Below are 119,614 nucleotides of genomic sequence, written 5' to 3'. Positions count from 1 at the left end.
GAGAGGCAAAAGACTGGCCACAGCTTGGGGGAGGGGTCCAGCTGGCTACTCTCTTTCACCTGGGGTTTTCTCATGTAGGGCAGAGATGCCACAAGATTTGGACTGGGGAAAAGGGGTTGGGTGGAGCCCCTAGCTCTCCTGTGCTCTTGGCGTTCGGAGGGGAGAGGAACTGCGGTCACTGCGGGGAGAATTCATCACCACTGCAGGGTTCTGCCTTCTGCTGCCTTCCTTCTACCATGAGTGGAGCTCTGCTTGCTGGAGCGGCTGTTACACTGGGACCCTATTTAACACCCTACAGTCACTAAAAAGGGACTTTCTCACCATCTGTTCTGGTGCCTCAGGGGAAAACCCCGGGATCCCAAGCCTGCCTTTCCCTGTCCTGCTGGGGAGCCAGGCCATGGCTGCCCTGGCCCCGCCGTTCCTTTGCCGTTGCTTCGAGCCTGTGCTACACTGTAGCTCCTCATTTCCTGCCCGCAGAGACGTCCCGGGGTTCCTGCTGCACCTGTGGAGTTTGATATATCTTGTCTCCTGTGAAAAACGAGGTTCACTCTCCTGTGAGAATTTTAAAAGTTTAATATAAAGACAATAAGAGACACATAAAATAAAGCAAAGAGGTAATGGACAGGTGCCTTGGCGCTCTGCTAAGAGCACACCTGATGCCCGGGGATAGTCCTTTTTATAGCATTTTTACTGTCTGTTCTCTATGCATATTCAAACTTTTCCGGGAGCTGTTTTGCATGGCCACTCCTTGGTTCTGCCTTTTTAGAGCACACATATTCTTCTGCCTTGCGGTTTTATTTCTTTTAATTCTTGGGCCTGGGCTCACTAGGTGAGAGTTGATAGTAGAGTGGGCCTCTTAATTCCCCAGACAGTCAGGGTTGATTGCAGCTTTGGGCCTCTTTGCCCCCTGGGCAGAGCGGTGATTAGCCGCTTTGGGCCCCTTTGTTCTCCAGGCAGAGTGTTGATAGCCGCTTTTGGGCCTCATCCCCTGTTCGCTTGGAAGTTATCTTACTCGCTCACACTTGCTAAATTCTTTCTAAAAAGAAAGAAAACTACATCCACACAGCAAAAGCATTTTTAACATTGTATAATATCTACCTTAATACTTGCGAGAAGCCAATATTACAATATATGTTTATAACACTACCACCCGGGATTTCATGCTCATTCCTGCCGTTTCAGCCTGCTGTTCCCAAGGGTCCAGCCGGGGCTCCGGGATCAGCTGCCCAGGGGGTTTGTGAAGCCTTTGTTCCATCCCTTCCTGGCTCGGCCAAGCCGCCATTGCCACGTGCTCCCCGAGCTCGCTCCGGAGCGCCCCCTGCAGCCGCGGGGGAACCATCGCACCTGCCCTGCTCACCGGGAGCTGCCAGCGCCCCTGCCGGCTGCGAGCGGAACTGCACCCGAGGGGAAAGGGCCTGACAGCCGAGAAGGCTGGGACTGGGTTTGTGATTGTTTGCTGTTACTGCCAGAGTTATTGTTGTTTGTTTGACTTGTGATACACATATATATTAGTAAAGAACTGCTATTCCTATTCCTCATATTTTTGCCTGAAAGCCCCTTAATTTCAAAATTATAGTAATTTGGAGGGAAGGGGGATTACATTTTCCATTTCAAGGAAGGCTCCTGCCTTCCTTAGCAGACACCTGTCTTTCAAACCAAAACACCAGCTCCCTTCAGCACTGGCCAGCAGCGGGTGATTGATTGGGTACCTGAGACTGTCCAGGAGACAGACCAGGGGCGTCCACGAAAAGTCCGCAGGAAAGGACCACTGGAAATCTCACCAGTGAGTACAGTGGGAACTTCGGGGAGTCTGGCAGGACAACCAGAGAGGGCAGTAAAGGAAAATCAAGAAAGGGTCTCAACTGTAGGGATGATGATCCCAAAAGACCTCCAAAGGGTCCTTTGGGAGAATATTGAGATGGTTTGCACATACTCCCAGAGGCAGTTAAGGACATGGACACCCAGAGGGGGCAATAAGGGGAGTTGAGTCTCTGCAACAGGGGACAGATGGTGTTGATTTGGGAAAGGATTGTTTGAAGGGGAGTGTGAAAGAATATGGCTCAGGCAAACAGCAGTGGGAGACTATGGGATAAGGAAAGAAAAGAGAAACAGTGAGGATTGGGATGTTCTCCACCTTATCTTCAAAACATGCAATCTAATACAGGCCGGCTGCAGGTCTTTTGTATTCCTGGCTTTCAGGACAGGGAAAACAGGGAGGTACACCCTCACCCCTCCCTGGGTCATTATGGAGCCAGGGTGGAGGATTTGGGTTTGTCCACTTACTGCTCAGGACTTACGAGGGTTTCTCTATGGTGAGGAGTGCTGAGGTCAGGTGTGAGAGTGCAGGACCAGGGGCACGGGCTGGGGACCTGTGGGGGAGGTGCAGGACTGAGCTGAGGTTGTGGGGCTCAGCGCCAGGCTGTGCCTGACGGTGCCACCCACACAGACAGGAGCAGCAGTGGTTCCCAAGTCCTCATGAGGTTGCAGGACATCTTGTCCACCTGCCCATCCCTGTGGCACCGTTGGCTGTACCTATCCTCTGGGATCTGGTGCTCTACAGAGCTTGTGGTGCTGGGAGAGCAGCCTGGGGGCCTGGGTGGGTGTGCTGGGATGGTGCGCCCGGACACTGCAGCAGGACAGGGACCAGCTTTGGTGTACATTGTAAAGTACAGGGACCAGCTTTGGTATGCGGTGTAAGATACAATCTGTCACCAAAGCCTGGTCTGATATAAGAAGGGATTTTGTTTGGGTCACCAGGGAGGCGAGTGACTTTGCAGAGAGTTCGGTGGCTGTGGGAGGGTGAGAGCCCACAAACTGGGAGCACAAGCTGGAGAGGTGACAGATTGGGCCATTGCAGGAGTTGGTTAGGAAGGCACACCAGGTATATGTAAGGGATGAGGAAACGGTAAAGGTACAGGCAAGAATAATGGCACAGTTTTTAATCAATGTGCCATTTGTAAAAAAAAAAAGAGAACATTAGAAATAGATTGTTAAGGGTGTCAGGATCTCCTGTTGTATCAGGGGCTCACTACACTGGGGCCCTTGATAACATGCAGGGTGTGTCTGAACTGAGAAGTGTGTTTCCTAGCAGACACGGGAGCCTCTCTGTCTACTTTGAATTTTATGACAAAGGGGGTTCTTTTGCTAATTCAGGGAGTAAGTGGGAAAGATGAGCCAGTGTACTTTATTCACCTGCTATTGGTGAATATGTGAGATGGGTTTGAAAAGCATGAGTTTCTGTTTGTTCCTAGTTGTGATTGTGGTTTGCTAGGAGGGGATTTGATGACTGATTTGGGAATGCGAGTTAGTGTTGTGAGGGGTGATGGGAGGCTAGTGCTGTTGTGCTAATAAAGCTTGTGCTAAAGTGAACACAGAAGTGTTAGCAGTCCCAGGGGAATACAGGAAACTGGATGTGGAGCCTCTCCAAAGGTAACCTGGACAAGTGGTGTCTAAAAAGCAATACCCTCTTTCAAGAGAAGGAAGGAAGGGGTTACAACCTGTTATTGAGTCCCTGTTAAAGGGGGGTCTTTTGGAGCTTATAGAACGGTGCAGGACCTAAGAATAATAAATGAGACTCTTGAACCCAGGCACTCCGTGGTCCCAGATAATCTTCACACTGCTACTATTCAGTAATTAATTTAAAAGATGATTTCTGGGGATGCTCACTTACAGAGCATAGTAAACAGTATTTTGCCTTTGAATGGGAACAAGAGGGAGAAGGGAAAATAGTAAAGACATGGATGGTCCTCCACAGGGATACACAGAAGCACTGGTCTTATTTGGGCAAGATATTAAAAGAATTTACTCCATCCCTAGGATTTAGGCTATTGCAGTATGTGAATTACTTCCTCCTATTGGGAGAAAGGGAGGAAGTGGTAGGGGAAACCACTGTGAAATTGCTTAATTTTCTGGCTGGAGGAGGGGGGCTTGGAGTGTCTGAAGGGAGAGCAGAGGTGATGGAGAGAAAAGTTGAATGTTCGCTCATGAGAGCTCAATTACTTCCCTGTTGGAGGTGGTGAATTTACCAAAAGCGGTAGAAATAATACGTGTTAGAGGACATCAGGCAGGGTACTCAGAAGAGACAATAGGTAATCAACTGGTCAGTGGAGAGGTTCAGAAAGCAGCACTTCTGCCAGAGGTCTCTGGGATCCTCTCTTTGTTCCCTGTGGCTCAACGTCGCCAGGGGAAGGGGGGAGTGGTGGTGTGTAGATACAAAAATGCTGCTAGCAAGGATTTTCTTGCTATTTTCTAAGTCCGTGAGAGACTTTTCTTTCTGTGCTAGTTTGAAAACAAACCAGTGGGAGGCACCAAGTCAGAATAACAATTTAATGGAAATTAAAGGAAAGGAAAAGAAAGTAAAAGAAAACACTGACAGAGTCAAGATACAACCTGAGTCCCTGTTAGGCAGGGTGGTGTAGCAGTCCTCTGAAGTGGTGATCCTGTAGTAGAAGGGGTCTGCTCTTCCTCAGAAAGTTCAGTGGTGGCTGTGTAGCTTCTGTCCTCTGGAAATCCAGTGGAAAGAGTGTCTCTGGTGCTCAGAGTCCCAGATTATATCCACGATGGTTCCTCCCTCTGGGTGGAACATCTCACAATAGGGTAATGAGTCATGAGGCCAAGTGTTGATTAGGCTCATTAACAGAAGATAGTCCGGAGGGAGTTATCTCTGAGTCATGCCGCAGGACAATGACGGGCCATTAACAGCAAGATAGTCTGGGGGGAGGAGGCAAGGAAACACTGCCCCACCTGATTTCCACAGCTCATGAGGATGGTAATAGAATACACTGCAACCCAGGACACTTTCTCACAGAAGAGGTAGCAGAGTTATGTAAACATCCAAGCCACCTGCAACCTAGAAAAGTCTTGTTTATGGTATAGTAGAAAAATATTTTGACAATGGATGTTTTAGGATTTTAGCCAATCACCCCAAGGGGTGCCTGGTCCTTTGTCCAATTAGACTATGAAGAAAAAAGTCTATAAAAGAGTTTGTAAAATAATTAAATAAATCAATCTTGCTGCACAATTCCTGCCTGCTGGATCATCTCTCCTCCTCCTCCCTATGGCTGCAGGACACGGTGATATACTGTAGGAACCAGGCCTGCGGTAATATTTGGTGCTGCCCGACGAGATCTGCACTCTCTGACGTGTCCTGAATGCTGCGAGCCAAGCCGAATTTCTCTAGAGGTACGCTGTTCCCCTTCGTCTCCCGGGACCGGGAAGTCTGACAGGACTGAGAAATGGCGAACAGCGGCTCACAAACCGACACTGTGGTACTGGTCTGGAAAGGTGTGTTTAGTATAATGCACACCTCCATTTCTGAAAACTCAGTTCGGGAATTATTAGATTGGGCTACCTTAAAAGGGATTTCCATGGACAGAGATACTGCCCTGGACTTTGCCTTATGGCAGGAACTTGGCTGTGCTGTCCAACACGAGCTCCCGTCTGGGGAGCCAGCAGCGTTAGAATTATATCAAACCTGGTGTTCGTTATTTTTTCTGCTGACAGACCTTGACTGTAGCAGCAGAGCTGGCTCGCCTACTTCGGTGATGAGTGATGGAGGAATGTCTGAGGGGGACCCCGCTGACCGGGTTTCCGGGGAAAATGATGGTGGATTCGGAAAACCCCCCCCGGCTCCACAGGCAGACCTGCGCCGCCTCACCCTGCACAATCGCAGGACTCCGCGGCCCCCAGGGACCCTGTGCCGGCAGAGGCGGGGGGGTCAAGGCAGCAGGAGGGCGCACAGCCTGCCTTGCCCCTAAGCTTGGTGGTGGCCACGGTTTATCCAGGGCCTCGAATTAGCGGCTTAGCGAACTGGACCCCCAGAGCGGCTCCTAGCCTGGTTGCGTACGCACCTGGATCTAACTTCTTAGCTGGTGTAGCGCCAGGCAAGACTGCACCAAGACTGCCTGGGTGTGGCCTGCTGCCCTCCTTGGTGCTGGACTGTTCTGCGCAGTCGCAGAACCGAGACATCGACCTTTTAATACAGCATCTGCCTTTGCTGACTGAGTTACCGAACATATCCCAAAGGCTGGAGGACCTGCTCAGCTTGCTAGAGCGGCTGCTGCTGATACAAGAGCCACCCTGCCGTGCGGGGCGCACCAAGCCCGCACCGCCAGCACCAGCGCCGCCGCCTGCAGTAGACGCGGCTACAAACCAGGAAGCGGTGCTGCCGGCAGCGAACCCGGAAGTAGCGCTGCCACAGGAAAACCCGGAAGCGGCAGCGGAGCGGCGGCTGGGGGCAGTGGCGCTGAACATGGCCGGGGAGCGAGAAACAGGAGCGGTTTTGGCAGCGGTGCCGAGCGCCAGCGCGGAGCAAGTGACGAGCACGGCGCCAAGTGCGGCCGCGGAGCAAGGGCCTAGTGCAGTGCTGGGTGCGGCTGTAGCCCCAGAGACAGCGGCAGCAGCTCCAGTACTGGCTCGGTTGGGACCGGCCAAGATGGCCTCCCGTAAAGAAGCTGCTGTTCAAACTGCAGCGCAGCCACCTGTAGTCTGTGCTGTCTGTTCTGGCTCTAGCAAACTTAGCCAAAGTGCCCCTCTCCGTCCATCTCTATTCACTCCCAGCGTCTCTGAGTTGCCTTTGCCTGATGACTCATCGTCAGGCAGTGAGGCAGATGAGGTGCTGGCCCCAGGTCGTCAGGCGGCTGTAGCCGCGCGGCGAAGAAAAAGGCTGCACCGGTCTCGCCCCTGGACCTTTCAGGACTGCATGGTAACAGTGCATCCAACCCACTACAATCACTTCTTAGAGTCAGTTAAGATGCGAGCATTGGAGGAGGGTGACTGGAGGTTATTGGAAACACTTGGAATGCCAAATAGATCTGAGGATTCTGGAGGTAACCGAGAAACTGTCACACTTCATCCACAGGCTGTGCCAGAAGTTCAGGATGGTAGTGACTCCCCTAAAGGGGAGATCCAAGCTTTCCCAGTGTATAAGGCTCTCCCAAATTCAGGCGAGCATGATAAGCATGAGGTAATTGGTTGGAAGGTTGCCCAGGACCTGCAATCCAAGGTGGCACAACATGGGCTAGGTTCTGCTGAGGTTATGCAGATAATAAGGGTGATAAATACAGATTTGCTTTCTCCATTTGATATCAGACACTTAGGCCAAATTCTATTTCAACCTGTACAATTTACAGTTTTTGAGAAAACCTGGAGAAAGCTGGCCGACAAGGCTGCATTAGGAAATACGCAGCTCCCTGCTGCTGATCCTAGACGGACAGCAGGAATGGATGCTTTGATGGGGACTGGTCCCTTCTCTGATCCCAGTCTACAGGGTAACTTGTCCTCTAGCGTCCTGCAGCAACCTCAACAGGTCGGCATGGCTGCCCTGTTGAAAACCATAGAGTTGTCTGCACCCAGAAAGCGATATACTGAAATAGTTAAAGGGAAATCAGAGTCATTCCTCTCTTTTGTAGAGAAAGTCGCTGCTTCTCTCGAGAAGCAGGTTGAGGATGACGGGTTAAGACAGATGTTGTTAAGGCAGTTAGTGAGAGATAGCACAAATGAAGAGTGCAGAAAAATCATAGATGCGTTGCCAGGGGATCCTGAGGTAACAGACATGGTCGAAGCCTGTGCTAAGGTGGGATCTGGGAACCAGAAAAGGTCTGCTTTGGCTGTGTTCCTGCAGCCTGTTCACGCATCTTCTGGTCGTGAACCAAAGCAACCAAAACAGGTGAAAAAACGGAAGCGGCCTAAGCCAAGTCAAAAAGAGAACACACCGATCCCCCAGTGCAAGAGGTGTGGCAGACCAGGGCATTGCTCGGACTATTGTAGATCCCTGACTCATGCCCATGGTCGGCCGTTGTCGGGAAACTTCTGCCGGGATGCAAGGAGGGAGAATTGCTGTCCGATGCAGTCTCTCCCCCAGAGAGTGGCACAGGTACAGGCACAGGCCTACCCAGCCACCCTAGAGACAGCACCCAGGGATCAGACGGCACCCAGGGATCAGACGGGTTTGACGTCCACACCGCAGCCGCAGTCGTCCTAGACTCTAGCGGTATTTATAAGGTTCCCTTGGACGCATATGGACCCTTAGCCCAGGGATCCAGTGCGATGCTGGTGGGAAAACCTGACATTACCCATCAAGGGATCTTAGTGCACTCAGGAGTTATTGATGCTGACTTTAAAGGTCAGATTTGCACTATGGTCTCCACGCAAAAACCCCCTGTAGCTATTCCTGAAAAGACCTGCCTTGCTAAATTAGTGCCTTTTAAGTCTTGTGTCCCCAGGATAGAACAACAAACTCACAAAGATAACGGCAGTGGATCTACAGGACTTCCGCAGGCCTTCTGGACTGCAGACATCTCTGACCAAAGGCCACAGATGACATGTACCCTGGTCCTGCCGAACGCCCATCCGCCCCGGACTCAGCTTCGAGGTTTGATTGATACGGGTGCTGATGTAACTATTATCTCCTTCTCTGCATGGCCTCCCTCATGGCCTTTACCCCCAGTGGGATCGGCCATCGCAGGAATAGGAGGAACCACACAAAGCTATTGAAGCGAACGGCCTGTGATGGTGAAGGACTCAGAGGGGCACACAGCTACAATTAGGCCTTATGTTATTACCCCTTCCTGTAACCTTTGGGGACGGGACGTGTTGGCAGCTTGGGGCGTATGGATTGGGACAAAATTTTAGCAGGGGTTACTGTGCATAAGGGCACACAGTATCCTACACTGCCTTTGCAGTGGTTGATTAACACACCAATCCGAGTCAGACTCTGCTCAGTTAGTTGAATTAAGGGCTGTTATCATGGCTTTTCAATGATTCTCACAGAAACCTTTGAATTTGGTTACTGAAGCCGACTAGCAAAAGCTTTGTATGCAATTAATCACCTTATGGTACCACAAAATTCAAATAATCCTGTTATTCTGAATCATTTTCTCTCATTGCAGTCTGCAGGCGAGAGACAACTGCTCCGGGCAAAAGTCTTACTACTACTTACCAGTGGGAAGGCCCGCATGAGCTTATCGTTTGGGGTCGTGGGTATGCTTGCGTTTCCACAGATACCGGGATACGGTGGCTACCTTCAAAATGCATTCGCCCTGACCTACGGCACCAGAGGCAGAACAGGCAAACTCCAAATGATGACCAGAACACCAGCCATCCAAATGGCGACCAGAATGTAGATCATCAGCCTAATGACTCTTCTGATGATGACCAGGATGTCAACCATCAGGCAGATGGTCCTTCTACAAGCAGACTGGGATGGTCCTTCCACAAGCAGAGACTGAACTTTAAATTTCTTGTTATGGAGTCAGATAGTTAAAGCCTTAAGGACATATTTAGAATTAATAACTGATGTAAATTTCTATTTAGGATTAATAGTAGAGTTGTTATATTATAAAACAAAAGGGGGAATTGTAGATACAAAAATGCTGCTAGCAAGGATTTTCTTGCTATTTTCTAAGTCCGTGAGAAACTTTTCTCTCTCACAGAAGAGGCAGCAGAGTTATGTAAACACCCAAGCCACCTGCAACCTAGAAAGTCTTGTTTATGGTATAGTAGAAAAATATTTTGACAATGGATGTTTTAGGATTTTAGCCAATCACCCCAAGGGGTGCCTGGTCCTTTGTCCAATTAGACTATGAAGAAAAAAGTCTATAAAAGAGTTTGTAAAATAATTAAATAAATCAATCTTGCTGCACAATTCCTGCCTGCTGGATCTTCTCTCCTCCTCCTCCCTGTGGCTGCAGGACATGGTGCTATACCCTAGGGCCCAGGCCTGCAGTAATAGGGGTGGTGCTGCTGTCTTTCACACCATAGGCGTTGGAGATAATTAAAAGTGGTGGGGCAGAAGAAAGAGGGGAGAATTGATTTACAAAGTACAGTAAATAGTGGATGCCAGGAGCTTTGACCCTGCAAATGTTAAAACAACTCCATGGGGGGAGTCATTGGGGCTCCCGAGGACTGGCAGAGACCTTCCTCAAGATGTTCTAAAGCTAATAGGCAGACTACAAAGGAGATTGCAAGGAGGGGGAGTGACATCCTTTCCAAGGATGTTGGGTGTATTTTGCTGAGATGCCCTGGGCAAGAAGTATCAGGAAAATTAATCCACAAACACCAGAGGCTTATGTCCAAAAAGGAGACAGAGGAGTCTTGTTTATTAAAATAAAGGGAGAGGTCATGGGCATTTCCCATGGGGTCTCTCATATTGTTAGGAGGACGCAGCCTCCTTTTTATCCTAATTTCCTGGCCGCATTTCCTTCTCTCTTTCCCCATTGGCTGAGGTACTTGAGAGGTACAGACTTCCTGAATCACTTAATACAAACCCCCTTTCTAAGGTGTACCCCTACCCCTATTCTTTTCCTTGTGTGTCTGTTCTTTTTCTCTAAATCCAGGGATTAGCAGTCTTGAGGGAATAACAGTCTGTGTCAATTAGTGGAATTCCTATGGAATTTATGATTCCTCCCATTGCTTCTTTCACCTCTCAGTATCTGGCTTTATCTACCATCAGGCCCACAGTTTGTTTGTAAAGACACCTCTTTCTCATTCCTTTCAGAGGACTTAAATATCCTCCGGTAGTGGGATGCCGGCTGGTAGGGTGGCGTTTCTAGTTGCTTCAGCAACTTATTTGATCAGTTAACAAATGATTTCTGAATATGGGATTGTGAAGGCAGTGGACTCGGACATGGGAACTAATTTTGCTGGGGCATCCTTCAAAGGATTATGGCTGCTTTGAGAATTCAGTGGGACCTCCATACTTCCTGGCACCCTCAGAACTCTGGTCAAATAGAAAGGATGAATGTGTCACCGAAACTGCAGGAAAAACAAAAAACTCTCCAACAATATTTTTAGTGTTAGAGAATCAAGGCATGACTTTAATCTGGCCAGGATGTGTAACAGAAATAATTTCACCTACACATTGCCCGGGTATGCAGAGAAAATCATTCCATTACACAAATTTTACTAGATTTCCCCCATACTTTATACAGTCAAACCTCATAGAAATTCATTGATTCAATGTTCATTGGTCCCAAGTTATGCAGTTCGTAGTGTTTGGTTTCCTATTGCTTACAGATTTCTTCACCTCCGAGGCTAATTTGGTCCTCATTCCTTGGTTCGCTTATCAGTCTTTTCCGGACCAGGTGTCTCTCACCATGCCTGGGGCAATGTCTGGGGGTGATGGTTGATGTTTGTTAATGTCCATTGAAGGTTACTCATCTGTTGGTATCTGTGTGTCTGCTGGCTACTCCCAATCTACGTAGGTGCTAAAATCATCAGTTTTCGGCCGGTGAAACAGAGTCATTTGAAAAGAAACTTCAATTCCCTTTTCCCCTGGACAAAGGCAAACAAACCTGACTAAAGTTACATTAATTTTTTTTTAACTTTGTATCATTTCCAACACTCCATCTCCTTTATGGACACTCCCTTTTCATAGCGTGATTTTCTACACAAAGGGGACATACTAATCCATGGGCTATCCAGAAAACCATTTGGGTTGGCTCTTCTAGAAGGATCAGCCTGGGCTTTGCCACTGCTGAATGTGTGAACTGGGGGAACATCAGACACGGGGAGGGGTGTGGGAATGGGGGCTGGGGTGTGATGTGAGAAGGAAGATGTGTGCTAATGTCTTCACAAACAATTTGATGGGTGTTAACGTCTTTGAAATGGGTCTTAATGTCTTTACTGACTTTGGGCAGCAGTTTCGTTGCAGAGCCCTGACAGCTTGACGCCTGAAACAGACAAGCCGGAGTTTCTGAACTTCGGGGTAAAATGACAGGTTCAAGAAGGGATATCGGATAGGCAGTTCGGAAAGGCTGCACCTTCCTCAGCCAATGGGGAAACGGACAGGACAACATGCGGCCGGGAGTTAGGATAAAAGGGAGGCTGCATCCTCCGAAACCTCGAGAGAGGAAACCTCGGGGGTGTGTGCCCCAATGCACTGTCCCTTTTCTCGAATAAAGTCGAAGGACTCATCTGTCTCCTTCTTGGACACAAACCTCTGGTGTTTGTGGATTTTCCTGATATGTGGGTCCTGTGCAGGGTGCTGATGACAGCAGTATCTTGCAGGTGGCCGTCTGTGCATCTGGTACCCGTGAGTCCTGGATGTCCTGTGTCTGCGTCCATACGTGTCTCTGGGACCCGCGTGTATGCCTCTGGGACCTATGCTCAGCTTTGCTGCTACCTGAATCCACAACGGGGAAAGCAGCAGGCACATCCTGGGCCTGGGCAGGACCCGGCTCCGGGGCTCCGGCGGCTGGACAGACGATTCCGCTGGGTGCGCTGGGCCGTCCTCCCTACCGCCGGGCTGGGGCAAACCTGCAGGCTGGCAGCCGGGGCCGCCGCAGCTCCGGGGCAGCCGCTCCGCCCGGGTCGCCGCGGAAGGGCGGGGGGCGCGCGTCGGGGGCGGGACGGGGGGCGAGAGCTCCGCCTGTCATTGGTGGGATGTGCCCCGGGGGAGGCGGCGCCGCGTTCTGATTGGTGCTCTCGCCACGGGGCGCGGTGCGGGGTTCGCTCTCGCGGGAACTGGGCGCAGAGCGGGAAATTCCTCCCGCGGCTCCGCTGAGGTGCGGCCCAGGCCGGTCGGGATGGGGCTGCGGGACGGCGCTGAGCCCGAGACAGCGCGGCGGGGCCGGCGGCCAGGTGGGTCCTGGGAGCCGGCGGACGGCGCGGGCTCCGGCCGTGACGATGCTCCCGCGCTGTCTGCGCTCAAGCGCCTAGAGCGGGCACAGCGCACGGACCGGCTGGACGCCCTGTTCGGCTTCGAGCGGCCTGCGGAGCCCGGTGAGCGGACGGGCTGGCTCATCAACATGCACCCGGTACGGGCCGGCGCGGCGGGAGGCGAGCAGGCAACAGATGGGGCACGGGGGTGTCCCTTGGGGAAACCCCTGATAGGGCCTGGGGGGGGGGGGGGGGTTCCCACAGAGACACCCCAGCCGTACCAGGTATGGTAGTCCCACGGAATTATCGCCGGTAGGGCTGGGGGCAGGGGTCCTATGGGGAAGCCCCCTATACAGCCCGGGGTGTGGGAGGAGTCCCACGGAGATACCCCACATAGGGCGTGGGGAAGAGAGTCCCCTGGGGAGATCCACGGTAGGGCCGAGCGAGGAGGTTCCCACAGACAGACCCCGGCCCGACTCGGGGGTGAAGGTCCAATGTCCCTACTGGGCCTCCCATGTTTCCCTGGCCCTACCGGGAGGGAAGTTCCACACAGAGACCTCCGGTAAGCCCCGGGCAGAAAGGGTCCCATGATGGGGTCCCGGAGGCGTCCCATGGAGGGACCTTGCTGAGTCCTCGTGCCCATGGGCAGACGGAAGTGCTGGATGAGGACCGGCGGTCGGTGAGCGCAGTGGACTACTACTTCATCCAGGAGGATGGGAGCCGCTTCAAGGTTGGTACCGGCAGGGACCAAGTGGGTTTGGTGTTCCAGGAGGGAATCTGTCACCATCGTCTGTGTGCTTCTTCCTAGGTGGCCCTACCCTACAAGCCCTACTTCTACATCGCGACCCAGAAGGTGAGGAGGGGCAGGGCTGAGCTCCCCAGGGAAGGAGACAGTATCTTGGGGAGCTCAAGACCTCCTGGGCAGGTTGCTTGGGGATGATCTCCTCCCAAGGACAGGGACGCATTGCTCAGCCCCCGGCTCTCTTGACAGGGCTGTGAGCAGGAAGTGTCCTCCTTCCTCTCCAAGAAGTTCCAAGGGAAGATTGCAAAGCTGGAAACTGTCCCCAAAGAGGACTTGGACCTGGTCTGTATCCCTCTGTGGGGGTTTTTTGGACCTTGCACAGCTCTAGTGATGTAGGAAGGGATGAGCAGGGAGGGAAAGCAGCATGCTTAAGTCTCCTGGTGCTGCTGTGGCATCTCAGAAATGTGTTTATTATGGCTAATTGCTTATCAGCAGTAATAACATTCCTCTCCTTGAACATATCAGCTGTTTCAGACAATGTGTTCAGGACATTAATTTCTGGAATTAAGTGGTTGGAGGAAGAAGCATACTGCAGGAGGGGGATGCTGCTCATGTTTGATCCATTCTTCCTCTTTTTCCCTGGGTAAATCCCACTTGTGGGTGCCTGCACAAGCAGTAGGGCTAGCTGGGCTCTTGCTGTGCTGCTCTTGTGCTCTTGATACACCCACCAGAATCTCTCCTTGGTGCTTTACTGTCCCACCCATCAGCACCTCTTTTTTGGCCAATCCTTCCACGTCCATCAGTCTTGTTGGCCTTCCATCCCTCTCTCATGGTGCCCATCCCTGAGCTGCCATTCTCCTGCTGCTTTGCAGCCAAACCACTTGGTGGGCCTGAAGAGGAACTACATCAAGCTGTCCTTCAACACAGTGGAGGACTTGGTGAAGGTGCGGAAGGAGATCTCTCCTGCTGTGAGGAAAAACAGGGAGCAGGACCAGGCGAGTGACGTCTACACAGCCATGCTGTCAAGGTGAGAGCTCCCCGTAGGGGATTCAGTCAGTCTCTCATGTCAATAGTTCATAGAACCATGGAATAGTTTGGGTTGGAAGGGACCTCTAAAGGCCATCTAGTCCAACCCACCTGAGGACACCTTCGCCTTGAAGGTGTCCAGTCTGGCTTTGAACACTTCCAGGGATGCGGCAGCCAGTTTCTCTGGGCAATCTGTGCCAGTGCCTCACTACCCACTTAATAATTAGACCCTCTTGATTATTTCCCAGCTGGCCTCAGTGGTGTTGTCCTGCCTGTGTCTGACCCCAGCTATCCCTCTCTGCCACCCATCTTCAGGGTGGTCCTTCCAGCTCTGTGGTGTACATCAAGAGGTCCCAGAGCTGATGGGATGGGATGTGGTGGTATCTCTGGCTGCCTGTCAAATAGTTTACCTGTTCCCTGTGAAAGGATCCAGAGAGGCAATGGGCAACCTTACTTCTAGTTGTGATCCAGACAAAAATTATCCAACATTTTCTATTTCTCTCCTGTCCCTGACTCCTGCTGCTGGTGTCACCAGTGCCACTGGGCGTCCTGGGAGACGGACACGTGGGTAAGGCAGCTGCTTCCCTCTGCTCTTCCAGTGCTCTGAGTGGGGGCAGTCTAAGCACAGATGAGCAAGGAGCCTCCAGAAAAATTGCCAACCAGATGGACAACATTGTGGATATGCGGGAGTATGATGTGCCCTACCATGTTCGCCTTTCCATCGACCTGAAGATCCATGTGGTGAGTAGAGAAGAGCTTTGCTTTCCAAGTCACACTCCTGAAACGCAGAAGAGTTTTTTCTCTCCAACACCTTTACAAAAGTATTGGTGACAATGAGCTCATGTGTAGAGCTCAGTTCTGTTCTGCTGGGCTTCTCCTTAGTTAGTGGCACACAGAAAAGCTAACTGATTAATGCATGGCCATAGCTGGAGCCTTTCTTCTGAGCGGCCTGTGATTGCCACAGTTTCACCTCCAGCAGCTGGACAGTGACATGGGGATGTGGCCCTGTCATAAGGCACTGCCCACCCTCATCTCTCCACAGGCGCACTGGTACAATGTGCGATACTGGGGCAACACCTACCCCCCTGAAATCATCCGCCGAGATGACCTTGTGGAGCGGCCGGTGAGCATTGGGCCAGCAGGTGTCCTCTGTGCAGATGTGTCCCCCCCAGGGGACTGGTTTCTGACACACTGCCAGTGTAAAACCATGGTGGCAGGGGGAACACTGGGCTTGGGTAGTGATCTTTGGGTTGATAAAGCACTAAAATGATTAATGGGGAGGTTCTAGTTCACTTACTGGGCCAACTCTGGGTTTTATGGGAACCACCCTTCAAGTCAGCTCTGGAATATTTTCTAATGGATTTGGTCCTGCCCAGGATCCTGTTGTTCTTGCCTTTGATATTGAAACAACCAAACTCCCTTTGAAGTTTCCTGATGCAGACACAGACCAGATCATGATGATCTCCTACATGATTGATGGGCAGGTAAGGATACCAGGGCAGTTTCCTTCAGGCTTGGGCAGTAAAGCCAGGAAGCAGCCTAGCATTCTCCTCCAATCCTGCTGGCTCCAGGCTTGCCATGCTGCCAGCTGTATGATGTGTGGCTGTGGGAATGGCATTAAAGTCTGGGTGATGCACAGGAAACCGAAGTTTGTGGAACCCAGCCCAGGTTGCTGATGCTTCTCTGTGGGAGAGAGACAGCACTGGTATCCCATGTTGTCTCTCCATGGCCTCCGTTTCTGATAGTCAATGACGCTTCAATGGATGACTCCCAAAATGTTGTTCCTCCTTGACAGAAGCTCTGGCTTTCAAGAGGAAAGCATCCCATTGTTTGGACAGCATTTTTGACTTGCCTGTTACCCCGGTCCTCCTCACTACCTCATTATCATCTCCTCAGGGCTACTTGATCACAAACAGGGAGATTGTCTCAGAGGACATTGAAGACTTTGAGTTTACTCCCAAGCCAGAGTATGAGGGTCCATTTTGTGTCTTCAATGAACCAGATGAGGTAAGTCAGTTCTGCTCTGCAGAGTTTTACCTGCCTGGAGCTTTTCTTGGCCAGAGAGCTCATTCCCTGGCAGACTGCCTTCCTGGGGAACATGGTAAATCCGGCAGGGCTGCTTGTGCTTTCATTTTTTGGGAATAAGGGTAGGAGAAGTCAGGTTCAGGCTAGGTGCAGAGGAAAGGGGAAGGGTGGAACAAACTGTGTGGTGGTATCCACCACCTCTCTGTGGAGGAAATGAAGTTCCTTAAAATACATGTCTTTTCTATTTCATCCCAGGCTCATTTAATCCAGAGATGGTTTGAACATGTCCGGGAGACCAAACCCACCATCATTGTCACATACAACGGAGACTTCTTTGACTGGTAAGATCAGGGATGATGACTAAACTGTCAAGATGTCGCCTGAGCTAGAGGGCAGGGTCAGGTCCCATCCTCAACATCCTTCCATAGTTCAGACAGTATGGGGAAGCCATGTGGTCACATGTGGAGTGGCCATGTCCTACACCTCACCAAATCCTGTGATCATTGGCTTGGCAGTAGGACTTTCTGAAGGATCCCATCCACTTGTGTGAGCTGCTTTTAAACCCTTGGCAATGTGGGAATGTCAGCATATGGTTGAGCCCAGTCGTGGGAGAGCAGGGAGAGTGTCAAAAGAGACGTGGAGGATATTGGAAGAGGTGTGCAGACAAGCCTGGGGAAGCAGGGGGAGGGGGACCACATGCGTCCCCCTACAGATGCAGGATACAAGCAAGCAGGTTTGCCTCTTCAACCACAAAATGGTTTGGGTTGGAAGAGACCTTAAAAATCATCTTGCTCCAACCACACTGCCGTGACCAGAGACACCTTCCAATAGACCAGGTTGTTTCAAGTCCCACCTGGCCTTGAACACTTCCAGGAATGATGTGTCTACTTGTCCTGCAGGAAGTGTTCCCTGTGACCAGATACACAGATAAATCGCAAGAAAAATTCTTTAGGCAGTTTGTAACAAAGTGGTCATGGAACCATTGTTGGAATGCAGGAAAGTGGCTGTTCTGATCCTTCTCTTCACACTGCCTTTTTCCCCAGGCCCTTTGTGGAAGCAAGAGCAGCAGCTCATGGAATTAATATGTATCAGGAAATTGGGTTTCAGAAGGATAGCCAGGGAGAGTACAAGGCATCCCAGTGTATCCACATGGACTGTCTGAGGTACTGAATGCTGCCCCTCTACCACATTGCTTTGTCTTTATCTCTTCAGTTCAGACGAAATACCTACAGTTGTATTTGAATACTGTTATCATATTCTGTCTGTTGGAAGCTTTGGGTCACCTTCTTCAGCTGTGCGATAATCCATTTCTGTGTTGTCTTCTTCCCCCTGGCATGCTGCATCCCACAGGAGGTGCCAAGTCTTCTCCTGAAGGGCTCCCAGGGCTGACTCTTGCCCTGCAGCCTTGGGTGTTTGATCACTGATTTGGGAGGACAGAGAAAGGGAGAGGGAGTGGGTTAAGATCTAGCCATTGGAGCAGGGAAGGGGACTATAGCCTCCACCTACCAGCCTCCAGACACAGATGGAAGAGGAAAGGACACATGGGAGAAGAGAGATCTTTGGAGTTTTATGTGGGTTTTCCCCTCTGGAGCAGTCTGGGCTCTGGAGCACAGCTGGATGTCCCTGCAGTTCTGGTGGGGTCTTCTCCAGTGGTGAAATATTTATCTTAAAGCCATTGAGGGAGCTGGAAGGTGGAAACTATGAGCAGTGGTGGTGGGATGGACAGTGGGGTTTGTTCTGGTTGGGCTAGCTGAAGTTGGACAGCCTTGTACCCCACTGTTCTTGGATGCTGAGCTGTCCTTAGTGAGAGATCCCCATGGTAGCTGAGGTCCCCTTCCCAATCTTGAGCCTGTTTTGAAGGTGAGGGCTGCACAAACTGATATTTTCCTGATTCGGTCCAGGTGGGTGAAGAGAGACAGTTACCTCCCAGTGGGAAGTCACAACCTGAAAGCAGCAGCTAAAGCAAAACTGGGTTACGATCCAGTGGAGCTGGACCCTGAGGAGATGTGCCGGATGGCCACAGAGGAGCCTCAGGTATTCCCTCCCTGTGCTCTATGCGGAAACAAGCCTAGAGCAGCTGCTCTATGACTGAGTCTGTAAGTTAAAGTGGATTTTGAGAAATTAACTGAATCTGTCTCTCCAGACTTCCAATGCCTTAGAGCTCACAGGGAGAAGGAACAGGATTCCCCTGAAGTGTTTCTGGCCCTGGCATTTCACTGTACATTCTCTGTATTTATTTACATCAGTGTGGGGTGAAAAGCACCACTGAAATCAGAAACACCACAAAGAATTGAGACCTGCTGGGGGAACAGGAGAGGGTTAGTGCTCCGGGTGTCACGGGCAGGAGGTTCTGCTGAGGCCTCTAGCAGCTTCCTGAGACCCAAACTGGGTGGATTCTGTGCCTTCAGCTCATCTTCCCTGTTCCTTGTCAGTTAGAGCTGATATGTTGCTGTTTGATTAGAGCTAAAGCAGGATGACCTTGGAAGCAAACACATTATTCTTTACAACCTAGGCTATGGAGAAATACACCTTTTCCTGCTTCCTGCTGATATGAGAATGTCCAGCAGGAAGCAATGAAAGATCATTGTTACTGAGCCACTCTGTCACATGGGATTGGGATTAATTTGTTTCTCTCCTTCCTTGACAGACCCTGGCCACCTACTCAGTGTCTGATGCCGTTGCTACTTACTACATGTATATGAAGTATGTGCATCCCTTCATTTTTGCCTTGTGTACCATCATTCCCATGGAGCCTGATGAGGTGCGTGCTTTCCCAAAATGATGATCTCTTTGCTGGGTGAAGTGCCATGTCTCCCACGCTGCAGGGATGCTCTGGCCACAGATCTGATTCCCACTGCCTAGACACTCTGCATGTGTGGCAGGGAGGAAAGGAGGGTGGATTTAGAGGCTACTCCTTTTGCCTACAGCTGTGGGGTGTTTGGAGGTTTCTATAAGAAGAAGACACCTGAGATTTGGCAGTGCAGGGCTGGAGCACAAAAGGATGGCTAATGTGCCATGCTCAGCCAAGTTCACTTTCAGTCGTGGCCATGCAAAGTTGGGTCTCCTGATGGCTGTTGTCAGCTGTAGGGAGGATGGCTGGGAAGCTGTTGATGCTAAGCATGTAGAAACTGTTCCCACCTGGTTGAGCTGACTAAGGCACTTGACAGTGGAGTGGTGTTGCAGATGTGTCACCAGCTGAAGCTGTCCATCTCATTTTGTGACAGTCCAGTCTTGCCAGTGCTGGGACAGCACTTCTGCTGAATCACAGACTGGTTTGGGTTGGAAGGGATCTTAAAGATAATCTCATCCACCCTCCTGTCAAGGGCAGGGACACCTTCCACTAGACCAGATTGCTCCAAGCCCCATCCAGCCTGGCCTGGAACACTTCCAGGAATAGGGCTGCCACAGCTTCTCTGGGAAACCTGTGCCAGTCCAGTGCCTCACCACCCTCACAGGGAAGAATTTCCTCCTAATATCTAAATCTACTATTTTTGAATTTTAAACCAGCTTTGGTTTCTCTTGTGCAGGTGTTAAGAAAAGGATCTGGTACACTGTGTGAGGCACTGCTGATGGTTCAGGCCTACCATGCCAACATCATCTTCCCCAATAAGCAGGAGCAGGAATTCAACAAACTTACAGAAGATGGACATGTGCTGGACTCGGAGACCTACGTGGGGGGCCACGTGGAAGCACTGGAATCTGGGGTCTTCCGCAGTGACATTCCCTGCCGCTTCAAAATGGTAATGGGTCAGCAGCCAGGCCCTGTCCTCATGGAGCCCCATGGTGGGGAGGGATGGCTCTTCCACTGTTGTTGGCATCTCCAGTGTGTCCCTGCTGGGCTTGGGCAGCATCTAGAATCACAGAATCCGTAAGGTTGGAAAAGCCCTTTGATGTTGCCAAGTCCAACTTGTTAACCCAGCATTGCCAAGGCCACCATTAAACCATGTCCCCAAGTGCCACATCTGCATGTTTTCTGGACACTTCCAGGGATGGTGATTTCACCATTGGCTCAACAGCCTGTTCCAATGCTTGGCAAACTCCAGGAGACCCTTGCCTACCTGAAGCTGGGCTGGGATGGGATGGGAGGAGGTCTCTAAGTGGCCATCTGTGCTGCACTGGGAGAGCAAGTGTCACATACTGGAAGCATGCCAGAGCTTGTTGACAGCAGGGGATGGTGGTGAAATGGGGTTTTGGGCTGGTTTTTCAGCCAGTGGTTCTTGGAAGTTATGCCTCTGTAGCTTGGGGTCCTGTCCACTCTCCCAAACTGAGCTTCTTCTGAAGCCTTCCTGAGGGTCTTTTACCTGTTTCTGGATTAGACTGCTAACCTCCATCACCTCCCCCAGTGCCTCAACATGTCCCTTACAGCCTAGAGATTCCCAAGCCAAGAAGGGACAGGGGTGCAGAGTAGGACCTGCCAGCCTGCAGCCAGGGACAGCTGCCTATGGCCTCACTGCCATCTCCATGTCCCTGTAGAATCCTGCTGCCTTTGACTTCCTGGTGCAGCACGTGGAGAAGACCCTGCAGCACGCCATCGAGGAGGAGGAGGGTCTGCCCTTGAATCAGGTCACCAACTTCGAGGAGGTAGAACACCCGCAGGACGGCTGACCTGGGCAGGAAACTGGGACTGCAGCTCTAAAAGTCTTGTTTGGGTTTGGTTTATGCTCTACAACGAGAGACTAAGAAGCCCATCTACAGGCTGGGTCCTGCAGCCCAGCCTGGGGATCAGGGTCTCCGCCCCATCTGAGGAATGCAGCTCCTGCCTTTCCCATCACAGGTTCAACCAGGAGCAAAGCTCTGAGAGAGCTGGGAAGGAATTTAGGGAGAAGGCAGACCCCTCAGATATCCCAAACACTCTTCCTCTTGTTCCCCACTTCTTATCAGCTACAAAAGTGCAGGTTGCCCCTCTCCAAATCAAAGTTTGGAGTTTCTTGGAGGGCAGCACTAGACGGGGGGCCTGTGGTCTTTGCCATTGTCTCCATTAACCCATTTGCACTGAAAAGGTCCTTGATCAAGTTGTATTTAGGAAGCAGTTGCTCCTACTTTCCAGGTATCCCTACAGAAAAGCTTGCCCTGGAGGTTCAAATCAAAACCTAAAGCACCAGTGGTCAAGGAGTCCTTCATCTGCTCCTTTGGTCCTTTAGATCCATCCCCAGAGCCTGTGGCAGGTGTCCCTGTGAAGAAGAACCAAATTAAACAAGTATTTGGCTCATTAACTCCTTCCTGCCCTAGTTTCACTTTTCTTTATTTCACCACAGATTTGTGATGAAATCAAGGTCAAACTGAATTCCCTGAAGGATGTTCCCAACAGAATTGAGTGTCCTCTTATCTATCATCTGGATGTGGGGGCCATGTACCCCAACATCATCCTGACCAACAGGTTGCAGGTGGGTAATATTAATCTTGTCTCTCCTAATCTGACTTCCAGATGACCTTGATGGTCCCTCTGGATCCCCTTAACAGCAAGGGCTGAGCTTTCTGCACAGGGCAGGGGAAGCAGATAAAGCTGGGTGTGAAATTCAGTCAAGCTGCCATGGAATTGTGGAATCACAGAATTATTTTGGTTGGAAAAGCCCTGTAAGACCATTGAGTCCAACCACTCTGCCAGCATTGCCAAACCACCACTAACCCATGTCCCCAGGTGGCACATCCACATGGCTTTTAAATCCTTTCAGAAGAATGCCACTCTGGGCAGCCTGTGCCAACGTCTGATCACCCTTCCAGTGAAGGATTTTCCCCTAATATCCAACCTAAACATCTTCTGGCACAACTTGAGGCTGTTTCCTCACTTGTTCCCTGGGAGCAGAGCCTGACCCCCACCTGGATCCACCCTCCTATCAGGGAGTTGTAGGAGCAAGAATGTCCTCCCTGAGCCTCCTTTTCTCCAGGTTGAGTCCCCCGGCTTCTTCGGCTGCTCCTCATCAGGCTTGTGCTCCAGCCCCTTCCCCAGCTCTTTTGTCCTTCTGTGGATGGGGAGGTCTTCAGAGACTCAGCTACAGCTTTAGCTAGAACTCTTCCCAAAAACCCAGCTGTTGTTTTGAGGGGTGTGTGCTCCTGAAAGGCTCTGGAAAAGGGAACTCACTGAGTACCATCTCTGATGTTCACACCTGTGCTCTCCTGCCACTCAGCACCTGTTCTGGCATGAGTTGTCATTTGGGGACCTGTCCCTTCTAACACCTGTGTGTCTGTTACCGCATCCAGCCCTCGGCCATGGTGGATGAGGCCACATGTGCTGCCTGTGATTTCAACAAGCCGGGTGCCAACTGCCAGCGCCGGATGACATGGCAGTGGAGAGGAGAGTTCAGTAAGTACAGGAAGGACCATGTAGTCCAGCCCACAGAGATGCAGCCAAATTCCTGCTTCTCCCCTGGGAGACTGATCACTGCTCTTCTCTGCAGTGCCTGCCAGCCGCAGCGAGTATCACCGTATCCAGCAGCAGCTGGAGTCAGAGAAGTTCCCTCCCTTGTTCGCTGATGGACCACCCCGTGCCTTCCACGAGCTCTCCCAGGAAGAACAAGCCAAGTATGAGAAAAAGCGCCTGGCAGGTAAAAAAAAAACAAATCAAGGTCATGATCCTGGCAGTATTTTGCAACCTGGACTGTAAGTGGTGTTCAGCAGTAGTGACCCCTCCTAGGGCTGTGGGGTGAGGTCAGGCTGGTCTCAGAACTTCTCCAGGATCCCAACAGACTCATGCGTGCTTCCTAAGAGGAGCCAGGCACTGCTACCTCTGTCAGTGTTTCCCTTTGTCTTGGAGAGCCACAGATTTGAGCTGAAATATTAATGGCTCAATTTTTTGTAAGGTTGCTAATTAAGGCCAGTTAATGAAAGGGAAACATCACATTATCCTATCACCTGGAGGGATGCTGTCCAGCAGAACCACCCAGTTGGCTGGAGGCAAAGCCTGGGTTTGTAGGTGGGCCATATGATTAGTTTGTTTTCCCCCTTGCCCTCCACCTCCATAAAGAGGTGCTGCTTCTTTTCATACTGGGATCTTCCTCCCCCTTTGCAGTAGGACTCTCCCCCGCTTACCCATGCCTTATGCTTAGCTGCCTCCCTATCCCTACTGTGCCCATCCCTCTGTAGCAGGGCACCCATCCCTGAGAACCTCCCTCTGCCTCCTCCCTTAACCAGATTACTGCCGCAAGGCATACAAGAAGATCCATGTCACCAAGGTGGAGGAGCGAGTCACCACCATCTGCCAACGAGAGAACTCTTTCTATGTGGACACAGTGCGAGCATTCCGGGACCGCCGATATGAGTTCAAGGGGCTGCACAAGGTATCAAGCTTGGGTGCTGGTCAAATTGTGTTGCCAAGCCTGGAGACCTCTTGTGCCTTGCTGAAAACCTCAGAGAATTACTTTGTTGGCTTCACACTGATAGAGAGCAGGGTTGTATTAGTTATTGGGAAGAAATTCTTCCCTGTGGGGGAGGTAAGGTGCCGGCACAGGTTGACCAGAGAAGCTGTGGCTGCCCCATCCCTCAAAGTGTCCAAGGCCAGGTTGGATGGGACTTAGAGCAACCTGGTCTAGTAGAAGGTGTTCATGCCCAAGGCAGGAGGTGGGATGAGATGCATTTAAGGTCCCTTCCAACCCAAACCGTTCTAGGAGGCCCTGGGGCTCTGTGTCTGGCAGAGTTAATTAAAGAGCCTGTTGCTTTGCAGTTCCTCCCAGCTGCCTCTTTTGCCATGATTCCCAGGGCTAGCAGAGAGGCTTTTTCTACACTGGTGGTTCTGCTGTTAGCCAGGCATCATGGATTGCAGCAGGCAGTGTACTGAGTTCTTCCATGCACACATATGGTGCAGCACAGCTGATACTGGTTGAATTCTGATCAATGGTGGGAGCTACAAGCCTTTCCTGACAAGTGACAAAGCACCTCTGGCCAACCCCTCCCGTGCTGCAAAAGAAAATGGGATGTTCGACTCATGATGCTGATCTTCAGCAAAGATACTCCTGTCGAGCTGCAATGCTATACTGGGCCTGACTGGAAACCAGTTGGGTGCTACCAGTAGTGATATGTGGAATTGTCCTGACTGCCCTTGGCATGCAGGTGTGGAAGAAGAAGCTGTCTGCAGCAGTGGAGGTGGGAGATGCCTCTGAAGTGAAACGCTGCAAGAACATGGAGATCCTCTATGACTCCCTGCAGCTGGCCCACAAGTGCATCCTCAACTCCTTCTACGGATATGTCATGCGGAAGGGGTAAGTCTCCCCTGGGCCATCCAGGGTCCTCTAGAGAGGACCCTTGTAAACCAGGATTGTCCTGGTGAGGTAGTTGCTTCCTGAAACACCAAGATGAGAGTAGGTTCTGCCTGTAACACTCTCCTCTTGCTTCTACCCATTACTTCTCATCCTGGAGACTCTTACCAGACATTAAATGATGGGAATCTTGTCTGTTAGTGGGTTTTCAGCTTTTCTGGAGCATCATAAGTAGAGGACTTCATAGGAGAACAATGTTCCAAGGCCCAGTGTTGATGTGTTTCTTGCCCTCCTTCCCCTGGAGATCCTCCTGCCCTTCCATAGCTGGGTTTTGGAGGGATCATGTCATGATCTTAACTGTAACTCCTCTACTCACAGAGCTCGCTGGTACTCCATGGAAATGGCTGGCATTGTCTGCTTCACAGGGGCAAATATCATCACCCAGGCCAGAGAGTTGATCGAGCAGATTGGGTGAGTGTGTGCTGAGCTGTGGAAGGTCTGTCTGCATCTAGGACAGGTGCGGGAACATGTTAAACACGTGAGTATTGAGAGGGATGGAACACATTTCCTATGAGGAAGGGCTGAGAAAGCTGGGGATTTTCATCCTGAAGAAGAGAAGGCTCCAGGGAGACCTTAGAGCCCCTTTAAGTGCTTAAAGGGATTCCCAAGAGAGCTGGAGACAGGCTTTGGGCAATGGCCAGGAGTGGTGAGACAAGGGGGAATGGCTTCCCACTGACAGAGGGCAAGGTTAGATGGGATATTGGGAAGGAATTCTTCCCTGCACAAGTTGCCCACAGAAGCTGTCGCTGCCCTGTCCCTGGAAGGGTTTCAAGGCCAGGTTGGACAGGGCTTGGAGTAACCTGGTCATGGGGAAGTTGTCCGTGCCCATGGCAAGGAGTTGTTGGATTGACATGAGCTTTAAAGTCCCTTCCAATCTCAAGCGCTCTGTAATTCTCTGATTCTAGGAGCATTCAGATTCCTGACACTGCTGTATTGTTGAGGGTTTGCTTTGCAGAAGGGAACAGAGTAGATGCAACAGGCTGCTACTGTCTTCATGGGGGACACAGAGCTGATCCTCATCTCTCATCCACTCTGCTCCTGACAGTGGCCTTCCTTCCTTAGGAGACCTCTGGAACTGGATACCGATGGGATTTGGTGTGTCCTTCCCAACAGCTTCCCAGAGAACTTCGTCATCAAGTCAACCAATATCAAGAAGCCAAAAGTGACCATCTCCTACCCAGGTGCCATGCTGAACATCCTGGTGAAGGTGAGTCTGGCACCTGTCTAGGCCAGCTCTGCAGCCTGGGAAAAGGAGGTAGAGAGCTGATGAGTGGGGAGATCCCTCTTCCATCTCCACTTCCCATGTAGTGAGTGAGATGTCGGGGATGATGGCCCTGGAGAGCATCTGAGTGGAGAAAGATATCCCCCATCAGAGAGGGGGTCTGTAAGAGGCCAGGTTAGGTGCATGCTTACCTGTGCAGGTAGGGAGTCCAGAGCAAGGTCTAAACCTATCCTCTGCTCACTCCAGGCTCTGTAAGACAAGAAAATATCATTTTAGGGTCCAAAGACTTTTCTTCTCAACAGGCAAGACAGGTGTTTTGACTTTTGAGTCCTAATTTGTGCTGCAGCTCTCAGAGGGGTGCTCAGGGGTCCCTTTGGGCAGGGTGTGTCCCGGGGGCTTCCCTTTGTGTGACCAGACAGCTGTGGACTGAAGCTGTTCTTCTGGGGCTGTGCCACAGGAAGGCTTCACAAATGACCAGTACCAAGAACTGCAGGATCCAGCCTCACTCACATACATCACGCGCTCAGAGAACAGCATCTTTTTTGAAGTGGATGGTCCATACTTGGCCATGATCCTTCCAGCCTCCAAAGAGGAGGGCAAGAAGCTGAAGAAAAGGTGAGATTTCAAAGCTTGAAATATTGTCTCTTTCCCTGAGCTAACAGACTAAGGATCTCCTTGCCTTTGCGCATGTGGGGCATGTCGGTCCTTGCCCCAGAGCCAGCAGCACTTGACTCACTGGCTTTAAATGGCAAGTTCCTTACATCAGATCATCTTCAAATCCAGCTACTATGGCAGTAAATTTTAGCGGATAACAGCAACATGACATTTCTCCAACCTGGTGCCCAGACATCTCCCTGTTTGGCTCTGAGGTGTGCAGGAGAACTTTGACTTTCCTTCTGAAGATTTCTAATACTGCTTGTATTCAATCTAATCTGTTTAAACTTAGCAGTTCCTACCTTCCTATCTCAGGAGTTAAAAGACTTCCAGTAACACTTCTCCTATGTGTTTCCCCTTCCTTTTCTGTCTGTAAGTAGGACTGGGTTCTGCCATTACTGTCACATTATAGGATAGTTTACCCAAACTTCAGTGATTTCTCAATGACCACCTCCTAACCATGAACATGAGCTAGAGCGGTAGCATCCATTATTTTGGGAGGCAGCCCACAGACCTGGATATGACTCAAAAAAATGCTGGAGTTATCCCCAGCACCCTCTGTCCTCACAATTCTGGACTTTTTTGTGCTTAATCCCTGACAGAAGGAGGTTCAGCACACACCATTCCCTTCCAGTGCCCCTCCCCAAGCAGTCAATGCCTTCTTCAGGAGTCAAAGTGTTGCCCAACTCTGAGTGGGCTGTGCTCATAGGACTCCCCTCAGGTCCTCTGGATTCCTATAGTTTGGGGATCTTAGAAAGGGCATTTATTTCCTGGTCACTCTCCAAGCACAACAACCTGGAGGTGGCTGCAGGCACCATGGTTGGTGGAGGAAGGAAAGGCTGTGCTGATGGGAATGTGGGCAGGTGGGAGAAGGGCTGGCCAAGCAGGATTGAGTATCCCCTCTCCTCACTGATCATTCCCACAGTGGTGGTTTGGGGTTTTTTTGAGACATACAGATAATTTTCAGGGCTGTGAAAGGCAAAACAATGCAAGAGAAAAGGCAAGAGGGAGGAATGCTCCCTTAGGTGTGTCATGGCTGCATCCAGTTTCAACCCCTCTGCCAGCAATGGTGTTGACAGTTTCCTTCTTTCTAAATCTCTTCCTAATATCTTAATTTCCCCACTTGGGCTCTCATCTCCCCCCCTTACTTATATGCAGTTAAGGTCATCCTCCACCAGTTAAGGTCACTCCTCACCCTCAGTGCTGCATCAAGGTTTGGCACACTCAGCACAAGAAAACATGGAGCTGCGGGATTGAGTCCAGAGGAGGCCACGGAGATGCTCCAGGGGCTGGAGCCCCTCTGCTCTGGAGCCAGGCTTGGAGAGCTGGAGGTGCTCACCTGGAGAGGAGAAGGTTCCAGGGAGACCTTAGAGCCCCTTCCGGGGCCTAAAGGGGCTTCAGGAGAGCTGAAGGAGGACTCTGGACAAGGGCTGGGAGGGACAGGACAAGGGGGAATGGCTTCAGACTGCCAGAGGGCAGGGATAGATGGGATATTGAGAAGGAATTCTTGGCTGTGAGGGTGGTGAGACCCTGGCACATGTTGCCCAGAGAAGCTGTGGCTGCCCCACTGTGTTCCAGGCCAGGCTGGACAGGGCTCGGAGCAACCTGGTCTAGTGGAAGGTATCCCTGCCCATGGCAGGGGTGTGGGACTGGATAATCTTTAAGGTCCCTTCCCCTGTGGTTTGATGAGTCAGTGTAGATAAGCTGGTGCAAGAGCTGATGTCCTTTTCCAGACCAAGGTAAAATGGTTGCTGGAGAAGCTGTAGATACTTGAGATTATCCAGGTGCTGCTATGGCTCTTTTGAACGTGCTGGGTGGTGGCACAGTGGCATGGGGAGAAGCACCCTGCAGGAGGGACACCACTGGCACCCTGGGGGACGTGTCCTTTGGTGCAGGCCAGGTTTATTCATGCTCTCTCCTAGGTATGCTGTGTTCAACGAGGACGGGTCCCTGGCTGAGCTGAAGGGGTTTGAGGTGAAACGCCGGGGAGAGCTGCAGCTGGTGAAGATATTCCAGTCGTCTGTGTTCGAAGCCTTTCTGAAAGGCAGCACCCTGGAGGAGGTTTACGCTTCTGTGGCCAAGGTGGCTGATTACTGGCTGGATGTGCTCTACAGCAAGGTAGGCACAGCTCAGCACATCTGTGCTCTGAGGTGGAGCCTGGGGAGGAGCATCCAAGCTGGTCGGGCACTGTGGGAGGGTGGACTTTGCTTGCAGAGTCAGTAGTCCCCTGTACTTCTTTCACCCTCAGTCACTTCACAGATGACACTGAGCTGGGTGGGAGTGTGGATCTCCTGGAAGGCAGGAAGCTCTGCAGAGAGATCTGGACAGTCTGGATCCATGGGCTGAGGCCAGTGGTGTGAGGTTCAACAAGGTCAACTGTTGGGTCCTGCACAGGGGTCACAACAACCCCACGGAATGCTCCAGGCTGGGGACAAAGGGTCTGGAAAGGCGCCTGACCGGAAAGGACCTGGGGGTATTGATCAACAGTGCCTAAACACGTGCCCAGGTAGACAAGAAGGGCAATGGCACCTGGCCTGTACCACCCATAGTGTGGCCAACAGGACCAGGGCAGTGACCATCCCTCCGGTGCTGGACACTGGTGAGGCACCTTGAACCCTGGGGTCAGTTTTTGTCCCCTCATGACAGGAAAGACATTGAAGGGCTGGAGCATGTCCAGAGAAGGGAACAGAGCTGGAGAAGTGGCTGGAGCACAAGTCTGATGAGGAGCAGCTGTGGGGGCTCAGCCTGGAGAAAAGGAGGATCAGGGAGACATTCTTACTTTGTACAACTCCCTGACAGGAGGGTGGAACCAGGTGGGAGTTGGGCACTTCTTCCAGGGAACAAGTGACAGGATGAGAGGAAATGGCCTCAAATTGCAGCAGGGGAGGTTTAGGTTGAGTAATAGAAAATTTCATCTCCAGAAGGACTGTCCAGCTCTGGCACAGGCTGCCCACGGCAGTGGTAGAGTCCCAGTCCCTGGAGGAATTTAAAAGCTGTGTGGGTGTGGCACTGGGGTACATGGGTTAGTGGTGGTTTTGGCAATGCTGGGGGAATGATTGGACTCGGTGATATTAGAGAGCTTTTCAACCCAAATGATTCTATGATTTTATGAGACAAGGGGGTGGGAGGGAACAAGAGTCTGACTGGGTCCTTGTCATGATTTACTGGTCTGGGGGCATGATGTTCATCATAAATTCTCATCAGGTTGAACAAAGACACCAGTCACGTGTCAGGAACTCTTACATTTTATTGTACAGTTGCTGTAACTCCAGCAACCAGCCCACTACTTAGACTCAAAAGGTGCTGGCCAACAAGCCAATTCTTACAATAGACTTCCACAAGAGTGGAAGCAAGCGAGCCCTTAATTTTGTACAGAGCACTTCAAGAAGTTCTCAACTCCCACCACAAGCTCCTCAAAAGGCACTGGCTCACAAGCTGCAATAAACCACCAATATTCAAGGGCACTGGCTAGTAAGCTGCAACACACCATCACACAAAGGTGCTGGCACATGAGTCAAAACTACTACTACTCAAAGGTCCTGGCTAACAAGCCACAACACACCTTTGCACAAGCTCCCCACTCCCACAACAGGGTTCAATACAAAGTAAGAAGTAGAATATGATGGCCCTGCTTTGCTCAGGCAAAGCAAGGGAAGAAAACAAATAGTATCACCAGTCCTTAGATCTGTGTTGGTCTTGCTTTGGTCATGCCACATGGCTGGTCCAGAGCTAGGGCAAACAATGAGACAAAGAAAGTGGAAGAGAGAGGAGAAAAATAAAAGAGAGAGGGGACCTATTTTCTCCCTTTCATGCACAGCCAGCCCTTCTGGATGTGAGCTGGAGAGGGGACTAAGCATAAGTCTTAAAGCACGGCAGGGAATTGGCTCAGAATAGCACTGCCACACCTCTGCGGGACCCTCTCCTTCAATCACACCTTTCCTTTAGCAATACTCAGAATGTTTGAGACAAAACATGCTTAGTTCTGGTCCTCTACAGTCCTTCATTTTGTGATGCTGTTTTACAACACATTCTTGGTGAGCCCAACTTTGCGTGCACAACACAAAGCTGTGCTGCCACAGCCCAGCCGTGGCACAAACTGGTGCCAGCCTGAAACCCAAGCACCCTCTTTTCTATAGATCCCACTGGCAGCTATGACAGGAAGCAATTCCCAGGCTCCCTGTGAAGAGATATCAGCTGTGTGTGGTGCTCCCTGTTCCTGACAGCAGCAAAGTTTGATCATTAGTTCTTGCTAACTTTGGGGTTTTCCCTGTCTTTCAGGCTGCCAACATGCCCGATTCAGAGCTGTTTGAGCTCATCTCGGAGAACCGGTCCATGTCACGCAAACTGGAAGACTACGGGGAGCAGAAGTCCACCTCCATCAGCACTGCCAAGCGCCTGGCAGAGTTTTTGGGGGACCAGATGGTGAAGGACGCAGGACTGAGCTGTCGCTTCATCATTTCCAAGAAACCAGAAGGGTCTCCAGTCACCGAGAGGTAACCCCACCTGGAGGGGCCAGGGCTTCTGGCAGTGTGGAAGAAACCAAGAGGGGATGGGCAGGTAGCAGGAAGGGAGGGAGCTGGAATACGTGGCCAGGTGATGGATGACCTGTGTCTGGCACAGGCCATGAGCAGGGCAATGGGTTACACTGTACAGCCTAATGGCCTTGCAGGGGTTGAGAAGAAGCCTGGAGGATCTCCACAGGCTGGGAGAATAGATCGTGGGGTGCTAGGACATTGATTCCCTGCCTTCCCCAGGGCCATCCCCCTTGCCATCTTCCAAGCCGAGCCCAGCGTGCGCAAACACTACCTCCGAAAATGGCTGAAGAGCCCATCGCTGCAGGACTTCAACATCCGTGCAGTGAGTGAGGCATCCCTGCAGATGGCCCTGCATCTGGGACAGGGGCTTAACCTTTTGGAGGCACAACCTGGGCAGTGGCTTCCTGTGCTCACAAAGCAGGGGGCTGCGGTGCTACTGGGATGTTTGATCCTGTGTCTGGGGGCCCTTCTGCTTGGCTTTCTTCACTGCCCATGCTCTGTCCTCTTCCCAGATCCTGGACTGGGACTACTACATCGAGAGACTGGGCAGCACCATCCAGAAAATCATCACCATTCCTGCAGCCCTGCAGCAGGTACAGAGCAGTGGGGGGGGTGGACAGGAGGAAGGATTTGTGCAGGGGACTTGGTGTGATTTTGAGCTACTCTGCAGGTGAAGAACCCAGTGCCACGGGTCCGACACCCAGACTGGCTTCACAAGAAACTCCTGGAGAAGAATGATGTGTACAAACAGAAAAAAATCAGTGAACTCTTTGTTTCAGAAGGCAAGAGACAGGTAAAGAGGGTGAGGGGAAAGTGCCGGCAGTGCCAGTGTGACTTTTCTCTTGCAGCCCACATCCTCCTGCTCTCCTTGCTCCCTCAGGTTCTTGCCTGCCAGCCTGCAGAGGGGACACCCAACTCACAGGTGGGTGACATAGAAGACTTTGGGGCTGTCAAGATCCCTCAACCACTGGTTCCCATTGCAAATAAGCGGAAGCGCATCCCTGCAGCAGAGGAAAGCCAACAGCTGTCCCAGGACCTGGAGCTGTCCCAGTCCTGGCGGGAGATCCTGGGCCCACCTCCACCCCTTGGCACCACCAAGGTAGGTGAAGCAGACTGGGCAGGGGATGCCCCAGGACTGTACTCATCCATCCAAGCAGGTTGGGTGCTTCCAGGAGCAAGCTGCGTGTTTCCCAAAACACTGCACACACGTGGCTCAGGGATACAAGGAGAAATATAACCAGCAGACATAAATGCAACCACTGGTAGAGAAAAGGGAGGTGGTGGCTTCACAGCTGGGGAAGGAACATGATGTGGGATTGGGGCCTGGAGGGCTAGGCTGTATGGTGTGATGCTGTGGGGCTGGGAAGCTTTTGCTGGTTTCATGCTTGCTGTCACCCCACTCAGGAAGAGCGTCTGGTCTGGCTGCGCTTCCACCAGAAGAAGTGGGAGCTGCAGGCTCGGCAGCGTCAGGAGCGGCGGAAGAGGCGACGGCTGGAAGATGGTGGGGTGGTGGCAGGTGGAGGAGTGGTCCGTGATGCCCTCTCCAAAGGGCTGAGCGGTTACCTGCGCCGGACAGCGCGCAGCATTCTGGACTTGCCCTGGCAGGTCGTGCAGGTACTGGGGAGGAGACAGCCCACAGAGCAGCCTGGGGCACAAGCCTCACATTTATACTCTGTGGCCAGTCGGTCAAGTTCAGGAACCCTGACCTACCCCATGTAGGTGTTAGCCCTGGGGAGCCCAGAAGGGGCTGCAAAGCTTCAGAATCACACACATCTGGATGGAAACAGGTGCCCACAGAGGCGTTCTTGGTGACTCTAGGATGCATGGGTAGGTCTGCTGGTGGGGCAGCTCTAGTTCAGCCCACAGGCAGCACTGCACAGTCACAGAATGCCAAAAACATCAGTTGAGGCTGGGGCAGCTTTGGTGTCCCTCTGGTCCCACATACTGCTCAGGCAGGGCCACCCAGAGCTAGGGTCCCAGGCCCATGTCCTGGAATATCTCCAAGGATGGAGGGTGCACACCTTTCCTAGGCAATCTGGACCAGGTTCACCTTTGCAGGGAAAAAGTTTCTGACATGCAGTGGGACCCTCCTGCATTATGCTTTGTGCCCGTGATATCTGGTCCTGCCACTGGGCACCATTTGAAAGAGTCAGGTTCTGTTCTCTCTGTACTTCCCTTTAGGTACATATATGTGGATGAGATCCCTCTGAGCTTTATCTGCTCTGGGATGGACAGTCCCAGTTCTGCCTGCCTTTCCTGATATGAAAGATGCTCCAGTCCCTTCCTCCTTGTGGCCCTTCACTCTATTCAGTATGTCCGTGTCCTGTGTTGAGGAGCCTAGCACTAGGCACAGGATTCCAGTGGTGCCTAGAAGCAGCCAATGTACAAATGAAGAGGTGGGGTGGTGCCATCCAGGTGTTTTTACAAACCTTTGTTATGTGTGACCACCTAAGCCCAGCCCCTGTCAACCCACTTCATCCTCCAGAAAGGTCTCAGAGCTGCAGGTCCAGGACTTCAGAGTGACTTGGGTGACATTTCCTGGAGTTAGTTGGCCAGCCTGAGGCAGAGTTTTCTTTGTGGTACCTTGGGACAATAGCAGGACACAGGGACTCCAGAGCAGAAAGTGATGAGACTCTAAGCCCCCCCACTTTGTTTTTAGCCACCAGCTGACCATGTAGATCCGCAGAGCACTTAGCAGTGTAGATGTAAGCACTGATGGCACGTTGGATCTCCTGCTAACACTGACCTCGTGCCCCATGTCCTGCAGATCGCCGAGACCAGCCAGCCTGGGCTGTTCCGGCTGTGGGCAGTGATAGGGAGCGACCTGCACTGCATCAAGCTGAGCATCCCCCGTGTCTTCTATGTCAACCAGCGTGTCCCAAAGCCTGAGGAGGGAACAGCCTACAGGAAGGTGAGGACCTGTCCATTCTGGAAGGGGAAACAGCTGCTTACACTGAGATAAAGCACTTCACCTCCCCTGTAAGCAGGAGTTACAAGCATCTGCCATGCAACACCTCATTCTGCCACCCCATTGATATCCTTCATCCAGGCCCTAGTCCCTCTGCTAATCCCAGCCTGTCTGGAAATCGAGTTCTCTGTTACGCGAATTTGTAATGTGCGTGAGTGTTGCAGCAGGGTCTCCTGAAACATGCATTAGACAGCAAGGCCCGTGGAAAGAAATAGGGAGCGATTTGTGATAGAAGTTTCAGAGATCTTTATTCTCCAGCTACATGGCCGGGGGACTTACGAAGAACTGAGCAATCATGGGACAACCAGGGTCCTCCCCGGGCAGGGGAACACAAAATAACCAGTGCTGAACAGGATTAGGGTACATGTGACCAGGGAGCAGGGAGACCCCATGCCTAGGCCATGCCTTTGCCCCAGGGTCCCCTCTCCCAGGACCCCATGGCAGGGGGGAGGAACCCAAACACGTGAGCATAACCCACTGATTTCCTTAGGAGAGAGGAGCACCAGGAGCTGGCCTGGCTCAGAGCCTGGCTCCTGGTAGTGGTGCCATGTGGTGGGATGTGTCCCAATAATCCTGTCCCTTACCTTGGCAGGTAAACAGGATCCTGCCTCGCTCAAACTTAGTTTACAACTTGTATGAATACTCTGTCCCTGAAGACATGTACCAAGAGCACATCAACGAAATCAATGCAGACCTCTCTGCTCCGGACATTGAGGGAGTGTATGAGACACAGGTAACTCCTCCAGGTGCTTGTCTTTAAGGGTTGCTGAGCAGTAGGTTGTTAGTCTGAGTTCCAGTGGTGAGACATCAAAAATCCAAGACCCTGGACATTGTCCAGGGAACTGGGAGTTATGCTTATATGGACAGAAATTCTGAGTATCAGCGCATGGTTTACAGTGTATCAAGAAAGGGACTTCAGTTTATTTGGCTTTAGGAAACTTGAGGGAAAGAAATGGAGAGCTTCCTCTAAACTAATCCAGAGCCAGCCTGCTGGTATTGGAACCAGAAAAGAGAAGGGGCATTTGGAATAAAGCTGAGGAAAAACCCAACATACGCTGGAGTGGTGTTTAGGTCTGAGTGTCTGAGTGCCATGTCCTCTAAAACAAGGTTGTAAAAGCTTTAGAAAAAGAACAGCTTGAATGTTCAACTTGAATGTTCAGGAAGAGCAAGAACAACCTAAATGAAATTCTGTAGAAATCAATGAAGCTAAAATTCAATTTTCCAGTGCTGAAAATGAAGGTGGGAACTTGGGATGCTTGCTTCCAGTGAGGATACTGGTTTGTCCAGCAGATCAAAACCTGATGACAGGAATTTAACTAAGAAGATATTGCAGTGAAAAGACCTGGCCTGTGTGGAAGTAATAGACCACACCATTGTAAGAATGGAGTTAAGAAAGTGTAAAGGCAGGTGAATTTGATACTGAAATAGTCTGTAGGATTATTGTGGATGAAAAGTCATGAGTAGGACAAGCTTTGCTGTGAGCAGAGGTGCCACTGACTATGAAATGCTTTCTGAGGTGCAGGAGGCTGCAAGGGCAAAAAGAGCATCACAGAGTTGGGAGACTTTTGCTACTGAAGTTACTGGTATAACCTGTGAAGCATTCCAGTGGGACATGGTTACAGAAAACTTTTTTATTCACCTTGAAGTTTCTGCTTTTGAAAAATTTGAAGAAAGGTCTCTCAAGACAAGGCACAACTCTTAATGATTACATGGAGCCTGTGAAATCCTGTGGTGATGAAAAAGGTTGAACCATATATGCCATCAGCAATTGAAAATTGTGCCTACCAAACTGTACTGAGGTTTAGTAAGCAGCACCCAAAACTTACTTCAGATTACTTGTCTGAAGTGACTGGTATGTACCCAAATTCTTTATATCTATAGACCTTCCTCTAGTAAACATGAGTTCTCTCTGCCCTAGTCGTGTTTAATAAGTGGGAAGAGGAAAAATCAAGAAGCTAAGGGGAAATTAAAATGAGCAGCTGAAGTAAAACAAAGGGCATGGAGAAGTTTTAAAGATATGAAGGAATTTAGATAACCATATAGCAGCATCTGAGGGGAGGCTGAGTGAGTTGGACTGTGCAGCCCAGAAGAGGCTCAGGGGACCTGCTCGATGGGAAGAGTGGAGAAGAGGAGCCAGGCTCTGCTCTGGTGCCCAGGAAAGAATGGGCGACAGTGGGCACAACCTAAAACATGAAAGTTCTGTGTAAATGTCAGAAAAAACTTCTGCAAGCATCATTGAGCAGGTTGCCCCACGGGGTTGTGGAGCTTCCATCCTCAGAGACACAGTTAACCCAGCTGGACACAGACCTGGGCAAGGAAAGATCTGTCTTGATCTTTAAATATCTGTAGTGCAGTTCTGATCATGATCCCAGAAGATATAGCAGGAGTAACACAGGAAGATGCAAGGGAGGGAACAGTTTGCCTTCAGGGATGGAACTTAGATGGGAATGCTTTCCCTTGCTGAAGGGATGTGAGGGACTTCTAGAACTAAAACTAGCACAAGGGAAGAGTAATCAGACAAGAAATGCTTATTGCTTTTCACTAGTTTGGGACCAGGTTCCTCAACAAGCCATTCAGGAGTCTCCTGCAGCAGTGGATTTGACAGCTACAGGGTTAATAACACAGGATGGATATGTGGTAAATCTCCCACCATGCTGATTATATGGAGGTTCAGATGGAGCCCCTGTCTCGGAATGACAAACCACAAGTTGCAGAGCAGCAAGATTGACCAAATATTGCTCCACACATCCTCCAAAGTACCTTGATGGTAGGATCTGGGCCTAGACAGGAATACATGGATTTTGAGATACCTGTTGTATACCTTTAGCAAGGCTGGTAATACCAAACTTATGCCAAGGAACCTCAGATATGTGCTACCTGTGGGTTTTAATCTGGCTTATTCTAGGTCTGCAACCACCGAGAAGAGTTTAGTAGCAATTGTTCTATCACATCTCTCCCCATGATTCCAGGTGCCGCTGCTCTTCCGTGCCCTGATCCACCTGGGCTGCGTGTGCATGGTCAGCAGGCAGCTTGTCCGGCACCTGGCAGGGCGAGAGGCTGAAACCTTCAACATCGAGCACCTGGAGATGCGCTCGCTGGCCCAGTTCACTTACCTGGAGCCAGGTGAGGCATTCTGGGAGAGGGGCTCCTGGGGCAGCTGGTACCCATGGGCACCACTGATGCTCTGTGCTCTGTGTCCTTAGGAAGCATTCGCCACATCTACCTTTACCACAGCTCCCAGGGCAGCAAGGCACTCCTGGGCCTCTTCATCCCCTCACAGCGCAAGGCTGCTGTTTTCGTGCTGGACAAGGTAAGGAAGGCTGTGAAGGTTGGGGAATTGGGGGTGCTGATGGGTGAGAGGCTGAACATGCCCTGGACAACTGCACTGGCAGCCCAAAAACCCCCCGTGTCCTGGGCTGATCCCCACAGTGTGGGCAGCAGGGGAGGGAGGGATTCTGCCCCTCTGCCTCGGTCAGGTGAGAGCCCACACGCAAAGCTGCCTCCATCCCTGGGATTTGCAACATAGGAATGACATGGAGGTGCTGAAGCAAGTTCACAGGAGGCCACGGAGATGCTGTGATGAGGGCTGGAGCCCTTCTGCTCTGGAGACAGGCTGGGAGAGCTGGAGGTGTTCAGCCTGGAGAAGAGAAGGCTCCAGGGAGACCTTAGAGGCCCTTCCAGTGCCTGAAGAGAATTGGAAAGGAACTTTGGACAAGGGATGGAGTGACAGAATAAGGGGGAATGGCTTCCCACTGCCAGAGGGCAGGGTTAGATGCGATATTGGGGAGGAAATTGTTCCCTGTGAGGCTGGTGAGACCCTGGCACAGGTTTGCCAGAGAAGCTGTGGGTGCCCCATCCCTGGAAGTGTTCTAGGCCAGGTTGGATGGGGCCTGGAGCAACCTGGTCTAGTTGACCTCAAGTTGCACCAGGGGAGGTTTAGGATGAATGTTAGGAAAAACTTGACCAAAAGGGTTGTCAAGCCCTGGCACAGCTGCCCAGGGCAGTGGTGGAGTCACCATCCCTGGAGGGATTTAAAAGATGCGAGGATTTGGCACTTGGAGGCATGGTTTAGTGGTGGCCTTGGCAATGTTGGGTGAACAGCTGGACTTGATCTTACAGGTATTTTCTAACCTAAACAATTCTGAGATTATATGGTGTCCCTGTCTGTGGCAGGGGGTTGGACTAGACAACCTTTAAAAGTCCTTTCCACCCCAGACCTGGTAGGGCCAGGCAGCAGGAGGTTTCTCCATATATTGCACATCCCTGCTATGTTTTAGCAGGGCCCCTGGCACCACACATCCCAGGGTTGCTCTCCCCCTGCTGTGACCTGGTTCCTCTTGCACCCAGGTACGCAGCAACCAGATGCCAAACCTCACCACCTTGTTCTCAGCAGAGCGCACAGCTCTGCTGGAAAAGGTGGGCAAGGAGCTCCTGCCCCCGGACAAACACACCTTTGAGGTGCGCGCTGAGACCGACCCCAAGGCCATCTACAGAGGCGTCCAGCGGCTGCTCTTGGGCTACAAGGTGAGATGAAGGTGGGGGGAATGTGGGACCATGGGGACTAAGGGAAGGATGCTGTGGAAGGCACTGGTGCACCAGTTCCAAGAACACCTGCTTGTAACTGCTGGACCCAAGGTCAAGAAGCTTGTTTTGCTTGTGGGGGTCTTACCTGGAGCAGTGCCAGCAGAAAGGCCACCTCAGGATCTCTCTCCATCCCTGCACTCAGCTGGAGAGCTGGTGGTGTGGAGGTGGGTGGGTGCTTTGGGAATGCTGGGGTGTGCTGTCCCAGGACCATGGGGACCTGCTGTGGGGATGGAGGATCTGACACCACCAGTTTCCTGCTGAGGTGAGAGGTGCACTAGGGACATGTCCCTTTCTCTTCGGTGCAGGACGAGCGCCGGGGCCCCACGTTGGTGGCTGTGCAGTCCAACTGGGACCTGAAACGGCTGGCAAGTGGGATCCCCATCATTGAGGAGTTCCCCTTGGTCCCCATCCGGCTGGTGGATGACATCAGCTACTCGGTCCTGGACTGGCAGCGCCATGCTGCCCGCCGAATGATCCGCCACTATCTCAACCTGGACACCTGCCTCTCCCAGGCTTTAGAGATGAGCAGGTACCCAGGGTGGCCATGTTTCCCTGAGCCTGGCGTGCCCTCAGTGGGACCACAGGAGCTGCCTCGTCCCTTGAGGGGACAGGCAGGGTACCTGTTTTCCCTGCAGCCATGCTCACGCCAATGACCAGACATCTCTGTGCCTCAGATACTACCACATCCCCATTGGGAACCTCCCTGATGACATCTCGACCTTCGGCTCTGACCTGTTCTTCTCACGCCACCTTCGTCATCACAACCACCTGTTGTGGCTGTCCCCCATGGCCCGCCCTGACCTGGGGGGCAAGGAGGCTGATGACAACCGCCTGGTCATGGAGTTTGATGAGAGAGCCTCAGTTGAGATCAACAATCCTGGCTGCTACTCCACAGGTGAGGAGGGAGGAGGGTGGTAGCACTGAATGGGGCAGAGCTGTATCCTTCTCTGGGTCCTGCAGAGGGGTGGATGCAGTCCCCAAAGAATCTCTATGGTGACAGTTGTAACCAGCAGCTTTTGGGTTTCAGCATTGATATGGGCAAGGTGGATGCAAGAGGCATGTCCTGGAGCAGGGAAGGCTCACCTGTAACATGTGCAGGCATCAAAATGGGGACTCTTTACTAGTGACCAATGACAGCAGCACTTGGCAGACCACCTGCAATGTGTCAGCCCAAGAACAGCTCACCTGGTCATCCCTGGTGATGCTGGGACAGGTCTTTCTTAGGCAGCTTGAGTGTAATGAGTTCTCCTGAGGTCCACTGTTGCAGCTTCCAGGAAGAACAGTGGTCCCCAGAGGGTCAGTAGGTCCAAGCCTTGTTGAAAGACAAGGCTCAGTCAAGACCTATGAAGGTCCAGTCATGCCTATGAAAGCATTTCCCCTCTGAGTGCAGCAGCACCTATAGATCACCCCGTACCTGTGAAAAGCACTTCTGGCAGCAGCAGGGAGGATGTTCCTGGTCCTTTCCCCGCCTCCTTGCTGACAGTTGTGTCTGCTCTTAGTGTGTCTGGAGCTGGACATCCAGAGCCTGGCTGTGAACACCGTGTTGCAGTCCCACCACGTGAACGACATGGAAGGAGGCTCCAGCATGAGCATTAGCTTCGATGTGATTCAGCAGGCATCCCTGGAGGACATGGTGACAGGGAACCAAGCTGCCAACATCCCAGCCAGCTATGATGAGACTGCCCTCTGCTCGAGCACTTTCAGGTGTGGCTTGAGAAACAGCAGGAGGTAGAGCAGGTGGTCTCCATCCTGGCAGGTCCCCTCAGGGTCCTGCTACATTCCTTCCTGGCTTTAGCCTTTCCTCAGCAATAGGGCTTGTAGGGTGCTCTAAGTATAAATCCAGGCCTCGAGTGCACGGCAGGCATCTTCTCCAACACATTGGAAGATCCTCAGAGCTGCCTGGTGCCTCAGCCAGCAGATGTGTGGGGATGTTGCTTTCTCCTCTGTTCATGATCCACCAGGTTATAGAGGCACGTATTTACCCTGTGGTTCGTGCTGAGGGCTGAACAAGCTCTAAATCCTCTAGTGTGTCTGTAAACACGTCTGTGTCAGGAACGGGTGGCTGGTGGGGTGATGCTGATCTCTGCTCACTGGCAGGATCCTGAAGAGCATGGTGGTGAGCTGGGTGAAGGAGATAACGCAGTACCACAACGTCTATGCAGACAACCAGGTCATTCACTTTTACCGCTGGCTCCGCACTCCTTCCTCCCTGCTCTACGACCCGGCGCTGCACCGCACACTCCATAACATGATGAAGAAGCTTTTCCTGCAGTAAGTAAGGCCTGAAGTGTGCCAGGCTGGTGGATGGGGAATGGAGAGGTGTGATGTTAGTGACCAGGATGCTGGCACCCACAGTGATCTTCCAGAGAGGTGGGCAGTAGGGTGGACCTCATCTTCTTTGGGTGATTTCCCTTGCGCAGTGTTGCTGCATGTTGACTCCAGCTGATAGATCAACACATCCCCTGTGGGTTGCATCTGCCCCTCGGGCATTGCTTTCCCACCCGCCGACCTCACCCCATGTCCTGCTGCAGGCTGGTGGCCGAATTCAAGCGCCTGGGCTCCTCTGTGGTCTACGCCAACTTCAACCGCATCATCCTGTGCACCAAGAAGCGGCGCATTGAGGATGCCATCAGCTACATGGAGTACATCATCAACAGGTAGGGTGCACCTGGAGATGGGGCTCCTGGGTGGTGGGGCTGGGGCAGGGCTCAAGGCCAGGGAGGAGGATGCTGACTTTTTGCCTTCTGATGTGCCTCAGAACTGAATTTATTACTTTTTTTGGCAAAGCTATTGAAGGGACAAAGCTTCCCAGTTTTCCTGCTGCCATGCCTGGAGTAGTGATCTGTCCTTAGCTGTCCTCTATAGGCAGCATTCCAAGAACACTCATACAGAACCAAGTGTCCTTGGGCATGACTTCCCCTGGCAGGGGTTGGATGGGAAAGGGGACACCCCTCTCTCCTGGCCAGCACCACCTCCCCACAGTGTCCCATGGAGAAGAGATACTGCTGACACAGGGACTGACTGCAGTTTCCTTCCTCCAGCATCCACTCCAAGGAGATCTTCCACTCTCTGACTATCTCCTTCTCCCGCTGCTGGGAGTTCCTGCTCTGGATGGACCCAGCAAATTATGGAGGTATCAAGGGAAAAGTGGATTCTCGCATCCACTATGGGGAGGTAAGAGATGGGAAGCACCCTGTCAATTGGGAGCAGGGTGCTGAGGTTGAGCAGAGTAGGGAAGTGTTGGCTGGGCATGAGGGACTGCTGTGGTATCTCTGGGTCCCCCAGAAGGACACCAGCAAGAGGCAGGCATTGGAGGAGGACAGCGAGGAAGAGGAGGAGGAGGTAGCAAGGGAGGAAGGGGAGCCAGATGTGGAGGAGCTGCTGGAGAACAGCTGGAACATTGCGCAGTTCCTGCCCCAGGCTGCCTCCTGCCAGAGCTACTTCTTGATGATTGTATCAGGTGAGCAGTACTGGGAGATGCTGAGATCATTATGCCCCCCCCAGTGCCAGCTCTAGGCAGGAGCTGGAGCCTTGCCTGTGTCTTCCCAGCCTACATTGTGGCTGTGTACCACAGCATGAAGGAGGAACTGCGGCGTAACACCCCTGGGAGCACCCCCATCAAGAGGAGGAGCACCAGCCAGGTGTCCCAGGAGGCTCTGGGGGAGCTGGGGGCCATGCCTGGTGAGTGCCAAGCCCCAGGGCAGCCCTGTTGCAGGCAGAGAGCCACCCACCTTACTTGTCCCTATGTGCCATCAATCAACTCAAACGCTCTCTGCTTCATCCCTCTAGGCATGATCACCTTCTCACAAGATTACGTGTCCAATGAGCTCACCCAGAGCTTCTTCACCATCACCCAGAAGATCCAGAAGAAGATGGCTGGTTCCCGCAATGCCACAGAGCCCTCAGACATGTTCCCAGTCCTGCCTGGCTCCTACCTGCCCCTCAACAACCCAGCTCTGGAGTTCATCAAATACGTTTGCAAGGTCAGTGGGGGTGGGCCAGGCCTCTTGGCTGAAGGATTGGGATCTCTACTGAAATTCTGGTCCTTGTCCATTGCTGCAGCTTTTCCCAGGAGGGATCTACCACGAATTTATTGTGCCCTAAATCCTAAAGGATCATAAGGATCTGAACGGTCCTGTTGAGAACAGTCTCTGCTGGTAGGCTCAGCTGGCTCTTATTCTTGCAGGTCCTCTCCCTGGATGCTAACATAACCAACCAGGTGAACAAACTACGCCGGGACCTGCTGCGCCTCATTGAGGTGGGCGAGTTCTCAGAAGCGGCCCAGTTTCGAGACCCTTGCCGCTCCTACGTGCTTCCTGAAGTCATCTGCAGGAACTGCAACTTCTGCAGGGACCTGGACCTCTGCAAGGACCCTGCCCTCTCCCAGGTGCAGCCTGTTTCCTAGGGACAATAGAGGCCCCAGTACAACAGTGCTAGAGGCCAGTCCATCACCTTACCTACTTTATCTCTTTATCTCCCCTTTGTTTTGTAGCTCTGCCTGCTGCCCATGATTGCCCTCACCTAAAGCCAATTTTCTGTTCATCTTTTCTAGCTGCCTGTGATGGGTCTGAACGTGCTTGGGCTTTGGCTTATGTTCTGTCCTCTCCGCACAAGTTCCACTATTCCAGTGCATGGGACTTGTGGTGCTCACCTCCCTCTCTTTGCCCCTAGGATGGGTTGGTGCTGCCCAGCTGGGTCTGCCCCAACTGCCAGGTACAGTACGACACCAATGCCATCGAGACAGCACTGGTAGAAGCCCTGCAGAAGAAACTTATGGCCTTCGTGCTGCAGGACCTGGTAAGCACAGGGATCCCCCCCCACCCATTTTAGTGGTTGTCTGAGCCTCAACACATTCAATTTGCCACTGGCAGAGGGGCTTGGCCTTATCTCCTGACCCACCCGAACCTCCTTGGCCTCCAGGTGTGCAAGAAGTGTCATGGCGTGAAGGAGACGCACATGCCCGTGTACTGCAGCTGTGCTGGAGACTTCACTCTCACCATCTCCTCCCAGGTACTTCAACACCTGCCCAGCAGCTCAGTGAGGGGCCCTAAGGTGCCCTGTGCCTCCTGTGCCTCTGCTCTAACTGCACATCCCCTTTCCCCTGGCACCTGCTGAATGCCCTCTGGCCAGCCCTGCCTAGCAACTTCATCAGAGCCCCTAGCTGCCCAGGATGGATTCTGGGCAGCCTTCTTCCCTCCCTGTTCTCCCCAGGCCTTTATGGATCACGTCAGCGTCTTCCAGAGCATCGCCCGGCACTATGACATGGCCTACCTGCTGGAAACTATTGAATGGCTGCTGCACACCAACCTCCAGCTCCAGCAGTGAGGGCTGGGCTGATCCTCCTGCCTTCTCCATGCTCTCACATCCACAGAGAGTGGTACTGGAGCCCTTGGCCATGAGCCAGACCCCAGAGACACCGCACACCCCTCCTGCAGTGAGGGAAGGGAGACAGAACCATGCTTGGGACTGGGCTGTCTTTGCCCCCAGCTGCCTGGTGGGGGACTTGGAGCTTTCCAGTGGCTGAAGCTGGGCTCCACAGGTCTGTGCTTGGCCCCTGGTGAGGTTTTAATTTTCAGTTTCTGTAAATAAATGGGTGGTAGAAGGCAGGTGTAGTTTTTAGCGAGGGAGGAATCAGGGGCTGTGGGTGCCAGTGGCTGTGGTACCACCTGTGGCCTGTGGCATACTGGTGGCTGTGGTACCACTGGCTTCACCCCATCCTCAGCCCAGCCCTTGCCAGCATGAGGCAGGCAGTGCCCACAGGTGCTGCCCACACCTGCCAGCAGGTCCTGCCTGTGGGCAGCTGTCTGCAGTGGGGTGACTTCCCTGTGCTAATGCGCTTGGGCAGGCTTGGCCCGAGCACTTGTCAGCTCTCATTAAGGTATTAGTGGGTCTGTCCAGTGAGGTGGGGGGCCTGAGACCCTATACACATCCCTGCAGCAGGACCAGCAGCCCATGGCTGGAGGCTGTACATGTCCCCACCATGGCAGTGTGTGGCTGGAGAATGGGGACACAGCCACCAGCTCTGACACCCGTGTCCCTCCATTCCACCACAGTGAGCAGCCCTAGGCAGGGTTTATTGACAGCCTGGGGCTGGCAGTGGTGGCAGGTGGGCTGTAGGACATGTCTCACTTCTCCATGTGTACTGCTCCTCATGGAGGCAGAAGGTCCCTTAGAACTGGGGGCTACGGATGGTTTCTGGCAAAGTACGCATTATCCACGCTGCCACTGTGACCCTTTCCTGCTGTGGTGGTACCTGGAGAGGGATGGGATGGGATGGGATGGGATGGGATGGGATGGGATGGGATGGGATGGGATGGGATGGGATGGGATGGGATGGGATGGGATGGGATGGCCTGAGGCTGGAGCAACCCCACATCATGTACCCCCACTGAAGAACCATCTGAGGAGGAGACCAATGGGCACTGTGATGATGGTGGGACAGGGCCATCACCTGTAGTTGTAGCCAGGGAAGCCAAAGTCATTCAGGGTGGAGGTAGTGGGAGGAGGAGCATGGGCTGCACTGGCTGGTCAGACAGGTCCAGTTTGCACTTATGGCTGATGATTACACTGACCCCACACAGCAGCAGGGACCGTCAGCCCTCAAATGCCATGGGCACAGCATCCCAAAGGGCACAGGCCCACTACAGCCATAGCATCCTTATGGGCATGGCACTAGGACCTTTTGGGCACCTCAATACAAGAAGATACAGAACCTGAGGGAATGGCTGGAGCTGAGCCAGGGCTCAGGCTGGAGAGCAGGGAAAGGTTCTTCCCCCAGAGGCTGCTGGGCCTGCCCAGGCTCCCCAGGGAATGGGCACGGCCCCGAGGCTGCCAGAGCTCCAGGAGTGTTTGGACAACACTCTCAGGATGTCCAGAGTGGAGCTGTTGGGAGGTCTGTGCAGGGCCAGAAGTTGAACTGGATGAGTCTTTTATGTTCCTTCCAACTCAGGATATTCCATGATTCTATAAAAAGCATTGACTGGGTGCCAAGGAACAGCTCTGGAATCCTTGGAGGATCCCAAAAAGGGGGAAGAGCTCTGGGCTGGGCAGACATGGAGGCAGAATGGAGCAGCACTGCGGTTTTGCTGGGATGGGTTCTCTCACTCCTGGTGTGAGGCAGGCAGGGGACCACTCTGCGGGATGCTCTGCTCCTCTGTCCCCTCCCGTGACCTGGCTCACACCGGAGGCCGTCCCAGGGTGACACCACCGTGCTCCTGCTGTGCCTGATGCCTGCTTCCCCCACAGTCACCCCACTCTGGCTCCCAGGGACCCTAGCAGGGGCAGGAGGGGCCCGAATGCGGGGCCAGGGCTGCCCTGCACGCAGGGGACACTGCACGACAGCACCAACTGGCTCAAGTGGAGCAGCTCAGCTGCGTTTGACTGGGCTCGGCTACATTCAACTGGGCTAGGCCAGACTGGGCTCAGTTGTGTTCGGCTGTGTTCAACTGGGTTCAACTGCGTTTGGCTGCATTCAACCGGGCTCAGCCGGACTGGGCTCGGCTGTGTTTGGCTGGATTCAGCTGAGTTTAGCTGGGCTGATTTTGGCTGCATTCAGCTGGGCTGGGCTAGCCAGAGTTCAACTAGATTTTTATTTCTACTTATTAAAGCCCTGACGTCCTGGATAGCAGCCCAAGGCTTTTCCAAGGAAGCTACTGGAGTTGTTCTATTTCTTCTGGAAGTAACTATCCTAGATGATCCAAAGACTCCTCCCAGTCACCTCCTGGGGCTTTTGGATCTGTGATTACAAGACCTTAAATCCCAGGTAGCAGACCCAGACTACTCCAGGGAAGCTGCCTGTGATGTTTTTGCTCTTTGGTAGAAGCTTTCTGTTCGAGGATCCAGCCGAGACTCCTCCCAAGCATCTTAAAGAGTCTTTTCACTAATACTGATAAATCCTGACACCCTGACTAGCAGTCCCAGACTCCTAAAAGGAAGCTGCCTGAGATGGTTTTGCCCTTTTGAACAAAAATGTGTCTGCTGGAATCTCCCTGAAACTTCTCCCAGGCATCTCCCAGTCTTTTCATCTCTAATTTAGGCACTTGGGATCCCAGGCAGCAGCCCCAGACTCCTCCAGGGAAGCTGCCCAAGATGATTTTTCTCTCTGTGGAAACTGCATCTTCCAAGTTCCACACGAGGCACCTCCCACACATCTCTGGAGTCTTTCTGTCTTTTATTTCTGTGGCTTTTGTCAAGGCAGACATAACAGCACACACCTGTCGTAATCCAAAGTCGAGAGAGAGAGAGAGATTTTTTATTTTCTCTACTGCTATTCTTATACCTCTTCACAATTGCTGTGATCTATTAAGATTGGCTGCTTAGCAAACAATGACCATTCAGGCAGTAAAACAATCAGCTATACAAGCAAAGGTATAGTTGCTATATATTATCCACAAGTTCTTCCTTGTACACATTTAACGTCCCATAACAAGAACATCTTCTCCTTGTGTCCAGAACATCTTCTCTCATTTATCATCTTCTTGGCCTTCTCTGTGGGTTTCACTGAAGCTGCAAAATTTCACTGTAAAATTCTCACGGGTAAATTCTGACCAATTTCAGGTCAGGCTCTTCGAGGCCCCCAGACCAGCTGTCAGCCTCATCATATTTCAGCACCTGAAATCCCAAATAACAGCCCCAGATTTCTCCAGGGAATCACCCAAGATGATTCTTCTCTGTTCATGGGACCTACATCCTCAAGGACCCACCTGAGATTCCTCCCAAGTATCTCCTGAAGGCTTTACACAGCTGCTTTAGTCACCTGAGAACCCAGTAGCAGCTCAAGGCTCCTCCAAGAAAGCAACTTGGGATGACCAGTTCTTGTTTGGGATGAACTCTCTCTTCTGGGATCCACCCAAGATTCCTCCCCCTTCTTACAGTGCCCTGTGGTCATAGGTAACAGCCCCAGACTCCTCCAAGATGATCTTTCTCTTTTGGAGGACTCTCTATCTTGCATCTGGCTGATGCAACACTGTGGATCAGTATGAAGCGCAGTATGAAGGCCCTAGAATGAGTTGAAGGTCCCAGAAATGAGTTGGGTGGCACTTGAAGGGTCTTGGATGGTTTATGGCACTTTCTAAGACATAAAGCCTCCTCTCACATCAGTGTGGTTGAGCCAGTTATGCCCCATCAGAAGAAATGAAAACCCTCAGGCTGTGGTGTGAATGTCCTGCTACTTTCCCAGAGCTGGGGGAGCTTTACTGACCTGAACTAGTTGTGTAAGGGAGGACATTGGCATGATAAAAAGCATTATCCCACCTCCCTTCCCTGGCTCAAAGCCCAGCTTGCACCCCCTCTTGCCCCTGGGCTGTTCCCTTGCACGATTGTCAGCAAAGCACTCAGGATTATCTGCTCCACGGCCTTCCCAGCCACCAAGGTCAGGCCTGGAGTTCCCCAGATCCTCCTTTTCACCCTTTTTGTAGAAGGACATCACATTTGCCAACGTCCTGGTGAGCCAGGACTGCTGATAGATGATGAATAAAAAAGAAGACCACTTGCTTAAAAGACAAGATGCTTTCCTAAAGTTAAAAGAATGCCTGTGCCAGTTTAAATTAAATATATTTTTCTTTAGATTTAATTAAATTATTTACTTTATCCCCTAAAATTATTTTCCACAATGGATGCACAACTTGCAAGTGTTGCCCATAATTCTGTAATGGCATTTTCCAGACTGAGAAATCCAAATACCTGTGTCCGTGCTGTGTCTTCAACCAGCTCAGCTGCCCTCACAATGACACCATCACATGGCCACTACCTGGGGGTCTCTCTGTTAATGATTCATCAGTCACTTTTCCTCCTTCTGAGGTTTGTTCTACCTGTCTAGTTCTTGGCCAGATCTCCTCTACTGATTCTTATTCATCTACCTGTCCATCCTCCCATGTTCACATGTTCCTGTTTGTTTGTGTCTCTTGATTGCATGTCCACCTGTGTCAGGCTGATTTACAGGTAGTTTAGGGTTGGATGAAAACATTGAATTTTTGGGGTTTTTAAACATGGCATGGCATTTGGTACATTTTGATTTCTCCTGACGCTGTGTTGTGATTTAAGAATGGTATTCTCCAAGTCAGTACTCTCACTAAAACCATGTGTCCCTCCCCTCTCCAACTGGAGGCACAAAAGGTAAAGATACCAGGTTGAGGGAAGAACAATTTAATGCAAACAGCAAAGAGATAAGAATTTACAGAATTCACAGAATGTCTGGGTTGGAAGAGACCTTCAAGATCATCGAGTCCAACCCATGCCCTAGCACCTCAACTAGATCATGGCATCGAGTGCCATGTCCAGTCTTCTTTTAAACACATCCAGGGATGGTGATTCCAGCAGCTCCCCAGGCAGTCAATTCCAGCACTTTATCACCCTTTCTGTAAAAACTTTTTCCTAATATCCGACCTATATTTCCCTTGACACAGCTCGAGACTGTGCCCTCTTGTTCTGTCAGTTGCTGCCTGGTGAAAGAGGTCAACCCCCACCTGACTACAACTACCCTTCAGGAAGTTGTAGAGAGCGATAAGGTCACCTCTGAGTCTCCTTTTCTCCAGGCTAAACAACCCCAGCTCCCTCAGTCGTTCCTCATAAGGCTTGTGTTCCAAGCCTTTCACCAGCCTCGTTGCCCTTCTCTGATGCAGCTCAGCATCCATCCTAAACTGAGGGGCCCAGAACTGGACACAGCACTCAAGGTGCGGCCTCACCAGTGCCTAGTACAGGGGAAGAATGACCTCCCTGGTTCTCTGGCCACACTATTCCTGATACAGGCCAGGATGCTGTTGGCCTTCTTGGCCACTAGTATTACCACAGGCCTAGGCCCTAGGGTATATCACTGTGTCCCGCTGCCATAGGGAAGAGGAGGAGAGAAGATCCAGCCGGCAGGAATTTTGCAGCAAGATTGATTTATTTAATTATTTAATTATTTTACAAACTCTTTTATAGACTTTTTTCTTCATAGTCTAATTGGACAAGGATCAGCCACCCCTTGGGGTGATTGGCTAAAATCCTAAAACATCCATTGTCAAAATATTTTCTACTGTACCATAAACAAGACTTTTCAAGGTTGCAGGTGGTTTGGTTGTTTACATAACTCTGCTACCTCTTCTGTGAGAGAGAAAAGTTTCTCACGGACTTAGAAAATAGAAAGAAAATCCTTGCTAGCAGCATTTTTGTATCTACACACCAGGGCACACTTCTGGCTCATGTTCAGCCGGCTATCGACCAGTACCCCCAGGTCTCTTTCCACCTGGGCACTGTCCAGCCACACTCCCCAGCCTAAAACATTGCAGGGGATTATTGTGGCCAAAATGCAGTACCCGGCACTTGGACTTATTAAACTTCATCTTGTTGGACTCTGCCCATCTATCCAACTGTTCCAAGTCTCTCTGCAGAGCCCTCGTACCTTCCATCAGATTGATACATGCTCCCAGCTTAGTGTCATCTGCAAATTTACTAATGAAGGACTCAATTCCCTCATCCATGTAGTCAATAAAAATATGGAACAGAACTGGCCCCAGGACAGACCCCTGAGGGACACCACTGGTGACTGTTCGCCAGCTGGATGCAGCTCTGTTCAACACCACTCTTAGGGCCCGGCCATCCAGTCAGTTCCTAACCCAGCGAAGAATGCTCCTATCCAAGCCACGTGCTGCCATCTTTTCCAGGAGTATGCTGTGGGAGACAGTGTCTAAGGCCTTGCTGAAGTCCAAACAAACATCCACAGCCTGCATCTACCAGGCAGGTCACCTGGTCATAAAAGGAGATCAGGTTGGTCAAACACGACCTACCCCTCCTAAACCCATGCTGGCTGGGTCTGATACCCTGGCCATCCCGTAAATTCTGTATGATGCCACTCAGTACAAGCTGTTCCATTACCTTACCAGGTACTGAGGTCAGGCTGACTGGCCTATAGTTATGTCCTGGGTTGCAGTGTATTCTCTTACCATCCTCATGAGCTGTTGAAATCAGGTGGGGCAGTGTTTCCTTGCCTCCCCCCCCCCAGACTTCTGTTAATGGCCCGTCATTGTCCTGCCGCATGACTCAGAGATAACTCCCTCCGGACTATCTTCTGTTAATGAGCCTAATCAACACTTGGCCTCATGACTCATTACCCTATTGTGAGATGCTCCACCCAGAGGGAGGAACCAAGCATCCCATCATGGATATAATCTGAGACTGAACACCAGAGACAACCCTTCTCCACTGGATTTCCAGAGGACAGGAGCTACACAGCCACCACTGGCCCTTCTGAGGAAGAGCAGACCTTTTATTTTTCTACAGGATCACCACTTCAGAGGACTGCAACCACCATTCTACCAGACTGCTACCACCACCCTGCCTAACAGGGACTCAGGTTGTATCTTGACTCTGTCAGTTTGAACCAGTGTTTTCTTTTAGTCTTTCTTTTTTTCCTTTTCTTTAATTTTCCCCATTAAATTGTTATTCTGACTTGGTGCCTCCCACTGGTATCGGAAGCCGCGGCGGGACGGGGAGCTCAGATCTCCGTCGGGGGGAGAAAAACAGACACCAGCCAATATGGTTGAAAAATACACTCCGATTTATTAGCAGTCTAAAGGCACTTATATAGTATACCAGCTTGTTAGCTCCTAAGTGGTTTAACACTTATCAGGACATATTTCTATTTCTACACAATCGGACTACACTGGCAGTTTTCCACAGTCTTGTTATGTTCAAAAGAATTTTGTCCTTGCCTCCCTTATACTCCTAGATATCGCACCTGCAAGTACATTACTCCCTGAAATTTCTCAGGCTGAAACTGTTCAGCTTCACAACAGAGACTTTCCCACGGAAAGTGTCTCACACACACAGGCCCAAAAACCTCCAGCTCAATAGCTTGCACAGTTCTTTTATTGATCCCAATAACTCCATTCTCCAACACACTGGTTTGTTTTCAAACTAGCACAAGTTACCAGGTTCCTCCTTCCTACCCTTTTTGTAAATGAGCGTCACATTGGCCAGCTTCCAGTCATCTGGAACCTCACCAGTGAACCAGGACTGCTGGTAAATGATGCAGAGTGGCTTTGCAAACTCATCTGCCAGCTCCATCATCACCTTGGGATGGATCTCATCTGGTCCCATAGATTTATGAATATCCAAACATCCAAGCAGTTCTCTGACTGCCTCCTCCGGGATAACAGGGGGACCATTCTGTTTGCTGACACTATCAACCAACCCAAGATGACAGTCTTGAGGACAAGCCATCTTTCCGCTAAAGACGGAGGCAAAGAAGGCGGTAAGTACTTCTGCCGTCTCCTCATCTGCAGATACTAAGTTCCCTCCCTCATCCAATACAGAACAAAGGTTGGTCTTACTCTTCCTTTTACCATTAATATATTTGTAAAAACATTTTTTATTATCCTTTACAGAATTGCCATCTTAAGTTCAAGCTGAGCTTTGGCCTCCCTAATTATTTTCCTACATGCTCTGGCAGCCCTCTTAAATACTTCCTGAGAGACCTGGCCCTCCTTCCAAAGATTTTTTTATTCCTAAGTTCCTCCAGAAACCTTGCCCATCCAGGCTGGACGTTTACCTTGTCGACTCATCTTTCGGCACACAGGGACAGTCTGTTCCTGTGCCCTCAAGATCTCTGTTTTGAAGCATGTCCACCCTTCCTGAACTCCTTTGTTTTTAAGGGCTGCTTCCCAAAGAACTCTCTGAATAAGTCTCCTAAATAGGCCAAAGTCTACCCTCCGGAAGTTCAGTGTAAGAGTCTTATTGATGCTCCTGTTGATATCACCAATTATCGAGAACTCTTATTATTTCATGATCACTCTGCCCCAAGCGGCCTCCAACCACCACATCTCCCACCAGCCCTTCTCTATTTGCGAACAACAAGTCTAACATAGTCCCTCCCCTGGTAGGCTCACCCACCAGTTGTGACAGAAAGTTGTCCATACATTCTAAAAATTTCCTGGACTGCTTCTTATATGCTGTATTAAGCTCCCAGCAGATGTCTGGCAGGTTGAAGCCACCTACAAGAACAAGGGCTGATGATCCTGAAACATTATCTAGTTGCTTATAAAATAAGTTGCCCACCTCTTCTTCCTGGTTGGGTGGACAGTAACAGACTCCCAGTAGGATGTCAGCCTTGTTGGCCTTCCCCTTAATTCTCACCCATAGGCATTCAACTTCATTAGTTTCAATACCTATGGCATCAAAAGCCTCCTTAATATAAAGGGCCACCCCTCCTCCTCTTCGCCCTTTCCTGTCTCTTCTGAAGAGCAAAAATTAACAGTAACAGCGACAATACTAATAACAAAAGGTATAAGAAAAGAAATTATTCACTTGGGAAAACTCTCCACTAATAGACACAACAGATGTTTTCTCAACTGGAAAGAAGCCCTTCTCAGAAGAGAGTCCCTTTCCCCTGCCCCCAGCAATGACATCAGGTGGTATAAAATAGCATCAGGGTCCTGGACATGCCCCATCCTGGCTATTGCAAAAATGACCCCTGTCCTGGCCTTACAGGAAAGGCACTGGACAGATCCAAAGCCCTCAAGGGATGTTCCCAGGCTGTGTTCCATTGTGCTCTGGCAGGGGTCGGTGACAGAGGAGATCTCACCAGATACAGCTTAGTCCTTGCTGCCTGAGCAGGAAAACAACCAGCTCCAGGCTGGCCAGAACCTACTTTGCCTCAGGGACTGTTGTGCTACCTCATATGGGACAGTGTCAGATTCCCCAGCAGAGGCAGAGATGGATCATGCTCATTTGAAGCAGACCAATTTAACTTCTCGGGCTTAAACTGACAAAGAAATTAAACGGTTTCTTCTTGTGCTCATTAAAGCCATGATTCCTGGAGCCCTTCCCAGGGGACAGCCTCACCTACTAGCTGGGCTCTGGCTCTGTGGAGAATTTCAGGCAGTAACGAGCTCACCATGGTTCCTGCACTCTGAAACTCTTGGGGGTAAATCACACACCATGTAGAGGGTGAGGTGGTGTAAGGATGTTTTAACAAGGTCTGCTGAGACCTGATGGTGATAAAGCTGTTCCAGGACACCAAGGTGTCCCTACAGGCAGGTTAGAACAGAAAACCAGAGGCACAAACTTCTGGATGACAAAGAATGGAGGCAGATAGGGACAGGCCAGGGACAGGTGCCAGTCCCGCCCCAAAGGGTGACCCTTTCTGCCACCCCTCAGCCAGAGGGTCCCTCTGGTTAGCAGAAGATGGTGGGCACATGGAGGGCACTGACCCAGCACCAAGGGGGAGCAGCAATAAGGCTGTAACACATGAAAGCAGCTCTCCCTCCTTTGGAGGTGCCAGCAGCAGAGGGGCTGTGAACAGGTCAGGTCTCCTCATGTGTTGCACCTCAACAACCCCCTCTCTTAGAACAGCACTCCCAGAAACTGCTGCTCTACCTGTGGTACATGCCGAGTTTTAGGGGTGTGGCTCAGTAGGACCTACAGACCATGACAACCCTCGGAGGGTCCCTTCACGTGACTCTGAGGAAAAAACTGTCTCTCAGCCCTAAGGGTCTTCCCTTGCAGGTGACCAGAAGTTTGGCCCAAAGAGAAGGTTCCTACCCACTTTGACAGGAAGGGTGGGGTGGGGTGAGACAGGCAGCACCACTCACTCCTTACTGTGAAAAACAACCACTTTATTTAACAGCAACTAAGAACAGCTACCAAGGTAAGCTCATGAACCCCAACAGCAAGGCAGAGACTTGAAGCGGCGCACACACAATGCCCTCCCTCACTAGTGCAAATGGGCAGAGGACCAGGTGCTGAGCCTCAAATCAGTCTTTATACCCGGTCCTTTGAGTCTGTTGGTTCATTTTAGATCCTTCATACCATTGGCTCATTTCTCCTGCTGCCACTGGTCCATTTCAACGATGCCTTTTTCACCAATCATTTTCCGAGAACCTCCACTGATTGGTTCGTGCTACATCCAAATCCATGTTCTTGGTGGCATCACCCTTATCCGTTGGAACATTCTGGAAACCTCCTCCTTTCTACATGGTGTTGAGTACGCCACCCGATGGTTACATGCAGGTATTATACCCAGTACACTACCCCCAACTTGATACTACAGGATAATTAACACGGAAAACATCAATCAGCCCAATTCCTGCAATTAACATGTTTGCCAATTTTCTTAAGTAATTCTAGAGAACTAAAACCCATTTATAACACACTCTCTTTGTTTGAAAGATAGGTGTCTGCCAAGGAAGGCAGGAGCCTCCCTTGGAATGGAAAAAAAAATTGCAACCCCCTTCCCTCCAAATTACTATAATTTTGAAATTAAGGGGCTTTCAGGCAAAGATACGAGGAACAGGAATAACAGCTCTTTACTATTATATATCTATATGTGTATAACCAGTCAAACAAACAACAATAACTCTGGCAGTAACAGCAAACAATCACAAACCCAGTGCCAGCCTTCTGGGCTGTCAGGCCCTTTCCCCTCGGGTGCAGTTCCACTCGCAGCCGGCAGGGGCGCTGGCAGCTCCCGGTGAGCAGGGCAGGTGCGATGGTTCCCCCGCGGCTGCAGGGGGCGCTCCGGAGCGAGCTCGGGGAGCACGCGGCTCTGGTGACCTGGGATCTCGGGGAGGGATGGAACAAAAAAGCTTCACAACCCCCCTGGGCAGCCAATCCCGGTGTCCAGCCGGACCCTCAGGAACAGCAGGCTGGAACAGCAGGGATGAGCACAAAATCCCAGGTGGCAGATGGAGCTGCGGTGGGAACCCCCCAGAGGTCTGGGCAGGCAGGGCGAGCAGGGCTACAGAGTAGCGAAGGCTCGAAGCAACGCTGGGGGCAGGGCAGCCACAACCTGGCTCCCAGTAGGGCAGGGAAAGGTGGGCTTTGGAATCCCGGGGTTTCTCTGGTAGAAGGAAGGCAGCCGAAGAAGCAGCCTCTCTCTCTATCCAAACGCTGGGGACTGACTGCCCAGAAACCTAGGTGAAAGAGATGCACCCCTCCCTTAGTAGCCAGGTCCTTTGTTTTTCTTAAGCACCCAGTAATTTGTCCCCCTGGCAACATGTATGGGGAAAATTCCTTTAAGAGAAAAAAAAGCCAGGAGGAGAGCTAAAACCCCAACACACACTTTGTGTGAAAGTTCATCCATACCCAGCACAATTCCCCACTCACCAGACCCCACAACTGGAGTGGTGCTGCTCAGCTGTAAATCCTTTACACTTGACCCTTTTATCCACAAACCTTTACTCACCAGAGGCTTTCCTGGGCAGCAAACACCTTTTCCCTAGCTTCTGTCTCCCCTGTAAGGTTTCCAAAAATGTAACAGGGTTTTCAAGCCATGGAGACTGTTTTTCAAGCCATGTTGCTGTAAGATCAATCAGCATCAGGTTTTGATGGCTAAATACTGGTGAGTCCCATCTTCAGCCTGTCTCATGCCTGAGGTCTGTGTGTTTAACAGCCTTTCAGCAAGCTGTTTCCTTGTGAAATCTACCCAAAATCATGACAAAATCAACATTGAAAATCAACTCTGTAAACAGATCATTTCAATCTTTTGTGACTGCCTAGAAACAGACGGTTGAACTTAGACCTTTTCTTGATCATCAGGATGGTGTTTCTTTATTTGCATTGTTTGCTTCTTATAGGGTTGAAGGAATAGTGATGTACAGCTGTGGAAGCATCTGGAGAAACAAAAAGCAGAATACCTCCAAAACCAGCACATGCTGATGGCAACCATATTAGCAGCCCAGCAAAAGATCCCTGCATGTCAAGTGTAGCTTCTCAACATACCCAGATAACGGAACAGGGAAGGATAGAGTGGGGAAACAATAAAGAGTCTGGTTCCAGATGGAAGAAATCCTCAAGCCATTAAGTGTTGAGGTTGGGAAGGTAAAGAGCTGGGCAGGAATTTGTCATGGGTTAGCAAGCATAGTCCCGGAAGTGATGTTCTTGCAAAGGGGTGCTTACAGCTTCCTCTATGACCTAACAGAACTTATTTACTGGTTGGTTTGAATATTGACAACTTTTTAAGCCACTTAAAATTTTCACTGTCTCTGTGATCCACACTTAAGAGTAGACACACCCCAGGCAGAGCTCGCTCTCTTGCTTCCGGCCGGGGGACAGGTAACTCAGTCGGGCCCATGCGGGGGCCTAGAGGGCCCTACCGAGCCCTTCTGGGACCTGCTCGGTCTGGGCCCAGGCCAGGACACAGCCATCTTGGAGCCGATGGGCCCTGTTCCACCTGCGGCCTCCCTTCACATCCCTGCTACGTGCAGATGGCACAGCCCGGCTCCCCCTCTCCAGTGCAGCCAAGATTCAGCTGAAGCTGCCCTGCTGTTCGGCAAAAGATCATGTGACCAACCGCGATAATCAAAACTCCAGCTGCAAGGCCTGGGTGAGATTAACCCTTTTAGTGCTGTAAATGCTGCAGACATTAAGTAAAGAAAGAAGAGCTGAAAACCTGAGGGAAGAGAAAGAGGAGATGCTTAAAGCTGAAATTCTGTTGTAAAGCTATTGTGGTGATAAACTATGACATATCAGAGTACCCGTTGTAATTTCATGAAAGCATGGGGGGTGGAGTGTTCAACTTGTACTTGTGAGCAACAGCACCTGTGCTGGAATAAGCAAATGCTGAAGCAGCTGTAATTTGATGAGAAGTTTGAACAGGGAGAGATGGAAGCGATGAGGACTCTTGCTCCAATTGGAAGGAGAAGACCTCAGTTCCTAGAAACACTCCCAGAGATAGTCCTAGAGATGAAGATTATGAGGACCCTTTTCCTCCCAGGGAAGGGGAGGGCGTCTATTCTTAGAGATGAAATGCTCCCAGAGATGGGTGAAGAGAACTTTTGTTTCTGAACGGCTCAACCTTAAAATTTTACCCCAAAAACCTTCAAGAGTGGACCCTCGAAATCAGTTGTGGGAAAAGCTGCAAGTTGGGAGAAGGGACTCACATGTGAGCAGAGAGACTCCTCTTCCTAAATGGACTGAACAAAGTTATTTGGAAGTGGGCAACTGTCTTGTTGTGATAATGTTTTCATAGCACCAGCAAGAAGAGACTTCTCTTTCTAAATGGACTGAACAAGGTTATTATGGAAGTGGTAAACAGACTGAACATCTGAAGGGTTGTCTTTTTACATTGTCAGTGGGAGAAGGGAGGAAGGTGGGGGGAGGAGAAGAGTTCTGAAGGTGTGATATGATTTTATTTTGGCTTCTTTCTTCCTCCTTTTTGGTCTATTAGTAAACTTCTATATATTCTTTCAAGATTTGTACTTGCTTTGCTTTTCTCCTAATTCTTATCTCACAGAAGGTAAACAGTAATGAATATTTTGGGCCAAACCACTACAGAATTATAACACAGACAAGAAGGCTCAGAACAGCAAAGCCAGTCTGTCTCAGAGATGAGAGTCAAGGACCTCTGTGAGAGGTGCCTCTACCTGAGAAGGAGGTACCAGAAGGGAGGCTGAAAACCAGAATGTGACTGCCAGCCTAGGAAGAGCCCAGGAAGTGTGGGCGTGATGGAAAGCCTGGCATTCCTCACCTCGGATGTCATCACAGGGGATCTGGAAGCCTCACAGACAAGGTGAATGCTGGCACTGTGGGGTCTGGCTGTTGGGCAGGTTCCTTGGTGACACCCTCCCTGAGACTAGGGAGCAAGACAGAAAGAATATGCGTGTGGGAAACTCTTTCTCCTTCAGTTCGGTTTTAGAGCAAAGCTACCTTCTCTTCTAAAAGGCCTTCCATTAAACTCTGTAATCTTGTTGCAATTTTGCAGTGTTGTTCTCTACAACTTTGTCGACTCTAAGAGATTTGTAATGACTTCTGTTCCAAGTCCCTGGCAGAGATGGGAACTCCTGAAAGTGAACACAACCCTTTTCACCATTCTGGAGACCCATTGGACAAACACAGATGCTATTCAGATGAAAAAAAGCACTGCAGGAGTGAGGTGGAAAATTTCCTGATCCCCATGAGCAGCACAAATACAACCCCTGATTTCAGGACACCATAACAGGAGAAGAGTGTAATTCTCAGCAGGCAGTGACTCCAGGGGTTTAGGCAAAGAAATTAAATAACACTGTCTCATCCACTTGTGCACTTGGCCTGGATGAAGTGAACAGCACAGTCCCAGACCTTCCAGTCAATAGATTAAAAATAGGCCAATAGACTACAGTTTAAAAGGCGGGGAGAGGAATGGAGGGATTGGTGTGTGCAGGCATGAAGAATGGGCATACAAACTGATGGATGATGTGGGAAATTTTGCAGCCATGAAAAGAACTGTCTTTTTTTGGCAAAGCTTTTACAATCTGCCCTGAAAATCTAATGGATCAAATATATTATTTTTTTTTCTGATTTCTGGGGGTTTTTTCTGTCTTCTCCCTTGGGGCATATCTTCAAAACCTTAAATGAAATCCCTTTTGACTTTAGGCTATCTTAAGGAAAAGCTAGGGGAGAATAGTCATTGTTAAATACCGAGGTTTGTTTCTCTCTTATTTTCTTTACCCTGGTCTGTTAGAGAGCAGATGTTGAACTTGCTTGGGTTCTGCCCAGCTCATTACAGGCGTCAAGAGCTTATTTAGCTCCATCACAAATTCCTCCATCTGAGACAGTCTGTGATGTCTCCTTGTAGCTGGTGAGCAGAGATCCAGGCTGAGATGTGATTCATTAGCCAGCAGCAGGAAAGGGTTTGGTGGGTGTCTCGGTTTTGAAAGACAGGTGTCTGCTAAGGAAGGCAGAAGCCTCCCTTGAAGTGGCAAATATAACCCCTTTCCCTCTGAGTTATTATAATTTTGAAATCAAGGGTCTTTAGGCAAAGATGTGGGAAATAGGAATAACAGTTCTTTACTATATCTATATATATATAGATAGATACATAACCAGTCAAACAAAACAACAATAACTATGACAGTAACAGCAAACAATCACAAACCCAGTCCCAGCCTTCTCGGCTGTCAGGCCCTTTCCCCTCGGGTTCAGTTCCACTCGCAGCCGGCAGGGGCGCTGGCGGCTCCTGTTGAGCAGGGCAGGTGCGATGGTTCCCCCGCGGCTGCAGGGGGCGCTCCGGAGCGAGCTCGGGGAACATGTGGCTGCTCTGGTGCCCTGGGATCCCGGGGAAGGGATGGAACAAAGGCTTCACAAACCCCTGGGCAGCCGATCCCGGACTCTCGGAAACAGCAGGCTGGAACGGCGGGCTGGAGCGGCAGGCACAAACACAAATCCCGGGTGGCAGACGAGATGTATCCAAAAGGGGAACCCCCTGGGGCTCCAGGCAGGCAGGGTGAGCACGGCTACAACGCAGCGAAGGCTCGAAGCAGCAGCGGGGCAGGGCGGCCACAGCCCAGCCTCCAGCAGGGCAGGGAAAGCGGCTTTGGGATCCTGGCGTTGTTTCCAGCAGAAAGAAAGATGCCGAAAACGGGAACCAGTAGCCTTCTCTGCAGCTTCTCTCTCTCCAGACGCTGAGAGCGAACTGACTCCACATCCAGGTGAAAACAAAGGAGTAGCCAGGCCCCCCCCACCCCCAATGGGCAGCTGTTTTTGTCTTTTTTAAGTATGGCCATTTGTCCCCTAGCAACATGCATATGGGAAAAAATTCCTTTAACAGGAAAAAAACTAGGACTAAACTAAAACCCCAACAGCGGGGAACCAGCTGCAGCCTAGAAGTGGCTGTTTCTCTCCCTTGACAATGACCAGCTCTGATGAAGAAGACATCATTGTCCCATCTCATATCAAAGTGCCAAAGCCGTGATAGGCTGGAGCAGGTATCAACTCTGTGACATTTATGCTGGACGCCTTGTTCCCCTTGACACCAAGGGAGCGTGAGTCAGGTTTCTCCATGGTTGCCTCTGCTTTCTGCATCCCCAGCCCCTGGAGTCTGTGGGGTTTGCTGTTTCAGGCTGAATGTGCAACTGAAGTCACACCCAAGTGAAGGAGTTCATCCTGTTTGGATTCCCTGGCTCTCAACACCTGCAAGTGTTCCTCTTTGTCTTCTTCCTCTCTGTGTATGTCCTGACAGTCATGGGCAATCTCTGCATTACTGTGTTTGTGAGTACTCACCATCAACTCCACCACCCTATGTATTATTTTCTCTGCAGTTTTGCCTTCCTGGAGATCTGGTTCACAACTGCCTGCATTCCAAAGACACTGGCCAATCTTGTGTCAGTCCATTTCCTTTGACAGGTTGCCTCCTTCAGATGTACTTTGTCTTCTCATTTGGTTGTACAGAATATTTCTTCCTTGCAGCCATGGCATATGATCGCTACTTGGCTGTGTATTACCCCCTGAGCTACAGCACCATCATGACCAGCACTCTGTCCAGGGGGCTGGCAGTGGGCTCTTTGGGTGGGTGGTTTCCTGGTCATTTCAGTGCCAGTGCCTTTGATTTCCAGGTTGTCTTTCTGTGGCTCTAATATCGTCAACTATTTTTTCTGTGACATCTCTCCCTGGATTACTCTTTCCTGCACAGATATCACACTTGTTGAGCTGGTGTGTTTTGTCCTGTTTGCCATTGTCATCCTCAGTTCCTGTGTCATTACCCTGATCTCCTATATTTCTATCATCTCCACTCTACTGAGGATCCCATCTGCTCAAGGCTGGCGAAGATCCTCCTCCACTTGTTCTTCCCATCTCATTGTAGTAATTATTTGGTACTGCTCCACCATCTTCCTCCATGTCAAGCCATCCATCAAAGCTTCATTGGAACTGAAAGGAATGAGAAAGAGGTGTCTTTACAAACAAACTGTGGGCCTGATGGTAGATAAAGCCAGATACTGAGAGGTGAAAGAAGCAATGGGAGGAACCATAGATTCCATAGGAATTCCACTAATTGACACAGACTGTTATTCACTCAAGACTGTGCTAATCCCTGGATTTAGAGAAAAAGAACAGAGACAAAAGGAAAAGAATAGGGGTGGGGTACACCTTAGAAAGGGGATTTGTATTAAGTGATTCAGGAAGTCTGTGCCTCTCAAGTACCTCAGCCAATGGGGAAAGAGAGAAGGAAATGCGGCCAGGAAATTAGGATAAAAAGGAGGCTGCGTTCTCTTAACAACTTGAGAGACCCCATGGGAAATGCCCATAACTTCTCCCTTTATTCGAATAAAGTAACAGAACTCCTCTGTCTCCTTTTTGGACATAAACCTTTGGTGTTTGTGGATTAATTTTCCTGACAGAAGCGACCAAAACAGTCACCATCTTAAACAGATCTGTAACATCACTGCTAAACCCCTTCATCTACACATTCAGAAACACAGAGGTGAAGAACATCTTGACAAAGGCTTTATCTAGGTAGACAAACCACTCTGTCCAAAGGTCTTGTCCAGGACTGTCTTCCCCAGTCTAGCAGAAAAGAAAAGCTTCAGAGACATCTCAGATTCCAAAGAAACACTTCTGTTAGAATGAAATGGAACTGTTCTCAGCTCTTAGCTAAGATAATTAGCATTAATATAAATATTAATTGCACAATCTTCACAAACTTCACTTGCATCAACAAAAAGAAATTCACTCATCAAAGTGAAAATAACCACCACAACTGCCTAGAGGTGAAAAATTCACACACTCCCCACCCCTGACCTCTCTGCCACAGAGAGCCATGTCCAGCCCTCTGGTATTCAGGACATGCCTTTGCTACACTTCCAGAACACAATAAATGTGTGCCAGCAGCACAACCTCAAGGTATCTCTGAAAATAAACCAAGCTGTCTTTCCAGAAGCCATTTGTGCTGCCACATTGGCAGTGAGTCCCTGTTACCACTGGAAATTCAGGTGGTGATGGAAAGCTCTTTCTCTCTTTCCAAGTGGACCAAATGTGCTGTTTCTTTTGTTTCTGTTTCAGGCTACAAATACAATTGTATTTGCCTGTCTCTTCAGGCTATGAACCAAATTGATGGAAGCAGGTAGCCTTGCCTGTCCTCATCTTGGAAAGCACAGGCTGCAATTAGTGAAAGGAAAAAGAAACGTGGAGAAATAATAGTAATAATGATAATTTAAAAAAACCCAGTAGCAATTGTAAATGTTTCTCCTTCAATCATTCTCACCCCTAAAAGCTTCCAAGTATTTTAACAGAAATCTCCTTTCCCTCTTCTTTCTTTTCTCCATCTTTTTATTTCCCACTGACTTGTATTTTTATCCCACGGCCCCACTAGTAAGGCACTGGGAGGAAAATGACCGAGGAAATTACTCTTCTCCCTGATAGATTTATTTCTGCAGCAAGGGCTGTCTTTGGACCAGGGCTGTTACAACTCACCCCCAAAGCCAACAGTAACCTAGGTTCTTGTTAATTGATTCCTTGGGGCAAATTAGAGTGAAATGACACTGAATGATTGGTGTTTGTAAATATACACATGTAGGGTTTATTGTGGAAAAATGTGGTTGCACAGGGAAATGGGAAATGATTGTTACATACAGTAATATAACAAGAATAGAAAGATCTCATCACCCATAGGCCTCAAGACAGACTTGGTCATTGTCTTGGGGTGACTTGATGTTGTATTCCCTATTGCTGCACTATGCCCAGAAATTAGTACATATACCTTTCTATGCTTTTAAACTGAGCCTGAGAGGGGGGAGGAAAAACTGAGCAAAACTTTTCCAAAGCAGTTTGCAGCTTGTTCAAGGTCACACAGAGACAGAGACCTTTTTCAGCTGTGGCAGAAAAGCGAGAGTGGGGAAAGCACCCAACTTGCTTTTGGCCAGTTTTTTCAACTCCTTTTTCTTTCTCCAGAGAGAGACGGAGAGTTGAACTTTTGTTTTCCTGGGACTTTGTTTTTTCCTTTTTTTTCCCTCTGCTGGACTGTTTCAACATCAGAACACATCAGGAGGAATTTCCACCGAGGCCTTGGGCCTGGAGGTGGGCCCACCACCCTGTCCCAGCTCCAAGGAGGGGGAGAGAGAGATCTATGGAAGGACTCTGAAATTTTCACAGGTTTCTCTCAGCAGAGTGAGAGGTTTTATCATTTAGCATTATTATCCTTTTCCTGTGTGTTTGTTAAATAAATAGTTCTTATCTCTTTCACTTTCCTTCGAGGAAAATTTATTTTTTCCTGAACCTGGTGGGGGAGGGCTGGTTGTAGCCTGCCTTCTCTCAGAGGATGTATTTCTAAATTTGGCCAAACTGGAACAGTCATATCAGATCAGAGGTTGGCCATGACACACCCAAAAGCTCTCCTCCTCCATTTCAACAAAGCACCCTGGCATCTCCCACATGGGAGAATGTCTTGAGTCATCATGCCTTTGAAGTTCAGTCTCTCACAAGGGGCCTCCTGGTATCTGGAGTGCAAGATGGCAAAGGAATGTTCTGGTCAATCCTGGACTTGTCTGTACTCCCAAAGCCCTTTCAGACCACAGGGCTTTGGATGATGTCCCCAGACCACCTGCTGTTGCCTCCCTCCCCATCGATCATTACCCTGGGGCTCTGGGCATTGTCTGCAGAGGAGAAACCCCCACCACCAGTGCAGAAGGAGACCTGAGCCTCTGCTGAAACACGGGACTCCTGTAATGTGTGAAACACAAGACTCCTTTAACATAAGCACCTTAATATACAAACACCTTAGTATTGAAAGGAATGAGGGACTTGTCTTTACAAGCAAGCTGTGGGCCTGCTGGTAGATAAAACTAGTTCTGAGAGATAAAAGAAACAGTGGGAAGGATTCCACTGATTGATGAATGGAAAGAAAGAGATTTGTCTTTACAAATAAACTATAGGTCTGCTGATAAATGGAATTGGATATCGAGAGATGAAAGAAACAAGAATTAAAATAAAAGGGGGAGGGTTATACATTAGAGGGGAGTCTTAGGTATTAGGTGTTTCAGGAAGTCTGTACCTCTCAAGTACCTCAGCCAATGGGGAAAAAGAGAGGGAAATGCGGTCAGGAAATTAGGATAAAAAGGAGGCTGTGCCCTCCAAAAATTTGAGAAACCCCAGGGGAAATGCCCCATGGCCTCTCCCTTTATTTGAATAAAGTAACAGACTCCTCTGTCTCTTTTTTGGACATAAACCTCTGGTGTCTGGGGATTAATTTTCCTGACAGTATAAAGTATAGATTAATAAAAGTTAAGTGTTAGTTGCTATGCTTAACTGCAACTGCTTCTGCAGAGCAAGCTGCTTTTGTAAGACAAGAAGCCTAGCCCTGGAAGGGGTTACGATGATAAGAGAATAGATGCTATGCCTAATGCTAACTGCTCTTGAAAAAAAACAAACCTGAATGGACTAAGATTATAAGGGAAAGGAATACGAGCTAACGTGTCTGAATAACTGCTTTTCTGAAGAACAAGGGCTTAGCCCCTGCAGGCTAAGCAACAAGGAAGAAGAAGCATGGTAACTGCTGTTTAAATGACAAATGGGAGAGCTGTCACAAAGGGTAGAAAAATGTGATTTTTACATGTAATAGAGAATTGGAACATAATCAATACACAATTAGAGAGGAATATATAGAGAGGAATAATATAGTAATAAAGTGTGTAATAGTAAAATTAAGTGTGTATTAGCAAAATAAGTGTGTGATGAATGTATTAGATAAGAGTATCGTGTCGTGTTTGTAACCCTAAGATAAGGAAACCACAAGTTATGTAAGACCCCAACCATTAAGACTGTAACTTTTAGATAAATGAAGAAAAAAGGGCAGATGCCGACCTTGTAAACATATAAATAACCTCTGTAAGATGAGCATAGCGGACATGCATATGGAGGTGCTAACCCCGGCATGCTCCCTCCGAGGTGCTAACCCCTGCATGATACCCCTGCCTGGGCCAATAAAGGTGTGCTTTACATTACAGTACCTTACTGTGGAGTGGATTCCATTGAATCACTGGCCATCCCAGCACCCATCTGGGACACAATAGGGGCTGTTTTTTAAAATCGGTTTTCCACCTCTGACATCAATGCCAATTAGTTTCTTGAATGCCCCTTGTTCTTTGCACCTGAACTACCCACCTTTGTAGTCCTGCTTGTGTCGAAAAGGCAGGGCGAGACAGAAGAGGTGGCACCAGCTCTCTGAGCAAAGAGCAGGTGGCCCATCTCTATGGCCCAGACTGCAGGTTCAGTACATGGTACAGTGGATTTGGGGCAAAGGGACACTAGCTTCCAAGCAAACAGTCACATCCACTGCTGGTGGGTTTTCTGGCACAGCTTCCTTGGCAGGGACTGAACTGGACGTGGCTACAGGTGAGCCTTGGCTCTCCTGGGGGCTGGTGGTGATGGGGGGCTGGTGGGCAGGACAGTGCTGCTCAGGGGTGGGGTGGCAGCCCTGTATACCCACGTCCTTCCAGCGGGCACAGTGCTGCTGCTGGTTTGGGGGTGTGAGAAACGAAGCCCACCCTTCTTTTTTTTTGATTTATAAATTTAAGAAGGGACAATAGGGGACAAAGGTCACTTGAAGCAAACATAACAGCACTGGATGCATAGCTCATAACCAGAGGCACACCCACTTATACAAACTTCTCAGTTATATGCTTTAACGTTATGTATATTAATGAACCACAATGTATATGCATAGTTTTTCTGAGAACTAATTTACATTTCCTTAGGAGGGATTAACATAGTTCCTCCCCCGATCTGCCTTTTTAGAGCATGCGTAATGTGATCATGGGGGTCTTCGGGGGTCTTCTTCAATGAAGGCTCCGGTCTTCCTCACATCTTGAATTTCTCAACTTTGTCTTCCGAGCATGCACAGTTATGGTGCTCCTAGGTCTTTCTGGATCCAATCAGTTTAAATTCTGTACTTTGTGGCTAACTGGCTTCACTTTTGCCAATTTCTCATTAGTATATCCTGCTGCTTCTCTATCTAGCTATACTTGTCTATTTTTGAGATTATTCACCTGGCGAGTTTCCATTTATTTAAGCATTAAGTGATTGGTTAACCATATACTAGCTATTACATTGTATAGAAAGTTATGATTCAGACTATATAGGTATAGAAAGTTATGATTCAGGTTATATTGGTATCTTATAACTCGAACATCTTGTAATTTTGACCCCAGTTATAATGTTAACTAGTTAATATCTGCATAGCAAAGTTATACTTAACATATTTGTACATAATATTTTCTAGCATATTCTGATACATAATATTTCTTACATTTCACTACCCATGAAAGACAATGCTATAATAGCTGTTTATTACAGGGGTGATAAACGCCCAAGCAGGCGTATTTGTGCCTCAAGCTGATTGAGAGCAGGGCCAGCATGCAACCCAGTCCCTGCTGTGTGCCCTGGTACGTGGTCAGGGAATAGTCTCTGCAGTGTACATGAGGAGAGCTGTCCCATGCGGATGCCAGGGCTCTCCTGGCCCAGCCAGAGCTGCTTCTGGAAGAATGCCAGTGGAGGGGATGCCCAGCACTCCTCAGGCAGGGATGTGACAGTGTGTCAGGATTGTCCTAATCAGAGACACCGTGTCAGAGCCCCTGGCTCTGCTCCTGCTCAGCAGCACAGGGCCACAGTACTTACACTACTGGACTCTGGACATGTTCCTGGGGTACTGGGGACTGGTCCAGCTGCAGGTGGGGAAGGGGGACGAGTCAGAGTGGGATGGGACATGGCACATGGTGTCCCAGGTCTGCACAGCCCCTTTTCCCTTAGGGGCCACATTTGCTGGTGGATGCTGGAGGTGTAGAGGTGGCATTGAGTCTTTACAAATGACTCAGTGGGTGAGGGGCTTTAGGAAAAAATGGAAGTTAATGTCTCTACATCAAGCTGCAAGTTTGTTGCAGAACCCAGACAATTTGGCCCAGACAGTTTGAACTTCTGAACTTCAGGGTAATAGGAGAAATGGGTCCACACAAGTCTATTGCAGAACCCAGACAGTCTGAACTTCCGAACTTTGGGGAAAAATGTCCATACGTGTTACGTGTTCAAGGGGGAATATGTGGTAGGCAGTTCAGGAAGACTCTATTCTCCTAGTTCCTCAGCCAATGGGGAAGGGGTCAACATGCAGCAAGGAGTTTAGGATAAAAGGAGGCTGCATTCTCCAAAACCAAAAGAGAAACTGCACAGGGGTATGCACCAGTGGACTCTCTTCCTTTATTCAAATAAAGTTGCAGGACTCTCTGTGTCCTTTATGGACACTGGCTTTTCATGGCGTGGCTTTTCTGCACAATCCTCAGCTGCTACAGCACCTCCTTCTTTTCCCTTTCTGCCCCACACAGCTCCCTGCTCCAGCTCTGTTCTGGGCCAGCTGGGGTTGCCTCCCTCTGTGGCAGATCCCCACAGCCATGTGCACTGGCTGCTCCTGCTCCTGCTCCTGCTCCTGCTCCTGCTCCTGCTGCTTCTGATGAGCAGGAAAGACTCCACTACTAGAATAAGTAGTAAAGTAGGTATGTCTATTCCAGCGCTGGGACGCATGGGGGACAACTCCTCCAAAGTCATGCGTGCCAACAGCTGCATTCAGCTTGGTATTTATCGGGTTACAAGTTCCATATTCATTGAGTTTCCCAATATGCCTATACATATTCATCGCCTAGCCCCACCTAGCCTCGCTTCATATTACAATAAGCCCAAAAGTCATTTACATCTGCGTTGCACTTGCGCAGGGTTGTCTGGTGGTCGTGGGCAGGGGTCTCCGAGATGAAATAAGAGTCTTCCTCAGATGAAATAAAGGGTCTTCCTCATCCTGAACTTTTCACCTTTCTTCCCTGCGCATGCTTTTTATGCCCCTGGGCTAAGTCCAAACTTCAAGACTAGTTTGAGTTAGCTTTAGGTTAAAAACAGGATCTTTGGTCAAGATTCCTTCTCTTTATCAATAGTCTCATATCTTCTCATCCTGCTTTGGTAGGCACAATAAGTGTTGGGCAAGCGGTATGCATTGCTTCTAACAAACCAATTCTTAGTAAATCATTTAATCTTCCCCATCCCCTTGATTCACTCCTGCTGCTGCTGCTGCTCCTGCTGCTGCTTCTGCTGCTCCTGCTGCCTTTTGGGTTATGGAACACTTTGAGTTCCAGTGCGAGACCAGAGTTTCAGAGGAGCTGGCCTTTAACTTGTGACAAGTCTTGCCACAGCGTACAAAGCGTCTCAAGTCACCATTAATGTTTGATGCCTAATGACAGTCCCTTGATGGTGGCCCTGGTAGCTCATCCCTTCTTCTCCCAAATTGCAATGATGAATAGCCAGACATCTGCTGGGATGAACCACGCTTCTCATAGAGATATGATGGAACTCCATTTATTCTATTGTCAGTCCCATAGTTATACCCTAATTCCCCAAGCACGCATAAGCAAGCTCCATACTATTGGATCACAGCTGCTGTTCACGTGGCCCTTAATAGCAAGCGATTGGTTACAGATTAATATGCACGCGACTAACTAACACAAGTCATTGTCTTTCTATGGTCAGCATCCCCCTCCCCAAAATCCTGTCGGCTTGCCACATCAGCATTGCTCTTCTCTTTTTTCCCTAGTCAAGAACAGTTCACTAATATAGCTTGGATTGTGCATGTATACATGTCCCTGTTCACTCAGCCATTTCTCTACAATGATGTCAGGTTTTCCCATTCTTGGTTTAGTCACTCTTTATTCAAAGATTCCCAGAGACTGTTTTCATTCCTCCACTGTGCACACAGTGATTCCTGGAGGGCTGCAGAAATGCAACAGCAGCATCAGTCTCCTCTGGGGTTTTTAGAGGGAACTCTCTCTCAGAGAGCTGTCCTGAGCCTTTCTGCAGCCAAGGTTTTACTCCTAAAAAAGACACAACCAAAAAGCTCCAATGATCAGTGACCTAGTTGAGCAGTGATCAAAAAAATCAACACTTTTTATCCCATTGAACCCTAATAGTGATGTTTGTTCTGAAACAATGAAAAATAGTGTCCTGATTCAAAGGAATCTACTCCACAGCAAGGTACTGTAAAGCACATCTTTATTTGCCAGGCTGGGAGCATGCAGGGGTTAACACCTCCATGTGCGTGTCCGCCATGGTCATCTTGCAGAGGTTATTTATACGTTTACAAGTTTGTAATTATACGTTTACAAGTTCATCATCCGCCCTTGTTTTGGTCATTTATCTCAAGTTACAGTCCTAAGGGATCTTACATGACTTGTGGTTTCTTTATCATAGAGTTACAAATACAGCACTGTAGATACAAAAATGCTGTTAGAGAGAATTTTCTTGCTATTTTCTAAGTCCGTGAGAGACTTTTCTCTCTCACAGAAGAGGTAGCAGGGAATGTAAACAACCCAGACACCTGCAACCTTGAAAAGTCTTGTTTATGGTCTAGTAGAAAAATATTTTGACAATGGATGTTTTAGGATTTTAGCCAATCACCCCCAAGGGGTGGCTGGTCCTTTGTCCAATTAGACTATGAAGAAAAAAGTCTATAAAAGAGTTTGTAAAATAATTAAATAAATCAATCTTGCTGCACAACTCCTGCCTGCTGGATCTTCTCCTCCTCCTCCTCCCTATGGCTGCGGGACACGGTGCTATACCGTAGGAACCAGGCCTGCGGTAATACAGCACACTATTCTTAATACATTCATCACACATCTATTTTGCTAATATACACTTAATTCTATTATTACACACTTTTTTGCTGTATTAGTTATACTTAGTTCATTATTGTGTATTGATTATATTCCTATTCTCCTATTACATTTTTCTACTCTTTTGTGGCAGTTCCTCTGTCATTGTAGTGGTTTGGCCCAAAATACTCATTACTGTTTACCTTCTGTGAGATAAGAATTAGGAGAAATGCAAAGCAGGCACCAACCTTGAAAGAATATAAAGAAGTTTATTAATAGACCTAAAAGAAGGAAAAAAAATTATACCATACCTTCAGAACTCTTCTCCTCCCCCCACCTTCCTCCCTTCTCCCACTGACAATGTAAAAAGACAACCCTTCAGATGTTCAGTCTGTTTACCATTTCCATAATAACCTTGTTCAGTCCATTTAGAAAGAGAAGTCTCTTCTTGCTGGTGCTATGAAAACATTATCACAACAAGACAGTCGCCCACTTCCAAATAACTTTGTTCAGTCCATTTAGGAAGAGGAGTCTCTCTGCTCGCATGTGAGTCCCTTCTCCCAACTTGCAGCTTTTCCCACAACTGATTTCGAGGGTCCACTCTTGAAGGTTTTTGGGGTACAATTTTAAGGTTGAGCTGTTCAGAAACAAAAGTTCTCTTCACCCATCTCTGGGAGCATTTCATCTCTAAGAACAGAGGCCCTTCTCCTTCCCTGGGAGCAAAGGGTCTTCCTCATCTTCATCGTTAGGACTATCTCTGGGAGCATCTCTAGGAACTGAGGTTTTCTCCTGTCCCATTTGGAGCAAAAGTCCTCATCGCTTCCATCTCTCCCTGTTCAAACTTCTCATGAAATTACAGCTGCGTTAGCATCTGCCTATCTCAGCACAGGTGCTTTTGCTTACGAGTTGAACACTCCACCCCCCATATCTTCATGAAATTACAACGGCATACTCTGATATATCATAGCTTCTCAACAGAATTTCAGCTTTAAGCATCTCCTCTTTCTCTTCCCTCAGGTTTTCAGCTCTTCACAGCAATAAAAGGGTTAATCTCACCTCGGCCTTGCAGCTGGAATGTGGCTTATCGAAGTGGAGAGGGGGGAGAGCCAAGCTGCTCTGGCTGCCCACAGCAAGGCAGTGGGGGGTGGGGGGGCGTCCACGGGTGGTACAGGGCCCATTGGCTCCAGGCTGGCTGTGGCCCGGCACGGCCTGGCCCAAGCAGGGCCTGGGCCGGGCCCACTGGCCTCCGCATGGGGCCCTCAGCCACCTGTCCCAGCACTGGAAACGAGAGAGAGAAAGTCTGTCTCAGGGTTTCTATTCTTAAGTGTGCATCACAGAGGCGGTCACAACTTTAAGTGGCTTAAAGAATTGTCCATATTCAAACTGGCCAGCTGATAGGTTCTGTCAGGTCCCAGAGGAAGCTGTAAGCACCCCTTAGCAAGGACATCACTTCCGGGACTATGCTAGCTAACCTATGACAGTCATTAAAACGGCAGCTAGCATGCATCTTCCTCCTCACTGCTTAGCCCATAAGGGGTTAGGCCCCTGCTCTGCAGACAAGCAGTTAGCCAAACCCATTAGCTCACATTCCATTCCTTTATCATCCTATTCCACTCGGGTTTGTTTTTCAAGAGCAGTTAGCGTTAGGTATAGCATCTCCTATTCACTTATCATCATAGCCCCTTACCAGGGCCAGGCTTCTTGTCTTGCAAAAGCAGTTGTGGTCGAGCATAGCAGCCAACACCCAACTTTTATTAATCTATACTTTATATTAAAGCACTTGTGTTAAAGGAATTCTATGTTTCATATGTTAAAGGAGTCCTGTGTTTAAAGGAGTCCTGTGTATCAGTCCAAGTAAGTTCTCATGTGCCAACCACAAAAGTTTTGGTACAAAAGAAGAGGCTTCTGATTAACCAAATAAAAATGTAAACAAGCAACAAGAGCAGACATTGCTCTGCCTTCTTGGGGCAGGAAGTAAGAATGTTCCTCTGCTCTGTAAAGGACATCCTTCTCACCAAAATGAAGAGCTCTGGGATGCACCACGAGGCAATCAGTGCTCACCAAGCTCTGACAGCAGTCCAGTTTAGGTAGCTCAGCTCAGATGAGTGCTTGCACCACTTCAGTGCTCCCAAGAAGCATCTGGACCCCCACTTTCCTCTCAGGAAATGTCTATAGATCCCAAATGTCATCCTCATTAAAAAAAAAGAAAAAAAAAAGTGGTGCTCATGTTGAGCTACAGGGAATGGGAAGTTCTTAAGTTTCTGGAATAGCAATTCTTAAGCTTCTGGAATAGCAATTCTTAAGCTTCTGGAATAACAACTTGCATTTTATTTTGCATCCAAAACTACTGTAGAGTGCAAGCAGAGACAGAAGGCAAAGTGAATGTGGAGCTCCACAAACTGTACTCCATCCTGGGGAGACCTCTGTGGTGCTGTGCCCAGTCTTGGACTCCAGGTAAATACATAAAGATCATCACTGACGCACAGAAGTAAATCAAGTGCAGGCCACCAGGATTGCTGGAGCTGGGAGTAAGGGATGCATGAGGGGAGGGGGGAACTGGGTTTGTTCATTCTGGAGTATCAAAGGCTTTGGGGATCCCAGTTGCTGCCTTCAGCAGCGTCCACTGAATAAGAAGATGCCAAGGGGAGAGCACTGGGTCCTTAGAGGTGCATGGTGATAGGACAAGAGTTGATGGGCACATGATAGAACATAGGGAATTCCAGCTGGGTACATGAGAGAGAAAAACTACCATGAGATGGCTCAGGTACTGGAACAGGGCCCAGAGAGTCTGTGGGATCATCATCCCTGGAGACACTAGAAGCTCAGCTAGAGGAGGACCTGAGCAACTGGTCCTAATGGAATCTGGTTGGAGTGGGAGGCTGCTCTGAAGGTCCCTTCCCACCTGCATTGTTCTGTGATACACTGAGCAGCAGTGATAGCACAGACTTGGCAAGAAAACTTGCAATACATTTCAATGAAACCAAGTGGGTGACCACAGCCCTGCCCATGGCTGATACCGGATGAGAGGGACACCCCATCAGAAAGGGAGAGGAGGACAGAGGATTGGTGTGCTAGAAGGTAACTGATGACAAACCCAACCCACCCTCCAGATTTCTCATTGTATTCCACATCTTTGTGTGGGAGAAGAGGTTTGTTTAGGTCTGTTTGGAGGAAAACTTGCAGGAGTCTACTAGGTGCACAGAGCAGATGTCTTCTCTCCACCTCACCCTGAGCAGTTCTGGCAAAGTGCAGAAAGTCTGCCCATGGTCTCCAAGCTGCTGGGGGTGGGCTGTGGCATCCTCTCACTCCCTCCTTCCACAGCCCATCCTGCTTTTCCAACTGCTGGGCCGATGGAGGACATACTATGGGACAAGGCATTTGGTGAGGCAGTTGGAGAACAAAGGACAAACAGGAAGTGTATTGCTGGAGGGTTCAAAGCAGTGCCAGCAAGTGAGAAACCTGTGTGGAAAGAAAAACTGTCCAGCTTGCAGAGATTTGGGTGCACATAGGGACAGATTTGCTCATCTCTCTGCAACTCTGACAATCCACCAGGTAGGGTCTGTGTTTCCAGATAGCTTCTTCACATAATAAGGGAATTAGCTTGGAAGGGACCTCTGGAGGTCTTCTGCTGGCGCTGGGTGCCATTCCCTGGCACATGCAGAGCGCTGGTCACTACGGCTGCTGGGCTGCCACACAGGGACCACACCGACCCAAACCCAGCTGCCGCCAGGAGCTCCCGTATCCCGCCGGGACAGGGACGCAGCTCTTGTCCCCGGGCTCCCCGCCCAGTCCCTCGGCAGCGCCGACGACTGCAGGAGCCGCCCGGCCCGCAGGGGGCGCTGCACGACGGCACCGACATGCTCGAGAGGAGCCGTTCGGTTGCGTTCGGCTGCGTTCGGCTCCGTTCGGCTGCGTTCGGCTGCGTTCGGCTCCGTTCGGCTCCGTTCGGCTCCGTTCGGCTCCGTTCGGCTGGGCTGCGCTGGATTCAGCGGGATTGAGCTGCGTTCGGCTGGGCTCACCTCAGGGAGTAGCTCATCGCCAGTTCGTGGTCAGGATGGAGTCTTATCTCCTGAGCAGACTGGGAGGGAGTGTTATCCACTGGACAGACTGGGAGAGAGTGTTAACCTCTGGGCGGGTTGGCACAGGTGCCCTGGGTCTTTTCCCTTCTCCCGCAGCTCTGAGCACAACCCCTCGCCAGTGGGCCTCGGAGCCAGTTCTGGCAAGGGATTCCCTGCTGTGGCAGGGCCGGGAGTCCAGCTGTGCCCTCCATCCCTATGCTTCTCCTCCCTGTGCCAGATTGGCAAGTGAACTCCAAGTCTGAGAATCTTCATGTATGAGGTCACCTGGGGGGCTTCTGCCCTGTACAGAATTTGGCTGACCTGGTAAGGTTTCTTGTGGGACGCTCTGTCAGGAAGGAGTTACCACTTGCCGCCAGGACATGCCTGCAATGAAAGCAGAGCTCTCTCTGCCAGAGTTGTAGTTTGTGCCTCAGTCACCACCTCAGTCAGAGGACCTGATAGGTTACACCATCACTAACTGGAATGTGAGTGAAACAGGAATCAAATCTGCTCACAGCTTCTCTGGTGTTCCTGGAACAGAATTCAGGAAGCCCATGTCCCTGCATAACCCTTAAGTACATCTTCGCAGGTGCGTGGCAATGCTTGAGGGGTTCCTCCTGTGTTTTTATTTGTGCTTTCCAAGAAAAATGGTCAGTTCCACTTTGACCATTATGTGAATCCAAAATAAATTGGTGAAAATCAGCCCCTTCCTTGCCTGGAGCACCTCTGGCCAAAGGGCACAGGAAGGTAACTATCAGCCCCAATAATGCATTGTGAGGTAACTGTGCCTGTGGAGTGGCCACATGGTAAAGGCAGTCCCGAGGACTGAGAGCCTGTGAAGCTGTTCTGGCCCTACAAAACAACTGACATGGACACAAGGATGAATTAAAGCAACGTTGCAGGTGCTGTGAGTATCCAAAATAAATACATGCAGCTTCCTGACCAGCACTGCCCTTTCTTCAGGGATGTTCCAGTGGCAGATTTCTGGAAGAGCAGCTGCATTTGATAATTAACTTTGTGGTTTTCTAGGCCAGATTCACTCCCCAGCCCTGGCCTCCTGCTGCTCACAAAATGTGGGTGCTTCTGCAGAGTCACCATTCCTGATGGCTGTGCTGGACCAGGCATGGGCATGTTTTGTCTCAAACATTCTGACTTAGAACAGGAAAGATGTGATTGGAGGAGAGAGACCCATGCAGGTTGGGCAGTGTGTTCTTAGCCAATCTCCTTCTCCTCCCTGAGTTTAATGGTCAGTTCCCTCCTCCAGCTCACTTCCTGCAGGAGGGCTGAAATGGTAGGCTGTGCATGCATGAACAAAACAGCACAAAAAGTCAAGTTTACATAACATGCTTGTACCAGGTTAACTAGAAAAGAAAGTGGATTGGGCCCCCTCACTCTCTTTTCCCTCCCTTTCTTTTTCACTTTCTTTGTCTCACAGCCCCAGCTCTGGACCACGCACACGGCAAGACCAAGGTGCCTGATGATAATCTTTGTTCTCTCTCTCCCTCTTCTGTGTTTATTTCTCTCCTGGGAAAAGCACACTTATCATATTCCACCCCATACTCTGGACTGAACTTTGTTGTGCAAGTCGGGAGTTTATGGCTTGGAGTGTCTTGTGACTTGTTTTCTAGCACCTTTGAGTAGTGGTGTGTTGTGGGATGTTAGCCAGCACCTTGTGGAAGTGTATTACAAGAATTTACAGACTTGTTGGGCAACACCTTTTGAGTCTAAGCACTGGGCTGGTTGCCAGAATTATGGTGACTGTATAATGAAAGACAAGAGTTCCTGACACGTATCTGGTGGCTTTGCTCAACCTGATAAGAATTTATGCTGAACATCATTCCTGACCAGTGGGTCATAACAACAGCAGCACAGGCCCAGGCCACCATCTTTGGCCAGGGGACAAGGAAGCTCCTGAGTCCCAGTTTCCTTTGCAGAATCCCTTGTGTCAGCAGCATGCCATGTCTCCAGGACTCACTCCATGAATTGCTGCTCTGTGTAAATGCCCTGCTTTTTTACTGCTGAAAACCTTTAACAGCCTGGGACACAGCTGGCCTCATCCTGCTGCTGGCCAACATCTGCAGAGTCTCTGTAGTGTGACTGTTCCTGAGGCTTGCCCTCTGTAGAAATTGCTGGAATTTGTGAATCTGCCTTGTCTCTAGGTTGGACCTACAAATGAGAGCCAGGACAGCAATTCCGTTTCATTGGATGGAGCCTGGGGAAGCCCAGACTCAGTTGCACTAGACTCAGCTCCAGTGGGAAGCAGAAATTCACTGGGGCCCAAGGCCATGTGAAATTAGCTACTTCCTTTACCAAAACCAGGGAAACTGGCTTTATTGGGAGATGTGTGGAGTTCAAGGAGGAATCCTCAAGTTTTTAAGCTTGTCCTGCACTCATACTTCTTTGCTGAGCTGTATGGTGATGTGGACGTAGCATGGATGCTGCAGGCCAGGGTGCACAGGCTGCAGCCCTACCAGCCCCCATGGGTGCTCAGGGTGGAGCTGGCTGCACACTGGTCCCTGCTCTGCCACCTGGGAGTAATAACCACACATATGTTCTATGGCTTGTTTGCCTGACTCTGCAGTAAATGTTTCACCCAGCGCCACACACACTTCCTGCTGCGGGCACCCAAACTTTCCCGGCATTTGTCACAGGCAGAGCTCAGTCACATCTCTTGTACACAATGGGAAGGAAACCTGAAGCATGTGGGAATTTTTTCTCTTGTCAAGCTGCTTTGGTCCCTTCATCTCATTTCCAAAGAGATAATAATACCAGCCCACAGTTTTCCTTGGACATTGAAAGAAAAGAGACTGTGCTTTCCAGAAATACCTCAACCCCATGACCTTTCCTCTCCCCACAGCATGCCAGCCCACAGCTCCTGCCAAGCCCCCACACATGCTGGGAGGGGGTCCATGCTCTGAGCTGGTGCCCCTCCTTCCTGCTCTTGGTCAACCCGGCTCCTACTGACTCATCACTTACCTGACCTTCACCTGGAGTGCAGTGATATGCACCAATCAGGTACCACTCCTCCTTGCAGAGCTGCTTCCTCCTGGGTAGTTCCCATAATTTAAAGGGAAACCATTCACCAGGGCAATAAAACCAGGTGCTCCCAAGATCACAATGGCATGGAGAATTGCTATGGGGCTAAGGGAAAACAGAAAATGGCAGGAACTTCCTCCTACCATCAGTATCCTCTTACAAGAAATCTCTGTGCCTTGTGGTGGTTTTGGGGGTGGTTTTCTTTGTGTTCCTTATGTATTGGGGCTTTCTGTATTTTCCTATAGGCAAGTCTGGTTATTTACTGCTGGAAGCAAGGCACACCTCCTTGCTGAGGGTGGAGGTTGTCTAGTCCCTGGCTCAAGCAGGGTCACCCCAACAAGGCTGCCCAGGGCCATCAGGGTGCTCTTTGACTCTTGGAAAAGACCTTGAGGAGGCTGCAGCTCTGGCTGAGAACCTGGAGCAGGAGACTGCTCCTGTGAGCTGCAGGACCTGCAGATGTGCAGACTGACCATCCCCATCTACAGCCCAGACTTACACTGAAAATAGCTGATGGAGCTAGCTTTGCTTCTGCAATGAGAATCTGGCAAGAGAGAAGAAAATTCTGCCTCTGTACTCCCTTCCCCTAAAAATATGTATTAGACAATATATCCTAGAGGGATGGCTCTTTCCTTGAAGGACTCCGGGCAGATGCTACATGATGACAACCAGCACAGCCTTCTCAGGGCCTGGGGCCAGGCACGTGGGCTGTCCTTGCCCAGGGTGGCCTGAGCACCCATGGGCACCAGTGCTACCCCAGCCTGAACCACTGCTCTCCCTAGAGCCAGGACTGCAGAGTGCAGGTGAGTTAAGCCCACCACCCTGGCCTCTGGCCCCACAGGATAGCCAGGGAGCAAGCAAATGCTACAAAAGCAGCAGAAAGAGCCTGACTCCCACCACATCCAGTGCCATTATCTCCATCAGGCTGATGGAAAGCCTGAGCAGCCTGATGCAGCAGACTGCTGTGTGATGATGGTGCCCACGCAAGTGTGACAGGGTGGCACTGGCGTGGGGTCTTGATGCCAAAGGATGGGATCCAGGTGGGACAAAGATATCACATGGAGCCACAGCTTGACCCAGCTCTCCTCGAGAGACAGGTGGTGGCTGTGTTGGCTGCCCACCTGGGGAGTACCAACCCACCAGCATGGGGTTGAGGGACTTATGGGTGCATGCTAGAGTCCAAAGGAGCCTTCAAGGGTCTCCCCCGGGTCTGCAAGGTGCTTGAACTGATAATCTCAACTCAGGCCTGAAATAACTGCACAATTCCTTTGCTCATTCCAACTTGATTTTTGTCTTCCAACCTTCACAAAGACTTTTTCTCTCATGAAGTTGTTTCCCTGTTCTGCCTTTCATGTCCAGAGCCATGGATCCCCTGGATGCTCTATTGCACAGGATGGACACATGTTCATCCTTCCTTCCACAAAGTCTTAAGTTCCAACTTAGAGTAGTAAAATGCAGAGAGGCTTATATCCAGTGCTGCAGCAATTCATCTTCCAGAGGGAAAGTGTGTATCCCCTCCAAGGGTGCCTGTCCCCAGAGGACACAAGCAGGGCATGGCCAGCAGCATGAATGGTACACACACAGTGGGAAGCCAGTGCTGCCGGCTGGCTGGGGTGAAGGGCAGGGCTGGACATGGGGACACCTGGGGGTGTGTCAGCACTGATACAGGTCTGTCAGCCACTCACACAGTCTGGTCATTCAGCCCCTGCCTGCAGGATGTCTTCATAGGATGCATCACCCCAATGCACATGCTGGCCTGGGGAGTGCAAAAGGAGAAGAAATGAGCCCTGCCATGACTCAAAGTTCAGGGCAGATAAAGTCTGATCTCTCCTCTCCTTCAGCCCAAGTAAGCCTAGCTCCACTCCTAACCAGCTCAGCAGCCTTCACCAGCTTCACTCCAGTATGGGATCTTTCTTGTACTGGGGAGCCCCAAATGGAACATGGCATACAGAGAAGGGGGGAAAAAATTGCTTCACCAGCTTCACCATCCCATTCCTGTACTCCTGCTGACCCAGGCCCACCCACTGCCCACCCTCGCTGCATTGACCATGAATGCTGGCATCTCCACCACAGCTCAGTGCTCCCCCACTGCGGGCTCAGCCCCTGAGTCCTTGGCAGCTTAGCCCCGCACTGGCCTTGTCTGTGGCCTTGAGCCACGTCAGCAGAGCTGGGTGCAGGGCTGGCAGTGCTGCCTGTAGGGATGGGTAGCCCAGGGCTCAGCCCCACGTCCTCACTGTCCAGCCAGCCACCAGCCTTGTGCCAGCAGCTGACAGCAGGGCAGTAGCTGCGTGGTTACACAGTGGGTAGCTCTGCTGCAGAGCCAGCCCTGTAACCCACTGGCTGCTTGGGCAGTGAAGGCCAAAGCATTGAGCATCCCTCCTTATCCCCTGTTATCATCCAGACAAACCCAAACTGGGTTTTGTGTCCCTGACACAGTTATACACTTGTCAGCCAAGGCTGTCCTTTGCTGCCCCATGGATCCCTCCCTGTGGGGCCCCATGGGGCTGCCAACACAGCCCAGGCACAGGGCAGCCCCAGGGTGCTGGGCATGAGGGGGCACAACACATGCACAGGGCAGCCCCAGGGGCACTGAGACAGGAATGCAGCACAGTGTGGCAGAGCCCATGGTAGAAGGGCTCTGTGGATCCCTATGGGGGTGGTGGAAAGCTGGTTCTCCCAGGTCTGGGGTACTCCTGAGCAGAGCCCTTCCCCAGCCTTGGTATGCCAGTTCCCATCCTGCCAGCCCTCATCCAGCTTCATGAATACAGCTCCCAGGACAGGGGAGACCTTTGTGACACCTGGGGTGATGTTATTGGTGGCTCACAGCCGCCCTATCACAGCCACAGGGTGGACTCTGCCCTGTCTGCGGTGCATTGCTGTCAGGGAAATCCTGATAAGGTGAGATAAACCTACACTGCCAAGCCCCATCCATCAGCCCCCAATGTCTCTGGGTTAGGGCTCCACAGACCACCTCCCCTGAACCCCAGCAGGGCAGAGCATCAGCCTGGACACAAACACGACTCCAGACTAGCCCTGGAAGAAAGAGCCACACAGAGGGAACCATGGTTTCCTTCCTTCCTTCCTTCCTTCCTTCCTTCCTTCCTTCCTTCCTTCCTTCCTTCCTTCCTTCCTTCCTTCCTTCCTTCCTTCCTTCCTTCCTTCCTTCCTTCCTTCCTTCCTTCCTTCCTTCCTTCCTTCCTTCCTTCCTCCCTTCCTCCCTTCCTCCCTTCCTCCCTTCCTCCCTTCCTCCCTTCCGAATTCATTCCTTCCTTCCTTCCTCCCTTCCTCCCTTCCTTCCTTCCGAATTCCTTCCTTCCTTCCGAATTCCTTCCTTCCTTCCGAATTCCTTCCTTCCGAATTCCTTCCTTCCTTCCGAATTCCTTCCGAATTCCTTCCTTCCTTCCGAATTCCTTCCTTCCTGTAGATACAAAAATGCTGCTAGCGAGGATTTTCTTGTTATTTTCTAAGTCCGTGAGAGACTTTTCTCTCTCACAGAAGAGGTAGCAGGGAATGTAAACAACCCAGACACCTGCAACCTTGAAAAGTCTTGTTTATGGTCTAGTAGAAAAATATTTTGACAATGGATGTTTTAGGATTTTAGCCAATCACCCCCAAGGGGTGGCTGGCCCTTTGTCCAATTAGGCTATGAAGAAAAAAGTCTATAAAAGAGTTTGTAAAATAATTAAATAAATCAATCTTGCTGCACAACTCCTGCCTGCTGGATCTTCTCCTCCTCCTCCTCCCTATGGCTGCGGGACACGGTGCTATACCGTAGGAACCAGGCCTGCGGTAATACCTTCCTTCTTCCCTCTGAACTTCAGTGGGCCAATTCTCCAGAGCAGGGCCAGCATCCTTTTGGGATGCAGCAGTGATGCACAGGATTACCAGACCCACTGGCCGCCCTAAGCAATGCTTCCCTGGGGCGCTGGGGCCCTGGGATAGGTGGGGAGTGAGCTCTGCCCCACAGCCCAGCTACCCTCCCAGGGTATTTCCAGGGTAGAGAGATCCTGATTCCCATGGGGATATTGTACCAGCATTAGTTGGGCCACCAGGTGGAAAGCAGCTCTGCAAGGATGGACCTTGGGATACTGCTGGGCACTGGCTAAGGCAGGAGCCAGGGATGTGGCTTCACGGCAGCCACCCAAGCTGCACCAGGCAAAGCTGGGCAGGGAGCACTAGGGGAGCCGTGCTGCTCCAGCTAGGATCACCTGGGCAATCACTCACCCAGACATGCTGGGGTGAGTCCAGCAAAGAGCCGTGATGGTGGTGGAGTGACTGGAGCACCTGTACTGTGTAGAGTGTCTGCAGGAGCAGGGTCTGCTGAGGCTGGAGCAGAGGAATTTTGGGGGATCCTGTTAATACACAGGCAGGGAGGCTGCAAAGAGACAAGAGTTTGTCTCTTCCCACTGATGTTCGGTACTGCAACAAAGTGCAATGAGCACAAACTCGGACATGGGAGGTTCCTTTGAACGTCAGGAAACACCTTTGTACTGTGAAGGTCAGGCAGTAGTAGGACTTGCACTGGGAGGCTGTGGAGGCTCCATCCTCAGGGAAACTCAGCCCTCGAACAGGTGTGGTCCTGGGCCATAGGTTGCTTCGGCAGGGGCTGGACAGGACAGTGCTGTGTGTCCTGACTGCACGCAGTGCACACTTGAGCAGGGACACGGCTACAGCCTCTGCGGGACACACACATGGTTGGGCATGCACGGCACATGGGCATACGCTCACACACGTGTGTACACGTGTGCTCAAGGTAAGTGTGCAGGCACCTGTGCATACCTGCACACACACCTGTACCCAGAGCCGTGCACGTGAGAACACACTCATGGGTGCCCAGGGAGAGAGCGCGTGGGGTGGGGATGCGTGTAGCAGGGGGTGCCCGGGGTGGGGGGGGAGGAGTGGAAGTGCCAGGGCTGGGGACTCCGGCCGCACCCCGCCACTCTCCCCCGCGGTGGGGCGGGGCCTGCGCGGCGCGGGCCAATCAGCGCTGGGTCCGCCGCCTGGCGCGGGGTTAAAGCTGGGGGGGGGGAGGGGGGGGAGGGAGCGGCGCGCGGGATGTGGGTGCGCGCGGCGCTGGCGCGCGCGGCGCTGGCTTGCGCGGCGATGTGCGCATGCGCGCGCGCTTGGCCCGGCGGGGCTGTGTGTGCGCGGGAGATGGCGGGGGCGGGCGGCGCGTGGTACGTGGCATTCCTGAGTGCCGGCACCGGGCCCGCGCTGGTCGAGAGCGTCTGGGCCGCCCCCGGCCGCCTCCACGCCTGCCGGGTCCGCCGCGATCCGCGCCTCGCCCGCGCCTTCCGCGCCGCCTGCGCGCACCGCCCGCCCGCCGCGCACGGGGCCGCGCTGCGCCGGGCCCTGTCCGTCCTGTGGCGGCGCCGCGCCGCCTGCACCGACCCCGTGACGCCGGGACCGCAACGCCGCCGCCGCCGGGGCTGGACGCTGCCAGGCACGCTGTGGTGCGGCGCGGGGGACTCCGCGGGGAACTGGAGCGAGCTGGGTACGGAGAGGCGGGGGGCGGCGGTGGCACCCGGTCTCCCTCCGCTGGGCCGCGCTCATCGGCACCTCCGCAGGGCTGTTCCGCGGCCCCGACCGGTGCTGTCGGGAGCACGACCAGTGTTGGGCGCAGATCACGGCGCTGCAGTTCAACTACGGCATCCGCAACTATCGCCTGCACACCGTTTCTCACTGCGATTGCGACGCCAGGTGGGCCCGGGGCCGGGGGCGTGGGGACAACGGGGGGCCTGGGGAGCCCCGCCCTCCTCACCGGTCCCTGCCTGCAGGTTCCGGCGGTGCCTGCTCGCCATCAACGACACCGTCTCCAACATCATCGGCGTCACATTCTTCAACCTTTTGGAGGTGCCCTGCTTTGTGCTGGAAGAGAGCGAGGAGTGCGTCCAGTGGCACTGGTGGGGCGGGTGAGTGCCCGGGTGCCCCAGCCCTGAGCGTGCCCTGCCCAGCTGCCTGCCCGGTCACGGCTTGGTTGGTGTGCAGGACCTCACGGTACATGGTGTCCCCAGGTGTGAGCGTTATGGTGTAGTGCCTCTGGCCAGGATGGTGCAGCAGAGTCAGTACCACCCCAGCCTGCCGGCAGAGGAGAGGGGCAGCCTCACTGTGCAGCCCCCAGACAAGGGAAGGAATTTCCCTAGAACTGGGCGTAAGCAGCTTCAACAGCAACTGAGGGTGAAGCTTGGGCGCCGCCAGGCATGGAGACCTAAGACAGCCCAGCAGCTGCAGGGCCCAGGTACCCCTGCATCGGCCAGGAATAAGGCTGAGCTTACAACCGGGCACCCAGCAGAGCAGTGGGGGCTAGAGCCTGGCCCCACAACAGCATTGACCGTGTCAGGACAGGATCTGGTTGGAGCAGAGCAAAGGGCTGGAATCTCAGCACACCCGTGGTATGGCAGCATTGGACCTAGCCCAATCACAGCACAGTGTGGAGCCACACCCATACCTGCTGTGAAGGAGCGTAGGCAGCAGGGTGAGCTGGTACTGTGGGTGGCATGTGCACACCTCAGGAGGGGTGGCCCAAGGCCTCAGGCTGGTGGGGTCATGTGCTTGGGGTGCCTCTTACCTCCCCACTCTCCTCAGGCCCAGGCAGGGGGTGCAGGTGCAACAAGCACCTGGGTAAGTGTGAGCACCAGATCGCACCCCACGAGGTGAGGTACCAGCTGCACAACGTGGACAGCCGGACACTCCTCCACTGCAACTGCACACGCAGGTGAGTCCAGGAGTAAGAGGGCGCTGTGTGCATACACACAGTTGGGGATTAGAGGAGGTGGCATGCCTGCCCTGCCCAGCACCTGCTGACACCTGCCCTCCTGTGCCTGCAGGCTGGCACGGTGCCTCCACAGGGTGAGGGAGTGCAGTGACATGGACGTGGCTGTCCTGGCTGACCACATCACCATGGACTGCTTTGTTCTGGAGCTGCTTGCTGCCTGCAGCCCAGGCAGGGAGTCACAGCACAGGTAGGTGGGGAGGTCAAGAGGCCAGGGCCTGCGTGGGGCAGGAAACAGCAGTACACACAATGGCCCTTGCTCTGCCATGCCACAAGCAGGGTGCAAGGCAGGGGCAGTGGATGTTGGTGCTGCAGGGTTACACTGATGCTCACAGCTTTGCTTCTTTGACAGCTGTACCACAGTGACCAGGGCTGTACTTGTACCTGCACGACAGCTCAAAAAGACTCTAAGAGGCTGGGGCCCTCTGCCTGTGAGCTCCAAGGCCAAGCATCCACACTGGAAGACACAAGCCAAGGGAGGCACCTTCTTGTGAGCAGTGCCAGCATCTGGTCATAGAGCACACACCAGGTACTTGGCCCCACACAGTGCCTCGATGATGCCCAAGCAGCACTGCCTTGGGAAGGAAAGGGAGGAAGATATGCTATGCTGCAGCCTGGAGCTGCTTGGGATCTGGTCCCCGAGTCAAAGGATGGCACTGAGCCTGTCTGCTGGCATGACTGCACAGAGCTGAGGACCACAGCCAGAGTAGGCAGAGAGCCTGAGAAGCCTCTCAAGGAACTGTGGCTGCCATCCATGAGCATCAAAAGCAAGGGGAAAGAAATAGGAGGGCTCAGGAATGGGGAAACCCATTGTCCTTCCTTGGTGTGCTCTGGGGCAGGGGGGATGGCAGGGTCCCCCACTCCTAGACTGGTAACCCTTCAACTGGGGGGCCTGAGCAGTAAGGTGTGACATTGACCTTCTTGCACAGGCAAAGTAGGAGGGCTGGGGTCAGTACCTGCATGCAGCAGAAGAAATAAAGGGTGGTCAGAGCATGACGTATGGTGCAAGGGCTGACCCTGCTGGCCCCCTCTTCATGCTGTGGCCCCCACCCCAGGGCTGATCCTGCCCCCAGCAGTGAGCACAGTGCAGCTGGAGTGGGCAGGATCATTTATTTTGTCACTTGCACTATGTTCAGGCTGAGGCACAGTGGTAGAGCAGGGAAGGAGCAAGCTTTGATCTCCAGGGTACCCTGTGCTGGTCCTCACTCTGTGCCCATCGCCATTCCTGCCAGAGCCCTGCCCTCTTGTGCTACCTCAGGTGTGAGGCCAGCACTCCTCCCATGGGATAAGAGTCCTGCACTTGGAAGTTCATGAGGGGTTCCCCAAACCATATTAGACCAGCTTTGCCCACCCTCCCCTGAGTTGTCACCTCACAGCCCTGCCCAGGGCAGGAGCTTGGGCTGGGGGCAGCAGGGGGGGCCTCTACCTTCCAGGCACACAACAGGGGTGAGTAATCACTGCAATAAATAAGGGAGGGAGTGTCTCAGCAGGAAAGTGGCAGATGAAAGCACACAGCAAGCGCGCTATGGGGAGGAGGGAAGGAACCACTGCATCAGTGGCCCATGGCACAGCTATGTCTGTCCAGTTCCTGGGGGTTGTGCCCCTCCTTTGGGGAGGTGCCACAGCCTGGAAGGCTGGTGGGACTCATTTTCCGGCAGGGATAATAGCCCTGGTCTGCGCTCTCCCACCGCCGGCCCAGGGCCTGGTCAATCATTTCCAGGCGCAGTGCAGGCAGCAGGCCTAGGTTCCGGGGGTCAGCCCTGGCCAGGGGGCTGTCAGCAGCGACACGCCGAAGGCCACCTTGCTCCTCCACAGTCTGGTAGAAAGAGCTACCCTCCAGGCTCTCAGCTGCCTGTCCCAGCTCCTTGCCTTTGACTCCATGGTACCCCAGCTCTTCCTGTGGCAGATGGATTGTAGGGATATTCCTGGGGAGGCTGCGACGGCTCTGGGGTGAGGGACTGCGGCTTGTACCCCTGTCCCGGCTTGATGGCCGCAGGATGAGGCCCTGGAACTTGGCCAGGCTGGGGCTTCGGCTCCGATGCCGTTTCATCTTGCCCGGGCTGGGGCTGCGGGATTTGGGGGCCAGGAGGACAAGTGTACTGTCATCCTCTTCTGAGCTGCTGCCTGAGCTGTCCGTGGAGCTGCTGCCCTCCTCTGACCTGGGTAGGGAGATCTGCACCCCTGCATCAGCACTGCTGGCTGACACTCACAGGGGATTGTTGGGTACCACAGCAACTGACCGCCCCCATCCAGAGACTCCCCCACGCCCATTCCCCATCCCCCTCACCTCTTGCCTGTGCTTACCTGGAAGGGCTCAGTCACACCAGCTATGCTACTGGAGGTGTTGCTGTAGTATCCAAGAATGTACTCGCCATTCCCCTTAGGCAGTGCTTCTTCAGAGAACATCACCTGCAGCCCAGAGACACCTGATGGGCACCAAGGTTGGCACAGAGGTGCTCCCCACCCAACTCCAGCCCCAGCCAAAAGCACAAATCTCTGCTGCCAACACCATGAGCCTGCCTGAGGCTCAGCACGAAGCAGTAACGAGGTGTCTGCCTCCCCCATCCAGGGGCACGAAGGGACTGTTGCCCCCCACACCGTGGGGCAGAAGTGCCAGCAAGACAGCAGGCCTGGCACCAGCTCACCTGTGCACACAGCTGCTTCTCCAGGCAGCGTTCCCCATCATCACTCCTGGCCCAGACATACGACACATAGTCTTTAGGGTGCCGAAAGCCCACCTGTGCACATACGTAGGCGAACACAGGTGAGTGGGGCAATGTGAGCCCCACTCGGCACCATCACCCTTCACTCTCCTCTTGCTCAGCCCCCTCTGCCTCACACAGGGTGACCCAGAGCTGCCTTGCACCCTCCCACGTGTGCCCTGAGGCCCTGTGGGGCCCACAGAGCAGGAGGAAGAGGGAACTGCTAGACCTGAGCCTCCTGAAGCAGGACCACGTCATGATGCCAAGGGGAGGGCACAGCTCCATGCCCTCACCATGTTCGCTGGTGGGGGGTAGCTCAGAAGGGACCCCACAGTGCTGTGCAGTGCTCCCCACTCCCTCCAGCCCCAGCAGCCCCCAAGCCCCTACCCGGTAGAGTCCTATCCAGTCCCAGGAGCTCCGGTGGAAGCCAACAGCCATCTTGTACCTGACAACTGCTTGCTCAGGCCTGCTCCACTCGTCAGCCACATAAATCTCAACCTGGGGCTTGTCCACCTTGGAAGCAAACTGTCAGAGACAGGTACGTGGTGAGCAAGGGCATGGCAAAGAGCTGCCTCTGCTGCCCAGGGCTCCTGCGCATATACCCGCAGAAGCCCCCACTCAGGGGCAAGGCAGCTGAGCTTGCCAAACAGAAGTAAACCCCACACACACAAGGCTGGGCCAGCCCTGCAGGTCCTGCCTGTGTTCCCAGCAGTCCTGGACAGTGCTCACCTGCACGGCGAAGATGGCAGCTACTGGCTTGTGGTCGCTGACGGTGTATTCCATGTGACTGCAGTAGCACAGCTGGCTCACTGACAGCACACCCTGGCTGGGCCGGTGCCCACCTGTGCCCCACCCCTTGCTGGGAGGTTTTATCTTCCACAGGATGCGGTCAGTCCAAGCAGGTTTTCGCTTCTTGGCACTGCAGGGCACAGAGAGGCATCTCTTGCCGGGCAGTGGGCTCTGACCCAAACTGCCTCCCCCGGCACTACACCACATGTGGGCAGGGGATGCAGCTCATCTTGGCACTCCACTCAGCACAGCTGCAGGGACAGACCTGCACTGGCACCAGCATTGCCATCACATCCCAGTCCAGCCTGTGCCCTCACCCATCCACACCAGCACCCACCCTGGCTCTGAGTCCCACTGCTCCTGCATCTCTCAGCCCCACCTCATGCCCAGCTCTCCTCTCCTACCTGCTGTCGTACTTGTTGGTGCCCACATCAAACTTGAAAGTGGGTGGGAAGTTCAGGGGTCCCTCCTGGAAGCCTCTGAGAACAGGCCAGGTGCTTTTGGCAATGTTCAGCTGTGGGGAAGAGAGCACATCAAGGAGCACAGTAGCCCCCATAGCTAGACCCCTCTGCAAAGCCCACCAAGATCTCTCCACCCTCACACACTGACATCCCTATCCCGTTCCTGCCAGCTCCCACAGCTCTCAGGGTTTGTCCGTCTATGCCAGCAGCTAGTCTGTAGACTCAATGCCTCAGCTCTTCCTCACTCACTGATGAGGGAAGTGTGCCCAGTTCCATCCAGACTGACCTGAGACTCTGCTGCCCCTTCCTCTCCCCAGAGACATGAGAGCCTGGGCCCTTCATGTCCTATGGGCTGCAAGAGGACATGCCCTGTCCCACAGCTGCATGGGCAGTTTTGGGGAGAGTCAATCACTGCTTGGGGTCCAGTGTAGGCTGCCAGCATGCCTGTCCCTCACCTGATCCTTCTCCCAGAGCTGGCTCAGGACATTGCTGTCAATGGCATACTTCACAAAGCAGATGTCCAGGCTCTCGATGCGGAAATTGAGGTCCCCAAACCAGAACACGAGGCTGTGGATGGGAGCGAGGGCAACAGGCTGAAAGGGCTGAGGCTGCCAGAGCCAGCACAGCAGGGGTAAGATGTCCCCAGCCTAGGGGCAGCCTTATCCCACAGCACAGATGCTCTTGGGAACACTGGCACAGGTCAGTGCTCAGCTGGCAGCCTGGCCAGCTGCCAGGATTCTGCAGGTAGGACCAAGCATCATTAGCCAAATGGGCCAGACTTCCCCAAGCTGAAACTGAGGGTGAAAATGTCCACAGTGAGGCACCCATTGGATTCAGACAGCACAGCCAGGATACCAGGACAGAGCTGTGAGCTCTGCCTCACTAGTCCCAAACCCCAACAGTGCTAGTAAGGCTTGAGCTGTACCAGCCCTGAATGTGATGAGACCAAGACCCCTCTAAACACCTATCCCACCACACTGAGTCCATGCTGGGCCAGCTCTGCATGCAAGACCTGATCTCCAGGCTGTGCTGGGATGCAGGGGACAGACCCCAGACCCTACATGGATGTGGTCAAGGACTGGGGCTGGCACTAGAGCCCAGACTGGGGAGGAAAGTGGTGGGGTACGCACTCATGGTCCAGGATGCCGTTGGCCACAGGCCCCTCAAACTGCTGCATGTGCAGTATGGTGGCAAAATCCTCCTTGCGCTGCTCTGCCTTCTCCAGGTGTGCTGGCAGGTGGCAATTCAGGAAGCAGACCATGTGGCCGAAGATGGAGAGACGAACGCTCACCCCACCCTTGTTGCCCTGCACCAAGAGAATCCCATGACTCCTTGGGAAGCCAACCCCTTGCCATCTCCCCCCAGGGCCACACTCACCCAGTATCCCCCCAGCCCTGTCCTGGTGCAGTCTGTCTGGATGTCCTGCAGGAAGGGCAGGTGGTAGTACTTGGCAAACACCAGCAGGATCACACCTTGCATCCGCACTGTGCTGACCTGGAATGGGAGCAAGGGCTGGAGGTAGGATGGTAGAGAGCCTAGGGACAGCAGGACAACTTCCCCCACTCCAGGCCATGGGGCAGCACCTCCACCCTTCGTGTGCCTCCCCATCCCACAGGTGACTAACAGCACATTTGGTTCAGAGATCTGTACATACCCTCCTGAACACTGACAGCCAAACCTGAGCCTCAGTGATACTGGGCTTACATATGCTCTGAGGCAAATGCCTTGGGGAGATGAACCTGACTGGGGAAGCTGAGCCTGCTCGGAGCCTTGCAGGCTACTGCCAGCAGCACAGGCCGGTTCCCACATCCACCTCCTCACCGTAGTTCAATGTAGTCAGCAACAAAGTCACCTCAAAGCACCAGAGGGGAAGCATAAGCACAGGAAAGGGAGCAGAGTGACACAAGCCAAACAACTCACTGGGTGAGATGCAGCAGCGGTCCCTGCTGCTTGGATGGCTGTAGGCTGTCTCTCCAGCCAGCTCTCCCACCGCACCTCCCTCCATCCTGCAGTCCAGCTCTCTGTCTCTGTGTCCCACCTGCCTGGCAGGCAGAGAGAACACCAGCTGCCAGCTCCTTTGGGACTCCTTACCAGGATGAAGTGGAAGGGGCTGAGCACATCCATGAAGAGTTCGCTCCACTGATCTGTGAAGAGGGCATCCTTCAAGCGCTTGTTTATCTTGGAGTTCACCTCCTGCAGCCTGAGAGGAAACGTACAGGTCCTTCAGCCACACCAGGAAAGCATCTGTGTCCCAGTTAGTGAGAACTCAGGAGAGGTGCCAAAGCACAATGCTGGGCAGCAGGACAGGGTGGGAAGGGCAGTTCAAGGGAAGACACTGATTTTAGAGCACAAACCAGCCATGTCTTTGCTCCAGTGATTCTGGGCCATGTGCTGGCAGGAGGCACAAGTGGCCCTGAATCCAGGAGGCCTTGGCCCTTTCTAAAGCAGAAGCAGTTAAGCTGCACAGGGTTGAGCAGAAGCCTGAAGCCCATCTCAAGGTGCAAGAGGGGCTTATGGGGCCTTTCAGTCAAATTAGTCTCTACAGAACCAAGTGTCCAGATGTATTTGAGCAACGCAGCTCGGAGCAGCAGCAACCAGAAAGTTAATAGTGCTTCTCCCAGCTCAGCAATTAATGAAGAGAGGGAAAAACATCCATAGAGAACAGCACCATCAGGAAATGTCTTGCCCAAAAATATCGAGTACTTGGAGCACAAAGACACAGGTCCAAGGAAGGACGCAGCCAGGCAGAAATGCCAGGAAGTGAGGAGTAAGCAGGACACCTTGCCCGGGCCGGAACATGGTCCCAGCAGGTCCCTCACTGTCAGCTACACCCCTCACCCTATCCATGCAGCTCAGGTTGACCTTTGCAGCCCACACAAACTCATTCCACTGGCCTGCAAGGCTGAGGGAACTGGGAGGCTGGCTCCAACACAGCATCATAGCCTTGGCAGCCTCAGCCCTTACACCACTATGGTCCTGTGTCTGGGAGCTCTGGGGCAGTCCTGGAGGCAGATCCAGCTCTTCCACCTCACACCTATAGGCAGAGGCTGCTTCCTGCTCCCTGTGCAAGGACCACACATCCCTGGCCTTAGCAGGAATTCACATACCACTGCAGTCTTTGAGGGACAGACACCCTCACCTCACCAGCCTCACCACAGTGCTGTGGCACTGCCCTGCCAGCAGGTCTATGTACCAGGGGCATGGAGCCAATCCAGCCACGGGAGAACAGCAGATCTATGCCCTTGAGGCCTGCATGCCACATGCAAAAGCAGAGAGGAGAATGCTCCCAGAGGACTTGGCCAGGTGAGTCAATTGCCTTGACAGACCTGACCCAAGGACCACCACGGCTCACAGCAAGAGCAGGGCTCACGTGGCCCAGCATAGGCAGCCTCAGGCTTGATTAGGATTCAAGTCTAATCAGTACTCAAGGGTTTCAGTTTCTCTCAGCATTCCCATTTTACCAGGAGCTGATTCTCCATCACCTTTTCTGATATGCTATCATTTGTGATGCACACTCCTTCCTACTCCCCATGCCCCATGGGAGACTGACGCTTCCATTCCTTGTCTGCCAGAGCTCTGGGGATTCCCCAAAAAGGGGATTTGCCAGAGGGGGAGAGGGTAAGGAGAAGGGGGAGCCGCACCTCATTCTCTTACCCGATGGCGATCATGTCCACATCGTTTGTCTCGCCCGTGTTGAGGTGCAGCAGGGATGTCACATCATTTGGGGGCATGGCTGTACCTACGTTCCAGGTGACCACTGTGATGCTTGGGAGGACAAAGGAAGAACAGGCTAACATAGGGGCTTGGAGGGGTTCTCTGTACCCCTGTTCAGCCCCCAGCTCTGCCAAAGAAGCTTTTTGCTGGCAATAGAAGTAGCCAAGGCTGAAGCTTAGTCATGGCATATACACCAGGTCCTTAATTCCCATATGAGGGAGACAGGTCCTTGCCTCCAAGACCCCCCAAGATCTGCACCTGAAATTCTAGAAATCAGCACAAAGAGCCCTTGTCTCCATCACCACCAGCTAACACAGGCAGGCTGGCACAGCAGGCAGGCTGCGAGACAGGGTGTCTCTGGAAAACTGCTTCCCCCCCCCCTTCTCCAGGAAAGCTCAGGTTCCCGGGGAAAAGGACCCGGATCTCAGTTCCCAGCCCCTGCCAGCCACAAAGGCCAGGGCAGCACATGTGACAGCAGTGCTGCAGCCCCGCAGCGGTGTCCTTCACCAACGCAAAGCCACATCCGTCTCAACACATTAATGCCATTGCGCAACGAGCACCAGCAAAGGGCCCGCAGGCTCTTTTGATAGTGACAGGAGGAGCCTCAGACACAAGGGACACGTTTCAATAGGGAAGGAGAGCAGCGCCACGCTAGCCCCAGTGCTCGGGGACAGGGGGGGTAGGTGGCACCCACTCTACAGTCGATGTCTCTATCACGACATCCCCCACGAACGGTGGGTACCAGGCATCCTCCCCGCCAGGAGCATGCCTGCAGCCCCGCACGCCAACCCTGCTGAACCCACCACAGTGGGAAGAAGGGGGCACCTCCAGCGCACAGCGGGTGCTGCTCCCACGGCACTACGAGCCCCGTCCCCGCGAGCGCCCCGCAGCCCCACTCACCGGAACGCGCCGTCCTCCGGGGCCCGGTCCGGGCAGTCCGGCAGCGGATCGCAGACGTCGCCAGGGCCGAGCCGGCCGAGGGGCCCGGCGAGGACGGGTAGCTCGCCCGGCTCCGCTCGGGGGGTCAGGCCCGCCCGCCCGCCGGCGAGGAACTCGCTGGACACGGCCTTGGGCAGCGTGGGGGCGCGGGGCATGGCGGGGCCCGCCCAGGCCGCGATGTGGTCGCTGGACTCCGCCTTGGGCAGCATCTCCCGCCGCTCCGGCGAGCCCGGCGCGGGGAAGGCGGCTCGGCCGGGCGCTGCCGGGGACGGGGGGCCGCCCGGGATGGGGGGCAGCAGGGCCGGCAGCGGGAGCCCCTCCGGCGGGGTCCGGGCCGGGGGCCGCTCCTCGGTCCCTGCGCGCCGTGGGCAGCCGTGCCCGAAGGGGTCGCACGCGGCATCCGGTCGGGAGCTCCTACGGCCGCCCGGGACGCCGCTGCCGAGGAAAGGCGCCGCCGAAACCCCAGCATCGGGCGGGAGCCGAGCCGCGCTCCCGGGGCCGCGCGAGGGGCCGGGTCGGCACCCCGCGCCGGCGGCCGGGCCCCGGTCGGCGCTGCCGCGCCTGGCCGGGTCCATCGGCAAGAAGAGACCGGAGCGACCCCGACCCGGCCCCACGCACCTTGCGGCCCCACCCCGTGACGCAGCCACACAGTGACGTCAACACCTACCACCTGCGTGGCGCCTTAAAGGCGCAGGAGCGGCCCCGCCCCTCGCGCACCTGCCGCCCCGCCCAGCTCACGTGACCGCTCTTACCTCGCTCCCTCCCTCTGCCCCCGAAAGCCTTTCTTTGCGTGTGCGCATCTGTCCCTTCACACCTGTCCTTGCAACACCTGTCCTTGCAAGTGCACCACATTGACCATGAGCTCAGCGTCTCCTCAGAGCAAAGCAGGCGAATGACATCCTGGGCTGCGCTGGGGTGTTGTCAGCAGGTCACAGGAGGTCACGAAGGTGCCTGTGAGTGCTGTGTCCAGTGCAGAGCTCCCAAGAGCAAGTCCTGGAGACGTGGACATGCTGGAGGGAATACAGTGAAGGGCCCCAAGCAGGAATGGCTGGAGCATCTTTCATATAAGGATAAGCTGTGAGACCTGGGACTGTGCCTCCCAGAGCAGAGGAAGCTCAGGGGGATCTCATCCATGTAGATAAATATCTGAGGAAAAGTGTAGAGGACAGGGATTGGCTCTACTCAGCAGTGCCCAGTGGCAGGACCAGAGGCCACAGGCACAAACCAGAATGCAAGAGGGTCCCTCTGCATGTCAGGAAACACTTTCCCCTGGCCCAAGATGCTTAGGAAGGTATGCAATCTCCATCCTTGGATATTCCCAAAAACCACATGGAGACTGTCCTCGGCCCCTGGCTCTGGGTGACCCTGCCTGAACAGGTGATGGGACCAGAGACCCCAGATCTGCCTCCATCCTCAGTCAATCCAAGACCCCATGACCTGTGTATGGGATGTGCCTGTGCATGGGTGTTTGTGTGCAGCTGCAGTGGGGGGCAGGGGTTTGAGATGGGTGTGTGCAGGGGTACATGATGGTTTGCATGTGGATGTGCCTCAGATGAGTGTGTGCAGTGTGTGCATACAGCTGTGTGTACATGTAGATCAGCATGTGTCTGCACACCACTGCACATGTGACTGAGGTGCTGGTGTGTACTGGTGCACTGCTGTGTAGGCTAATATGTGCAGCTGTAGGCATGGCTGGGAGCAACTGGAAGGGGGGTAGCAGTGCGTCTGTACCCATGTGCTATTGTGAAAACTGCATATAGATGTATGCAGGACTGTGTGCACGCACCTGTGCATGTGTGTGTGTACAGCTGTGTATGCAAGAGGGTGTGTGAGTGTGCACAGCTGTGTGTGAATGCACACACTGACATGGGTGTCTCTGCGTGTTTTTGCGCTATGTCAGTGTCAGTGTGCCTACTGTGGATGTGTGCAGTGCAGGTGTCATGTGGGTGTGTGCGGTGCAGGTGTGTGAGATGGTGTTTGTGGTGTTGGGGTGTGTGGTGTTGTTGGTGTGCATGTTGATCTGTGCAAGTGGTGTGTGGTGTTGGGGTGTGTGTATTGGTGTGTGCTGTTGGCATGTATGTGTTGGCATGTGGTGTTGGGGTATGTATGTGTTGGCATGTGGTGTTGGGGTATGGGGGTTGTTGGTGGTGTGTGTTTTGTGTGTGTCAGTCTGTGCACACTGTGTGTGTTGCTGTGTGTATGTGTAGTTGTTGTGTGTGTGGTGTTGCACAATGGTCTGTGCACAATGTGTATGTTGGTGGTCTTGGTGTGTGGTGTTGTGTGTGTGTATTGGTGGTGTTGGCCTCTGTGTGTCGATCTGTGCACGGTGTTGTGTGTTGCTGTGTGCGGGCTGCTGTGGGTGGTGCTGTTGGTCTGTGTGGTGCAGGGTCTGTGCACGGTGTTGTGTGTTGCTGTGTGCGGGCTGCTGTGGGTGGTGCTGTTGGTCTGTGTGGTGCAGGGTCTGTGCACGGTGCGTGCTCGCGGAAGTTACGCGCCACTCACACGGTGCGTACGTGTGTGCGCATGTCCGTGTGTGCGAGCACGTGTGTGCGCATGTCTGTGCGCGCGTTTGTGCGTGCACGTGTTTGTGTGCGCGAGTCGCTGCTCATGCGCCGTGCCGTGCGCGTGCCCGCGCCGCGCCAGACGTGGCAGCGGCGGGAGCGATGCGGGCGTTGCCGTCGGGGCCGTGTCTGTGGCTGCTGCTGGTGGTGGCGCTGGCGGTGGGCGGCGGCTCGGAGCACCCCCGGCTCCGCAGGGCCGTGCTGCGGGACCTGACCCGCGGCAAGGTGGAGGTGAGCGCGGGCGGGGGCTGCGGGGCGCGCTGGGGGCCAACCGGTGCCCGCCGGGTGCCTGATGGGGTGTCCCCCCCGCAGACCTGCGGCGGGTGACGGCTGAACCGTCTCAGGGAGGTAGGTATCGGGGCCGGGCCGGGCTGGGGAGTCGGGGCTTCTCCGCGCTGAGCCGGGCCCGGCCGGCCACTCTCCGCAGGTGAAGGCGTTCGTCACCCAGGACATCCCGCTCTAGTACCCACCGGCGGCGGCTGCAGCGCTGGGGTCCCTGTGGGATGGGATGGGAGCGGGACAGGTTGTGAGGGAATGTAGTATGGGGGAGGACGGGCTGAGGGAGGATGGGGTTTGGTGGGGAGTGGAGGACGGGTCGTTGGGGGATGTGATGGAGGATGGAACGGTATTACATGGGGGACAGAATGGGATGGTATTCAGTGAAGGATGGGATGTGGGACAGAACAGATGGGGTGAGAGGGGGTGGGATATGAGAGAAGATGGGCTGGGATGGAGGATGGTACAGGACAGGCAGGAAGGAATGGGATGTGAAAGAGGATAGAAGGGGATGGGATGGGATGGGATGGGATGGGATGGGCATGGGGGTTGCATGGGCCTGACCAGTGCTGCCCACTCCTTGACACATTGCCCAGCCATAACCTGGAGATGAAACACCTGCCTGGTGCTGACCCTGAGCTTGTGCTTCTCAGCCACCGGTATGAGGAGCTAGAGGTGAGTGGGCAGTGCAGCACCTGCTGCTACAGGGCCTGGGGTGGTCAGTGCCCCACAGGTGCCAGGCTACAGCCCCTGTCTGGGTACAGAGAATTCCCCTGAGTGACATGACCCGGGAAGAGATCAACCAGCTGGTGCAGGAGTTGGGCTTCTACCGCAAGGAGACACCTGATGCCCCTGTGCCGGAGGAATTCCAGTTTGCCCCTGCCAAGCCTCTGCCAACACTGCTGCTCCCCCAAGCACCCACTGCTCATGGCAAGACCCCACCCAAACGTGACAAGGATGAACACCCAGACCTCTAGCAAGGAGTGCCACACTTGAGTCAGGGTCCTGCAGCCAGTCTCCAGTGTAGGGAATAAGGATGTTATGGCAGCTGGGGATGGTGTCATAGGGTGGCAAAGTTTTCCCCCCCCACTCTTGCTTGGTGCTGTGTAGCCTCTGCCCCGAGGATGCCCTAGGCAGATTCAGCCCCAAGCAGGGGCTTCCTGGGTACTTGTAGGCATTCCGAGGGGCCTGTGTGCTGGTTGATGCCCTCCCGTCCTCAAAGCCCATTATCCCTGGCCAGTCAGGAGGAGCAGCATTCCTTGCAGTCCTTTGCTGTGCCCAGAGGTTTAGCTGCTCCCAGCACTGGGCAGCAGTATCCCGCCTGCATGGGACAGGATGAAACCCTCAGCAGAAAGCGCCAGGTGCTAAGGGTAGATGTGCTGAGTCCCAAAGGTTGGAGAGCTGCTCCAGGAAGGGGGCTTTACCCTCCAGCAGGGTTATGTCATATCCAGCTCCTAGTAAAGCATTTATTTGCAGTCATCTGCACTGTGTCTGTTTTAAGAGAGGGCTCAGTGGGGTTCATCCCACACTGCTCTGTTCCGAGGGGAGCTGGGTGCATCGGAGCTTCTCACAGAGGCAGGAGGCAATGGCATGGTCATAGTCACTGCTGGTGAGCCACAAACCAACCTACAGAGCAACTGTGCCATTCCTGTGCCAACCCTCCCCAGCATGATAGAGGGGTGAGGGTGGTGGGCACCATGGCATGGGATGAGCTGCTCTCACAGGGTGCAGGGGGATGGGCATGAGCCCATGAGTGAGTCCTGCAGTGTTGAACTGAAGTCCCATGGCTGCATGGGCCCAGTGGGGACAGCTGACCCTGAGCTAGGGAAGGAAGTGGGGCACAGCTACATTTGACCACAGCCCTGCTGGCCACATGGGATCTTTTCCCTGTGCCAGGCCTGGGGCGATGGGGGGCGGTGAACCGACAGCCCTGGTCAGGTGGTTCAGCTATGGACATCATCAATGAGTGGAGGAGCAGTACATGCCCCAGTGTCCCTCTGGGCTGGGCGAGCAGTGGAATTGCAGGTAGAGAGGGCAGGAGCAGCTGGACTGCCAGTGCTCCCCAAGCACTGTGGTGTGCAATATGCTACCGGGAGAAGGACCTGAGCCAGAGACATTGCCTTTGATAAACCTTTATTATCTGGCTGGTGTTGGTACACGTGTCAGCGCGAGTGTAGAGATGTGACAGAGGGGCTAGCAGCGCTGAGCACGTGGGTGCCCTGAGCTGGAGAGGGGAGTGGGGGAGGCTTGTCCCAGCTTGTCCTTTGGCCTTGCTCCCCTGGGACCCTTTGCCCCTGCCCACTCCCCAGCCCACAGGTGCCCCCAACATGGAAGTGCCCCAGGTGCACGTGGAGGTGGGAAGCAGGGTGTCAGCACAGTTGTGGAGCTGTTCCCAGGGAGGTGACACGAAGCAGGGCCTGCAGTGGGCAGAGAGGCTTCCTTGCAGGGGGCCAAGGGAACCACTGCAGGATGCACCATGACCCTGGCTGGACCTCACAGCCCTGCTCAGCCACAGACTCATGCAGTGTCCCGAGTCTGAGGGCACAGCTGTGCCCAGGCCCCCCCCAGGGACACAGGGATGCTGCCTGCAGGGCAAATAATTCCTGGAGAACAAATAACTTAATAGGCTGGAGCATGGGGGGTAAGCCAAGCTGGGAGCATCCCCAGCAGCGCCCAGCTGGCTCTGCCCACAGGGTCAGCCCACAGCTGGCCGAGGCAGAAGCAGCTCTGCCAAGGCAGAGGTGTGGGGGTGCCCCGGTGGAAGAGTTCTCCTGTCCCCAGTGCCAGACCCATGGCCCCCCAGACCCTCCCGGGGCAAGCAGCTCCCCTCCCCCTGGGCAGCTCTGGGGTGAGGGCAGCAGTGGGGGTGGGCAGGGCAGGCTCTAGCACTCTTTCTGCCGCATGCGCAACTCGTGGCGACGCAGGTGGTTATAGAGGGACTGCACATAGGTGAAGACGCACTTGGCGTCTGGCTTCTTCCCCATGATCATCATGTCTTCGACCTCCACCAGCGGCACGCAGTCCACCAGCGTCCTGCAGAGATGAAGCCTTCAGCATGGCCTGAGGCAGGCTGCCCCATGTGGGAGCTGGGATGGGCACCCCACACTGCCCTGGGCCTGCTGGTGTGGGTACTGCTGCCCTCAGACCGGCTCAGCTCCTTTCACACACCCCCCACCCCCACCCTGTTACCCACCGTCCTGCTGCTCCTGACACTGGGAAGAGCATGTGCTATCTGCCCTGGGAGGTGCCTGCCCCAGGGCAGGGGTTGCCCAACTATCTGCACCCCTTGCTCCCCTGGTACTCTCGGTCCCAGCTCCTGGTGTTGGCAGTCATCCCCTGCTAAAGCCGCACCCCCTCCTCCTCTTGCTCCTCCAGCCGATGCTGGTGACCTCTAGGGAGAGCCCTGCCTGGCTGCAGCTGTTTGCTGTGCCCCTGCCTCAAACCCTACCAAGTGGTCCAGGGAAAGCAGGGCGTGGGTCTTGGTTACATGCTGCCCCTTACTCCTGCCTCAAGCCCTGGTCCTGCTCTTCTGCCTTCCCCCAAGCCCTGCCAGTCTGGCTCCCACCCTTGCCCCAGACTGGAGCCCAGGGGCTGCCTGCCCCAGGCCCAGCACACCCTACTGCTGGAGTGGGCACTGCCCTGCCTCAGCCCACTCAACCTGGCCTGTGCCTATCTCCTCTCCCTGCCCCACCACAGTGCAGGGGTCCATGTAAGACCCTGCTCCAGCAGCTACCAGTCTTGCAGGGCCCTGGCAGATCAGCTGTGATTGTGTCCCCATCCCCATAATAGCCTTGGGGCCTCTGCCCTTTTGGTGGGGTGGCCCATTCTGCCTTGCCACCCATCCAGTGCCCTGGGCCATGTCTCTCCCCAAGTGGAGGCTCCCAGGGTGCTTGAAGGGGCTGACAACACGATTAGGGATCACTGTGACAACCAGGAAGGACATGGAGAGGGATCCAGCCACCTCTGTCCTCTCCCTTTTACTGGGAGAGGAGCGGGGGCACAGGAGCAACCCTGCCTCTGCTGCCAACCCTTCTGGCCCTGCCCAGCCCCCTGCACCCCTACCAGGCACTGTCCCCCCTTCAGGGGACAGATGGTGCTGGAGCATGCCAGGCTGCTGCTGCTGGAGCAAGGGCTGCACTTGCACTGGGGTCTGTGCTGACACAAACTGGCAGCACCTGCTGCCGCCATGGCCAGTTCAGCTGCTTTGGCCCGGCAGAACTCAAGGTTCTGCCCCAAGACTCTGGATGCACAAGGAGGATACCCCAAGGCAGGGCTCTGCCCCAAAAGACAGGGTGCACAAGGAGGGTCTGAAGCCAATGCTGCCACCCACCACCACAACACCCTCACCCCCAAGCCCTGTACCTCCCCTCTCCCCTCCTGCAGTAGCCCCACTGCACACATTGGCCCCCTAGACACCGGCAATCCCAGCCAGTGTCAGCCCCTAGGGAGCACCAGGGCCCAGGAGAGCCCCCCACCCTTGGTCCCATGGCCCCCAGCATCCCATTAGGTCTCTGCTGCCTGGTCAGTGGGCTCCCAGCCCACAGCCTGGCTGGCACCAGCCCCACCTCGTGATTTGGCCACCATGGGGATGGGGGGGCAATGCTTGGGGCCTTGGGAAAGCCCTTGCCACTGCCAGCCTGGCTCGGGGGGTGATGGCAGAGCAATGGCAGCACACAGAGAGTAACTCTGCCCTTATAAAGCCATTGTTTGGGCCCTGGTGTGCCAGTGCTGTGCAGAGCCAGGGGAGCTGCAGCTCCAGCGCCAGCCAGGATGCCCTGAGAGGCGCAAACACGGCAGGCCGAGGCAGGACCTGAGCCTTGAGTCACACTTTCCAGGCTCCTGCTTCTGCCCATATATGAGCAGGCAGCATTTCAGAGCTGGTCATGCACTCTGGGGCAGGGGAATGAGGCAGCAAGTCCAAGCAGTGATGCTGCAGCATCCTGGAGGGCCACCCCACACTCAGGCAGCACCACTCAGAACATCTTGAGTGGCATCCCCAGCAGCTGATCCATGAGTCAGGCTCAGCCATGGGAGGAGGGCTCTGTTATCACTACTGCCCTCCCCACAGCTGGAGAGCCAACAGTCTGTGACACAGTCCCCCCTGCCCAAACTCCCATAGGCACTATTCCAGAAGGCCCGACCCCAGCCAGCTGTCTCTGCCCACCTCCTGCTGGGCCCTGTCTGGCACCACCAGGACTCATCCCTCACCCACCAGCATCCCCCAGCCTCATCCCCAGCTGAGGCAGTCAGTTCCCTGCCGAGCCCTGGTGGTTGTGGGGGCATGGGCAGGTACTTGGAGGGGAAGGTTCTCACCATTGGTCCTGGGGGGGTGACAATGGGCTACGACTTTTTGGTTTTTACCAGCCCCTTCTGGACCAGGCAGCGATAGAATTCCTGAATGTATGTGTACACACACTTCCAATCTGGCTCGCGCATCCGGACCATGTCCTCCACGTCCAGCAACTGTGGACAGTCCGCGTGCTTCCTGGGTGCAGGGAGAGAGAGGGGCAAGCCAGTGACCGCAGCCCAGTCAGGGAGGGGAGGAAGAGAAAACAAGAGACACAGATCAGTGCAGTTCCCGTCCCATTGGCAGCTGCTCCGCTCTGGCATGCTCTGGGGATGCACGATGCAGGGGCAGGAGGGCTTTGGGCACCCCATGCCGAGGCCATTCAGTGAGATTGGGGGGGCACAAGCAAGGGAGAGAGGGGCAGGTGAGTGGCGTGGAGAGGCGTGAAGTCCAGAGGTAAAGACAGATGGAAGAGGAGGAGGAGTGAGGTGTTCTGGCACGCCAGGTGCTCGGGGAGCGGGTTCCAAAGTGGAGCATTGCTCTATATAGCTCCTATATAGACCCGCTGGGAGGATGGGGGGGCAAGCCCAGCCCTCCTGCCCAGCTCCACTTGGAACCGCGCAGCACAGCCCTGGTGCAGGAAGCTCGGGAGAGGACGCTCACAAGAGCTGGAGGAGGAGGAAGGACGAGAGGCCACTTGGCTTCCAGGCCGGAGAGATCGATGGCTCTCTCAAGTCCGCACACCAGTTTCCCAATTAAGGCAAAAAATCCATTAACAGGAGCGCCAAGAACCAGGCCCACAGCCCCCTTCTCGCTCCACCAAACAGCACCACGGCACCCTGGGAGCTTGCGGGAGCCTCCAGCTCACCCCGCCACCTTGGACATCAGCAGGATGGGACCCCCACCCTCAGCCCTGCCCCTGGGCAGGGTGCTGGAGGAGAGGAGTGGGTGGGTGGGAGAGAGACAGAAGGAAGGAGAGAAGGGCTGGCTGCCAGCCCTCCAGCTGGGCGCACTCCCATCTCTCAGCACCCAGGAAAACCAGAAGCAAAAGGGAAGAGACTGGAGAAGCTGCAACGGTGTTTGAGCCCCTACAACTGTGAAAGGAGGCACCTGGCACAGGCAAACCTTGCTCCCCCCACAGGCTGCAGTGCCACACCTGGTACCCCAGGGTGGTATGTACTGCCTGAAGCCAGGTGGGCTTGTGGGGCTGCTGCTCTTCCTTTGGGTGCTCTGCCCCACACCCAGGAACCCAGATTCCCAGACCCACCCTTGCCACACCAGACTGGGTTGCACTGGCCTCTTGAGACTCTGCTGCTGCTTGCCCCCACAGTGCCTAACCTCGTTGCATTGCATGGGGGAGTGACACCTACTAGAACCCACCTCCAGCACCATCACCTCCACATGTTCCCCCTCGCCCCAGTAGTGAGCAGGAGAGCCACCCCAAGCCATCCCAAGTCCACGTGACAGCAAGAGAGGTACGTACTCTGCAGAAGAGAAGGCCACCTCAAAGTTTTGGCGGCGGTTCTGGGGTGTCAGCTTACTGTAGTCAAACGCGTCAGGGAAAAAATTGTGGACCAAGGCACAGAAGGCCATGCCATCACTCCAGCTGGATGAGAAGTTCTGGATGTCCACGTGCTGAGAGGGCAACAGAGTTACCAAGGGACAGAGTGACTGGCCTTGGGACAGGAAGAGGAGGTGGCACCCACCTCATAGCCCCGGGTCTTGGCTCTGCACCAGTCCAGCAACATCTGCTTGATACTGCTGGCGTTGGGCACGCCAAAGCTGGAGGAGCGCTGCACAGTGGTCTGCGATGCTGCGGGGTTTGGTGAACTGTGGCAGGAGACACGGGGTGTTATCCACAGCTGCAGGGTGTTGTTATTTGTGCAGCACTCACTGCCCCGGCCAGCCTGCCCCAGGCCCAGCCTCACCTCCCACCCTCCTTCTGCAGCTTCTCCATCATGGCCTTGCGTGCCTGTGAGGCTGATGTCTTGGGCAGGCTCTGAGCCTTCATCAGTTCCTTCTTCTTCTCCGCCTGACGCCGCTCCAGCGCAGCCAGGCTGCTCTGCCGAGAGGCACTCTCATCCTCACGGTCAAAAATGCTGGGAGAGAGACAGGCAGTGCTGTGGGCAGCCCAGGGGAGGGCAAGCAGTGGTCTCAGCCCACGGCCAGCCCTGGCACTCAGGAGACCTCCATGTCCCTGGGACAGAAGAGAGGTGGCTTAAGGTCCTCAGCTGGCAGACCTATCTCTGTGCCCATGGAAGGACCCATGAGAGCCTCTGAACACAGTGAACATAGCCCACAGACCCAGAAGGCTTTGGGGCCACGTTTGTGTGGGGACGCTGCAAGCTGGGCAGAAGGTTTGCACAAGCAGGTGAATGACAGGGACCGTGTGGAGCTGTCCCCACAGGCGCCTCTGCTCACCTGCCTGTCTTCTTGGATGAGGAGCTGTAGGATGATTTGGTTTGAACGAAAGTGCTGTTGCCATCTGCAGAGAGAGGAAGGAGAGAGGCCCTGGGCAGGAGCAGAGGGCAGCTGTGCCAGGCAGGCAGGACTCTACCTGCACCAGGGCAGTGACAGCTCAGTGGTAGCAATGCCCCAGGGTTACACCCTGAGGATGCCATGGGGAAAGGGCAGGAAAAACTCTTACTGTCTGATCTCTTCACATAACTCGACTCCATGGTTGTAGTATGGGAGGTCTTGGTGCCATCACCTGCAGGGACAGGGCAACAGGAACTGCTGGGCTGGGAGGAGCAGCACCCACAGATGCCTGCTGCTGCCAAGCACCCTCGCACCCATGCAGTGCACCCATGCAGTGCACCAGGGAGAAGTCCCAGATGGTAGAGCCATGCGCATGGCAGGCAGAGGGAGGACAGAGGACGTATGCCCCCCAGGCAGAGAACAAACAGGCAAGCGCAAAGCAGCAGGGAGCTGGGGCATCCCTCAGCCCCTGCAGTCACTCAGCTTGAGCCACCCAGGGACGGGGAGAGCAGGGATATAGGAGACAAGAGACAGGCCAAAGGTGCAGATGAGGCCCTGCCATCCTGACAGGGTTGGGGATTCAGAGGGAAGTCACCAGAGCAGAATCCTTAATTATCCCCAGGCAGGCTCTGGCCAAGCCAGAACCACAGTCCTGCTCCCAGCAGAGTCAAGCCAGACTCAGGACAGGCAGTGAATGGCAAAGGATCTGTGGTGGAGGAGCACTGGGAAGGATTCTGCAAGGCTCCCAAACGGCTGGCACACCCCCCCAGCCGAACCCGTACTAGACTGGATGAGACGCTCAGTCTTGGTGACAGTGCTGCGTGCCGAGCCATCGGCTGACTGAGTGCTCTGCATGGTGGTGGTCTCTGTGGTGTGGCCAGCCCTTCCTGCCACAGATTGGCTCCTCGCTTCCTGCAGCCGCTGGTCCCGCTCCTTCTCCCGCTGGTCTGCAAATATGAGTGGGAGATGGCATCAGCAGCGAGGTGGGGTGGGGGGCATGGTTCCTGCCACACCAAGGGTCCTGCAGCTTCTGCTGGCCCACCACTGGCTCACGGGAAGGATGATGTCCTTGGCCTTGCAAAGCCAGGGGGGCAACAGAGGACCCAGGATGCACCCTCCTGCACTTCCTCGTAGCTGGACATCCCCACTTCAGCACCCCATATTGCTACCACCACTGCTCTGACCCCAGTGGGGGTCACCATCCGTGAGTACCTCGCTTGCGCTGGCGCAGCTCCCGCATAGCATTTCGAATCAGCCGTCGCTCCTCAAAGTCTGTTGTACGATCCAGCTGCAAGAGGGGAAGCCATCATTAGTCTTCTGCCACCAGCTTGAGGTCCCTTTACCTTCCTGCAGGAGCCCAAGCCAAAGGAAGAGGTACCATCTTATCCAGAACATCCTCATCCTCAATCCTGCTCAGCTCCTCGACATTCAGCTTGCTCTTCCTCTCCACCTCCCTCACTTGCACCTTCTCCATGCCATTGGGCAGCTCTGGTTCCAGCCTTGGCGCCTGGTGCTGCTCTACCACCTCCGGCTCCATCTGCAAGGACATCATCGTGTGGCTGAGCCCCTGCCAGCCTGGCCATCCCCCCACCTATTCTCAGGGTCCAGGCCTTCATCACCCTGACACCTGCCCAGTGCTACAGGCAGTGAGGACCCTGGAGAGGATGTGCCACATGGGGCGTTAAGTGCTCCCAGCTGGTGGGATGCCGCAAGCATCTGCAGCACCCAAGGCAGGCAGGGGAGCACGATACTGTCCTGCAGCACCCTGTGCCCCAGGAGGGCCCAGCAGTCATTCTCCTCCTCCCAGTATGGCTGCCAAAATATCTCCAAATCCTCTCTGCTCCCTGGCAGGAGGTGGCTGGGCCCCCCAGCAGGCAGGGGCTGCCCAGGACTCTGGGCTGGGCAGTGGCTGTTACCCAGCACTGGGCAAGGTGCTGGCAAGGCCAGTGCATGCCATTAGCAGCACAGGGATTTCTACAGAATTAAGGGACTTAGTGTAGAGAAGAGCATGTGCAGGAGATCAAGAGCCTTCCCCCACATCCCTGCCAGGATCTAGGCCAGTTCAGCCCCTGCCCGAGCACAGCCAGGACGCCAAGTCCCTTTCAGCACGACCCCCCAGCAATGCACAGCAGGCAGTGGGCCAGGCCCAGAATAGGGCACAGAGGCAGCAGGGATGACAGAGTGGGGCCAGAGCAACCACACACACACCTGGCCCCATCCTCCATCCTGTGGCCCAGTAACCAATCCATGGCAAAGCCATTGGCAGGAGCCGATGCTGGCCACATACGCCCATGCCACCACCTGTGCCTGGTGCTGTGGTGGGGGCAGAACAGCTGCCTGCAGCCTCCCACCTGGCACACTGGGAATGCAGAACAGGTGGGTGCACAGCCCCATCACAGTGAGCCCAAGGAGAGGCAGATCCCCATGATGCTGTGTCCCTGTGCACCACTGTCACAGTCATGCCTTGTGCCAAGGCTACAGACACCCCCAGGAGCCCTGGGGGCTGGTGACTCCCTTCCACCCCCCTTTCATGGGGCAGGGCTGCCCACACTCACGCTGCTGTTGCTTCGGGAGAGATGCAGGGCCGATTGCTGGCGCGTACTGGAGAAAGTGGGTGGATGGGCCACAGGGCCACTGGGCTCCTCCGTGCCCTCAAAGTGGGTGCAAGGGTCCTGTGCTTCCAGAAAGAGGGTGCTGATGTCCTCCCCAGGGGGCTCCTGCAGCCCTGGCGCCAGCAGATCGATGCGGCGGCCCAGGCGCCCCAGCTCTGCCCGCAACTCCAGGTGCTCCTGCTCCAATGTCTGCAGTGCCTGCGCCAGCGCCTGCACTCGCTGCAGGGCCCGCTCCAGCTGCCCCTCTGCTGTCCCCCGGAACACCACCAGCTCCTGCCGCAGCTCTGCCAGCTCAGCCGCCCCAGCCTGTGCCAGCCCCTCCAAGCTGACCCCCGGCATGGTGGCGGTGCAGGCGCTGTGGCGAGCCCTGCACAGCTGTCCACTGCCCTTTATAGAGGCCCAGGCACCCCCCCGGCTGGAGGCTGGCCCACTCCCTGCCTGTGGGCTATTCTGGTCCCAGCAGCCGGGGGTCCCGTGCAGGGGTGCTGAGCCAGGCGCCACACTTGGCAGTGCATCCGGCTCTGGAACCAGGTGGCTCAGCAAGGGAAGCCCTGCAAGAGGCCCTCCCCCACCCCCAGTGGCTGCCAGGGCCAGACAGCCTCCTGGGGGCTGTGGGACAAAGTGGTGGGGACCAGCCCTGACCACTGCAGTGCTGGGTGAGTGAAAAAGCCAACCACTGCTGTGTCCTTTCCCCCAAGTGCCTTCCCACTCTGGGCTGGCATCACCCACAGCACATCTCCAGCCCCAGGCTGGCATCAGTGCCACAGCATGGATTTTAGGTCTTCATATCCCCATGCTGCCCAGTGCCTGCTCCAAGGAGAGCAGGTCCCTGCATGACGGGCACAGGCAGCACGCCACCAGTGAGAAGACATGCCACTGTGACTACTGCCCCCAGGTCCCTGCACCCTGCTGGTCCTCCAACCAAGCTCTACCTGGAAGGGCTGCCAGCACAGCTGCGTCATCCTCCTCCTCCTCCTTAACCACCAGGAGCATACCTGGAGGCTGCATCTCCTGACAGGCAGCTGACAGGTCTCAGGCCCCCCACCTCACTGGACAGACCCACTAATACCTTAATGAGAGCTGACAAGTGCTCGGGCCAAGCCTGCCCAAGCGCATTAGCACAGGGAAGTCACCCCACTGCAGACAGCTGCCCACAGGCAGGACCTGCTGGCAGGCGCAGGCAGCACCTGTGGGCACTGCCTGCCTCATGCTGGCAAGGGCTGGGCTGAGGATGGGGTGAAGCCAGTGGTACCACAGCCACCAGTATGTCACAGGCCACAGGTGGTACGGTACCACAGCCACTGGCAGTGACACAGGCCACCCACAGTGCTGTTCCCGCAAAGGCAGCCAGGCGTGCACAGGGCTACAAGGGAGACAGAGCTGTGTTTGACATCCTGGCTCTGGCCAAGGCAGCACACGGGCGCCTCACATTACCCTAGATGGGCAGGAGCAGATAAAAGCACTTGAAGGGCTGTCTCCTGTATGCACCCAGCCCTAGGGTGACCACAGCCTGTTCTCCCTGCAAAACACTGCAGAGGGATTGTTTTCTCAGGTTTTTTCTCCAGTTGCATCCAAGAATCCCTCCTGGATGGGCTGCAGCTGTGGCCTCTCTCCACTCAGGACGGCATAGCAGGAACAGGCAGGACCCCAACCCACAGCTCCAGGGTGCTTTAGAGACCTTTGAGGAGTAGCCCCACTCCAAGGCGGGCTCCCCAGACACATGGCCAAGGTCCATCCCCAGGAGGAAAAACAGAGCGGTGGTTGGCAATGGGTTTTTCCCTGAGCTGCTGCCACCCTCAAAGGTGTTTAAAACAGAGGGAGACCCACTCCTTGTTCCCCTCCACCCATCTCCCCAAGTGTCTGGGTACATGGTGGCACAATTCAGAGTGCAGGGGGCTCATGTGAGGCTGTGCAACCACAAACAACGTCCAGGGTCTCTTGGTGAAAAAAACCCCACCAAAACAAAAGCACCGACCAAAACCAGACAGAGCCTCCAGAGCATGCTGCCTGCACTAATTCCTTGGTCCCTGGTCCCCACCCCAAGCCCTGGAGCTGCCAGGCAATGGCCAGGTGGCCCTCTGGGCACTCACCTTGGTGACATTGCTGCTGACACTGCTGATGTTGCAGATGCTGCTGACAGTGCTGGGGATGGTGGTGATACGGATGGGGGTGGTCCGCAGCCCCAGAGTCACCTCTGCAAGGGGAGCAAGAGGCATGTGGGGTCCGACCCAGCCCACAGGCTCAGCCCCACAGCTGGGGAGTGGCTCTGGCTGGGCTATCTGCCTGCCCCACACATCCTGCCCTGGCAGCAAGCACTGAGCTCTGGAAGAGGCAAAGGGCTTTGGGGACGAGCAAGGGATGGGGAAGTTGAGACCCCTCACTGCCCTGGCTTATCATCCTCCCCAAGGAAGGGCACTTTCTGCAGTGCTCCAGCTGAAGCCAAGGCCCCCCAGTGAGAGGGATGGCCACAGGAGCCACATCTGCAGGCAGGCAGGGCTGGGGTAGGGCTGGAACAGACACGGTGCAGCAGTGGGATGGGACAGAGCAGGATGGTGTGGGCTCCCCTGAACCAGCAGGTCAGTGAGGAGAGGATGGGGCAGGGCTGCGGGGCCAGGGCAGGGATTGGGGAATGACCCCAAACATAAACATGGTAAGACAGTGGGGCTGGGGACAGCCTGCAGGGCCAGATGGTCTCCCTGAACTGAGATGCCCCGACCAGGCTGAAAGTGCATGCCAAAGGATGAGTGCTACCAGGCACACTCTGTTCTCCTGGCAGCACCTGTGCTCAGCCTCTGGGCTGCCAGCACTCAAATGCCACCACTGCTGATCAGCACCCGCCTGGCCTGGCTCAGCCTGCCCGCCTTCACCTACCCACTTGTGCCCACCATCTATCAGTGCCTGGCTGCCACTGGCACTCACTTGCTCCACTGCCCAGCTGTGCACATTGTCATATTAGGAGCACAGTCCTGTAGTGCTCACAGCCCTGCAGATGTCCACTCCCCTGCGGTGCCCATCTTCCTGAGGGATCCCCACCTTTTCCAGTCACACCTCCCTGCGTGACACCCATGCCCACTACCCCCACAGTGTCAAGCCTCATGACAGATGCCACATGCGCACTGGACCTGTCCTGCGCACCCCGTACCCCATCAGTGCTCACCTGCCCGCTGGCTGCCGGGGACAGCCGTGATGCGAGATGCCAGGGGCTGCACACGCCCATCCTTGATCTCGATGGTGAAGAAGGTCTTCATGGCGTCGAGGCGGGGACCGGCAGGGCGCGGGGCCGGGCGCTGCTCTGCGCCGCCGCCGCCGCTGCCCCGTGCGTTTTGAGGGGGCGCCGGCGGGGCCGTGCGGGGCCCCCGCTGCCATTGGGCGGCCCCGGCCCGCCCCCCCGCGCCGCCCGCCCCCGCCGTCCCGAACCGCTGCGCGCGCTCCCGCACCGAGCCGGCGGCGGGGGAAGGTGGGGGTCCGGCGGGGCGCGGCGCTGCGGGGATGGGCGCGGGGTCACCGGACTGCGGCCGCCCCCGTGTGTCCCTGACGGGGCTTGGCCCTGCACCGTGCGTGCAGCCCCCCGCGATGCACGCTGCCCCCCATCCTGGGGTGCCCCCTGCGATGCATGCTGCCCCCCGTCCAGGATGCCACACTGTGCATGCAGCCCCCCTGGGTTGCCCACACGATGCACAATGCCCCCGGAGTGCCTGACCATGCATGCAGCCCCCCACAGTGACCACAGGATGTATTGCTGCCCCCCAGAGATCCCATAATACACCCAGCATTTCCCGGGGTGGCTGCAGCCCCTTAAAGCCTCCGGTCCCTCCCCCCACTGCTGCCGGGTGCTTGTGCACATGGATGGGAGGGAGGGAGCGATTCTGGGCAGGAAGCAAAAGAGCAGGTGGGCAGCCAGCAGCATCCTGACACTTGCAGAGCTCCACACCTGCCCAGGCTCCACCGGCAACATCCCGCCACCGGGAAGCAGAGAACGGAGGCAGCCACCACTTGGATCTTACCCGTGGGGCCAGCCAGGCAAAGGGAGGAGGGCGTCAGCTCCCACCGGTGAGTATTCTGGTGAGCCGGGGTCCCCATTACCTCCTGGGTGGGCACTGATGCTTGGGAAGAGACAGGCCAGGGAAGGAATGAGACAAAGGGAGCAGAGGTAAGCATGGCACAGGTGCTGCTGCCATCCCCCACCCCAGCACAGCACCCTGGAATCTCCTTCCCCATCACTCCACACTCCCCAGAGCTTAGTGCCAAAATCCACCAGCACTCGTAGGCTTCCCTGCACCCCAGGCATGGGCTCTGCCCTGCAATTCAAAACCACACTGCAGAGGAGGGTAGGCTCTGTGCCCAGCAGTGCAGTGGGGGTACCTGGGGTCTGTGTTGAAAGGCTGGGATCACCCCTGTTCTCACCAGGCCCTGACACAGCATTGCCTCTGGAGGGATGTTGAGGGGGCCAGGTGGCTCAGACTTCAAGGGTGCAGCCACGGCTCTGCCCTGGGGCTGGAGACATTGATGCCCATGGAGGGAGGAGGGCTCAGCTTCTCCTCAGAACCCAGGTTTGAGCCTCCCTGTGAGGCAAGAGGGGGTTGGGTCCTGCACACTTCCCTCTACCCCAGGGCTGTGCCATGCTGCAACCCACCACCCCCAGCATCTTCCCAGGGCTTCTTCCTTCCCATGAGCCATCAGCCTCCAGGGGCTCCTCAGAGGGACAGCAACCTCCGCCTATCAGGGCAGCAACCCCGACCCTGGAAGCAGAGAGCTGCTTTTTGGTTTTTCCCCATTTCCTCCTGGTACAGCCATGGGGATGGTTTTCCCAGCAGTAGGAAGAGGGCAACTGCTGGCCACCGGCACCCCTCAGGGCTGTGGGGAGGCCCTGCAGGGTGCTAGGCTCAGGGCGGGGGTTGTCAGAGCCAGCCATGCACAGCTCCCAGCCTTATTGGGACAAAGAATGCAAAAGGCCAGGGTTTATTGCTGGCACTGATTCCCTTTCACGGCCCTGCAGCCACCCGGCCAGAGTGGAAGCCCCAGTAAACAGCCTGCCTGGCACCCAGCTCCGTGGCTGGGGTGGGCATTGCCACCGCTTGGCTAGGCAGCAATCAGCCCCCAGCTATGGGTGGCCTTTGGCCTGGCCACGTCCTACACTCACATTCCTGGCCCAGCACATGCGGGCTGGAGTCACGTCCCCAGGGCTGCCTGGGATGTACAGGCAGCAGGACACTAGAGCGGGGGGGGGGGGGGGGAGGCCTGGGGCGGGGCTGCCCAGCTGGCAGGGCCCCATGGCTCTTGTGTCACCCCCCTCAGGGCTACACTTACCCACTGGTGGCCTCCTGTGTCTCCCACCTGGCCTGTGCACCCCAACATGAAGCTGTGGGAGGAGAGGGGCAGAGCACTCAGCTGGGGGTTACATGCAGTACCCCCATCAAGTTGCCTTCACCCACAGACTGCCAGCCCTGGGCAAGGAGAGCAGCGGCAGCTGCCACCAGTTCTGTACCTGGTTGCCAGCACTGGGCTGGCCCGGGATGGGGTGCTCCCTTCTGGGACCTTGCACCACACTGGGCTCTGGGGCGCTGGCAGGTCTGCCCAGGTTCCCTTCATTCCAAGCTGCCTGGGGCTGCCCCTGGGGCTGGCCATGCTGCAGGTCCTCACCACCATCCTCAGGCTCCGGATCGGGCTCTGGGGCTGGCTGCAGCTCCAGGAGCACAAGGGTCCCCGAAACCACAGCTGTGAGTAAGAGAAGAGGCTCTGCTCGGGAAGCCTGCAGCTGTCTGCAATGCATCCCTACTCATGCAGCTCCTCCAGGCACCTGGCTGCCCTGCCCACCATTGTGAGATGCCATATGCATCTCCCTCCATCATCTTGCAGCTGGCCAGGCACAGCTCTTGCCCCAGGCACGCACCCAGAGGGCTTTGCCATGGACATTTGTGGGGACTCACCCTGACCAGTGGGTTTCTCGGGGTCTCCCGCCTGCTGGCTGCACAGCTCCTTCATCCTGTCTGGGACATGCTCCTGCTCCACCACATCCTCTCGCTTGTGGGCCTGGGGAGAGCAGAACCAGCCACACTCCAGTCTCTGACCGTGCCACCATGTCCCATTCCAGCCAGGGACGCACAGGCTGTGGTCTCTTCCCATGCTATCCAGCTCCCTGCCTGCATGCTGCCGGGAATGGACAAGCCAGTCCCTGCACAGGGGTCACAGCAGGAGGCTCATAGGGCAACGAGTGTCCCCACACCCCACTGCATCCTGTGGGCAGGGAGGGAGACAGTGTCTAGTGAAGGAGGACCCCAAATCTGCCCCATGCCCCTAGCCCAGGCACTCCAGGGCTCCATGATACAGGAAACACTCAGTTTTACCCTGTCCTCGTTCATGGCACCTGCAGCTCTGCTTGGCAAATGATGAAATATTCTGGACATAGGACCACACACAGGTGACAGATGTGTCTCTGACATAAGTCTGAGCAGGGCTAGGGTGTCCTGGTGTCAGCTAGGGAACAAGGTGCCAGTCCTGGCTGTGCCAGTGCCTCTAGCAGCACCATGAGTCCAGAGCAGGGGGAGACGAAGATGGGCCCATACCCTGAAGGGGCACAGGGGGACCAGGCCTCAAACCCAAGGACGGAAGTGGTATTGGGTTTGGAGCAATGAGTCAGACTGAATGGAACAGCCCTCTCAGCTGCTCACTGATGTCCCAGCCCAGCTAGGGCTTGGGGGCTGCATGCCAGCACATCCAGATGGGGAGGCAGACAGTGCTGAAAGGTGGCACAAGGCCACATCCCTTCTGCAGCCTCCTGCTACGGCCCTGGGGCAGGCAGAGGAAGAAGCAGGGATAGACAGAGGCAGATGCGGGAACCCATGCCTTCTCACCCAGCTGTGGTTAAATCCATTGCTTCTCTTCCCACCCTCACCCTCAAAGGGCAACCCCACAGGGTTGGGTGCAGAGATCTCCTACCACCATACAGTCTCTGCAGGGTCACCCCTCCTGCACTGAAAACCCCAGCTTGTGCTCATTCCTTCCACCTCTGCCCACCAGCTCATCCTTCACCCATCCAGAAAGCCCCCAGCTTCACTCCAGAATGAGCCCTGAACCCTTGAAGGATGGCAGGAACAGCCGTCATGAGAAGGAGGATAGGGAATCAAGGTTTCTACCCATGCAAGGGAACTGCTGCAGGAGAGATGAGCAACTGTTGCCTCCAAAGAGCCCCATCCCCAAGAATTGGAGCAGGGAGGAGTGCACCACACGCACCAAGGGGCTCCCAGATCCCCACCAGGTTGCACTCTTGGGAGAAGCCATGGGGCACCCTGGCCTGAGGCCCCAGCCTCAGCTCACCACTGCTGGAGCCACGCTGGCACAGCCCAGCCATATCTCCCCTGCCCCCAAAGACCCCAGCCCCACCTGCCTCAGTCCCTTCAGGCAGGCGAGCACAGATTGCCCAGGGCTCTGTGCTCCAGAAAGGCTGGCACAGGAGCCCCAGGAAGGGGTAAAATCTTGAACCATCCCACCCCCTGAAGTGCCCTACACACTCACCGCTGAGCCTTCGGGCTCCTGGGCAGGGGGCTGCTCCACAGCCTCCCCATACCCACTCTCATCTGGCCCAGCCAGTGCTGGCTCTGCATCATCCTGCTGGCTGCTCTCCCTGCTCCTGTCTGTGCCTGGTGGCTTGGTGCTGCCCTCACCACAGCTCTCTTCACTCCCAGTAAGGGCTGGTGTTTCAGCATTGTCCCTCTGGACAATGTTCGCTTCCCCAGGCACAGTGGGGGACTTGCTGCCATCCCTCCGGCTGCTCTGCACATTCCCAGACAGGGTCGCGGCTGGATGGAAGCAAAGATGGTGTTCAGGAAGGAGCTGCCCACATCCCAGACTTTCCAGGGCGTCCACCCCGGAACATGGGAATGGTACCTCACCTTCAATCTCCTCAGCCCGCAGCTTACGGATAGCAGCTCGGATCAACTTGCGCTCCTCATACTCACCTGCTGCCCGCAGCTGCAAGGGGGAAGGACCCAGGAAAGAGCAGGGTCAGCCCCAGCACAAGGTCCATCCCAGCAAATGGTCTCCCCCAGCACACAGTTGCTCACCAGTTTTGTCAGTTCCTCCACGCTGGTGATGGCTTCCAGCTGCTCAGACAAGGCAGCCAGGGCTGCCTGCTGCTCCTCTTCCAGGCGCTGGGACCTGAGCAGGGTGAGAGCGGTGGCCATCTGGGAGCTGTCACAGGCACTTGCGAGCAAAGTCCCCTTGTGGGCAGCTGGCAAATCCAGGCAACGGGCCCCACCATGTGCCAAGCTGCTCTGTGCTAGGCTGCTCCCACCCTCATGTTCATCCAAATCTGTCCCAGCCACAGTGGGGCCAGGTACTGCAGTCCCCATCTCCCAGGGCAGAGGGAGAGAATGACCCCAGCTCCCCACAGGACTCACTGTGGCCAATTCTCCTTGTTGTTCTGTCGTTGGCTGCTGCGCTCTGGGCGGAAGCGCTTGGATGCCAATGTCTCCTCGTCCCGCTCCAACTCCTGCCGCTGCAGCTCCCGGATGGCCGAGCGGATGCGGCGCCGCTCGGCCAGGTCCAGTGTGGCCTCCAGCTAGGGGCACAGGGCAGAGCTCAGCACTGGCTCTGGTCACTGAGCCCCCATTTCAGACCTGGTGCTGCCCTTTGCCACGCTGCCATGAGCTGCCCACACTCTGGACAAAGGTGCTGTCTTGTCTGTGGCACCCATGTGCCCAGTGCGTGCTGCCCAGCACTGCTAGGCCCTGTGGAAAGTGGGCACGGCCCCCCTGGGGCAGGATGCTGGGACCGGCCATGGTGAGGAGGGGCTGCCACGGTGGCACTGAGACCTCCGGGCATGTAAAGGTCAAAGAAATGAGCATGTGAAATGAACACCCACCAGTGGTCCTGCAGCCTCCAAGGGTTGGTGCCCTGAAGCTCTGCCCCTCCCAGTGCCACCAGCTCTGGAATGAGCCCTCCTCCCACCCATGCCAGCCCCTCCAGCAGCGAAGGGACAGGAGAGCCCATTCTCTTCCCATCCCATGTCCCCCCAGAGGTGCTGATTGAAAAGGTCCCAGCAGCCCACCGAGGGGTCATTTTGGCCACCCTGCAGCCCTCCCCACCCTCATCCACTGCTAGGGGATGGCAGGCAGCTTTTGGAGCCAAATCCATGAGTGGGATCTGTCCTAAATCCTAGTCCAACCCCTTATGTGCGGGAAGCACAGCCACAACTCCCCCAGATGCCCCCCATGAACATCCCACAGGCACTCCAGGTGCTCCTCAGCCCACCCAAGGCCAGCACCTGCCATGGGCACCCAGAGTTGCTCCCCCTCTTCCAGATCAGATCACACCCCAGTCCCACTACCAGATCCAGTTTTTCCAGACGGCCATGAATACACCTCCTGATGTTGAAGGGGCAGAAGGCAGCCAGATCTGCAGTGAAAGGCCAGCCAGGGCAGGCATGGGCCCACTATCCTCACACTGTCCTGCTGTGGGACAACAAGACTGCCCTGACACTAGGAACCTGGGAAGTGGTTTCCCATGGAGCTTGTTTAAAATAAACCCTGTGACCAACAGCAGCTGCTGTCAGCAGCAAGACCCATCACGCTGGGAGAAGCCACGGCTGTGCCACAGGACAAGAGCATCAGTCCATTCCCTTCCTGTCCCATGGGCCACTGACTGGCCACCCATCCAGGCTCTCTGGTTCCACTGCAGCAGAGATCCAGGGTCGGTCCCTTGATTGCACCTGAACTGAGCCACACTGGGGGCCCCAGATCACCACCTGTAAGCAGACCCCTCTGCAGAGACTCTGAGAAGCTATTGCACTTTGCCCTCTCTGCTTGGAGTTTGGTGATATTCGGAGAGTATTCCCATCTTAGTGAAGCCAGGAAGCACAGAGCAGGCACAGAGATCCCATGCGCCATCCCAGCAGCAGCCAAAACTGTGGTACTCCAACCCTTGCCCGCTGCAAAACCCAACTGGGAGCATATCCTTCCCCAACTGGGAAAATCCCAGTGGCCAGGACCACCAACCCCTAGGGAAGACCAACTCTAAAAATACACATAACCTCTGGGGGAGCTGCCTGGAGCAAGGGTGCTCTTTCTCTCCCACCTCAGCAGCCCCCACCATGCCAGCAGGCAGTACCATCCCTTCCAGCATCCTGGCTAGAGCTGAAGCCTGCAGCCCCCTCTGTGCTTTTATCCAGAGCAGGCACCTCTGCCACCACAGGGCCAGGGAAGCAGCTGGGAAGAGTGGGAGCCATGGCACTGCCAGAGCAGTGGGGAGTGTTAGAGAGAAAACCAGCCCCTCCATCCTCATGGGCCTCTCATTTCCTGTCTGCCCCTGACGGCTGACGGCATCCCAAGGAGGCTGCTACAGTGGGGACACTACTACCAGGACAAAGGCATGGTCCAGCAGCAATGGCCTGCTGGGAAGCCCGGCTCCCTGCACATACAGCAGCATTGATGGGCTGGGAAGTGGTGGAATCTGGTTCAGCTCAAAATGAAGGGCTGGAGGCAGAGCTTTGCAGTAAGGACAGCACTCCCTGCAGCTATCCAAAGGCTATGAGGACAGGAAAACAGTCCTCAACTGCATATTGGGTGGCCAAGGCCTTGGCCCTTCCCTAAATAAGCTGCTGGCAGCGAGTGGCTTGGCCCCAGCAGCTGGGTCAGGGAAATGAGGAAGGTGGGAGGAGGGAGGAGAAGGGGCGTGTGCACAGCAGCTACATAAGTTGTGAGTGCCAGGGAAGGCAGACACAATGGAACACCAGCCCCGCACACCCTGATGGAGGGAACATGCTGGCACCAGTGTGTGCTGTGTGGCACCCACCTGCCGGCTCTGAGGTCTGCCCTATCCAGGAGGCTCCAGCTGAGACCTGACCTGCACCCAAGTCCTGGAAGGCTTCTCCCCACAGGACAAATGGCAGAGCAGGAGAAAATGCCTTATTCCAAGCCCACATCAGCAGGGAGCTGGGATGAGGCAGCTTTGGAAGCTCCGTGGCCAGTGGCAGGGGAAAGCATGCTGGAAACCGCAACAGCTGCGAAGAGACCAAGGGGCCCAGCCCTGCCGGCAGAGGCAGGCTCAGGGATTAGCACATGCCAGGGCCCCATGGGCCCTGCTCAGCTTCCAGCAAATTAATGGTTCCAAGCAAACACCCTCCTCAGCCGACAGAGTGCTTCTGTGAAAGGGCACTGGCACAGCACCCATAGGATGCTTCCCCACTGGTGCCCAACACAGCAGTGCTCAGAGCCCTGGTGAGGTGGGCAGCTCCTCCAGGACGGCTGCAATTAGCCCTGCATCCATCTGGCTCTTTGGAGTGCCTGAGCACACAGTACTTTGGAGGCTGAAGCCTGGCCACTGGGAAACCACTTTGCAACATCAGATGAGCCTGGCACACTGAGCACCTCCTACAGCCCCAAGCTTCACTGTCACCTTTGGAAAGAGCCATGGGAGCATAGGTGTCCCCTGGCAGAGGAAAGCAGGAAGGACACTGGATGACAGGGACATGGCAGGGATGCAGTGCTTCTCAGGGCCATTGAAGATTTGCCAAAGGCTACTGGGTGTAAGAAGGAGATCTCATGGCAGCGACTTTCCTAGCTCAAGCCTGCCCTGCCTCCAAAGATATTTACATCCTCCCTAATTAACCAGACTAAGATTTGGAGGGGCTGGGAGAGGGAAGCATTCCCCAGCCCAAGGCCAGCAGCCTGGAGCTCAGCACAGCCATGAGCACTCAAACAATCCCCTGCTTCTGACCAGAGGCTTCCTGGCAGCTCCCAGCCCAGCCAGCACAGGAGTGAGGGGGCTGCAGGGATCTCCTCAAGTCCCCCAGCCTCCTTCTTCCAGTTTCCTTGGGGACATCAGATGCTGCTGCCTAGGTGTCACTTGCTGGGAGAAATGAGGAGAAGCAAGGCAGAGTGGAGAGCTGGGGAGAGCAGAGAAGGAAGGAAGCGGTGGGAGAGGCAGTTTTCCCTTATATGGACTAATCCTCTTCCAGCTGAGTGGTGCCAAAAACCTAACCAGAAGAAAAATAATTCTTTCCCTGCCTCACATCAGCTCAGAGGAGGCTTTCCCCAGCCTGTGCCACAAAGCACAGGGAGATCTGGGTCACAAGCATGGTGCTCTGGGGAGGCAAAGCCCCAGCATGTCAAAGAAAAAGCCCCCACAGAAGCAGTCCTTGCTGCAGGATGCGATCCACCTCCCTGGGCTAGCCAGAGACTAGGAACCCACCACTGCTCCTGGGACTTCATCTCAGATCAGAGACCTCGGCTGGGACATGGCAGAGCTGGAGCATTGGCAGGATGGGGAAACACCCAGACCACCCATCCCCAAACCTCTGGATGGGTGGCCTGTTAGCCCCGACATCACCCCACGAGAAGCAAGTAGACTTCTCTGCTCGAACCACGGGAAGGTCTGCATGTCGTCACTCAGAGATGGCTGAGGGTAGCAGGACAGGAGACTCAGTCGGGGACAGCCTCCATGCCGACCCACGGCACAGCCCCCGCTTCCCCACGGCATCCCGACTCCTTCCTGTTCCAGCAGACCTGCCTTCCCGGCTGACTCAGCTTCCTGCTGTGACCATTCCCCAGCGCTGGGCCGGGCCACCCCGGCTCAACCCCCGGGGCAGCCAGCACAGCCCCAGCCTCGGACCGGGGGTCCCTGCGGTTGCCCTAAGTCGGGCAGTTGTAGGGGCTTCCCGGGACACCAGCCCCGGCCGAATATCCTGAGTCCCGTCTTCGGGACACGGAGGGCCTCCAGAGCCCACTGGACCCGGCAGCGCACAACTGCGGCTCTCGCTCCTCGGGCAGTGCCCGGCCGGTGCTCCAGAAGCCGTCGCGCAGGAGGGGATGGGATGCAAAGCCATGCGGGCAGAGCCTGGGAAGTGCGCCTGGCACCGCGCCAGCCCCCGGCTGCGCGGGAACCCGCAACGGGAAAGCCGGGAGCAGGGAACCGTTGCCGGCATGGGGGAACGATTCTCCGGGATCCGCCGGCCGAGAAGATGGAGCTGGGGCAGGCGGTACGGCCGGGCGCGGTTGCGAGCAAAGGGGCAAGCGCGGTCAGAAGAGCGGGGCCAGAGCCTCCGGAATCACCGGAGTAGAGCGGAGGCTCATGCTGGAGCTCACCCGGGCCCAGAGCCCGACCCGGGCCGGCGCGGGTCCCTCCAGGTGCTTCCGCCCAGGATCAGAGCTGGGTCCCCAGCGCTACATCCGCTCCCAGACATTGCTCGGAATCCCCCCGGCCCAGCGACAGACCCGAGGCCCGCCCGGTCTCGCTCTGCCCTCGCCTGGGACAGCAGCCCCCGGCCCGGGGGATTCAAGGAGCCGAGGCATCTCCAGGCACGATCCGCCCCTGGAGCCACCGCGGGCGCGCACCGTACCCCGAGCCCCGGAGCAGCCGCGAGACTCACCAGCTTCCGCAGCGCTCCCTCGTCCATCCCGAGGAGGTTCTCCTGGGACATCCTGCCCGTCGGGCCCACGCTGCTGCGGCCCGAGCTCGGTGGCGGCCGACACAACAAAGGGCGGCCGGGGCGGCGCGGCCCCGCGCTCGGTTCGGCTGCGCTCCCGCCCCGCCCCGCCGGCTCCACTCCACTCCACTCCACTCCACTCCACTCCACTCCACTCCACTCCACTCCACTCCACTCCACTCCACTCCACTCCACTCCACTCCACTCCACTCCACTCCACTCCACTCCACTCCACTCCACTGCCGTTCGTGCTCCCAGGAGCGCTGCAGCCCCGACGCTTCTCATCGCCCCGCCCCGCCACCGCCTGCCCGGCCCGGCCCGGCCCGGCCCGGCCCGGCCCCGCCCCGCCCCGCCGGACCTGCGGGTCTCGGGTCCCGAATCCCGGTGCCCAGCCCTGTTCCGGCACCGTGACTCGGGCACTGAGACAAGTCGCCGTGGCGTGCCGCGGGCCTCCGGACTCAGTCCCGTCCCGGTCCCCACGCCGGTGCCGGTGCAGCCGAACTCGGGCCTGGCCCGCTTGGGGTGGCACCCCAGGGTGTATCGCTGCCCGCAGAGTGTTCCCGAGCCCAG

At 53.9% G+C, this 119,614-nt stretch overlaps 6 protein-coding genes across 15 annotated transcripts; 4 read left to right on the top strand and 2 right to left on the bottom strand.

Annotated features, from left to right (window-relative positions):
- The first annotated feature begins 12,524 nt into the window (after positions 1-12,524).
- POLE (DNA polymerase epsilon, catalytic subunit) lies at positions 12,525-44,561 on the top strand. Its single transcript, XM_069031025.1, has 48 exons — positions 12,525-12,755; positions 13,247-13,327; positions 13,406-13,450; positions 13,589-13,681; positions 14,212-14,366; positions 14,965-15,106; positions 15,408-15,488; positions 15,742-15,849; positions 16,262-16,372; positions 16,646-16,731; positions 17,434-17,553; positions 18,292-18,424; positions 19,038-19,151; positions 19,918-20,130; positions 20,864-20,971; positions 21,646-21,774; positions 22,589-22,691; positions 22,786-22,932; positions 23,519-23,664; positions 24,434-24,582; positions 24,958-25,050; positions 25,702-25,846; positions 26,319-26,476; positions 28,438-28,633; positions 30,794-31,008; positions 31,270-31,372; positions 31,563-31,643; positions 31,721-31,843; positions 31,931-32,149; positions 32,455-32,664; positions 33,818-33,961; positions 34,611-34,751; positions 36,988-37,141; positions 37,222-37,328; positions 38,366-38,542; positions 38,908-39,131; positions 39,277-39,497; positions 40,102-40,306; positions 40,700-40,873; positions 41,134-41,259; positions 41,644-41,776; positions 41,888-42,062; positions 42,152-42,283; positions 42,392-42,585; positions 42,789-42,989; positions 43,274-43,399; positions 43,523-43,612; positions 43,814-44,561. The coding sequence occupies exons 1-48, from the start codon at positions 12,525-12,527 to the stop codon at positions 43,925-43,927; spliced, it is 6,876 nt and encodes a 2,291-aa protein (XP_068887126.1). The 3' UTR covers positions 43,928-44,561.
- A 15,274-nt stretch (positions 44,562-59,835) lies between these two features.
- Positions 59,836-61,273, top strand: LOC138119459 (olfactory receptor 6F1-like). Its single transcript, XM_069031350.1, has 3 exons — positions 59,836-60,661; positions 60,694-60,845; positions 60,889-61,273. Exons 1-3 carry the CDS (start codon positions 60,518-60,520, stop codon positions 61,271-61,273), a joined length of 681 nt encoding a protein of 226 aa, XP_068887451.1. The 5' UTR covers positions 59,836-60,517.
- A 20,863-nt stretch (positions 61,274-82,136) lies between these two features.
- On the top strand, positions 82,137-84,299 carry PLA2G3 (phospholipase A2 group III). Its single transcript, XM_069031258.1, has 7 exons — positions 82,137-82,527; positions 82,601-82,733; positions 82,811-82,945; positions 83,048-83,508; positions 83,619-83,748; positions 83,861-83,995; positions 84,158-84,299. Exons 1-7 carry the CDS (start codon positions 82,137-82,139, stop codon positions 84,297-84,299), a joined length of 1,527 nt encoding a protein of 508 aa, XP_068887359.1.
- Positions 84,300-84,308: 9 nt separating this feature from the next.
- Positions 84,309-93,029, bottom strand: INPP5J (inositol polyphosphate-5-phosphatase J). Of its 3 annotated transcripts, none has more exons than XM_069031257.1 (12): positions 92,372-93,029; positions 91,412-91,522; positions 89,849-89,957; positions 89,135-89,251; positions 88,888-89,063; positions 88,213-88,324; positions 87,701-87,810; positions 87,237-87,426; positions 86,895-87,032; positions 86,451-86,543; positions 86,110-86,214; positions 84,309-84,761 (listed from the first exon to the last, which is right to left on the bottom strand). In XM_069031257.1, the coding sequence occupies exons 1-12, from the start codon at positions 92,983-92,985 to the stop codon at positions 84,669-84,671; spliced, it is 1,968 nt and encodes a 655-aa protein (XP_068887358.1). In that variant the 5' UTR covers positions 92,986-93,029; the 3' UTR covers positions 84,309-84,668. The 3 variants fall into 3 exon arrangements, with proteins under 3 accessions (XP_068887358.1, XP_068887356.1, XP_068887357.1); XM_069031255.1 differs by lacking the exon at positions 84,309-84,761 and adding an exon at positions 84,897-85,978 and having other exon boundaries at positions 92,372-93,023; XM_069031256.1 differs by lacking the exons at positions 84,309-84,761; positions 86,451-86,543 and adding an exon at positions 84,897-85,978 and having other exon boundaries at positions 92,372-93,024.
- Positions 93,030-94,998: 1,969 nt separating this feature from the next.
- Positions 94,999-96,726, top strand: SELENOM (selenoprotein M). 2 transcript variants are annotated; one of them, XM_069030712.1, is made up of 5 exons: positions 94,999-95,202; positions 95,284-95,319; positions 95,399-95,433; positions 95,844-95,922; positions 96,012-96,726. In XM_069030712.1, exons 1-5 carry the CDS (start codon positions 95,074-95,076, stop codon positions 96,222-96,224), a joined length of 492 nt encoding a protein of 163 aa, XP_068886813.1. In that variant the 5' UTR covers positions 94,999-95,073; the 3' UTR covers positions 96,225-96,726. The 2 variants fall into 2 exon arrangements, with proteins under 2 accessions (XP_068886813.1, XP_068886814.1); XM_069030713.1 differs by lacking the exon at positions 95,284-95,319 and having other exon boundaries at positions 95,000-95,202.
- A 641-nt stretch (positions 96,727-97,367) lies between these two features.
- On the bottom strand, positions 97,368-119,213 carry SMTN (smoothelin). Of its 7 annotated transcripts, none has more exons than XM_069031250.1 (22): positions 118,988-119,213; positions 114,021-114,181; positions 113,685-113,778; positions 113,514-113,592; positions 113,137-113,420; positions 111,552-111,654; positions 111,110-111,360; positions 110,932-110,983; positions 109,629-109,727; positions 108,782-109,105; positions 107,715-107,818; positions 105,568-105,684; positions 104,391-104,549; positions 104,225-104,300; positions 103,795-103,959; positions 103,182-103,244; positions 102,956-103,019; positions 102,463-102,633; positions 102,241-102,364; positions 102,018-102,169; positions 100,561-100,732; positions 97,368-97,664 (listed from the first exon to the last, which is right to left on the bottom strand). In XM_069031250.1, the coding sequence occupies exons 1-21, from the start codon at positions 119,036-119,038 to the stop codon at positions 100,588-100,590; spliced, it is 2,838 nt and encodes a 945-aa protein (XP_068887351.1). In that variant the 5' UTR covers positions 119,039-119,213; the 3' UTR covers positions 97,368-97,664; positions 100,561-100,587. The 7 variants fall into 7 exon arrangements, with proteins under 7 accessions (XP_068887351.1, XP_068887349.1, XP_068887352.1 ...); XM_069031249.1 differs by lacking the exon at positions 97,368-97,664 and adding an exon at positions 98,192-98,280; XM_069031248.1 differs by lacking the exon at positions 100,561-100,732 and having other exon boundaries at positions 97,368-98,280.
- Positions 119,214-119,614: the final 401 nt, after the last annotated feature.

Source organism: Aphelocoma coerulescens, chromosome 15 (assembly GCF_041296385.1).
Source record: "Aphelocoma coerulescens isolate FSJ_1873_10779 chromosome 15, UR_Acoe_1.0, whole genome shotgun sequence".
Lineage (NCBI taxonomy): Eukaryota > Metazoa > Chordata > Aves > Passeriformes > Corvidae > Aphelocoma > Aphelocoma coerulescens.
This window is presented reverse-complemented; position numbering and strand designations above follow the sequence as displayed.

What these genes read in the sequence shown, in the direction of transcription:
- POLE (XM_069031025.1), top strand. Translation starts at nt 12,525, where the DNA reads ATGGGGCTGCGGGACGGCGCTGAGCCCGAGACAGCGCGGCGGGGCCGG. An exon ending in GTTCACTTACCTGGAGCCAG is followed by an intron (nt 37,142 to 37,221) that starts GTGAGGCATTCT and finishes CTGTGTCCTTAG; the next exon opens with GAAGCATTCGCCACATCTAC. An exon ending in CTCGCATCCACTATGGGGAG is followed by an intron (nt 41,777 to 41,887) that starts GTAAGAGATGGG and finishes TGGGTCCCCCAG; the next exon opens with AAGGACACCAGCAAGAGGCA.
- LOC138119459 (XM_069031350.1), top strand. Translation starts at nt 60,518, where the DNA reads ATGGGCAATCTCTGCATTACTGTGTTTGTGAGTACTCACCATCAACTC. An exon ending in CACTGGCCAATCTTGTGTCA is followed by an intron (nt 60,662 to 60,693) that starts GTCCATTTCCTT and finishes TGCCTCCTTCAG; the next exon opens with ATGTACTTTGTCTTCTCATT. An exon ending in GCAGTGGGCTCTTTGGGTGG is followed by an intron (nt 60,846 to 60,888) that starts GTGGTTTCCTGG and finishes TTTGATTTCCAG; the next exon opens with GTTGTCTTTCTGTGGCTCTA.
- PLA2G3 (XM_069031258.1), top strand. Translation starts at nt 82,137, where the DNA reads ATGTGCGCATGCGCGCGCGCTTGGCCCGGCGGGGCTGTGTGTGCGCGG. An exon ending in CAGTGGCACTGGTGGGGCGG is followed by an intron (nt 82,946 to 83,047) that starts GTGAGTGCCCGG and finishes TGGTGTCCCCAG; the next exon opens with GTGTGAGCGTTATGGTGTAG. An exon ending in GGCAGGGAGTCACAGCACAG is followed by an intron (nt 83,996 to 84,157) that starts GTAGGTGGGGAG and finishes CTTCTTTGACAG; the next exon opens with CTGTACCACAGTGACCAGGG.
- INPP5J (XM_069031255.1), bottom strand. Translation starts at nt 92,985, where the DNA reads ATGGACCCGGCCAGGCGCGGCAGCGCCGACCGGGGCCCGGCCGCCGGC. An exon ending in CCGGAGGACGGCGCGTTCCG is followed by an intron (nt 91,523 to 92,371) that starts GTGAGTGGGGCT and finishes TGTCCTCCCAAG; the next exon opens with CATCACAGTGGTCACCTGGA. An exon ending in AGAAGCAGCTGTGTGCACAG is followed by an intron (nt 86,215 to 86,450) that starts GTGAGCTGGTGC and finishes TCTGGGCTGCAG; the next exon opens with GTGATGTTCTCTGAAGAAGC.
- SELENOM (XM_069030713.1), top strand. Translation starts at nt 95,074, where the DNA reads ATGCGGGCGTTGCCGTCGGGGCCGTGTCTGTGGCTGCTGCTGGTGGTG. An exon ending in TGACCCGCGGCAAGGTGGAG is followed by an intron (nt 95,203 to 95,398) that starts GTGAGCGCGGGC and finishes CACTCTCCGCAG; the next exon opens with GTGAAGGCGTTCGTCACCCA. An exon ending in ACCCAGGACATCCCGCTCTA is followed by an intron (nt 95,434 to 95,843) that starts GTACCCACCGGC and finishes CACATTGCCCAG; the next exon opens with CCATAACCTGGAGATGAAAC.
- SMTN (XM_069031248.1), bottom strand. Translation starts at nt 119,038, where the DNA reads ATGTCCCAGGAGAACCTCCTCGGGATGGACGAGGGAGCGCTGCGGAAG. An exon ending in GCGGGCTGAGGAGATTGAAG is followed by an intron (nt 113,421 to 113,513) that starts GTGAGGTACCAT and finishes GCTTCCATCCAG; the next exon opens with CCGCGACCCTGTCTGGGAAT. An exon ending in GCTGCGCCAGCGCAAGCGAG is followed by an intron (nt 103,960 to 104,224) that starts GTACTCACGGAT and finishes TCATATTTGCAG; the next exon opens with ACCAGCGGGAGAAGGAGCGG.